The sequence below is a fragment of the Copadichromis virginalis genome, linkage group LG15 (genome assembly GCF_057382275.1).
Source record: "Copadichromis virginalis isolate Kocher_CV1m ecotype Utaka linkage group LG15, C_Virginalis_male_GT1.1, whole genome shotgun sequence".
In the NCBI taxonomy this organism is placed as follows: domain Eukaryota; kingdom Metazoa; phylum Chordata; class Actinopteri; order Cichliformes; family Cichlidae; genus Copadichromis; species Copadichromis virginalis.
In genome coordinates, this window is record NC_140632.1 from 31,474,316 (window position 1) to 31,618,494 (window position 144,179).

A 144,179-nucleotide genomic window follows, 5' to 3' on the forward strand; every position below is an offset into this window, starting at 1 on the left:
CCTGAAATGGTTTTCAAGTCAAAGGTGTGCCTTGTCAGGGTTCATTTGTGGAATTTCTTGCCTTCTTAATAGGGTTGGGACCATCAGTTATGTTGTGCAGAAGTCAGGTTGGTATATAATAATAACTGAGTATGAGTCTGAGTCTTCATTAATCCCATGCAAACGTACACCCATTTGGAACAACCCTGACATAGTTGTTCCAAATGGGTGTTGTATCGTCTGTTTCCAAAGATGACAAGACAATATTTTTTGCATTCTATTACATCGATAATGTTATTTACCACTTTAAAGACACAATAGAAAGTTAAATGATGTTTGTAAAAAACAGTTTTTGTCAAACAATTTGTTATTTGTTTGCTAATAAGTTTTTCAATAACTTTTTCTAAAATATACAATGTAGCTATTGAATCATGAACTGAATGATCACCTCATTTCAAAAGAGGGAAAATAAAGGCAGGTATCAGATTAATTCTTACATACTGTTCAAGTTTGACGTTTGAAAGCAGGAAAAACACACTAAATGGTTTTTACTTTTCGTTCACAGGTGCTACACAAGAAGGTTTATTAACATGTGGGAAGGCTGGGGACTTTCTTCATGTTTTTTTCACATCTCAGTTATTCTAAATTTGCCATGGAAGTGAGGAAGATGAAAAGCTTGAGGTGTATAGAATAAATTGGTGTATGAATATATATACAAAGTGTGACTTTTCGTGAGAAGCTCTTTAAGTTGTCAGCAATAGGCCTATCTTTTGGTGCTCGTGCTTTGCAACTGCAATCATAAATACCTACAATGTAAGAAAATAATCTAATGATAAACAGATGAAGATCTGTTTATTCTAAACTAGTTGGGATTATGGTAATTTAGAGTTAACTCAGATTAAAACACAGATCAAAAGGGGCTGACGGTCATAAGATTTGAATGGCAACTGAGTTGCTGTTTCAGTGAGTGTACGAAATATGTACAAATCCCACATACAAAAGTTTTCTTATCACCGTTTTGCAGGCACAGACTAGTTTGGAATAAACAAATTTTGTGCACCGTTTCATGATTGTAATGGTTATATGTGGTTATTAGGGGTGCAACGATACACAAAATTCACGGTTCGGTTCGGTTCGATACTTTGGTGTCACGAGTCGATATTTTTTCGATACAAAAAAAAATGTTCATGCCTTTTTAATTTGTCATTTATTAAAATTATAAATATATATTTTAATTCAAAAGTACAGTTTTTTAATTTAATATGGATTTTATATGTCCAAATCAGCTCTGGATCGCCTTCAGTCTGTACAGAATGCAGCGGCAAGACTTTTAACTGGTACAAACAAGAGGTCACACATTACTCCAGTTTTGGCTTCTCTTCATTGGTTGCCTGTAAATTTTATGGTTCATTTTAAAATTTTAGTTGTAACTTTTAGAGCTCTGCACGGTGAAGCTCCCCAGTATATCTCTGACCTGTTGAAACCTCATGCTTCATCCCGAGCACTTAGGTCTTCAAGTCAGAGGCTACTGGTGGTCCCACGTACTAGGTTTAAAACACGTGGGGATCGAGCTTTTCAGGCACTGGCACCTAGGCTGTGGAACTCTCTGCCGTTGTCTTTACGCTGTCTAGACTCTACTGACTCCTTTAAAAAGCAGCTGAAGACATTTTTATACAAACGGGCTTTTAATTAATTTTAACTTGTATGTCTGATCTTATTGTAAAGCACTTTGTGATTTTTATCTGTGAAATGTGCTATATAAATAAATTTTACTTTACAGAAGGAGGGCAGAAGGAGATCATCGCCGTGAACTTTCAAAACTCAACGTCTCGATAATCGGAACTTCGGCTGACTGGAACTGGCACCGTCCCCATCGAAGTGCTGGCCATGGACGAAAAGATGACGTTGTATTACTCGGGCGGTGACAAAAGAAAAGCCGGAATCGGCTTCATGGTACACCATCGGTTCTCTGCGAGCGTCGTCGCCTTCCAACCTATATCTGACCGTATCGCCATCCTAACTGTCAACGGTACAATCAAGCTACACATCATTGTGGTCTATGCACGACCAAAATGAACACCGACGCGTCTAAAGATGATTTCTATGATCGCCTGCAAGACGTCCTGGACTCCCTACCTCAAACCGGCATGATCATGATCGCCGGCGACATGAACGCCCACACACTGGGAATTGACGATGGGAAAGTTCGGCCATGCAAAAATGAACGACAACGGGCTACGATTGTTGTCATTCGCCGCAGCCAATAAACTGCTCCTCAGGAACACGCTATTCCAACACTCGCTTAAGCACCGTCTGACATGGTGCAACCCAAGAGGAAACGACTCTGCGCTACTCGACTATGTGCCCATCAACACCCGGTTCCAATCATCCTTGCAAGATGTCCGGGCGATGCGCGGACCCGACTGCGGCTCTGATCACTATCTTGTCCGTGCCAGAGTGCGCCTGAAGCTCCAACAAGTGAAGAAGCCGACACCCAAACCACCCAGGCTGGGCTGGCGTCACCTCAACAACAATGACCGCCGTCAAGAATTCCAGATTGAATTATCGAACCGCTTCGCCCTCCTCCCCCTGAGCGACGATGCCAACAAAGAAGAGCAAACAATATCGGAAGCCATCTTGGACTGCGCCAAGCCGCTGTGCTCACCCGCCCGGCGTCGCACACAATCGTGGATCTCAGACGAGTGTCTCGACCTGGTCGTTTGGCTCTCTGTATGTAGAAAGCCTCTCATCAAAGAGCAGGTGGTTAAAGGAAGTTTTACTGTAATTCTTTCTGGGAGTATTACCATAATAATCTGTTCATCTGTTAGCTCTGTATGGGAACTGAAGTGGGTGGGAGGCAGGACATGGTGTGGCATTAGACCAGTTTCTCAAAACACTTCATTATAACAGATATCTAGTCTGTTGGTAGGGTTAGGTTGGTAGTTCTTAAGGTGGCTAATGTTGGTCTTTTTGGGCAGTGGGATGACTGCGGTCGGTTTAAGGATGGTGGGATGAAGAACTGGGACAGTGATGCTCACCTCATGGTCCTGTACCATGAGACTTCAGCTACTACATTCTAGTGTACAAGTTGCAGCTTCCTTGGGTCTGTGCAAAGAAGCAGTTCAGCCTTTCTGTGTGTACAGAATCACGCTTACCCATCATGGTGTTGCCAGCATTTATTCAAAAGTTCTCTGAAGATTTAGCAGTTGTTTATCTCATCACCAATGAGAACAACAGAAAGTATAGAAAATTGATCTATTTTTCTCATGGGTGTTCACCTGACCAATACACTGGACTGGACTATCAATACAAAAGCCATCTACAAAAAAGGATAGAGCAGGTTGTATCCTCTACAGTGGTGATGGTGTCTCTCCTAATGATGGGGATGTATGCAGGAATCTGGAAGGTGGCATGCTTATTTATAATTTTAATAAAAAAGTATTTCCACAGTTGTTCACTTAATAAGAAAAATGCTATTCTAAACACAGTCCCATATATCATTTAAAAAAAAAAAAACCTTACCACAATGATTAAAACCTCATTTAAAAACTATTTAACATCTTCATTTTGGGAGCTTAGATTATCTGACAGTAGCTCCCACAAAGTGGTCACTGACTTCATCTGCAAAAACATTAATATGAGAATATTGAGTTGAGTATTGGTTAAAAATAAATCAATATTGATTATTTTTCTCAGCGTTTAAGATTTGGATGAGTTGGACTGTTAATCTTGTGTGACATTGGATGAATCGCAGACAACCAGTTTTAGATAAAATCTCCAGTCAAAATCTACTTAAATTAAAATCTAAGGTAGGTAGCTGGTTACTCCATAAAATTAAGGTCTCCCTGTTTGCTGAAGGAGGCTATAAACACCTATACTGACAACTGGATAATAGCATAGAATTTATTTTTTGCAACACCACCATCCTTTTCTGGGGCAGTCTCTATGAAAGTCATTATAACCAGTAATTGCAAAGTCTTTTTCTTTATATAATAAAGTATGTAAAAGTATGAACATCAGTATCTGATGCTTTCGCTGAAATTTTCCCTAAATGCAGTTTATGAGAAAATCTGACATTTAGATGGGAAATATCAAGGACAGATAGAGTTTTAAAATCACAATGAATACTCAAAACATTTATAATCGGCACCACAGGGTAGGTTGTACATTTCCAGATTTAAAAAAAAAAAAAGAACTGTTGGAGCATTTTTTTTCATTGTTTTTTCTAGCAACACAGACTTGTTTTTGGGAATGAATGTACAGGGAAATAAGACAGTTGAATAAATAGGTAAGATGAGATCTCCACTGATATGTGTGATCAAGTTAGAAGAGTTTCTAGAAGATTTAAAATCCCAGTTCGTGCTGTTTGAAAGTAATAAAAAAAAATAGTCTTGTTCTCCAGGCTGTTTCTATATCTCACATGGAGAGGGAATAGCCAATAAAGACAATTAAAGAAGCAAATGTGCTGAAAGGCATGTAAATCGAGTGCACTCGAGTGCATGTTCGAGTGCACTTAATCTAGTCTGGTCCAGGATAGAATAGTCCAGATATTTTTTTAAATCTCACTCAACAACCTGACAAGAAAAGAGCAACCATTTTCAAAAGTGATACATTTTGTACTCGATTCATTTTCATAAATTGTATAATATATTTGATATTATGATATCAAAACATAAGACCTAATCTGAGTTCTGTAATACAAAGTAGAAAGCCCCTTCTAGCAGTGGTCAGTGCTGACACTTTAGCTGCAGTATTAATAAACCACAGCACTGCTTTCACTACTACCTCAAGTAGTCGCATATTTGAGGAGCCAACATATTTCCTCTTCCATAAACTGTATAGCAAGGAAGTACTGCTGCTTGTATGAGACATGATATGCAGCTCTGTGTGATTACTGAATGCTATGTGGATGGATGCAGAATGGATTCAAACTTGTCTGACTGTTGCCTTAAGTCGCAAAAAAAAAGAAAAAAATGTAAATCTAGAAAGATCATCAAGCCCTGACAAGAAACCGGCAAGGCAATCCGCACATTTTAAAACACTGTATCTGCTGTTTCACATTCTGCATCAAAGTTTTGGACTGTGTATCCGAGAGACTAATGGGATTATCATGAATATCATGTGGTGATGTGGCAGCTACACTGATGACTAGCCCAAGGGTGTGGAAAAACAATTATTTTGCAAAGCCACCAAGGGGAAAAAAGGAAGCATTTACAAAAGCAATGCCTATCGTCCCCCATTCATTTTCATAAACCAGTGTATAGAGTGATTCTTGGGAGCCACTGTGTTTTAATAGCTGCCGTGTGATGTCACTCATGTTTCAGCACTCCTGACGGCTCAAACATCATCCCTCGAGCCATAAAAGTGTTGAGCAGTGTTCTTGCTTGCAGTTACTGCAAAGCCGATGAGCTTTTAAGGGCCTATATTATGATTTCAGATGTCTTATCTTATATGTCAAAGGAATGGGATTTCAATTTAACGGCAAATATAACTTTACAGTATCCTCAGGCCATAAAGTGCATTTTTCACACTTCCTCGGTTATATGGTGGCTATTATTAAGGTAGGCTTCTGAAATGAGAAGTAGTTGCTCTCCTTGTTCTTTACAATTCCTTAATGTTGTAATATGTCTGGAAATAAAGTCTATTCTCAGTCTTTTGTGTGCCAGATGATTAACTTCATATGTGCAGTGTGGTGAAAATGATCTGCCCCCTTCCTGCTTTTTAAAATTTTTTCATATTTTTCATGCTTACGTCAAACAAAGTTTACCACCTTGCTGCCACCGTTGGCACCAAAACTACATTCAAGCATTTGTGATAACTGACAAAGAGTTTTTCACACAACGGTGGAGGAATTTTACCCTCTCTGACCCTGTGTGAAAAAGTAATTGACCCCCTTGTTTAATCATGAATTAATAGTGATTAACAACATTTTTTGGAAAGCTGAAATCAATTTCACTAGCCATAACCCGGCCTGATTACTGCCAGACCTCTTCATTAAAAAAATCACTTAAAAGAAAATGTCTGAAGTAGACTTAAAAGAACAAAAACAAAAACAAAAAACAAAACATCATTCCACAATCTAAAGAAACTCAAGAACAGATGAGAAAGTCATTGGCATCTATCAGTCTGGAATGGGTAACAAAGCCATTTGTAAGGCTTTGAGACTCCAGCAAATAATGGTGAGAGACATTATCCTGGAGAAAACCTGGAGCAGTAGTGAGACTTCCCAGGAGTGGCTTGACTACTTAGTCCATAAATGACTCATCCAGGAGATCACAAAAGAACCCAGAACAACATCTAAATAACTTACATCAATTAAGGTCGGAGTGGCTGTAGCTCAGGAGGTAGAGCATCTACTGATCATAAACTGATTGTAAGGTTGGTGCTTTGATCCCTGGCTCCCCCAGTCTGTATGCCATGTACTTGGGCAAGATATAAATTCCAAGCTGCTCTCTGATGAATCCATTTGGAGTATGAATGTGTATAAAGTTAGTTAGAAAGCGCTTAAAAAAGCATAGAAAACAGTGCTTGTGTGAATGGCTGTTCTTCTGTGGACTGATGAGTCAAAAGCTGAACATTTTGGAAGGTTTGGAGATGGATTGCAGATGGAGGTTACATCTGGTGTAAAACGCACACAGCATTTCATAAAAAGAGCATCATACCAACAGTCAAGTTGTGATGGTAGTGCAATGGGCTGGGACTGCTTTGCTGCTTCAGGACCTGGACATCTTTCCATTGCTGAGAATGCCCATCCATCAGTTTACACAATGAAGCTCAAACACACTTGGGTTTTGCAGTAAGACAATGATCGAACAAACAGACCAGCAAGTCCACCTCTGAAAGTCTAAAAAATAAAAAATAAGAATGACTAAATAAATAAAACCAAAAGAAGGTTTTGGTGTAGCCTAATCAATGTCCAGACTTGGATGAGATGCTTTGGCATGACTTTAAACAGGAATATTATCCTGGAAAACCGCCCAGTGTGTCTGAATTAAAACAATTCTGAAAAGAGTGGGCCAAAATTCCTCCACAATAATGTGAAAGAATCATTGTCAGTTATTGCAAACGCTCGATTGCAGTTCTGCCTGGCCAAGGGCAGGTAGGTAGGTTGGAAAGCTTTTTTTCTATTAATGAAATCAGTTTCAGATCATCAAACATATTTCAGAACTGTTTCAGAAATCAGGAAGGAGGGGATACATGGTACTGCAGAAAATGTGAAGATCAAGATTGTTTTGAGATTTAATTATCTGATACCATTGTATTAAGTATGGCTTTCCCATTTATTGTAAATTCAAGTGAATTGCTCTGTCTTGTTATTCTCAACCTGGTCGAGCTTTCTCAGCCTTCTCTGAGGATCTTTTGAATCATCCTCTGATCAATGTCTTTATCTCATCTTGTGCCTGCCATGCGCATTTTTATACTTATCCTCTTAGTCACAAATCACACAGAGACTTTTGTATTGCTTTTATCTTTTGATTGTATATTGTGTGCGCCCTTTCTTTGAAATACGACAATGATCTATATACTTGATCTGAGTCACACAGACAAGAGTTATTCATGCAATGTACACATGAGCAACCTCTCTGACCTACTGTGTATGCTACAGTTCTTGTGTTTGACTCTTTCAGAAAGGGTTGTTTAGTAGAGATCTAAGGTTGCACAACCACTGTTGCACATTAAACTACTTTTGAGAATATGTAAAAGATGCTACTATGGCTTATAGTAGAACGTAGAACCAAACAGCAGCTCCAAGTGGTGCCGGTTTTTCCAGATTTTGCTTATTCTTTTAACCACATGAACATTGACACCAGCGGTGATCACAACCACCAATGCTAGACACAGCATCATAATCACCAGCGCCAGACTATATGACCTCAGCTTGCTGTGGGCACCAGGAACTTGGATATTATAAGTGCAGTGCAAAGAAGATCTGAAAGCTAACTTTATTCATTATCTCTGCAACAAAAGTTAGTTAACTTGAGCGTTAACTTAATTGCCATAACTATTTAATCCTCACATTCTGTTGATAATTTTAATTATATCTTTGAATGTTTTTTTATGAACTAACAGTTTCATAAATGTTTCATAATTGTTACCAACCCATTTCAAGGTCTTTTTGTCATGGTCCTGCGGCCATGACTCAGTGACTTTGTGTTTGTGTTCCTTATTGTTATTATTCTCTTTATTATTCTTGGGCTGTTTTGGGATGGTTTGTGTTTTGGGATTTTAGATACTGGGTTTTGGGTTTGTGCTCCCTCTATTGGTCCCTGGTGTTAGTGTTCCCCTGTCTCGTCAGGTTAATCAGGTCCAGCTGTGTCTCCCACCTGTGTGTGATTTCCCAGTGTCTCTTTGTGTACTTATAGTGTGTGTTTTCCTCTGCTCCTCGTCGCGTTGTCTGTGTTCATCCTCTGTGTTACCCTGCGTACTCTGCATTTCTCCGTGAATCCCCTGCGTGCTCTCCCTGCTGTTCTCCCTTCATGTTCAGGTTTGCCACTCCCTTTGTGTAGTTTCTCCCAGTTTAGTTCATCCTTAGTTCTGTTTGCCATCTCCACTTTATGTTCAGTATTGTCAATAAATCACCTTCACATCTGAGTAAGTGCTGCATCTGAGTCCTCCTTTCCACTCTTCACACGGCCGCTGCCCCGGACCGTGACACTTTTTGAGTTGTCACAACTCCCCAAATGATGTCTAACAAGGGACAAACTGTACAGAAACCATGGAGGTGTGCATCATTCATTCTGCTCACTGATTAACCCAAAGTAACCCAGATGATGTAGGTGACCTCTTGCAGTTAGATGAGTAAGTGCATGTAAATTCTTGGATGGTGTATTTGAGGCCTGTATCATGTCAACATCTTCAATAGGCCTGTTAGTTCACCTGAGCATGTCATGTTAATGTCAGGTTTTGCTTTAGTTACAGTGGGGCAAAAAAGTATTTAGTCAGCCACCGATTGTGCAAGTTCCCCCACCTAAAATGATGACAGAGGTCAGTAATTTGCACCAGAGGTACACTTCAACTGTGAGAGACAGAATGTGAAAAAAAAATCCATGAATCCACATGGTAGGATTTGTAAAGAATTTATCCGTAAATCAGGGTGGAAAATAAGTATTTGGTCAATAACAAAAATACAACTCAATACTTTGTAACATAACCTTTGTTGTCAATAACAGAGGTCAAACGTTTACTATAGGTCTTTACCAGGTTTGCACACACAGTAGCTGGTATTTTGGCCCATTCCTCCATGCAGATCTTCTCGAGAGCAGTGATGTTTTGGGGCTGTCGCCGACCAACACGGACTTTCAACTCCCGCCACAGATTTTCTATGGGGTTGAGGTCTGGAGACTGGCTAGGCCACTCCAGGACTTTCAAATGCTTCTTACGGAGCCACTCCTTTGTTGCCCGGGCGGTGTGTTTTGGATCATTGTCATGTTGGAAGACCCAGCCTCGTTTCATCTTCAAAGTTCTCACTGATGGAAGGAGGTTTTGGCTCAAAATCTCACGATACATGGCCCCATTCATTCTGTCCTTAACACGGATCAGTCGTCCTGTCCCCTTGGCAGAAAAACAGCCCCATAGCATGATGTTTCCACCCCCATGCTTCACAGTAGGTATGGTGTTCTTGGGATGCAACTCAGTATTCTTCTTCCTCCAAACACGACGAGTTGAGTTTATACCAAAAAGTTCTACTTTGGTTTCATCTGACCACATGACATTCTCCCAATCCTCTGCTGTATCATCCATGTGCTCTCTGGCAAACTTCAGACGGGCCTGGACATGCACTGGCTTCAGCAGCGGTACATGTCTGGCACTGCGGGATTTGATTCCCTGCCGTTGTAGTGTGTTACTGATGGTGACCTTTGTTACTTTGGTCCCAGCTCTCTGCAGGTCATTCACCAGGTCCCCCCGTGTGGTTCTGGGATCTTTGCTCACCGTTCTCATGATCATTTTGACCCCACGGGATGAGATCTTGCGTGGAGCCCCAGATCGAGGGAGATTATCAGTGGTCTTGTATGTCTTCCATTTTCTGATGATTGCTCCCACAGTTGATTTTTTCACACCAAGCTGCTTGCCTATTGTAGATTCACTCTTCCCAGTCTGGTGCAGGTCTACAATACTTTTCCTGGTGTCCTTCGAAAGCTCTTTGGTCTTGGCCATGGCGGAGTTTGGAGTCTGACTGTTTGAGGCTGTGGACAGGTGTCTTTTATACAGATGATGAGTTCAAACAGGTGCCATTCATACAGGTAACGAGTGGGGGACAGAAAAGCTTCTTACAGAAGACGTTACAGGTCTGTGAGAGCCAGAGATTTTCCTTGTTTGAGGTGACCAAATACTTATTTTCCACCCTAATTTACGAATAAATTCTTTACAAATCCTACCATGTGAATTCATGGATTTTTTTTTCACATTCTGTCTCTCACAGTTGAAGTGTACCTCTGGTGCAAATTACTGACCTCTGTCATCATTTTAGGTGGGGGAACTTGCACAATCGGTGGCTGACTAAATACTTTTTTGCCCCACTGTAGGTGGCAAAAAAAAAGAAAAAACAAAAGACATTTTGTCCAACGATTGTACCCAAACCTTTTTCTTCACCCTGTAAGCTGCTGACTTTCTGGAAACTGTACCACTGAATTTAACGGATGATGGACCCTTAAGATGCCTAATGCTCTTATTGGCTGTTCCAGGCAGCTTAATAAGGTGTTTACCTGCAGTCATGTGAAAATGAATACTTTTGGAAAACTGCTGTGAGCCCTTCACTCTGATATACATTTTTATGTGTAATTCTTAACACAGAGGCTGAGAGTGCAACTTTAGGACAGTTAAGTTAATGAGCTTTTGTTGCCACAATGGCTACTGTACGTGTGCATCATTTTAAAGGCCAAAACATTCAATTTCACCAAAATTTTTTATTTTGTATTTTAATTTCCTACCACACAACACAAACAGCTGTTTCTATATATTATAGGTATAGAGATAGTTTTATGTTCTGGAAATGTGATTTCTCATTATTTGCTTTTGTGCTATAGGATGACTTCCTATATTACCCGTTAAATAGTGCCTATTAATATAATTTTATTGAGTTTGAACATGAGGGTTAAATTTTGAATTGTTGTGATATTTCAAACGACCAAAACTTTGGATCCTGGTTCTTAATTTGTATTTGTTTGTCTGATTTGTCTGAATCCTCCCTTAGTTATGCTGGAATAGGCGCAGGGTCCTGGGGGATTCCCATGATGCATTGAGTACTGTATTTCTTCTTCAGTCACCTTTCTCACTCACAATATGTTAATAGACCTCTCTGTATTGAATCATACTTGTTATTAATCTCTGGCTGTCTTCCACAGCATGTCTTTAATCCTGTCTTCCTTCTCTCACCCAAACCGGTCGCAGCAGGGAGTTTTTCCTTCCCACTGTTGCCAAAGTGCTTGCTCATGGGGAGTCAGGATTGTTGGGTTTTTCTCTGTATGTATAGGGTCTACCTTACAATATAAAGTGCCTTGAGGCAACTGTTGTTGTTATTTAGCCTTTTGTTGACTTTTGAGAACTTGAGTTGATACTTTAAAACAATCAGTTCATTCATTTCATTTATTACATTATGTTCTACAAAGCTATAAAATGGTCACAGCTCCTTCCAGCCTGGCCAAGGAATAGCCAGCCTTGGCAGACGCACAGCACACATAGCTCATGGTTTTTTTGTATTCCTGTTTATTAAAGAAATGACAGTAAAGAACCAGAGATCCATTACTATCTCTATCTTCTTACTTAAAAGCCGAGGCACAACACATTGGCAGGCGTAACGCACACAAACTAGTTGCACTTGCACAAAATCTTAAAACATATCCAAGTGTTGCCCAAAACCTACATTTTAGTTGTTGGAGACATTTTGCAATACTATGGATGAAGCCGATACATAAAATGATGAGTTTCCAATGTTATTCACAGCAGTTTGGAAATGGTCTAAAAGGTATCTATTCAATATAATTCACCACATAGATGAGAATAGGCATTATGTTCAGTTTGTGAGTCAGTCACAGCCCTGCTGTTTGCTGGAGAGGTTTCTTCTCACATAAGGTGGTTTTTTTCTGTCTGTGCCATGAATAGACGGGGTTACAAGGGACTCAGCATTTAAATGAAATTCTCACATTTCCATGCTGGATCAAACAAAGTGCTGCAATGTTCAAAGAGTGAATTTGGCATTTTAGATTAACAGTCTCAGTCTAACATTTTCCTTGTTCCCTGAGTGTCTGACGGAGTCTTCCTCCTTAGTATCGCATAACAGCCTTTAATAAACCCATTACAGGTTCCTCGTGAAATGCTTATTGGGATAGTGGAGGGATTTGTGCATGTAACATGGAAGGTTGTGTGGTTCACACTATTTCACACTGGATATGTTTGGTGACGGCAAGCTGTAATGGACTGAAAGGTGCAAATCCATATGGATTTACTTTATGGTAGTAATAAAACTTCTTGGCCTATTTCTGGGGGAGTGTGTGTGGCCCAGCTCCAGACCCCGGCAGATGAACAGACATTTCTGTCTAAGTAAGATTTCACATAATCACAAATGTGCAGTTTCAATCCTCACCTTCTACAAAACACATTAAAAATGTGGCTGCAGGTTTTTCAGGTACACTTTAATATTTATCAGAAAGTTTCTCTTTTACTGTCATGAAGTTCATTTGTGTAACAAGTCTTTCTGTTAGTTTATCTTTTTGTCAATATTTTATTGACTATATAAAAACATCCATTCACACATCCCCACTCATAAAGTGCTTATCACTTACCTCTTTTCAATCCCCCAAAATAATACATTATTATGCACATATTTTTAATGTTTCTCTTGGCTTTTTCTTGTTTATAGCTCAAAAAGACCATTCATGTTTCTGTTTCTCACCCACACTGTGTTCATTTCTTTGCTCCACTGCAAATGAAATAAACAAGCAAAGCTGCTAATTCCTATGACCCCTCTGCGTTGCAATATGTGACTAGGGACTTCTTGCCTCAGTATAAAAGTAATTTACCATTACAAAATTCACTTCTGAAACATTATGTCAAGACCTGCAACTCTGTCTGAAAACTGCAGCCTCTTAAGCTTTTATTGTGTCAGCCAAGGGCAAGCCATGTCCTATTTCATCACCTTTAATGTTTTACCCTTTCCTAACATTAATCAGCTTGAGCTCAGACCAACTCCTTATTGTGTCTTTAAGACTGTGTGAACACATCTGCTCCTCCTTTATCAGCATCACAGAAAAACAAACAAGTCTTGCTTCTGTGCTTCTGATGATCATACAGAAACCAAAGCCACCCAAGTTAACAAGTGGCGTGTTTCTACATGCTATTTCCATTCAGATGTTAACATGGCCAACAGTGCTGAAACTGAATCCTCTACATTTTAATCAAAATTATGCACTGATCAATTTTTATATTTGTTTTCAGGGATGAGTGTTTCTAAAGGTCACTGTGGTCAGTTCAAGTCATCATTTCATAATAAACTCTAGAGTAAATTTCGTTATCTGTCAGGGTTTCTAAAAAATAAAGTTCTCTAATTCATGCAACAAATGTTACATTTGTAGGCTCAGTAAGCTAATTGTAGGCTTGTAGACTCGGTGCTGATTTGCTGAAACAGTGCCTAGCAGGACTCTCAGGAGTCCCAGAGGCTTCAGACACCAGAAAAAGGGGGGGCACGTTACCTATGTTGGTAATAATTTTAATAAACATGGACACAAGAGAAAGAGGAAGACTCCTTATAATGAGTTGAAACATTAACTTGTTATTTATTTATGCATATGCAGTTTTTGTCATTCATGTTGTGTCACTTTGTATGTCCCTTATGATTTCCAGTAGTCACACTCCTCTACGCCCCTGCACTGTTCTGTTTTTGGTGTGCCGCCCTAATATTTTTTGTGGCCCCCATATGGCCACCCCTATGAAAAAAAGTGCTGGAGGCACCTCTGTCAATCTATTGTGGATACTACTTTTGAACCAAGCCTACCCAGACCATCACCACCACCAAACCAGTCAATCCAAACAATGTTACAAGAAGCCTAATGTTTTCCATGGCTTCTCCAGACCCTCCAGACGTCTGCTCACCTGCTCACAGCACAGGGCACCAGTGGTAGACCTGCCAATTCTGGTATTCTATGGCAAATACCAGTCAGGCTTCATGGTGCCAAGCAGTGAGCACAGAACACTCTAGACAATATTAGTTTCTCAGGTCATATCTTCTTTGCACAAAAGAGCAGATACAGCTCCTGCTGATGGATTAAGGGTCGTCTACCGCCCAGTCGAGCTCTCCTACAATAACTGCTTGTCTGCTGAAATCTCCTCCTTGCTCTTCAGATTGTGCCAGGAGACATAGCAAACCTATGGCTATGGCATTTACTGATGTGCCTTCCTGGAGGAGTTGGACTAGCTGTACAACCTCTGTAGGGTCCAGGTATCACCTCATGCTACCACTAACTGACACCGATCTTGATCAAGATACTGAACCCTGTGTTTCATACATCCATTCGCAAACCAAAAAAAGTACTTGTATGAAAGTGTTTGTGACTGGATAAATGAGGTTTGAACTTAGTTCAAGTTCAAACAAATAAATAGAATGTTTTGAGTAGAAAATTGCTCTATAAGTACTAGTCTCAGAGTACAAATGTTGCATTACCATTATGCCAATGCCATACCAATTATTACCATTATGACTATAATTATGCTTAGTATTAAATAAGCAATGGGTTTCCCATATATTAGCTTGGTAGCTTTTGAATCTCAGGAAAATGATCCAACGTGTAGGAGCAGTTAGTAAAAGTGCTTATGTTAAATAGTTGAATATGCTGAAAATCAAGGTTTTAATTTTAACAGAAGGCACACAACTAGACCACAAACTCATATCTTCATCTACAAATCAAAGAGGGAATGGAGAAAGTTCAATAAGTAAGCAATCTTGCTGCTTCTGTCTGCTTTCTTGGGCTTTATGCAAAGTTATTATTAATCTGTGCTCTGTTACCCCTCGGATGTCTGTCCCTTCCTTAAACTGTCTCCACTACAGGCTTCTTCCTGTTAAAAAGGAGATTTTTGTTCCCACTGTCGCCAAGTGCTTTTTCAAAGAGGTTCATCGGATTGTTGGGGTTTTCTCTGTATTACTGCAGGTTCTTTACCTTACATTTCCCTTTATTTACCAAGGCCTGTCAGTGGATTAATTTTACAGGCGCTTTTTAAATAACCAAAACTCCATTACAGTTTGTGCTCAAGACAAAATTCAAATGGTTTTGGAAGGAAGGTGAGCTTTATGGGGATATTTAGTGTTTCATGGTATCACGAGGTATTGCATGGTAGCACGAGAAGGTATTGCTGTCCGAACATGGACAGAAAGAATCAGCTCCATCTAGGTGCTACCATGTGTGCGTCAAATCACCATCCTCTTCAACCAAGAGAGAAAATTCAGTTGAATCCTGAAAGATGAGAATTTTTTGTTTTTCATTTTCAGCCAAAATGAAAAAAAAAAAAAAGTCCATTAAGTGTTTATGGTGAAAGCACCTTAAGGCAGCTCTTGTTGTTATTTGGTGCTACATAAATAAAACTGAGCTAAATTGAAATAATCTAGGCTAACAAAGAACAGACACTAGTTTTGCACTTAACTTATAGACCTATATTAATCAAATCAGTGGTGGTCCTTCACCAGAGAAACACACACACACTCACATATGAAGAGAGAGAGAGTATGCATTGTATGCGAACGGCTACCAAACAGCCATCACAATGAGAACAGGACAAATCAACAATTGACAATGACTAATTAATATTAAAATCTGTAACATAATGTATTGTTTAAGAGAAAAAACACTGCATGACAAAAATAGGTCACCAACTGCAAACTGTGTATATTTAACGCCTAAAATTGTGAGGTACTCTTCTTAACTTTGTATGGGAGCTGCCATGCTTCAAAGCCATGATCCTAATTCTCCCTCCTCTGGCCAATAATTACCCCAATCAGATGATGAGAAGAAGTGGACTGTCTAGGGCAAGATGTGGGTTGATCCCTATAAAATTTACATAATCCCCTTTGTTTCCCTAAAGGGCAAAAAGAAATGCATGTGGAGTCAAAAGTGCACATTGGGTGTTTTAATGACAGAGAGGAGCAGAAAACTTTCGAGCTAGCCAGTGGCATCTCATTAATATATACACACAGGCTGGAGTCAGTGTTAAAGGATGGCTACCTGCTCCTATATTCCACCTCAGTCAGTCTTGATGTACTGCAGCTGAAATGAGTGGTGATGAGGAAGGCGTAGAAAGAGACAAGTGGCGATTGATGTTATAATGATAGTGGGTTTCCTCCCAGGGCTCCTGCCTCGCTGCAGCAAAGCTGTAGGCCTGGCAGAAACCTGCTGAGTACTACACACATTTTCTCTGACTTAGAAGATGAAGAAGACTAAATTCCTCACATACCACTAACAGGCATGTAAAGTAATATGCAGGCGTAGTGCTTATACCAATATCATGGTAAAAACTCTTCAGTGAGTTTATTCTTTTGTGCGTGCCTTGTTTAACCAGGTATTCATATCTAGCTTAGAATATAGTGATTTTTCTATTATATATATAAAGGATATATAATTAATCCTGTTAATATCCACCAGTGACTCAATGACCTTTTTTGGGTTCTGGTTACATGTAAGAACATACTTACAGTCCTAACCATTAGCTACCCTTTGTCTAGATTGTACCAAAGAGTTTTAGCTTAAACCCCAGACTTGTTGGAATAAGGATTAAGTTTAAGCACATCCTTAAACAGACCTATGCCTTTATAGATGTTTTTACTCTGTTTTTACTGTTTATCTTACCATGCTTAAAAATGATAAAGTCTTACATTTTCTTTTTAAAATTTTTTTTTTTGGTAATATTTGTAGATGTGTATAGAGTCAAACAAACACAAGGCGTGAACTTTAGGTGTTTTTGATATTTGCAGAGATATTAATAAAGTTGCATGCCGTCAGCTATGGTAATTTTGTGCACAATGAAGTCATTTCAAAATGGCCTTTGTCTGCTAGATATTTCAGAGGAGAGACTAAAATTAACTTTTCATCCTGAGGAGAATTGGAGCAAAAAAAAAAAAAAAATCACTTGGACGTTAGACAACAGACTTGGACACAGAATTTAATTTTCCCATACCAACAACAGCTTCAGCTGCATGTTAAACTGGTCAGCCTATTGTGCAGGCAGCTGATTAAAGAGCAATTGTAGGGGGGAAAAAAGAGGATGTCTATTTCTCAGGGGTGGTGAGTGCCAGACAGGCAGCATGGCGCATGGCTAAAGGCTGTGTCTTGGTGGAGAACAGCCGTTCGACAGACTGCCCTGGGGAGACGCGGGCCAAACTGGATGCTGTCAGCATTGCAGCACAGGCAGCTGGAGAAACAGTGAAATAAAACACTTTTCTGTTGCCCATCCTTCAGAATCATGGGGGCCACCTTCTTCTCTTTCATACCACTGGAAACCCTAACTGGCTCCAACACCCTGTACCCTGACGCTGGACTTCATTTACTGTAGGCACTTCAGTAACTTGACACTGCTGCTACATTTGGATGTCGGTGATATAGAATATTCCTAACAGTCTAATGTGTTCAGTACCTGAGCAGGGTGATAGCAGCCCTATGGGGCCCTGTTAATCCTATTTCACATCATAAAAAGAGATTTATAGCTGAATGAGCAGCTGAAAAAGTCTTTTTGCTAAACTGTGTAGCCAGTATTCCAAAATGGCCATCTAAAACCTAAAAAAAAAATGTAAAAAGTGATTACTGAAAGAAACTATATTGAGGTTTCTTTTGTTATTACCATCTGAAACCAACTATGTAAGAACTCCTGAAGGAAGATATACCTTAAAACAATATATCACTTAATCTGCCTGTTCTCTGGATTTCTAGGACACCTAATGGCTTTTTGAGCATAGAAAAAAAAACCTGCAATTTGCACAAAGGATCTATAATTGTGTTTGTGCATGCAGACATAATGCAGTGGAGCAGGGTGTTTGACCAATACAGCAAATAGGTCACATTTAACATTAGAACTGCCAGAGCCCAGTGGGAAGGGGTGGGGGTTGTGCTAAGTTAGTTACCAAAAATCATGTCTAGATATAATAAGTAAATTAGCGAAAGTTGATCAAGTGCTGTTGAGAGTTCATGGTCATATTTGCATCTGTTAAACTCAAAGCAATTAAAAACAATAGTAAATAGTGCCATATATAAATGGTTGGTAGGCATGGATTAAGCATGGACATGGACTGCAAAGAAACTATATAATATATATATATATTTAAATTATGGGCAAGCAGTGCACGCCAACACTAATGCTCAGGTTTCTCTGTTTATTTTCAGACGTCTCAACTGTGGGACTGCGAGGAAGCTAAAGGGAAGCCTTTTTAATCACTCCTAAATAAACAAATGACATGACGATAGTGGAAGCACCAGTCTCGTCACACGTGCATGAATGATACGGAGTGAAAGCGTCCACATGTTTCTCGTGAATGCAGACGTCTGGATGTCTTCATTTGTCAAAGGCGATTTCAGCAAGCTCATAATTGTAATGAAAAAAGCACTGACACTGGCAGTGATCAGAGCAGCACACTGTGGTGTCTTTTTCACATTTCACTCGCTGAAAGTAATTTTCGCGTAAAGCCGTTGTATTTAAAGTGAATAAAGAGCTGTGATCTTGGGATAATTTGAAATTGGACCATAAAAACAGCTTCTTATGTCAGCAGGCTTGTTAATTAGCACTTTAATTAAATTCAGTTTCAATGATAATACCAAACTGAATTTAAAAGGGTTGTCTTTACATGTGGCTCCGTTTAATGTGGATATTTCAATTACTACAGTTGTGTTTTATGAATAGTGAGAACATTGAGTCATTTGAGGCTCCATTGGCCCTGTTTGTTTCTCATATTGCACTCTGGCTCTTGTTCTTCCTGTAATTATAGAAAACTCATTTTTGCCACTGTACTGTGGCAAAAAATGAGTACTTGGTTCATTCTGAAGCTCCAATATCACACATGCTGTAACCCACTAACTAAGATGCAACACCTCAAACTTCTGCTCTATCTATGCAACCAAAAAAATAGAGCAAGACAGAAATGTGCTTAACAAATAAAAGTCCAAACTTCTCTCTTTGAATCTCCTAATTGGATCACAAAGAAATGCAGATTTCTATTGTACTTCCTTGTTTCCTGATGAACCCATTTTCATAATTGTGACCCACGGCACCTCTGGGGGGTGGGGGGCTTGTGTGCAGTGATTTGCTTTTGATGATGCACTTTCTCTGGTGGTTTGCATTTCAAAAAGTTGACTACAGTCACAGACAGACTCCAGCTGGAATGTGATCATATCAACAAAAAGGTGTCAGGTGCAAATGGTTTTGAGCTGCTCCACAACAATACCAGCTGATTTTTCAACACTTGAGATTTCCTCCGAGAGAACTATTCCATATTACCGATCTATAAAAAGAAGCAAATTGCCTGCTTGCACAACCAAACTGCCATTTGACAGGGCCTCTGGGCTGCTTCTCATGGTCGCTATTAAAGCTCTGGGTGGTGTTTTCCTCTAGGGTCCTGACAGGCAGACTTCAGACTGCCCCCACCCAGCTTTCTCAATGCCAGGAGCAGACTGCTGCTGGATCTGGAAGGCTTGTTTGCTACTTACTGACAAAGCCTGAGAGGTGCACGGAAACAAGAGTGTACAGAAGTACCAACTTCTTTACACATCTCAGCAGTCTGTGTAAGATGTGTAATTCGAGCCTGGAGGGAGGAAACACTGGGAGAGGAGTTAAGTGCTGCCTGCTGATGAGGACGCTTGGCGAATGTTTAACAGATTTCTCTGGAATGGATACAGGTTGTGCTTTTATCCTTCATACACGTTTCCTCGCCTAATGTGATTTGGGGAATGAAAATAGCCTTAAACAATTTGGAACAATATGGGGCACTAAAACCTTCCACTGACCGCAGGTGTGAAAACATTGTTTATGGATGGTTAACAATACCATGAAGCAGGTTATTGGTACCGTAGCACTTCAGATGTACAGTGTGAGGGATTAGAGCCAAGATTTTGAAAATATGTGTGTCAAAAATCCAAATACCAGTGTACTGCACACACCCTGAGAGAAGTAATGGGCAATCACCCACTGAAAAAATAAGCTTTTTAATTTTTGTTTATATGCTTCAATAAAAAAAATAAAAAATCAACTGTTGAAAGCAGTCCAAGACTGCATGCCTCCAAAGGCTGCATCTAGAAGGATATTTGAATCTGAATTATATCATATGTAACTTAATTATTGTATATATCATCACTTTGAATTTTCCCATTTTTTGCTGTAAACACAGTAAATAATCACAATAATCCTTCAAAGCCTTCCAGCTCCAGTTATCCATTTGAATTACTCCTAAGATCTACTGAGTGATGCAGACGCTGAACTTCTACTTGTTGGCTTTTGTCTGACATTGCCTTTTATTCAGAACACTTTTCACAACTTTTACACATATATGTTTATTTATTTTCAGACAGACATGTTTACATTTGCCTTGAAATGACATCTATTTGACCGTAACCCAGGAGGCAGATCAGGTCATCTACTAATCGGAAAGTTAATAGATGACTCGGGATGCAAAGTATCCTTGGGCAACATACTGAACCCCAAGCTATTTTCCAGTTTCAGAGAAAACACACACAAAATGCTTGTGTGAATGGGTGAATGAGGTAAGCACTGAGTGCATAAGTGGAGTAGAAAATTGAACTTACTAGTTTTTAATCTCTGGCTCTCTTCCACAGCATGTCTTTTATCCTGTCTTCCTTCTCTCACACCACCCGGTCGCAGCAGATGGCCGCCCCTCCCTGAGCCTGGTTCTGCCCAAAGTTACTTCCTGTTAAAAGGGATTTTTTTCCTTCCCACTGTTGCCAAAGTGCTTGCTCATACACAGCAAAATCTCTAGTGTTAAATTAACACTGGAGAGTGTCTATATGGGTCCACACCTCTGAGTATTAAATACAACACTGTTGAGTGTTAAATTAACACTTTTCACAGTGTTATATGTTTAAAAGTAACCTAGTCAGTTTTGAAGATTAACAATGGCTAACACTGAGCAGTGCTGATTTTCTAACACTGGAATATTTCTAACATTTTGAGTTATTTTCCAGTGTTAGAAAATCAGCACTGCTCAGTGTTAGCCATTGTTAATCTTCAAAACTGACTAGGTTACTTTTAAACATATAACACTGTGAAAAGTGTTAATTTAACACTCAATAGTGTTGTATTTAACACTCAGAGGTGTGGACCCATATAGACACTCTCCAGTGTTAATTTAACACTGGAGATTTTGCTGTGTAGGGAGTCATATGATTGTTGGGTTTTTTCTCTGTATGTATTATTGTAGGGCCTACCTTACAATATAAAGCACCTTGAGGCGACTGTTGTTGTGATTTGGCGCTGTATAAATAAAACTGAATTGAATCGGATTAAATTAGAAAAGCACTATATCAGAACCAGTCCATTTACTCATTATGTAACTAACATCATATGATTTAAGACAGAAATGTCAGATGAAGAGCAGAGATGGTAAAACGTTGAGCCCAACAGAACATGAGCTGTATTAACTTTACTAATAATACATCGTGCACAGAGATAAAAACTTAGACATCCATTAGCCCAGCTGATCTCAATCAGCAGACTGCACTGTTGAATGATAGAAATTTAAGCCAGCACAGTAGATTTCACTGACACATTGTGTAATATTAATGTGTTTTCTGTTACCAGTTCACTGTCTTGTTATGCTACCCAGCAGAATCATATAATATATTATGCACATCTTTTCTATTTAACTGCATAAGTTACATTGTTTTGTGTTTTTCCGTGTGCAGACGTAATTGAATTGTCCTAATATATACGTACCTAAGACTCTTTCCAAAGGAGCACTGATACAGAGTGGCTCATCCTGTGCAACTTGATTAGGATAAGATAATTAGGATTATAGTGTTTCTCTAACCAGTCAAACACAGAGGAAACAAACAACAAAGAAGCATACTGTGGTTTAGCTCAATGTGAACTCTGCAACAGGTTGTTGTTGTTCAGTAGCCAAAAAAAGGTAAACCTGTTTGCTTCCCATGCCTTAAGTTGTATTCATTGCCATTAAAATATTTACAACTGTTAATACTATATCACAGAAAACACTGACTTCATTAGATTCGTCAGTCCACAGTCTGCAGCAGCAGTTTGTCTCAGTACATCATGTTGCAACAGCTGTGTGTTCTTGCAGCCACTCCCTCCAACAAGTCATTGTTGCCTGTTGTGGCAGAGCACCCACTGAACCTAAATTAGTTTAAAAGGCTCTGCTGACAAAGAGCTGGTGCATGCAGTCATGCAAAGTCTCACAGCACTAACTGCCTCAGAATAACCTTTTGATTCATCGCGGACGTTCACTTATTTTCTGTTAGACTATGATTTTGTCAGAAACAAGGCCAGACAACAACAGCTTCATTACTGTCACATAATACATCTGATGCATAGTGTCACTTCCACTTGAGGATAACGGGAACCTTTTAATTAACAAATGCCATGGCAACAGTGAACATTCTTAGGTTATGTACAATCAGGTGAAACAGACACCTTCCAGTTTAGGGAGATATATCTCATTAGTCAGGCTCTTGCAGTGTTGCATGCAGCTAGATAGCCAGACTGTTACAGCGAGACAAATGCATGCATCTGATTTCTAACTGTTACACTTCAAGCATGCCTTCAATTTTTAATGCAACTTAATATAACTTACATTCTTATCCCACAATCAGGTGGTGTACATGCCCCTTAACTGCAACTTCAAAAGATCAAGAAAAGTACAAAGACTTTTAACTTTATTTCTGAGAGTGTACTCGCATCATACTTTAATATCTCATGATAAAAGTTTGAAAGTGGAAAGAATGACAAGCAGCTGCAGGATAATGAGCTCCCATCATGTCAGTCATTTTAGAGCCCTAAACTTTTCTGGACATTACATAATGAAAGTACTTAATAAAACACAAATGTCTCATGCTCAGAACGGGCATCAGAAGATTTCCTGTCTTCCTCCCCTCACCCCCAACTAGTGAAGCAGATAGCCACGCCTCCCTGAGCCTGATTCTGCTCGAGGTTTCTTCCTGTTAAAAGGGACTTTTCCCTTCCCATAATCATTACAATATCAAGTGCCTTGAGGAAATTGTTGTTGTTATTTGGTGCTATATAAATAAAATAGAACTGAATGCAAATTAAAAGTATCATTTAAATTACATGATAATTAAGGATATTCACAAGACCTACCCCAATTATACAGTTGGATCTTAAGCATTGCGTTAAAATTTTGCTTTCGCTGTAAAACCAGCATAGGGTCTGTATCTATGTATAAAAACTGTAGGGAGAGAAAGAAGCATTGGCTTACATGCAGGAGGTAAGAAAAAGAATCCTGGGTTGGTGAATGGACATATTACACACTTCATGTTTTGTCACAGGTGGCCACAGCTGCCATGTTTATGAACCTATCAGTTTCTAGAAGAATGTGATGCCAGATATCAACATATGGCTTTGCAGTATCTACAAGCAAGGCACAAGGTTTTTTAGTTTCCATGTGAACTCCCAATGGAATTTATCAATCACTCTGTGAGTGCCATGATGTAATGTTAATTTCATTTTAAGAAAAACTTTTTAAAAAATTCTATGTGTATTTAGAAATTATAGGAAATCTTATCCCAGATACTGACTGCTTCCAGCGGACATGCCAAGATACTGACGGCGCACACTGTGCTATGCCGGGATGGCTCAGATGAAAGATGGCCACAGTGAAAGATTCAGTTAGACTCACAAGGTGAAAGAGATTAAAAGTTAGCTGTGGTAATGTGATCAGTGTTTGTCTCATAACGTACTGTGTCTACAGCTTGTTTCTATGAACAGGAGTGCAGCATGAATCGACACGCTGCATTCTATAGGACATGGGACATCATTGAGATTCCCATGCAAATGAATTCATCAGTATATATAAATATATTTTCTCTTATTATAAAAACACAAATGGATGGATTGTTGCCCAGTGTCACCTGGGATAGACTCCAGCCCACTCATGACCCTGGACTGAACATGAAAATGGATAATCATGAAGCAACTCCACTGATGCTGGTAAGTCAGCTACAGGGTCATCAGCTGTGAGCCACATGATGCAGATGCTTGCAGATGTTTGGCCCCCTTTTGCAGCAATAGGGATTTTTGCTCTACTACTTCCTGCAGCTTGCTGTATAGATCCTTTCCTGTCCCACTTTGCATTTATTCCTGAGCCACAGCCAGAAACTGCCTTGTCCAGACTCTTTAGCCATTCTTTCACTTTCGTACTCTGCATGGCTCCGCTAATGCCAAGAGCCTTAGTTGTTGCATGGATTTTCCAGTGACACCTCTGTAGCCACTTTCCATTGGATAGGAGAAGGCGTTTCACCCTGCTTCTGTATCCCAACAGCTTACCTGATTAAGTGACTCTGTGATTGGGATGTTGATGCACTCGTGTAATTTAGTTGTGCTCTATGTGACTCCAAAACCTCTGCCAGCTTGCACAGAACCAATCATGATGTCATCTGTATCATACCTGATTTGTGCTCTATTATAAGAGTAAACTGGGGTTATGGATGCAGTTAATGGTGGCAGTTCATTTCTGAGTCACTCAAAAGATCAAATTTACATGGACTTAAGATACATAAATAGATACATTGCTCTATTAAGGAATCTCAGACTTTCTTGTTAAATCTTCCATATGTTGGCCCATGGCATGGCCCTGCTAGTAAATATACCTCAGGTTTATGTATTTTTTCTAATGCCACTGGCTTACAACTGTAATTGTGAACATCTCGTCCTCCATACTAGTGACTTCTGAGACCTCAAGTTGTTTCCTCTCATTTGTTTTGACTTTTGGGGAGTTGGTGCTCAGCTGAGCACAACACTTCTCCTGATAATAGCGTATGTTGGTTGATTCTAGTTGTAGTTGGAGAATGTGTTTTCCAAACAGGGCATGGAGGGAGAACTTACTTCCAGACATATTTGTTGGCATCAGGGTAAGCAGGTAGGACCAGAGCTTAATTTAACTGTGAAGGTCTTCAGTCTATGTTCTCCAGGCCTTCATAAAATTATGTAATGACTGAGGAAGTCATGTGCTTGGATGAGCGCTCCAAAGACTCTTCACTGGCTTCCCTATCAGCAGTGGGATCTTTTTCTTTTCACTGAAGAAGGAGATGTTATCAGTCCTGATCCCTTTCCTAACTGACAGGCCTGACTGGTTTGATTTTCATCCTTGCCCATCTAAGGTTCAGGAACCTTGTTGTGAAATGAGCTGTTTGCAGGGCTGTGGTGATGCTGTCCATGTTATCCATCTTATGGCTGGTAGATGCCTGATTGGGATTGCATTCCTTGAACATCAGTCAAGATTATTTTGAAAACTGCTGTGAATGAATAGATGGGCACAAAAGATGTTGAAATATAGTATGAGGATTCAGCCGCTAATATATGTAACTCTGTGTGTGTGTGTGTGTGTGTGTGTGTGTCCGTGTGTGTGTGTGTGTGTGTGTGTATAAAAAAAAGGTAACATTAATCCAGATGAATTCAAACAATCTTCTATGAAATACATACATGCAGGACTCCATTGTGTATCAAGGACAAAATGGATTAGGTGCAATTTGCATAATAAACAAACAAAACAAACGTACAAAAAAAGCAAAAGTAAATAAACCTTGAAGTGAGTCCTTGTCTGCTTCCGTCCATTTTTATGTACACAGTTTATTAATCAATATTTGTGGGGCATAATTACAGTTGTTTTGCTTGTTGGGAGGTAATGGAGATTAAGTGACCTGCAACAAATGCTGTATGTATAAAGGGATAATGAGCGCCGCTTTATGCTTTAATTTTTAAGTGATATGCCAAGTCATCTGAGAAAGCGGGAAATTAACTTTAGACTTTTTAATTGTGTTTTATTCTTTGTTTATGGTTGTTTGTTACTTAAAGACCCCCGGTGGGCCCATCTTTAAGCTGAAAGTCTCTGAAGCACGGGAGCAGTAATGAAACAGGTCCTGTTGTGTGAGTGGCCTGTCTCTGTGGGACTTTCTTAAGGTGACCTTCCACAGATTAAAAACGCCATTTAATGTCTCTCCATCAAATGCTATATTTGGCTCAAACATTAAAGACTCCTTTACCTATAAGAACCCAGGAAGCAATGGAAACCCACTTCCACTCAGCCTGAAACGCAACTTTTTAATTATACTTTGATTTTCTTTTAATCTAGTCATTCTGTTTTCCTTCTCCACATCTGTACATAGCACATTTATCAAAGCCTGGAAAAGCCACCCTCCCTCTGTTCTTTTATTTATATTACAATTGTGGATGTTCTCAGTAATCTTATCCAATGTTTAAAATAATGGGGTCAAAGCATGAACAAGGAAACACATGAACTAAAAGTTCAGAAATGCTCAGACAGCGTTTTTCTACTTTTGGCTGTGTATGATGTCACAGAGAAAAGATATGGAAAAGATATATATAAATCTTATAAAGTTTGTATCTGTCTTGTGTGAAACTTGTATGAAAAGCATACAAGAGTGAAAACGGATATAAGATCCCTTGAAGAATCATATAAATGAAACTTGTATGTTTTGGATACTTACTAAAACAATATATGAAAGTAATGAGAAAGTGGCCACTTTCATGAGTAAATCATGTAAGCCTTATATGATTCACTATATGAAGCAAATCTGATGCAAGTCTTTTATAAGTTTTTTCTATTTCTTTTCCATATGGGTGGTCATCTTAGTCACACGTGGAAGATGGAATTAAAACTAAATGTTTGGGGCAGAGGGTTAACTGATGGAGCTGTGCCCAGACCTACTATAAGACAGTCATAGAGGGTCTATTTTGAACTGTGGATCATGCAAAGCTTGTCTGGATAAGTCCAATAATGAGAAATCTGGAGTTAAGAAGCAGACGTCCTCTTTGAGTTTAGCAGTACGAAACAGTAAATGGCCAAAAAATAAAATAGTGATTCAGCCAGAGGTGCATTTAACAAAACACAGTAATATACAACAGACACTATATACAGTGCTGTTGGTTTAACATGTAAATTTGGCCAAATCACACACACACAATGCTGAAGCCTTTTTGTGTTGCTTGTGATACATCCAGCATCCACATAGCCAGACAAAATCTTGTTTGAACACAAATGTGGTGCTTTTAGACTCTAATAAAATTCTAACTGAATGAAGCTGAGCTGAAACAAAACATTGCAATCACATATAAGTCACACACTAGGAAAAACCAGGAAAACCAACTTTAAAGAGACACACACTCTAACTGCATTATCTCATGGAAAAGGCATACAGTCATGCACTCGGATATATGGGCTAATCAATATACACAGCTGGAAATGAAAGCACACTGGGAAAGGCAATCTGTTGAAAATCAGTAACATAACAATTAAACTACATTATAAATACTCTTGACTTCGCCCACTTATCTTTTCTTCACTTGAATAACATCATGATGAAGGATTACTAGTACTTTAACACATTATGTGTCAGCACTTGTTCAGAGGCTGTGGTTGCTTCAGATATTTCTTTGTGGTGAGGTTGCTTCAGACCCAGGGGGAGTGATGAAATTCAGCATATTATTGTTTATAATTGAAATAAAGTAAGTAAGTAAATTTTGTTTTTATAGCACCGTTCCAGATAAAAATGACAAGTGCTTCACAGAAGCTAAAAAAAACAACAACACAAAATAACAGTTTTTAACTGAAGGTGAAGATTTATTACGAGTTTACAGATTAGATGTTTGACTGTCTCCTCTCCACAGTGTCTGAACTGATTTCCAGAGGACCTTTAATTAAAAACAAAATCAACCGTGACATCATCCGAAAAATTAATAAAAGTTTAAATCACCAAACGCCGCGGAAGTCTGTGTTTTTCACTAGAGCTGTATTGTGTGAGTGCGTGTAGAGTTCAGCTGAGACATCCACTATACTAAAAAATCCCTTGCCCTTTTCCTGACAACATTTCCACAGCCGTGGACCTCCAGTTTGCTCATCCCCCTTAAACTCCACCTCCATCTTCGTATTGGCTCTCCATGTCTGTTGCGTTCCCTTCTTCGCGCTGCTGTTGGATAATGCCTCTGTCCGTCCGTCTAACTGACACGAGTGGAGCTTTAGTCTCCTCCCAGCGGCAGCAGACGATATTTGAGTGGAGACCAGTGGATTGTTGTACATAGAGCAGATTCAGTGTCGTCAATGGGAAGCACGCGAGACGGTGGCAAAGCTAGTTACGGTCTAGATTGAAATCCACAGCTGCACCATGCTCTCCAGGTCTCTCCCGTGTCTGTGGATTACGTTTTGCCTTCATTTATGCTTTTATGTAGACAGCGGTGAAGCACAGAATGCGAAGGAAGGTAAGTTCCTAAAGTTTTCCTCTCTTCCACCCCACTGCAGTTGGAGACGACATTAACATAAATATGTCAAAAATCAGCACATCGCGTCCTGACATTGAAAGAAAAATATCTCTTTTTGCTTTTAGTTACTCGGAATTTTAATGTCAGGTGATAACTGAGCAGGCATAACAGAATTGTCTGCTACCAGGCTTTGGTGTAAGCGGTCTCTTGGTGTTTTTACGCACGGCAACTAAACGCTGTAGAATAGGCGCAGAGGCTCTAGTTTTTTTTTTTTTTTTTTGTTCCAGCATCAGTGGGTAATCGGTACAAATAACCTGCTTGTTATAGATTAACGGTCTGTCAGGCGTAAGTGGGTTTATATCTCAGCAGCAGTCTCGCCTCGCTGGAAGTGAGTAAGCCTTCTATCAGGACGCAGTTTCGGAGCGTTATTTCCTCCAAAGTGTCCTCGGCTTTTGACAGTCGTGTCTGTTCTTGTTTCCTGGAAGGAAAATCCAGTGGAACGATGCGGAGACATGATCTGCCTTAGACTTTCAAGTCGTCTAGAGTCAAGGCAATCGAAGACTAAAATGGAAGGGAATTCAGATACACGATAACAGCTAATAATTGGCGCCTTCATTTAGCCAGAATTGAGTTAAATGACATTTTACGATCGTGTTAGTAAAAGCATAAAGTCAGCCGCAGGAACTGGTGTTCATAGCGGAAAGTACAGTGTAATAACCGTAGATGCTGGAATGGTGTGAGGAATTGTAAATCACAGGTGAATGCGGGATTTCGTAGACCTCCATCAGACGTGATTTATTTTTTTAAATATGCAAAAAATAAACAAATAAGTAAATATTCATTTTATTGATTGACTTTTCCCCCGGCGGTGCACCGTGGCCGCTTCCCTTCCCCGTCGTGATGTAAATGTCTGCTAATATTAAATACAATTGAAACAACTTCCTCCATTTTTCGGGAAGCCGCCGCGGTGCCGCTCTGCGCTCTCGCACGCGTCCCCACTGCCCTCTTCGTCGCCGCCGTCCTTTAAAATTGCGGAGACGCCGCATGTCACACATTGTTTCGCTGTAGTTTTGTGGCCGTCTGGAGCTCAAAATAGCCTTCATCTTTTTGCACTTGTAAGTCCAGGGTAATAAGAGCTACTTTCTTCGTAAGGCAACAACTTTCATGCTAAAATTACTTTTAATTTTAAAAAGGAAAATATATAAATTAGATACAAATGCTTATTTTTTTTGTAGTGATTCCTATTACATATGTTTCGTTAGTGTTTTTCATAGTGAGCTAGAAAGTTCCAAGCATGAGGACCTGTCTGCTGCAGTGTATACCTTCCTTTCTGCGTTTCTATTTTTCTGCTGGCAGAAATTAGGTCGCGGGTTTGTGCTGTATAGACGTGTGGCCTATCAGTAATTCCAAGGCCCGATGCCCTGGTGAGATTTAACCACCTGCTTCTTGGTTTCCTGTCACTAGTGATTCTACTGGACTCCAAGGCACAGCAGACAGAACTGGAGTGGATCTCCTATCCTCCCAATGGGGTAAGTCTGCAGAACCGCATCGAGTGCATGCGGATGTGCTCCATATATCTGGATTTTTTCCCCTGCTATCTGTGATGTCTCACATATGTGATAGGAATAATAATATGTATGTGCTATAGTCCTCTGCTCAAGAGAGGTCTGTCCTGAGGAAAGATGGAGCATGCAAGAGGCTGTTTTCTGCAGCTAAACTCTGCCGGCTTTTGGCATTCAGAGCACAAAGGCCTCAAGCAAACCACTTCTAACTTGCTGATTAAAGTGTGTGTGTGGGGGGGGAGACTTTTTAAATAAATAATGTGAGCACCAGCAGATAAACTGAGCACCATCATTCTTTAAAGATGTGCTTGTGCGATAAACGGATAATCTACCTTCTCTGCAGTTTTTTGTATATAAAGCTGTCTGAAATGACTATATTTCATAAACCTTTGTCGTATTCGTTACAGTGTAATCACCTGCAGTTTAAGTTTCTTCATTAGACACCTATCTCTATTATTGCTTTCACATTCAAGTTTGTTTCTGTGTGGATGCATTCATGTACAAATCTGTGTTGTGTTCTTTCAGTGGGAAGAGATAAGCGGCTTGGATGAGAACTATACACCCATCCGAACATACCAGGTTTGCCAAGTCATGGAACCCAATCAGAATAACTGGCTTCGGACTAACTGGATAGAGAAGGGCAATGCCCAGAGAATTTTTGTGGAGCTGAAATTCACCTTGAGGGATTGTAACAGCCTACCTGGTGTGGTGGGCACTTGCAAGGAGACATTCAACTTGTATTACCAGGAAACAGATTCAGAGGTAGGACGAAGCTTACGGGAGAACCAGTACGTGAAAATAGACACAATTGCAGCAGATGAAAGCTTCACTCAGGGTGACCTAGGCGAGAGGAAGATGAAGCTGAACACCGAAGTGCGCATAATTGGCCCCCTGTCCAGGCGGGGCTTCTACCTGGCCTTCCAGGATGTAGGAGCGTGCATCGCCCTGGTCTCTGTAAAAGTTTATTACAAGAAGTGTTGGTCTATCATCGAGAACCTGGCCACGTTCCCAGACACCGTGACGGGATCAGAGTTCTCCTCACTGGTGGAGGTCGAGGGTATGTGCGTGAGCGATGCCGAGGAGGAAGCCGATAACTCTCCTAAGATGCACTGCAGTGCTGAGGGGGAATGGCTAGTGCCCATTGGGAAATGTATATGCAAAGCTGGATTTCATCAGAAGGGAGACGCATGTGAACGTGAGTCACTTTCACTCATTTATTGATTTATTTTTTATGTAATTTTTGGGAGAAATTCTCAGACTTTTTTTTATTTAACAACATTTTATAAATAATTCAGTTCATTTTATAAATGAAAAAAATAAGGAAAAAAGGTAATGAACTTAATAGTATTTGTGATTAGATTATGCAAAACAGGTGAATGACAATTTAGGCACCAGTGGACGTATAGTTGTGTGTGATAGTAGGATTACATGAGCTGGTTTGACAGGAATAAACTTGCATAAAGTCTAATAATTTGATTTTGTATTAAGCGATTATGAGGGTTTTAATTTATTGACATGACTCTGTTGACACTGGGATTAAATAATATCTTGAGTTTAGCTCCGCAGTTCCCAACACTTCCCTCTGTGTTACTGGCTGGAAGCCAAGACAATCACTAGCAGAATATACAGGTCTAGAGGAAGTCCATCCAGTCACTCAGTATTCTCTGTGACCCGGCCAAATGACCCAGACAGAGTGGGAAAACAAATTGCCGCTGTCCTGTGGCATTTCGGCCTCGGGATATTTATGAAGGGAGGCTGGTTTTTGGATTGTTGTGGTGCCGAGTGTTCCACTACAATTACCGATAATGTGCTTTCTGTCACTCTGAACTCCCAGAGGATTACTTCCAGTAGACACCTGACTTGAGCGATAGAAATCACTGCAGATTAAAAGAAGGGCGACTTAGGTACTTGGGTCACGGAACCTAAGCAGCGCCCCTTATTAGCCAAACTTTTTCTTTTTTGCAAAGCGAGCAACCTCAATCTAAGCAGCTTATAAGGAGCAGCATCCAGTAATAATTGAACGGAATGCGTCTAAGAACAAATTAGTGTCCCTGGCAGACAAGCTTTTATGCCATGCTGTCATCCATTAGGGACCCCTCTGAGGGAGGTGTGCTAATGAAATATATTAGACCATGTAATTTAGAGCAACACAGCCTGCCTCAAGTTGTGCTAATGTTAGGAGGCTATCGCTTATCCGACCCCACAAAACCCCTTCTTATTGTTCTTTTGTTCTTATACGCACACATAAGATCCGATTGTGCACTCAGGTTGAAAGAAAGCACACAATTTATTTCCATGGGGAGTGTGGTGCAGCAGAACAACCAACTGCTCTGGGTTGTCAGAGTCATTTTAACTACCTTTTATTACATCTTGGTACAGAGTCCTCACAACAAAAGATGGTTGCATGTCTCTATTAATTAATCTGTTAAAGTGTCAACTACAACAAATAACCTGCAGATGTGGGCAACAGCACAATGAGTCTATCCTTTAGTCGTTAAAAACCCGAGGGATGGAGGCACCTTAATGCGTGTGCCGATCAAGATTCCAGTCTTGACACTGCACCTTTATGAGCTTTATCTCTACTGAGGCATGAGATGCTTTTGTATTAAGGGGTAGTTAATCTAAATAAAATGAGAATCACAGTGCACCATCAGCACTTCTTCCAGTTGCTCCACTGACATCAAATTGTCCATTCAGTAGTTTCCACATAGAACAATCTAAAAGCTATTCAAAGTATTTCTATCAGCTGAACAGCAGAGCAATAAGTCCAAGTATCTGTGACCGTAGGAAGAATAAGTGAGATCCTTGAACCAGTTTGTCTTAGTGCCGTAAAAGTAGCCTACTTTATCTTGTGACTTTATCTTTTTCTGTTGATATGTTAACTCCTGGGCTTTTAATGTGAAGAGTTAAAATGAAGCATTGCCAACATATGTCTGTTTATACATTTGGTACATTGGAAAAATTTATTATACAGAGGGGCAAAGCACAGGGAAGTTTAGTATTTTCTGTGTTGTACTACTAATAGGTTCAGTTTTTGCTTTCCCAACTCCTGACAGAGCAAACATCTGAGTGCTCGTTCATTTTAGTGGTTTGGAAAGTTTTAATGATTTTTGCAAATCTAAATGATTCTGCTGTTTAGTGAAATACACTTTGCCTGTCAAGGTCAACCAGTCCTAATCCCGAACCCTGTGATCTCTGAAGATCTTTCTAGTTATTGTTTTTGGCTGAGATAAAGCCCTATTTGTGAAAAGGATACATGTTTGAAATAATGTTATCCTTCAATTAAAGTCTCATACATGTATTTTGGCTTTCCTTTTATTCTGCTATAATCTTTTCATTTGGGTATGTTAGATAGGGACAGATTGCATAAAAAGTGACTGACACTACACCTAACCGTTAATGGGTTGTTGACATTCTAGTTGTTCCTAACAGGTTAAAGCCACTTAAGGATCTAGCCAGGATTACAGTGGTCTTGTAAACACGTGAAAAAAATTTCCATTACATTCAATCTTTGCTGAGCATGTGTTGCCTTGAATAATGACAACCAAAAGGTGACTTTGGTTTGTAGTTATCTGACAAGCACTTATTGTAAAGAAAACTGACTCCTTAACACACTTCTTAACTGGCCTGTTTTAGAATGAGCAACTGTGCTATGATTATAAAGCGGGCACTGGGAGGGTGGGGGTGGGGTAAGCGAGTTGAGCTGTCACTCATGTAATTTGAGGAGCCTCTGTGTGGATGCAAAGGCCTTCTCCAAAAGTTGTTGTGATCCACTCATTCATCATCTCTGCCCCCACCCCCATCCCATCCCACCCCACCCTCACCCACACACATACACACACAAAATCCCCCCCCCCCCTCGGTCCGTTGTTAACTCTTTTGTGGCAATCTGCGCCGTGTTCGTTCAGTGATCTCAGCGTAATGGCTGTTGAAAAAGGCCAGTTGAAGTGTCCCCGCAGCCTGCGAAGGCTTCATTTTGCAAAGAAGTGCGTGTTGGGAAAAAAGCGCCCATTCATCTGCTGGTTCTGTTTAGCGCTGGCCACTGGTGGCAATGGAGCCACTGAGTCGTTTAAACAGAAAGAGGGCTCTTGTGGGAGGACACTGGTGTCTTTGTTTCACTCAATCCCGGGAATGTATGTTGTCCAATTTTGACACATCGCATCATTGTGGTACTAAGTAACCAGTGCCTGAGAAATGATTAACTGTTGACCCTGTCCCAGAAAAGGGAGAGACTGCTGTCTGGTGGAAAACAGATAAAACGGGCCATATCTCACTGCTATCGGTGCATGCTAACTAGAGAACTAATGAGAGGATACAGCATCCTGTAAATGCTGGCACCATCCATCTTGACTGTCAGGGAGTTAGACAGAAGTTAGTAGGAGACTGATTGATGATTAAACCCCCTGAGGGAAAGGGCTGGGATCTGACCGCGACAGCTTACGTGTATGGAAGCCACCAGGCAGCCAGGTCTAGCTCCAGGCTTGAAGAAAAGGCTGTATTTAGCATTTCAAATGAGGCCAAGAAATCAGGAGGTCCTCATACATCTTGATGCTCCCTTGATTGATAAGGTGTGAATTTAATACACCAAATGGCTGTCTTTTGCCACTGCTCTGGAGCTTAATTATGCAAATGATAGGTATGTGTCGAATATCACAAGAGACCCAAATGGACCCAAATCACTCAAGATTGAAATAAATTGGTGATGGATGGGATTGCATGCTGTCACTGCCAGTGCCTGTTTCCTGTGAATAGTAGCATTCTTTCTCAGCCTCGGGCTTTTTCCTACTTGTTGTTTTGGCCTGGCAGGTAGCAGTCTGAGATAAGATGTATTATTTTCTGCTCACAATGTTTCCACCAATCCTGTTGGCACTACCTTAAAAGTGATCACTTAGGGAAGGACCCCGAGACAAAAACAAAAGCATTCAGCGCTGTGCCCAATAATAACGTAATAATTAAAGTCATTTATCAAGTAAAAAGCTAGACATCGATAGAATAGCTGATTTCATACAATCGCAGATGGAGCCATTTCTGAACTTTTGATTGAAAAAGAAAATATTTTTTTTTAATGCAAGGTAATTTTGAAAAATGATCTAATAATTAAATTAGACCATGTCTGGAGGTGTTGTGCTTCTTACTTTAACCAAATTTTTTTTTTTTTTTTTTTGCATGAACACTCTACTCCTCATTTCTATTTTCTAGCATTTTGAGGCTCTTCAGTATTACCTCCAAACTCTGCTTCTCTGTGCTTTATATAGGTGGAGAAAATTATACAAATAGGAATTGCAGGTTCCGTAGAAAAGAAAACAGTGCTTTAGGTCAATAAAAAGGGCAATATTGTGCTACATTTCAGCTAAAGTTACACTGCTGAAAACAGATGTAGAATTTACTTCCTGACAATTCCTATCCAGATGTTCTGCTTTAATTCCTGCTCATTAGTAGAGACTAAACCACAGTTAAGGCATGAGTAAGGAAACTATGTTTGAAAATCGTGATTTGCCAAGCTGGAATAAATGGTACTTGTATAACGTTCATATCCAGAGCCTCATTTTTAAATATCCACTACAGCATGAGAAGTGAGAGCCTGGGTTAGTAAATATTAGTTTGAACATTAATATTCCGATTACTTAACTTATTCACACATCCTGAAAACTGAGTGCATGCATTAGACTCTTTGAGCAGCATTAAAAACAAGTTTCATGAAGATATTTAAGCTTTATACAGGGAGTACAGAATTATTAGGCAAGTTGTATTTTTGAGGAATAATTTTATTATTGAACAACAACCATGTTCTCAATGAACCCAAAAAACTCATTAATATCAAAGCTGAATGTTTTTGGAAGTAGTTTTTAGTTTGTTTTTAGTTTTAGCTATTTTAGGGGGATATCTGTGTGTGCAGGTGACTATTACTGTGCATAATTATTAGGCAACTTAACAAAAAACAAATATATACCCATTTCAATTATTTATTTTTACCAGTGAAACCAATATAACATCTCCACATTCACAAATATACATTTCTGACATTCAAAAACAAAACAAAAACAAATCAGCGACCAATATAGCCACCTTTCTTTGCAAGGACACTCAAAAGCCTGCCATCCATGGATTCTGTCAGTGTTTTGATCTGTTCACCATCAACATTGCGTGCAGCAGCAACCACAGCCTCCCAGACACTGTTCAGAGAGGTGTACTGTTTTCCCTCCTTGTAAATCTCACATTTGATGATGGACCACAGGTTCTCAATGGGGTTCAGATCAGGTGAACAAGGTGGCCATGTCATTCGTTTTTCTTCTTTTATACCCTTTCTTGCCAGGCACGCTGTGGAGTACTTGGACGCGTGTGATGGAGCATTGTCCTGCATGAAAATCATGTTTTTCTTGAAGGATGCAGACTTCTTCCTGTACCACTGCTTGAAGAAGGTGTCTTCCAGAAACTGGCAGTAGGACTGGGAGTTGAGCTTGACTCCATCCTCAACCCGAAAAGGCCCCACAAGCTCATCTTTGATGATACCAGCCCAAACCAGTACTCCACCTCCACCTTGCTGGCGTCTGAGTCGGACTGGAGCTCTCTGCCCTTTACCAATCCAGCCACGGGCCCATCCATCTGGCCCATCAAGACTCACTCTCATTTCATCAGTCCATAAAACCTTAGAAAAATCAGTCTTGAGATGTTTCTTGGCCCAGTCTTGACGTTTCAGCTTGTGTGTCTTGTTCAGTGGTGGTCGTCTTTCAGCCTTTCTTACCTTGGCCATGTCTCTGAGTATTGCACACCTTGTGCTTTTGGGCACTCCAATGATGTTGCAGCTCTGAAATATGGCCAAACTGGTGGCAAGTGGCATCTTGGCAGCTGCACGCTTGACTTTTCTCAGTTCATGGGCAGTTATTTTGCGCCTTGGTTTTTCCACACGCTTCTTGCGACCCTGTTGACTATTTTGAATGAAACGCTTGATTGTTCGATGATCACGCTTCAGAAGCTTTGCAATTTTGAGACTGCTGCATCCCTCTGCAAGATATCTCACTATTTTTGACTTTTCTGGGCCTATCAAGTCCTTCTTTTGACCCATTTTGCCAAAGGAAAGAACGTTGCCTAATAATTATGCACACCTGATATAGGGTGTTGATGTCATTAGACCACACCCCTTCTCATTACAGAGATGCACATCACCTAATATGCTTAATTGGTAGTAGGCTTTCGAGCCTATACAGCTTGGAGTAAGACAACATGCATGAAGAGGATGATGTGGACAAAATACTCATTTGCCTAATAATTCTGCACTCCCTGTAGATGCCCTGGGCAGTTTTTGTTTCGTTTCCATTATTCTCAGCTCAGGTTCATGCCATTTTCACGGCTTGTCTTAGCTAGACATGCCATACATTTTTAGCCTAATTTAGTCTCTGTAGACACAGGACCAGATGGAATGCCAGTTGTACTCTACCACAGAAATTCAGACATTTTTCATGAACTGCTCATCCTAGAACATGTAAAGGTTATCAACACTTGGCAGGCAAACAACTGTGGGAAAGTGATAGATTGACACAAGAACAAGGAATTAATTAATTAATTAATTAGATCACATTGTTTCATTTAAAATGGATGCAGCTGGATCCCTTTTGATACTTCTTTTTTGTATTTACCTCTAGCTTTGATGCAAACAAGATGGATTTCTAGTTTTACTGGCTCACCATTCTGAATGGAAGACATGTGTGATTATAAGTGCAAATTGGACCAACCGGCTATTTCATGTCAGCATTGGAAAAAAAAAAATCTGACCTGCCAGTTCAAATTTGAGACCCTGCGTTGCACTGCATGAATAGAATCCGAGTAAACATTCCTCATTCTCACACAAACAAAAGCATATGGTCAGTTAAAGACTTTGTAACCACCAGAAAGGGAACGCTTTGTGATTTTGCGACAGATAGCGTTATTTCCAAGGTGACACTGGGGTCCACATTTGGCCATGCGTGAGGTCAGGGAATATTAACTTCATTTACACATGGCTGCAGACCAGCACAGCACCACAATGGAGGCCTGCCTGTTGTGTTTAGTAACGTGAGCACCCAGGCTGACAGGATCCTGTCAAGAAGAAGATGGATGTTTGCACAGTTGACCTCTGCTCACCAGCAGAGTCACCTCTCTGGCTTCCCTCCCCCCTGCATGGCAAAAGAGCCCCCCTCGCAGTGCAGCGGCCTTCATCTTTTCTCGCTCTTCCATGCTGTTGTCCTGCTTATCTACCCAAACTGTGGCACAGATGTATTTTTTTTTGTAATTGCTTGGTGCTGACTGCTAGAGAGGGATGTGGTCAGACAGGAGAAGTCCATGTCAGAAGACATTGTCTTTGTTGTTCTCTGTTGTGTCCCCGTGGCATGAGGGGGAAAGTGATATGTGACGAGGCCTGGGGTCTTGCCATCTTAAGAGGCAGCAGGGAGGGTAGTGTTATCAGTGGGGCTGCTCCTCTGGGAGGCTTCAGACCACTGGCTCTTTGGTTCAGTCTCCCTTTAAGAGGAAAATCAATAACTTATTACATAACTTCTCACTTTTTCCCCCACTTACACCCAGAGGAAGAAGAACTTAAGATGTGCTGAGGATGGCTCTGTTTCAGGAAATTCAGCTGTTTCTTTTGGATCGTTGTCTGAAAATAAACCATTCTCTGTGAAACAGGAGTTGACATGTTTAGGAATGCAACTGCTAATTATGTTCATTATTAAATTATCTGATAATTACTCAGATTACCTGATTAATTGTGCGGTTTACAAAAAGAGTCAGAAAATAGTCGTGATTCATTTTCCAACTGTTGATACAAAAGTGAACCAGCCCTGTAGGAGCAGATCTGTACAAGCACTCATCTGAGGCCAAGCTACTCCCTTTGTTTCAAGGGAACGCTTTGGCCACAGACTAGTGTTTCATTCCTTTCTGTCATAGCTCTGGAATTGGAGAGGGGTGGGTGGGGGCAGGTTAGAACGGTAGATAATGCTCAGTTGCTGACTGGGGACATTTTCAGGGCTGATTTCGCTTGGGCTCCTGGGGGGCTTTCGATCGGTCAGACCTCTGGACCCCATGTATTCATCCTGAGAATGCAAAGTCTTGGTCTCATCTGCAGTGTCTTTTAGCAAGGCTCCTTTTTAGAGGTGGCCGCCTCCTTCGTAAAGGTAGCCTGCACGGCTGGGCTTAAGGACCCACTCTCTTGTTTCCATGTGAGTTAAATGAACTAAACAAAAGACGATTAGGCAGGGACATTTTCCATGTCACTGAGAATCCATTTCAAAAGCTCACTCCGCATGATAACTTAAAGAAGCAGAGGCCTCTTAGGAGGTCTGTGTGCAGACTCACGATGCAGGCCAGGCAGTTTGAGAGACCATTCACTGATGTAATGCGTTTAATCTTCAAATACTTTTTTTTCTACCAAGACCACGAAATAAATTAGCAGTTGCAATGAAGGAGAAAACAGGTGATTGAGTTTGTTGTTTGCCATTTGTATAGCTGTCGGTGAGGGCTCTGATGAAGTCAATTCCTCTGTGAGGTTCAGCTTAGAGTTAATCTGAAAATGTAATTCTATGTTTCCTTTTCAGCAAGACAAAACCAACTACATGCTTTCTATTTTGGGGATAAAAAATAGACGTGCCCTGTCCTATAATATGACAACAAATGAATGTTATTTCTCGTGCTCAGCTGCTCAAAGGGGGAATTTTACTGAGAGTGATCTAAAACAAATATTAATGAGTTTAAACTTTGTAAAAGCATTCCTTTAATTGCCACTGTAGGAGAATTGGCTTAGATGTCTCCTGCACTTTTTAACTTTGATTTTTGTGACTTAATCAGCATCTGGCTTTGATCTTTGATGTGAACAACCAAAGCAGGCACTTTCTTCAGGTTTTCTCTGCTTTTGGAGGGCAAAGCTGCATGCCCTCCAACACAGCGTACGGCAGAGCTAATCTTCTTTTTGTTTCTCGTGGAAAGCTACTTATCTCCCACTAAGCACAGGTACCTCCGATGAATGGGCTGGTTGTGCAGATGTGTTGAGAGCAGCAGCAGCCAGACATAATCATTCCAAGTATGTTGGGGTGGGAAGGGTTGGTGGGGGAGAACCATCATAACATGACATCATATTCTTTAACCATTTTGTATGTGTTTTTATGTGGCTCCTATTCATTCTTTTTTGGCTCCGATTGTTGAATGCCCTTGCTTCCCTGCTTCTTCCAAAGCCTTTGGGAGGTGTCACTGTTCAAAATGAGCTTGTTTGAAAAGGGTTTGACATTGAAACTCTATCTCTGCCCCATGAAGAGATTTTTTTTTTTTTTTTACAAAAGACTTTCTCATCCTTTTCTGTGTATTTCTGCCACTGTTTCCCCAGGCTGGGCAACTGCCTTGCCTCTCATAGGTGTGAGATTAACATGTCTGTGGGCAAAACCCAGCTGCTGAGCGTCTCTTTTTAACTTATAAATCACTGAGGTGTAGAGTGGTGCACTGGACTCAGAGGAAAGAAGAAAAAATTCAAGAAATGCTTGCTGCTCTGCTTGTTATTCCTGTGATCACACTCAAAACCAAAATCATGTTTGAACTGGGAAAAATACAATAAAATAAAATTGACAGTGTTTTATTAGAGGACTTTGGATACCTCATACCTAATAAATAACGTATGTCATCCTTGAAGGTGCACTCGATTTTTCCAAAATCTTTGCAGCTAAAAAAATCCACACATCACCTCTGCAATGAGATCAATTGAACTGTCCTTTAGCTTTTAAAGTAGACGAAATATACTTGGCTTGGATTTTTCCAGGTCTGCATGTCTGCGTAGCTCTCAGATTACTCTAAAGATATACTGCCTCTTACATTGCGGCGGAAAACACCACAGGCTTTAGTCCATAAAAGAGATGCAGCCATAGTTCAGCATGCATAAAGCGCCTGATGAAAAACAGAGCCTGATGAATTCCACGTCGAGGCCTACTATTTATTGAGGCAAGGAACATAAGTCACATCTAATCACAACAATGCACGTAGACCCTGAGCTATATCAATGCATAAGAAATAAGCTCAGAGAAGGACGTCATCGGCCCGCTCGGTTTTCCGAACATGTCATCATCCTAATTGCATGCCTCGAAAGTAAAACTTAAAAACGTGTAGTTGGATTTGGGTTTTTAAATAGCATTTTATGGTTCCCTGAATATGCAGCTGAAATAGCTGACAGACCATGTTTCTGACAGTATTAATGTTAGCAACAGTAGTGCAGCGTAACAGAAGCGATCGAGAGAGAGAGAGAAGAAGAATTTGTTTTACAGGTGGCTCTTGGCATTGCACCACCCAAAATATGGCGGTAGGACAAGGTTAGTCAGGGGATTCAATGCCGGAAAAATGTCTTTTACTTAAAAATTTTTATTACATTACTTGTAGAGTTGGTAGTTTTTCATCAGCAAATATATTGTGTTTAGGGAACATTTAACATGTAAGCATGGGTAGATTAAACTGCCATGGAGAAAAAAATGAGCAGTCAGTCCTATATTAAAGCCAGTTCCTCACACTATCTGGGAAAACTGTCTGGTGTTTCTGTCCTTAAATATTTTAGCACACCCATTTAGGAGTACAAATCTTATATCCACAACTCTTATGAAATAAGGGCCTTGAAAACAGATTTCAAGCCATATCCTTAAGAAAGAAGGTGTGAACAGACCACCTATTTAGGGTTAGGATTAGGTTTACAATTATCCCCCAAACTCTGTAATCAGCTGCAGAATATAAATCAAACTTCCAGCAATACACAGCCTTGTGTGCCAACTGACAGTGAATGTCAGAATCATGCAGACAATGGAAAAGACACTCGGAGGAAACAGAGTCATAAACCAGAGGCGAAAGGCGCCACATATGGTACCATACCGTGCCTGTGTTTAGAGTTGATATTTATAAAGACATTTCCCTATCGCTGTGGCTTCGGCCACAGAAAACAGTGGGTTTTTTTTTTTAAATAAGAAAATAAACAGTTTCCCTTATCACACTTGACCCGTTCCACCTGGCATTCATCAGTGGCTGTGCATGTTGGTCCTGTCGGCTGCTTTCCTCCCTCTGGGTCTTTTATCACTCTAATGGGGTGCTATCTCCAGGCTGCTCTCTCCGGGTCTCTGCAGCCCAGCTCGGCTCACTTCAGCATACATTCTTTCCACATCCATCCTGACACACGGGCGGATTTAACACATAATCAGGCCGGACGGGAGGGCAGTCGAAGAAGAAAGGGGGAAGGCCTGGCCCTGACAGGACTCATCATGCGAAGACTGTGGAGACAGAAAGGCCCGCACTAGTCATTCTCACTTTGGCTCTGGCAGTGTGCAAAAAACAGACAGAGTCTCCCACATTCCCACACTCCAGCTCACTTTTAGACCTGTCTGCAGGAATATTGAGACAGATGGGGGGGAAACTCAATATCCCAGCTGCCCTGTTTGGACCAAGTTGTCCCCTCTTTGCTCAGTAGGAACAAGGATTGTAACCTTAATTGGATTTGTGGGTTGTAAGCAAGTATGAAGATCAGTTTCCAATTCTTTTAAGACAGACTATCAGATTTTTCTAATACTGGCGGAAATATAAGATATTTTTGAAAGCAATCAAATATCACATATTATTGTATGGTATACATACCTTATATGTAAAGATCCCATCTATTCACATTGATCTGCTTTGTCACACGAATCTGTATAATTATCATTTTTCCTCTATCCATATCCACACTAGTTGTCATCAATACCTTTACAGTAAGTCCTAAATACTATATATACATGGATCAGAAACAAAATATGACATTTATAGCTCATTTATCTGGGCAAACACACAGAGCCACCTACCTCATTCCTTAGAAGGACATACAGCACTAAAGATCTGCCTCTGTCTAGGCCTGTCATGGTGTCTGGTCCAGTTTAAGGGCACACCCAAACCATCATATGCAACAGTGTTTGAACTCTTGCACCACACTCTGCCTCTCTGTCTTCTTGTATAAATCCTCATTTCAGATCTGTTTTGCTCGGAATATTTTTTGTGCATCAATAATTAAACAATCACATGGGTTTTTGTACTTCATCCTAAATGAAACTCCGAGTGCCTGCATAGTAACACAACATGTATATAATGCTGCACTTCCAAAGTTACCTCAAACAAAACTCTGTCAGATTTTGACCAGCTGTTGATACTTTGCTCTTTTTAATTATTGATCTCAGAGACTCATTTCAGTTGGCACTTTACCAGTCAGCCAATGCAAACACAGCACAAAAAACAAACCCAGGAAAAGCACTAAAGGGCCGAATTTCAATTTCAGTTTGTCATCAAAGTCAGAAGATTAAGTGGAGAGAAAAATAACCATTTTCTATTTTGGCCAAAGAGGGATATGTCAGGCTGCCGAATAAGGAGCCACTACCACCCCCACACCCCCGTCTGTCACCCAGAGTGTCATGACACTGCTGAAGCCTGAGAAAAATTGGATGTAATTCAGGAATGTTAAGAAGCTCAACTTAAAGGGAAAAGGAATAAACTGAGAAATTGGAAAAATACAGAAATCTGTTCCCCTGTCTTCTCTTGTATATGTGTGTCTGAATAAGATAAGGAGACTTTGGTTTACGCTCTGGGCCAGTGTCTGCCCTGATAGAGACGCTAAAGTCACAAGAGTGTTTGATTATCTACACCCCACCTCTCCGAGGACCTTTCCTTTGTCATGCCCCTCTTCCTTGCTCTGTGTAAAATTGCTGACTGCAGCTTGCCCCCCCCCCAAATCACATCACTGAATGAAACTTCTTGACCACTGGATAGGAAATTACAGATGCTGGCTCTGTATATACCCGAGGAACCGACTGGAATGTAAGACTTTTCTCTCTCTCGCTCTTTCTTTGTGCTAAACCTCAGCCCAGTTCTCTAAGGACTAGCTAATTTCTTAGAGTCGTAAATAGGCTTGCTGTTGTGTCTGCTGCTCAGCTTCTTTAACGGGCCCTGTGTCAAGCTGGCACTCAGCCTTTATCTGCGCAAGAAGAAAATCAGACTTACATAAATGGGCCCTTCCCCAAAGAGTCTCTCTAAAACACTTCATCCCTACAAATGTAATTACACGACGGACTGCGAGTCGCCTTGTCAAAGTCACTGCAAGTTGTAAAGTGAACAGAGTCCAGAGTTTGTGCAGTGTTTTTACATGTTTGGGTGTCAGTGTTTGCCACTAAGGTGTCAGTCACATTGTCAGTTAAGAAAGCTACTTGGTGAACAGACTCAGTATAATTGCTTCACAGCTATATCCTTCCAAAGAAAGTGTTGCTGGAGGGTCAGTGGAGAAAGAATGTCTCACTCACTATCTTCCCAAATAAGAATGTCTCTCTTTGGCATCTGGTGCCAGGAAAAAGGGAACTTGCCAGCAATGAGTCACCGTGCTGCTGCTGGGACAGGAAAGTTGGGATAGGATGGCTGTGTTTGTACTTGTCACTCATCTCGCTGCTAGTGATGGGAAGAGCTGCAGAACCACTTAGTTGGCCATGTCATACAGGCATTCGATTTTGAGGCCTCATTTGCTGCCTTGTTGCTTCTGTAAATGCTTATGGGTGCCAAACCTGTCATGAACCGAAGTTCCGAGCGCAGGCAGGACCCAGTAGCAGAACACACACACTAGGGTAGGAGCGAATAAAGAAAGTAATTTTTATTGCAACTAAAGGTGTCCCGTGAGGGTAGCCAGAAAAACAACGTATGAAACCAGAAGAAACCGAGGGACCGCACAGGGAACGCCGAGAGCGGGGCTGTGAGAGGCTGTAAAACAAAAAGAGAGACAGATTACTGGGGTGCGGAAAAAAGGCAGCATACGAGGGAAGGTGGAGTGTGCGTCTCACGGTGATAGCCGGGCCGAGTGAACCAGAGGGGGGTGGAGCTCCAAAAGGGGTCGAGACGGCGAAGCTGAATGTGAACCAAATCTCAGACGGACAGGTGGACAGGCAGGTGGCTCGAAAACAAAAACACACCGAGTTGTGATCTGGGTACACAGGGAAAAAAACAGTGTTAGGTCCGATGGAGAGTTTGTCATACGAGTTCTTTTCCGCAGGCGTACGTTACCGCTGAGAGGCGACTACGGACTGGCGTGGAGCAGCAGGTAGGGCAGGATTAAATAGTCCACCTGGTGATCGCCTGGGATGGGATGCAGGTGTGGGGTTAGCAGCCACGCTCGTGGGCGTGGACATCCCAGCAGCACCCCGGACACCGGGCCGCGGACCATGACAAAACCTGATCAGGCACACTGGTAAACACACGGGTTGTCACTGAAAAGAAACAAAAGCAGAGAAACCGAACCAAGTCCCGAGCACAAAATGCAAGTTGAGGTTATTACAAAAAAGAAAAAAATTGGGAATTATTTTTGTAGTTTGATCAGGATCTCCTCTGTCCACATTTGACATACTTAAACCCTTTTACTGTTACTTTTTCATGTGGAGGATAGCGCTACAGAATTACTTGTTGAAGACTGGTAAAAGCCCACATTAGGACCGTAGTGTCCACCTAAAATGTTAATGTCCTCTTCACATCCTGTAGTTGCTATTTTTAGAGTCTTGATTTGCTTCCTTGGTTAGGTAGTCCATTAGGTACGGGTAGAAATATACTCCCAACGAGTAAGGGAGAAGAGAAACTTTTTCTTGAGCATTAAGTCTCTATTTTCTAGTTTCTGTTAAGGTCAAGTTGGGCAATGCTGCATTGTACACAGTGCTACTAAAGGGAGGGGGTTATTGCAATGGACTTCAACATGAAGCAAAAAGAAATAAAAATTAAATCCAGAGAATTTAGAGATACATTGATGCATGATTTGGACATCTGTCGGTGTCTACATTACGACTTAAATTGTACCCGGGAAGTGCTTTTAACCCTATGCCATAGCCTTCCACATAACCTGACATGCACCTCTTGAAAAATGTAACCACTTGTCAGGTCGATGCTGCCCGCAATGACTTGAATGGCGTACAGTGTAGCTGCAGCATAGGGTTAAAAAGGTGTTTCCAGTTACGCCATAGATTTCCTCCAGAAGTCTAGATCTAGCTTAACAGGCAGTTTATGCTTGCTGTTGTCATCAGTGCAGTGTGGTGCAGTGTCCCTTGGTATTGTTTTGCCTTGTGATGCACCTCACAGTTTTTTGTAACCTGGCATACGCAGTGCAGATGGACTGGAGGCACAAGCGCTCAGGTCAGTCTCTATGGGAATTTCTATGATACAGTTGGAAAAGTGCCAGTGTGTTGACCATGGCATTTACTTAGAGGCCTTGATAAAACATTAATAAACCATTCAAAGAATATTAAGAAACAGACTTTTAAAACAAAACTTTCAGCTTTGATGGATTATAAACATGGGCTGACATTTTTATACGGTGGTTCAGGAAAATGTTTGGAGTGTATTGTGAGGCATTTTGCTGTGAGTTTTGGAAGAAACCCAAACAGGTTAAGTGGTTAGTAAGTTTATATAAAATCTCATAATGAGGTTAAATATAGTTAAATGTTTAGATGTAAGTATAGAGGGAACACATTATGATTTTTGCTCACATTTGAGCTCCTCTCACCTTTTTGTGCTTGTTTGCCTCTAACAGTTACAGCAGCTGAGTGAGACTGCTGCGCTCACAGACAGAGCTCTGCGCTTCACATGACTATATTTACAATAGCGCCTCTCTATGAAATCACACAGACTGAAGAGTCAGGGATTACTTTTACAATGGGCATTACGTATTACTCTGTCAGTATATAAATATATATGTCAGAAAATGTGTAAAAATACTGTTATAACCTCAGAACATGTTCAACTACCAACACCTTGAATTTGGGAACTAGAATCAGTAATAAATTCTAACTGATAAGAAACACTGTAACATTAACATGTGAGTCACGTTACAATAAACGAGTTATCCAGTGTTTAATTTTGAAAACTGTCCTCTTTGAAGGCCCGCATTGTTATTCTGTACTCTGGAGGGGAGGGAGGTGGCTGTGGGGGTCTCAGTCCAAGCTGGGTGTTTCCCCCTCTGCACACAGGCCACCCAGCAGTTGAGCTCTCAGAAACCAAAGGCAAACAGACACGCTGGCTTATCAGAATGTTAAAAATCCCAGCATGCTGAGCAAAGGCGCTGAGATCTAGCAGTTTTGAATCTGCTGTAGAAAGCATCATTATCAGCATTTATGGGGAGTGTTTACACTGAGGATCAGGTACTAGACACAGTTTATTCTGCTGTAAGTCAAGTGTTGTCATGAGAACAGTACATTAAAACAACATCAACAACAATGAAGAACTTACATATGAAGATTAAACACTTCCATTGATATGTTTTGCCTGGTCAGCATTAAAGGCCCACTGCTGCCAGCCTTTTCATGGTTCTGTTTTCAATTACTGGCCAAAAAAGGTAAAGAAAAAAAGATTAAAGATAAAATCATGTTGTTTTTCATCTTGGGAAAACAACAAAAAAAACCCTTTGTTTCACAAAACTGTGGCACCTTGATAAATAGAGAATGACAGGGCTTTCATGTAGCTGAAATGGGGATACCCTGAGCCTTGGCCTCTTTTTCATGCTGCATTGGAAGTGTTAAAACCAGAAAACTCTGATTTATCTGTCTTCCTTATTACAAATCTGTCTCAAGAGACGTTGGCCAAAGGAAATTAAAAGAAAGAAAGAAAGAAAGAAAAAGCTAGCGGAACAGAATCAAGATTTGGAATAGGGGCAGCAAGCATGAAAATCATCGCTCATTTCCCCCCGTGGCTCATGAAAAATGCATTTTTAGTATAATTTGATAGTTTGTATGCAGAGCTGTATAGATTTCTTTCAGATTGTTTGTGAAGTCATGTGGCCCAGGTTGCAGTTTGTTCACCATGCTTTTGCTGCGTTTTGCACATGCACAGCCAGCCAGTGTGGATTAGCGGAGTTCCAGGCTAAAATTGCATTTCCCTGAATAGAGATTTGACTCTTTGCTAGTCCTTAAACATTTACTGTGTGTTTCTCACTGGGTTGATATGAGTCACTATAACTGGTGGCATTACTTGGAACCAGAAAATCATTTTGTATGTGTGAATTAGTTAGGGTTAGGCGCATCATTCTTAATACCCCACAACACAAATAGCGATCAGTCATATCAGCAGCCTTCTTTGCTTACCTGCTCGGTCAGAGGTGAAGCACTGAAATGATCAATTTGCTCGAGCTTGATACAGTACATGTTCTTATCTGTCTACTGAAGAATATTTCCTCTTACAAATATGAGCTGTTGTAAACAAGTGAAACCCCTTCGCTGACCTGTGGATTCATCGGAATAAAAATGGTCTTGTTATTTCCCTCTCAGGTAGGAGTTCATCTCTGGGCAAAAGCTTCAACTTGAGATTTGCAGTGCCGTTTCACAGCTAAGCCTGCTTGATGAAGCCCGAGGGGGCAGGCTCGCTCAAATTCTGGCTGCATCGAGATGTGAACGCAGTGGTTTGTTCTGTCATGCCCCCTCCATGATGGGAATTCAGCTATGAAGCTAAGACTCTTTGAGGCTCTGTTTGCACAGGACTAATATCACCTCAAGACATTCAGTGATTTGTAATGACTGCTGAGATCATCAGTGAATATGATCCTGTGTGAACCTGGCTCAGCTGGGACATAGCAAATCAAATTCTGAGAATTTCAGAGAGCTGTCGACTTTATGGTTGGGGATGGTGACAGGTTATATCTCATACCTTGTCTTTAATGGATTATGCAGTATGTTACTCAGGAGTTGTTTGCATTGTCAGACATATAATTGATTATGTTAACTCTCAGAGGCCTAAGTCCCCCTAACCTTAATATGTATATAGTGCTGTATAAAAAGTAGTATCTATCTATCTATCTATCTATCTATCTATCTATCTATCTATCTATCTATCTATCTATCTATCTATCTATCTATCTGTCTGCCTGTCTGCCTGTCTGCCTGTCTATATTAGCACAATGCAGAATTATAGTTACTTGTCGCAGATGGTCATTTTAATGTCTTGTCTGGTGGTAATATAGCTCAGTACTGTCAAGTTTGAATAATTATTCTATATCTGATATTACAACTGATCACACAACCTTGGTGATGACGGGTAAAAATCAATCACCTAATCCCGGACATAACTCTAAACTGGTATCTGTGATTCATATGGAAGTTTTTGAACTGCAAATATAGTTGGAAATCAGTCCGCTGAGGAGATCAGAGAGCAAAGCCCAGTCTTTTACATTAATGTGTAGCTACCTTTGCTTTCCAGTCTTGGATATTAGATATCATATATCTAGTACTGCCTTGAAATACAATTTTATAGGCTTTGGAGCTTCAATAGTAATCTACAACGAATAATCAAACCTGCAAGTGAGGAAGGACAAAGAGGAGGGGAAGGGTGTTTCTATGTAAAATGATCATTCAGAGAAAAAAGTTAGAAGCAGCAGAAAACATTTCACTTTTTCTTCTCCCACTGTCCACTCTGTCACACTCTGAAGCTTTACTGTTTGCTCACACAGCAGAGATGTATAGAGAGAGAGTGAGAGAGCTCTTCCAATCCAATGACAAAGACTGAAAAGATTATGAAAAAGGGCTGATTTTTGTAGCCAAGTGAGCAAAGATGCAGTATACTTATACTGTTCACAAAACATACTTATTACAAACTAGTCTGTGCATTCAAAGCAAAGGTAGGAAACATTGCATGCGTGGGATTTGTGTGAGACATCTCAGGTGCAATTATCACTACCCCTCCCAAACCTAAAAATCTCTGGTTTAATCTCAATTAGTTCCGAAGGAAATGGATTATAAATTGTTTATTGTTACATTTTCTTACATCATCTGTTTGCATGTGCAAAGCACAGGCACAAACAGATAGGCACAGGCTGTACTTGCATTTATATAACACTTTTCTAATCTTACTGATGAGTCAGTCTCCATCCAGTCACCTGTTTTAGTTTGTTTGAAAGAGTTAAACATTATTAACTGTCAGCTGTTTAGATTACTCGTTATTTTTAAAGCCACATATTTGCTATCTATTTAAATGTGATGTGATAACAATACGGTCTGTTCTCTGTTTTTACTGCTGGTTGGACAAAATAAAACACCTGAAGCACTGCAGCTGTTGCCCTGGGCAGCAGAGCATTATTAAGACCTTTCTGAGCGTTTCCTGACATTCTGTACAGGAAATGCATTCATTAGTTTATGAAGAAAATAACCTGCAGATCGCCAGACTTCTACACTTCACACTGTGTTTTTGATTCAGTGTTTTTTTCGCTTCCTTCCGCACAGCATGTGGTCGGGGTTTCTACAAGTCTTCCTCGCAGGACCTTCAGTGCTCTCGCTGTCCGGTGCATAGCTTCAATGACCGCGAAGGCTCCTGGCGCTGTGACTGTGAGGACGGCTACTACCGAGCACTCTCTGACCCTCCGTCTGTGGCGTGCACAAGTAAGTCTGCCATGCTGCTGTATAAACGCAGCACAGATCACATGCATTTAAACAGCTACTAATGCAAGTGGAAAAACAACACACTCCAGAGCCTGATTTAGTCCTGTTCAGTCAGCCTGCAGTGGCCTCATGAAAGCCCCAGATGTGTTCCATAGCAGTTCCTCTGCAAATTATGTTTGCAAGCTTGCGTGTCTGTTTTGTGTCTTAGCTGGTTGCTAATGATGACAGGAGCAATTTGCCATTTCCCGTCTGAAAGATTGCAATTACGGTCGGCAGTGGCAGCCCATGCAGCAACCTGCATCTTCATTTGTCCTGGCCAGTGTAACAGCTCTGTGACAGCCATCGATGGCTTATTTACACAGGCTGGGGGATGCAGTTTGAATGGGTGGGGCTCATTTGCTTCCAGAGCTGTTCTCAAACATGTTTTTTTTTCAAAGTGCTACTACTGGATGTGTATTTATTTTCTTATTTTTTCTCCTTTGCTTTGAGCTACTGTGCATGGGAGAAGGCCATGTTAGCACTGTGCTTTATCTCTGGAGGTAAACTGGATCCCTAAACATAATCTGTGCACCTTATCTGTGTGCCTTCTTTCTGCTGATAATGTATCACTGCACAGGTTCACAGTCTTCTGGCTGTTAGATTTACACTTGTGCTGTTCTTCCTTTGCTGTTTCTATTAAGGAGACCTGATAAGTTAACATTTTAAAATGCTTTGTGCATGTGTTGGACAATTTGCATGCCCAGTCAACATCCTGAACAGCATTGCATTTTTGCTGCGCACCTAAAGTAGGCCAAGTCAGAATATCTAATATCTAAGTGTGTGTGTGTGTGTGTGTCTGTGTGTGTGTGTGTGTGTGAGAGAGAGAGAGAGAGAGAGAGAGAGAGAGAGAGAGAGAGAGAGAGAGATAGTTATTATGCAAATACAAAGAATTTTATACCATTGCATTGGCTTCTCTACGCATTAAATCAGAGAATCAAAACAGGGATTTAAGGGATTGGAGTTAAGATTTAATGTTGCAAATTCCATATGACAAAAGGATTCTTTGTTATTTATGGGCGTCTTTAAAAGCTCAGGCTCATTGAGCAGAGCCTCTGTCTCTGCCTGCCGCGAAAGCCTTTCCATCTATTTCAACATACAGTACTGTATTTACATTGCCAAGAGGGTGTGTCTGAGTATGCAGTCCATATAGTAATATAGTGGTAATTAAGTGCACTTTCAAAAGCTAGAATACTCAAAAAAATCATATGTTAGATATTACTGGCTACAGCTGCTGCATACCACTCTTACTCTTGCACACTAAATTGGTGTGACACAAGCTACAACATCAACAACAAATGATACTGAGTCATTGATAAAAGTATTTGACGCACTTAAATTATAAATGGCTGCTTTTAAAGTTGCTGGTTTTATTAGTATGTGGCTCATGTCATTTCCAAGGATGATTTACTGCAATTGCCTCAGACCCCAGAACTCCTAGAGACCCCCCATAAATCCCCGCTCTCAGTGTCTTGGATGTCAAACAATGAATAGCAAATTTGTTTTTGAGTACACACATCCAAATCCAACGACAGGGGTGGTGGGAACACGAGGTTAATAAGAGCCACAAGCAAATTTTTCCCTTATTCCCGTGTAAAAATGGGAATTGTCATTTCCTATTTGTTCAAAAAGGGAAATAACAATCACAGCTTGATTCTCAAAAAGAATTGGATACAAGAGGCTAACTGCTACAGAATATGAGGCAAAATGCACCTAAAATCTGCTGCTGACCTACCTACCTGCTGTCAATTAAAATGTAAGGTTAAGACTGCACAATATTAACCTAATAATGGCCAAATCTGAAGTATGGTGTTGGTGGAGCTTGAGAACTAAACTAAACTAGGCATGTCACTGTAAATGCACTGTAAAGACAAGGACTTAACTCCAGACCACAAACCACCAATCTTTCCATGTAGCACGGAGGCAACCATATAGATCTTGTTCTAAAAGACAGGTCCATTACTCTATTCTCCAACCATCCTAATCGGACGTTAATGTTTCACTCTAACATCCCCGACTGAACCGATCGAGAGCAGGACACACAGAACAGGGGAAAGTTCCTACTTTTTTTGAGTGTCCTCTGGCTGTTCCCATTTGGGCAATCACCTTGGCCAAGTACCGAAGTAATTACTGAAGTTGCCTATTGCACACTTTCCATTATTCATTTTCATTAACTTTGGGTCTACACTTAGTGACCCCATACCATTATATGTAAATATGTATTTTTGACTTCCTCCTCCTCATTTACGCAGCACAATTTTTTTACAGCTTTGTACGTGCATTTCCTCATTCATTGTTGGATTAAGTCACTGTGACCAATAGTCACTATGATTTTCTTTTTTTAAGCCTTATCCAGACCACGAGTGAATAGTAATTGAAAATGAATTTGCACTGCCTGAATAAATAGCTTGATTGACAGATTTTTTTTTTTTATAATAAGAGTTTGCTTATAATAAGCTATCGTATTGTAGGCCTTGGTAAAACAGTGAGATGGATCTCTGGCACACAGAGATTAAGGATGTGTCTATGAGGATTTGAGAGGAAATGAGATAAAGATGTAATATGGGGACATGAAAAGCCAAATCCATGTTGAATAAAGATGAGGGAACAAGTTCCAAAAACACAGCTTCAAAAACACTGTTTCCCATGTGGTATTTGCTAAGAGGGGGGTGGTATAAAGACATGCTTTTGTTTGTTGAATATTTGTCCACGCTATTCATATGCAAATATACATATACGTGTGTGTATATATATATATACATTATATATATATATATATACATACATATATGTGTGTGTGTATACATTATATATATATATATTTATATACATACATACATATATGTGTGCGTGTGTGTGTGTGTGTGTGTATGTGTGTGTGTGTGTGTGGAAGACCATCAGGAGCCTTTTTCTCCAGAGGCATAGCACACAGTGGAGTTGTTGACAGGTCAGAGTACTGGGCATCAATCATGCAACAGCTGTGAGCGGTGCTGGTGCAAGCAGGGACTGAAAGGAGCATTTGTGACTCGTTTCCTTCTCCCACCCTTACCCCCCACCCACTCCTCTTAAATGTGACACCTCAACAAGTTGATTCCATCTGAGGATCCATTCTAAATAGAGTTGCTAGGGGACAGAGAAAGAGCTGTTACCTGATATAAACCTGGCATAAAGGCATTTAGTGGCATGGGGCTTTGGTAAAATGCCCTTCATTGTCATGTGTGCAATTTTGTCATTACTCAAAGAACAAAAGGTGAGAGATAATGAACTACACTTTTCATTTAATGCCGTTAGAACAGAGAGGATGATTTAAAAAAAAATGTGTAGGATTGGAGTTGGATCTACTTCACTGAACCGATAACTCGGACCGAGACGCACGTCTAAATTCCGTGCCATTATTCACTTTTCTCATCCTGGCCCTGCACATGTAAATTCAATGTAAATCTCTGTATGTGTTTGGGTCCATGCTGTAATTAGAGGAGGCTATGTAAATACAGCCTGTTTCCATAAAATAATATTCTCAAACGCTACCACGTGTAAGGACATCTAAGAGAAAGGTTTGTCATCATTGTAGTCTCACAAAATGTTCAAGCTTTTTAGCAACTGAACAGTGAAATCCACGAGCCCTGCATTTGTACATCTGAGACACACCAAAACATAAATTGTTATAACGTAGACTTAGTCATTTGTCATTCATGTTGACATGCCATCATACACTCTCCAGATACTTGAGCCAAAAAGGAGCAAATCCAATATTGAAATCTTGGCAGTGGAAGTCGGAGGCCCCAAAAAACCCTCTTCTCTTTTCCTCTTTAGCATGTCTTCCCTCAAACAGGTTCTACTGCAGCCGCATCATTAGATGGAAGGTCAGAAGGTCATAGCGCACATTTGTAGAGTGACGAATACCTCATGGGTGATTTGAATACCACTCACCCCTGCCGTTCCTCTCTCCTCAGCTCCCCAATTAGAGCACAGCCAGGTAATAGGCTGTGCTATTAGCTGTTGAGGGTTAAGTTAGCCCAGAGCACCTCTCAAGGCTGATAAGCGGAAGATTCTTCTCTCCTAAGCCCAGATTTACTTGGGTCTTACAACTCTCTCCGAGTGGAGATGAAACATGACCTAAATTCATCTAATACTATCCTGTGCTTTCTATATGGTAGTTTAATAGCTGTTGTAGACGCATTTGCACAACCGAAGCCTTTTTCCTCTTACAGCTTTTTAGAGTGAGCGGCTTTTGTTTATCCTATAAAATGTCAACTTCTGCTTTAAAATCTGTGCCATGTTGACATGCAAATGTTGTAGGAGGAAATTTAAAGTGTGCTTGTACATATTTATGTAGAACCCCCCTCCCCACCCTCCCAAAACAGAAAAAAAACCAGCAACAGAACAAGACACATACACGCACTTACACAAACACTCTCACCGCTGCTTGGTCAGAGTTGGAGGGCAGCTAGCAAGTGATTGAGACATTTCAGGCTGTGGGGGCTGTGGCAGGCTAATCCGTGAAATGAAACTTGACTGGGAGGAGGGGTGAGAGGAGAGAACATGAAAAGATAAGACAGAGTGGGGGAGTGAGAGACAGAAAAAAAGAGGAAAAAGAAGAGGGAGAGTGACAAACCCCTGAGCTGTAAGGATGAGCAGACAGGCTGACAGTGGTGGGCTCTGTGCTGCAGGTGAAGCTGAGGCCAGAAGAGTTTGGTATTTCTGAGTGCAGACAGAGTACACTCAGAGAAACAAAGAGACGGCAGGGCAGATGAAGTAGAGCTGTTTCCAGGCCAGCCAAAGGAAGTTATCACTGGGTCTCCCCATAGAAGGCATGCTTGGTTCCGTAGCTCCGCACAGGCTGGCTGTTACAAAAGATTTACAGAATGTAGCCATTGAAAGGACAGTTTTAGTCACTGCTACTCGATTTGAAATATAGCAAGGTGTTTATAAGGGAACGACAAAGCTCTTAGTGTAGTGTGCATCTGAACAAGACGACAAAACAGAAAGGTCACACACATCCAGGGCGAGTCTGATCTAATTTCCTTTTGCTTGTTGTTGCTGAAAAAATCATCACTTTCACCTGAGACCTGAAAGAGAGTGGCACGAGCAAAATGAGATGTTATCATGGTAGAATAAAAGATCCCTGAGGACTGGTCTGGAGGAAGGTTGGGGAAGTGTGTTTGCATGCACATGTGAGGGGGTGTGCGTGCGTGAGTCACACCCCCTCCTTTTGTGCACAAGGAAGATTGAGAGTGTGGGTCGAGTGTCAGCGCCAAGGCTGAAGTCGAGTGGCACTATTGGCAGTCACTCCTCTCCACTTCACCTGCCACAGGTGGCTCTTTCATCTTCCCAGCCCATAGCCTGGTTCTTATCTCACCTGGTAATCATGAATATAGACGTCTCAGTCGAGCTGTTGATTCTAATGGGTAGAAAAAAGAAAAACAACCCAGTGCCGATTTAATAAGCTTGAATCTTGTGATGGTCCATAGGTTTTGCACTGAACGTATCCATTTTGTTAGGTAATGTCACAAATTGAATGAATCGAAGCGTCACCTAAGAAAACAGCACAGAATGAAGATGTTCACTAAAACATTCATAAACAAAGAATACAAGTTATATCATCTTTACTATGTCAGGGGGGATTTATTTATGTCAGCACCTGGGCCATAAAACCCAATAGTCTGGAATGTGAGAGGATGAAAGCAGCCGTTTGTTATTCATTGTTTTACAAGATGAGCTAATCTTTTCGCTTGTTATGTTAATATTTATGGGGAAATGGTCTGTGAGTGCTGCAGAGGTAGTCGTTATTCTAGTATATCAATTTGATTGGTATGCGACAGTTACAGGGTGGTAATAATCCAGGTTTAAATCTCGTTAATAAACGTTGTGGGTGAGTCAGGCTTCTTGAAAGCCACTACGTTTTATTGTGCTGCTGTCTATGTGATATAGTTTTTCAAAGGAAACCCTGGAAAGCCACTGTCTGCGGCTGGGATATTGGCTCCACGGCTTCTGATTTGCTGCTGAGTCTGAGGAGTAAACCATGCATCAATCATCAATCATGTCAGCAGCAGGTTTATGCTGTCACCAACAATCATTGTGTAATCAAAGCATTAACAGGGACAAATCACCAGCTATGAATGTGTGTTTTACAGCTAATACAGCTAATGCAGCTATACGACTTTAGGTTGATTCAAATTTAAAATAGGACAATTTGTTCATTGTGAACACATTGGCAACTTCAGAATGTTTGTAGCTTTTAACAATGGAAAGTGGTGAATACCTTGATTAATTATAATCAGATTTACTAGCAGTTATTTAAACAGAACTGGTTAAAGCGCAGTCACAAAATCGTTGGCACTTAAAATGCATATTCTCCTGAATATTCTGAGATAAAACACTGATAGTTTGAACTTCTGATATTGCCATTTTTATTTGATTGCTGGAGAACACAAAAGGAAGAGGAGACTTGAAACCCCCTCACAATCCCACAAAATAAACAACAAGCAAACAAACCCAAGAAAAACCCAGTGCTGTAATATATCCTGATCTATTTGGATTGATCAGGATTGGACTTGCCACTTCACAGAGTCAACAATGCTAATGAAATAATGAAATAAAAGTGAAGTAGGTGTGCGCTGCTGCCGGTGTAGTAAGGAAAAAAGGAAGACATAGAAATCTGTCAAACGATCGTCTGCTGCTTGGATTCTCACTGACCTGACCTTCACTTCCTTTCATTATACCTGAATGACTTTTTCTAGATCTGAGTCTTATTATAATTGAGTGTCAGTGTTTGGATCTGGGGCTGGAGCTGGCCGTCCTCTATTAGCTATTTTTTCAGAGAACAATTAAAGTACATATCCAGCGAGTAAAAATGCTTGACTGTCACTTTCCTTGGCACTCACTTGCTTTCTTGGCGTCCACCTCTGACAGGACCTCCCTCTGCACCACAGAACCTGGTCTACAACATCAACCAGACCACAGTTAGCCTGGAGTGGAGCCCACCGGCTGACACCGGCGGTCGCAACGACGTCACCTACAGGGTTATATGTCGCCGCTGCAGCTGGGAACCCGAGGAGTGTGTTCCGTGTGGGCTAAATGTGGGATACTCTCCCGCGCAGTCAGGATTAGTGGACACTTACGTGACCGCTGTGGATCTGCTCGCTCACGCCAACTACACTTTTGAGGTGGAGGCTGTCAACGGGGTGTCTGACCTCAGCCGCACGCAGAGGCTGTTTGCTGCAGTTAGCATTGCTACTGGCCAAGCAGGTAAAGAATTTTATTATTTATTTTTAATAATGCTGTCTTGCATTTAAACAACTTTGAACTGTGAGTTTTAATTGGTTAAAATTTTATGGAAATGCTGTGGAAAAAAATTTGTAGTGTTTCCTTTATTTAAAGATACACTCATCAAGCACCTAACGCTTAAATATTGTATCCTGTTTGTTTATAGTCTGTTGACACACACAATAACAAGTAGAAACTCTGAAAAATCTTTGTTTTACAAATGGTCTGATTATTTTCCCAAAATGTGGAAACAATTTCTTTTAAACTCAAGTTAAAAGTGTTTGTCTTCCACTAGCACGGAGCTCAGCCTTTGCTCCTACTAAGAGTGCATTTGACATTAGTACCGTGACGATTGACAGTATTAATTCTGAAAACCTCTCAAATGCTAACTACGTTAATGATTCCCCATTAACATTAATGGTCCCAGTCTGATATAATCCATAATATTTTTCAGTATGCATATTACCAAGATTAATTTAATGTGTATATCAGCACTACAGTGGCAAACGCTATTAGCTTAGCAAGGATGCTGTCTCCCAGCGGTACCTAAAGAGCTAGTCGTGTCTTTGCAGCTCATTCTCAAGGGAATCAGCCGTAATTAAAATGCTGTGTTTTGTAGTGACAAACTCTTAAGCCTTTTTTATTCATTATTTTTATGGATCCACTCAACAAGATTCCTCTTTCATGCTCGAGCATCCGTGAAACACAGTTGGCCCAAAAGACTGTAGTAATAAAAAAATAAGACTGCAAAGACAGTGTTGATGCTTTAGCTGCCAATATAACGTCTTTCTCTGGATAACTACACCTGCTGCTTTTAAATCACCATCATTTTAGTCGTTAGGAATGCTGCATATTTATCACTTCTCTCTTTGTAAATGCCTGCCTGCTGTTGTCTGCTATCAAAAGCAGAATATTTTCTCGTATACAAGCTCTAGTGACAGAGGTGATCAGCTGAACGCATGTGCCCAGGTTTGTCAAAGAGACCTAAGCTAGAATGTGCCAGGGTGTTGAATGGCCAAGGACACAAGGACACCAGGAGGAGGATAATCACATGCTCCTTTGGACTTGCCCGTAATTATACGTGGCATGTTGACAACACACAATTACTCAGTTAACCTGGTGGAATATTAGGCCATTAGCTATTGTGAAAAAGAGCAGTGTTCTTTGCCAAGATGTTGTCATGTTCATAATTTTGAGTAAGTAGCAGCATTTAACATGCCTTAACTCTATAAACACAGCATTTGGGCTATATGAATCGACTTTTGTTGGTTAATTCCTTGATGTTTCAATATTAAATGCTTTTTTTGCCTTTGTTTTATGGCTTGGGTTTGGAAAAGTCTCTGAAATTTTATTTCAGCCATGACGCAATACTAAAAGTCTTCTTTGAAACCCAGACTAATCAAATTCATTCAGGGTTAGCAGTTCTTCATGGCAAGACGACCCTCTCCATCTGTTCAATGGTAGGACAGCAGGACAGAATAATACCTTTAATATGAAGGCTGGAATTACAGAAGACTGCACTGAAAAGAATAAATTAAGTGTGCAGAGGAAAAATCAGCACTGGTTTAATATGTTTTTTTTTTTCATTCACAGCATAACTGAGTGATGTATTTAATAAGAAGTCAGTATTTGTCCAACATTTATCTAACCCCAGATGACTTTTTTTTTCAACAAGTGTGCCAGAGTGATAGAATGACTGAGACTGAAGTTTGTTTGTGTCACGTGACTTCATTTTACCATTGAAACCCAACTATTTAACTCTTGTCTGGCCATTTTGTGAAGATTGGGGTAAGAAAATAGTATTTATTCTCTTAATCAGTATTAATTAAGGACATGAGTAAAGTTCATGTAGAAATTAGATCCTCTATGAGATTTATTGTCTCTGGGATGTTTAATGGAAGCTCTATTTTTGCTTGGTTTAATAGAAAGAGGGTCAAAACTTGCATTAGTTTAAGCCCATCCTGTCAGCACTTGCTTTAACTGGGAGGCCTTATATAGATGTGAACGTTCTCATTTACACTCTTCAGCAGATGTTAGCTCCTTTTTGCCAGACTCGCAGTTCCACTGCTCTCTGGACTATTGGGGAATGCTTAAGATTTCAGAACTTCTTAAAATAACTGGCAAGCAGACATGGCCACTTATTAGAGAATCACTGCGATATTAGAGTCATTAGAGTCTGAATCATCATTCAGAGTCGACTAAACTTTAGAGAAGGACCATATCAGTGAAAGAACCTTGAAAAGGAAACGGCCCTCTCTCCATCCCTCCCATTGCCTTCTGCTAAATGATAATCAGCAAGCACATAGACTCGTAGCTAGGGACTGGGGAAATGAACGAGTCTGTGAATACAGATGGTGATCCATCTGATGAGGAATTCACACCTCCCGTAATTATACCAAAGGAAGTGTCTGGAGCAAGGCTGGAGCTACATAAGATTCTGACTGCTTATTGTTCCCAGAAACCTAATTGCCTCTCAGATTTGTCTTAAATGAGTTTAAGTAGAGGCTGTAAGTTAGTAAGCTTGATTTCTTCAGCTCCGTCTTTGTAGTTTCAATAGAAATTCTTCAAGTTGAGGATTTTTGCTATCGTTGCTGCCTGCTTTATGCTGAAAGTTAAGAGTGTGATTCAATCAGCACTCCATTGTGAGCTGACTGTGCTGCACAGCCAACCTCAGAGGCCCGCAGAGGTCCTTCGTGCCTTAGCTTTCCTCGAGCACACTTATAAACAAGGCCTTTTGTTCTACCAGCCACTTGTAAGTTGGCCCTGTTCATAGAATTACCATTAATATTTATTCAAGCGAGGTGTTCGCATGTCTGAGCTAGAAAAATCCACAGTAGAGAGGGGCACAGAAATAGGATCGAAAATTGGTTATGGGAACGGCTGCAGGACCTGCGTTTGTGTGTACATGATGTGTACACCTGTTCAGCACAAGACCAGTGTAATGGGGTTTAGGTGCAATCAGTTACTTGTATAAACACTATGGAGTGGAAGGAAGAGCCCGTGGAAATTGATTTTAATGTCGAATGCTTGCCAGCAGCACAAAGCCTGTTACCCTCATACAGAAGCTGTTACAATAGTGCTCTAAACTATTCACAGGTTTATTCATAGCAGGGAACAGGGAATGCTACTTAATGCTGTAATCTTGACTGCCATGAGTTTACCTAGAAATCCTTTAATGCCATCTAATAAGAGACATTTCAAATATCTGGTGCAGATACAGACAAACATAATGATTAAGACATGTTATTTTGATGCTTGATAACATTTTATTTAGACATAAGTATTTGGTATTAATGCAGATTTAGAAGGGTTTTGTTTTTAGCATACCTCCTTAACAACAGAATGTCTTTACTTTGAAGTAAACTGCACAGAAAGCAAAGTAACAGTTTACCTTTTCTATATACGGGGCCCAATGCTTACAGAAACCAGGTCCCAGCAGTATTAATGCATTAGTTTAAATGAATCAACACCTTCAAGTCATTCTGTCAAAATCCCTGAATCACAGGTTGAGGATGAGGAGTGGCTGCAATCTTTTACTCTAGCTTATCAGTCAGCCAAAGACCTGGACAGTTTTTAAAGCCTGACTGTTAAGGCCTTTACAGAAAATTGAAAATATTTTTTTCGGACTCCCCTGCTCTTAATGCAGCCATTTACACCAACTTCGTAATTTTACTGGACAGTAGAATTAACAGATATAACCAATCAGATTACTGCATTTGGCAACAAGTGTGCTTGTAATTCAAAAAATGTGCGCCAGTATTGTATACAGAATGAGATGGAAGTAGTAAGATAATCCTATTTTACTTCAGACACAGCTATATGCTGCTCCAGGTCAGTCAGCTCGGATGCAGTCCCTTCAAGGTAAACCGCTAAAGTTGAATCACATCATTATACAGCAGTGTTTTGTTCTACAGCTCAGTACAAAGGTCAGCTTATTAGGGGGGCTAATAATATTTTCTTTCGGAAAAAATTCTGCTATTGTGTGTATGCCTTCTGAAAAATGTGTGTTTCAAAAAGCTATGTTAAAAAAAAAACACTTAATATTTCATATGGGGATTCATAATTTTGTCCTCATCTTTAGATGGGAAAAGCAAGCACAGGCTTGTAAATAATAGCACTTAATTTTTATTAGGGTTAACTTTAACTTTGTATTTACCTGAATAAACCAAAGTCCTGCTTTGTAGTACACACCTCTGGAAGCAACTGCTAAGAATTAGCATTTTATAAAAGATATTAAAATTCAGTTTAAATCAAATTGAACTGGATGCTTGAAATCTTATGTTGCATACAACTTTAACTGAAAGAGTTCAACAAAACGAGGCATCCCTTGGGGTCCCGATTACTCTTTCTGCCAACTGTCCAGATAAAGATAAAAGAAGACCACTCAGAATGTTTCACATTGATTATCAGACTTTATGTTTTCTCAATGAATAAAAACCGATACTTACGAATTGGTGTACTAAGCAATGCTACTAATTCCATGTCAAAAATGGCCTGTAATGAGGTGCAGGTGATGGGATTTCTGCTCTGTGCTCTAGTGACTGTAGTTCTGGCAGCATTGGGACGAAGCATGAAAACATCTGGGTGTTTTCTGCATTACGAACTAAATACAAACTCAATGTGAATTCTAGTGACTGTGCAGTGCACAATTTGCACTGTTATAGCTTTGCAGCTGGGCACAATGCATGGGATTTGCTCCAGTAAGTGGAAGAATTGATGGGTGGATGACACTTTTTGGGGCTGTGGCTCGGAGCCTGGCCTGGTTCGGCTGTGCATTAAGCATGGGTTGCCACAGTGATATAGCAGGGTGAAGGGACTGAAGGCTTTGTGACACTGAGGATTTTGACTTTCCGCTCGCCATGCTTGACTCATTGTTTTTAATTTGTTTTAACTGTGCTTATTTTTCTGTTTTGTAATCAATAATAATAATAATAATAATTATTATTATTATTATTATTGCTGTTGTTGTTGCTTGAATGCCTTAAAGGAACTTTGAGATTGACTTTAAATCCCTAGAATATTATGATCATCATTGCAAGACATCGGATGAGACTGACTCTTAACTTTTACAACAATCACACTTTTCTCATTACACGAGAAGCTGGGTTATCTTCTGTTTATTTTTAGCCATTCTTCGGTTCATTTGTTGTGCAACACTGTGTGAATGTAGGATGATGTTATAGTCCCCCTCATGTACAAACCTACTTAAACATTCAGAGAGAACAACAGGCTATTTCCTTTAGTACAGTCTCTCAGCACAAAAGGAAAAAGAAGAAGAATTGCAAAGAGGCACATAAGAATGTAAGCAGAGCATTTTACTTTGATCTGAAAAGGCTTTGTGCCTTTGCACTGCGTGAGAAGCAAATATTCCCATTTAGTTTGGCCGTTTTCTGATTCACTGTCCTCCAGCAGTTTAGAAAGGACGATAGCGTTGTTTTATACATGGTTTGATAATTGTTTACAGCTACGAGGGATGCTTCGTGTGCAAGGAATCGATACTCAATGGTAACCTATATGTCCATTTTATATGCATTCAATCATCACTAAAAGGATATTGTTCAGCGCATTTGTGAAAGTAACACTTGGGGAACAATAAGAGCATTGATTTATCCCTTTTTGTGTTCTAATCTGCCGTGGTGGCCTTAAACAGAAGGATTGATTGATTCTGAGGAGTCCCCACTGACCAGTGCCAGCCAGTGTAATTTTCTAGTTAAGCGGATCCCCCTTTGTAGCATTTGTCCCCGGTTTTACGTTACCTGGGAACCCATTCTTTTTAAACACGGCCCCTGCCCCCGCCCCCCAGCATCCAACATGCTTGCAGTAATTTGATGAGAGCCAGGCAAAGCACTAAGATTCAACAGCTGCAATAAAACTGCGGTGGTCTCAATGCAGCAGCTCAGAGCACTTAACCTGTAGCTTTTCTGTAAATGCCTCCTGATTTGTCTGTCACCCAATCCGTCAGCAATGAATAATTTTCATGGAAGGTGCACTTTAATTACTTTCCCATTTTAAATGGCATTATCGTGGCCTATCTAGGTAATTAATCTCACCGAGTATCCTGTTTCAGCCTTTTATTGCTGGCAGACGAGCTCCCTAAATCCCCCCCGAATCTGCTGTGCTTGAATGAGCCCTCCCTCACAGAAGCTGGCGTCGCCTCTTTCCCCTTCACTTGGTCCCTATCGGAAGCATTGGACAGTTCTTTCTTTCGGAGCAGGCGGCCTGTCAGAGCAACTGGCTGTTTCGCCACCTTGGAAAGGACACAAACAGACACATCCATGCAGGGCTGCAGGAAAGAACTGGCCACAGTCACAACGGATTTAGTGAGCCGATTCAATTTTATGTTGGTATTCAGGATCCGTCAACAAATTGCGTGAAAACTCCCAACAATGAATATACCCTTTTAACAAGTCTCCTAAATCTTCCTTCTGTGTGTGACAGAATTTCACTTTTGTCTAAAACGAATAAAACCAAATCATGGCAGCATCTTTCTACATTACCTCGAATGCACAAATTGCACTCGATATGGACTATGTCTCACACAGCTTTAAGTATCCACTTAATCACCAAATATAGATTCTTGCGCAGCCAAAAGTAGTTCCTGCAATGTTTTTCTTCTATTGGTGGTACCCAGGCATTTAAAGCAATGGTGGACTCAGGAAATGTAATGCATTGAGAGCAAGGCTAAAACAAGGAATCAGCTGAATATATAGAAATCTCTCTATAAAAGCTGGCTCATGGGTCTCAGATTATTGGAGGTGAGGCCTGGCATGCAGTGGTTGTCTTTTAATGCTTTTTTCTCAAAACTTTACCCCGAGTTAGAAAAAGTCTTCCCAGTTAAAGTGGATGTTTTGGTTTGACAGCATCATTAGAGGAAAGGTCACAGAGAGTCTGAAATAGAGAGGCTTTATTCCTTGGGGAACATTAGTGAATTTTAGAGAAACGCTGAATTTTGGGGAGTGACTAGAACTTAAATATAAGTTCTAGGTGTCCGCAGCCTTAGGTGTCCGCTTCTATTCCTGGCTAATGTCCTATCATTTTCTACATTCTCTGTTATAATAACATTTCAAAGAAAAACATACTGAAATTTCCTTTCTATACAGAAAGGAAATTTCAGTATGTTTTTCTTTGAAATGTTATTACTTTCTATCGATTTTGTTTCCATACATGCTCTGTCTGCTTTTCTGTCTACTTTTGAATGCAGCATTATTAATTTGGTACATTTGCAGGGAGAGCAATGACTTCATCCTGAAAATTCTGATGTTTTAGGTTTAGCTGGAGTGCTGATTCACATTCATTTTCATCCTATAGGGTCCTTTCCCCTGGAGCAGACACAGAAACACCTTAAATTATTCAGGGCTATGCAAGGCACCAGAAAGAGATTGAGGCAATGTTTTTGTGTTTATTTTTTGGCAGTCTATCTGCGTTTACCTTCCACGACTTTCAGTTAGACCCTCACCTTTCTGGAATCACTTCTTTTCTTCTCACAGATGGCGGCTGCTCTCATTTATCCGCTGAAACATTTGACAGGTCTTTCTTGGCCACTAAACAACTTTCTGTACACTCGCACTTATCAATATTTAGGGAGCATTACGTTTTTGCTTCTGTAGTCTATGATATCTTAAACTCTTGTGCAAACAAAGATTTATCTGGCTGCATAAAGCAGGAAGTTTGGACGTGGACGTGTTTGACTAGACTCGGCTGCACATTTATATTCTGGCGACGGGCTGGCCAAATGACAGGCCCCAAAGTTAAAGGTTGTGAATCCAAGTCGCAGAATATTCTCTTGAAGTGTCTTTAACGGTTAATCTGCTCTCTTGCTGTGGATAATTGAGGCAAAGTATTCAAAGTGTCAGCAAGGCTCAGATTGTTATGGTCGCTGTGTCAGTAGCTCTGTCTTTATGTCAAGCAAATCTAATCTTCTCATGGGAAAAGAAAGATTCTTTGGCTTTGTTTTTGCATGTGAGATGCGACGTTTTTGGTATTTTAATTGCAAACAATTAGTTGATAAAGGAAGTTGATAATATTACCTTATTTGTGGGAAAACTATCTGTTTATATATATTTATTCCAGGGAAGAGGCAGATTTGGCATATGACATGGAAGCTATGATTTCTTGTTGAATTCAGTGTTTGCCGGGCATTTTTATCAAATGAAAGTACATGGTACATGGGAGTGATAGCAGCCATACTGAGAGATTGTACAGACCGGTCGTACCATCACTGGAAGTAGCCTTAGAAAACTCTGAATTTATGGGGGACTATGTTACTGTTAAGGCTGTGAGGATGACAATATCCAGTTCACCTTTTTTGGGGATGCATAAGAAAACTGATTTTTAATATAATGCTTCATTAAAGTGTAAAGTAAGTAATTCATTTAAACAAGCTTAAAGAAGCCTTATCTAAATAAGGCTTCTTTAAGCTTATATAAGAGCAACAGAAATATGTTTCAGCCTGAATTTTCCAGATTAAGTCACCTCGGCCCTGTCTGTGCCACCTCCACCTCTGTGGTGACAGATCACGAGCAGAGTATTCTCTCTGTGAAATTACAGACCTGAGGGGCAGCTGATGAGAAATGTCACTGTCGACAAAAATGGAACTCTAATATATTCCATCACAGGTTTGTTGGACACTTATTAATGTCTCTCAGTGAGTGCTACTAATTAAGGCAGTCAGTCTGGTGCAGCAGATGAGGCGTGGGACAAATAACAGTGTGACCTGAGAACAAAAGAGCTGTGATGAGACTATACATATTTAGCAGAGCTATGAAGCACCCAGAGCACAGTGTTCAGGCTGACAAAAAAAGCCTTTTCCTGTGGTGGAGCAACACACCTGATATTCATAATCTGTCTTAAAACGTCGGTCTTTGTTAGATGTTTTCATTTTTTACGACCATTATTGTTTTTCCTCTCTTATTAAAGAGTTGTATTGCTACCACGTGTTACTGTTATTTCCTTTATTGTGATGAGATTTAGCTGCTTTAATGTGGTTTCAAATCTGAGATGCTGACACATCGGAATTAAAGAAAAGAGATGGGAAATTCATGGAAATTCACTTTCAGACAATGCTGGCTGCGGTTGCAGCGCTGGCCGGTTGCTGTGTGCATTATTTTTTATAGAAAGTTACAGATACTGCAAGTTCTAACATTACAGTTCTAACAATATTTTAAATTAATTCTGATAACATATTAAACATTTGAGCAAAGCCTAGTTCTGGAAGACGTGTTGATTCACTGCTTTCCTTCTCTTTGATTTTATAGTGAAGCATATCTTCAGTGTTTACCCCACGGCCGCATGCAGCAATCAATTTGTAGCTCACTCTAGGCTGAATCAACCTATGATTGAGGCTTTATAGACTAAACAGTTCATCAAGTAATCAGGAAAGAATTTGATTGGTTACTGGCAATGGTGCAGCCAACCAGTTTTAAAAATGTGAACTGGAGTTTCTATATTTAAAGCGTCTGTGTTTTCGAGTGCTGATCAGCCAGTGAAGGCAGCCTGCTTTGACTTGGAATGCAGCTGCCCTCTGTTTAGTGCCCGTGGGTTGCCGTAATGCCTCGGTAACTTCCCAACTTTCCCTCTTTGTCTTTCTTTATCTACTCACTTGCTTGCACTCTGTCTGTTCTCTCATATGTATTCTTGCTGAAGTGCACAAACCTATCACACACACCCAGTCAGCGTGCACCTGTGACTCCTCGAGCCTCTCTTTATATGGAACACATGCTCAGGAATGTCACAGCCCTGGCTGCAAATGGCTTCGGCACTTTGCGATAGAGCCATTTGAGTGTTTCATTTCCTGCCGAAGGAGTTAAAAGGACTTCCAAGGGTAATAAAAGCCAAGTGGGATTGCATGCCGTAGGTGCCCATAGCAGAGAATTCTCCTTACTGGACAAACACACAGCAGGAATCTTTCATCAACAGCTAAACTTTGATCATAAGAGGGGGGGGGGGGGGGGGTTGTGTGTGGGTTTTTGTTTTTTTTAGGTTTTTTTAGATTTTTTGAGTGTTTACAACCTTTTATCTCATTCTTTTGATTCTCTACTGTACATTATCCCCCTACTATAAAGGCTGGCAGAAGAAGATGGCACATTTAACACCTGAAGAGTGATATATTTATTACCAAGATGTGTTGCTGAACAAAGCATGCAGTTTGTCGTTTGTCTGGCTTACTTTGAACAGAGTTATTTATCACCTGTAGGCATCACAGCTGTGGCAGAGAAACAAGAACCTCTGTAAATGTCAGTGTTTTGGGTTCCATAACAATAATAGAGAATCCACTTGAGCATATTTTTACATTTATTTTCAAAGTATGGCGTTACAGTAATAATCCAGCTATAGAGCATTCGGAAACATTTTGGAATATGTTAAAAATAAATGTTATGTGAATAGCTGAAGAATAATATGTCACTGAAACAATGAAAGAGACAATAGGATAGGAATAAATAGTGGAGCACTCGTTTGGGTCTGTAAGTAGGAATGAATAAACATAACCTTTGTAGAATCAGTTGATATTATTTTGAGATGCATTTATATTTGTGTTGACTCCCTTCAACATGCTTGTTTTTCCTTCTTTCATAAAGTCTATGAAATAGTTTGCGGTTGCAGTGCTGGCAGAGGTCGGCATTGTGTAACACAGTCGTGCATTGTGGTTGCAGGGTGGGTGTGTGAGGACTTTTTTGGGGGGTCTGTGAGCATTGCTCACTGGTGCTTTGTGAGATAAAAAAGAATGGTGGGAGACTGACAGCTCGGCTTTTTTCCGTCTTTCATTGTCTCATCAGCATACTGTCTCCTGCAGTGAGGAAAACTAATTATGTCTTCAACCCCTGCTTCACCCCCCTCCCCTTTTATTCAGATCATCACACTTGGAAATCATAATGAGTTTGTGTCAGACCACTTTGCCTTTTAGAAAGGAAGAGGGGGAAAATTCCGAAAAGTCCATTTGCCTTCGCTCAAACAAGCTGCCGGCAATTACAGGCAACCTTTCAACCCTCCGAAGCTGTCGTCTCGAATTCTTTCAGGCCCCGACCAAAAAAGTTGTGGACCTGCACACCTGCTAGCTTCCTTGTCTGCGGTCGTACGCCTTTAAACCAGAGCTGTACCAAAACCTTTTTGTTATCAAAGCAGAGGAAGTGTGTGACAGCCATCTGGCAGGCTGCTTTTAATTATTTATATAAAACAACAGGAAAAAAGATTATGGCAGCTGAGGATTTGAAAGGATGCTTGGGCTTCACATCTGGGCTATGGGAAGTAAGCGAGGGCAAGAGGGATGTTGTGTCCAAGAGCTTCCCAGTGCCTTTGACTCAGATGATTTCCTACTTCCTTGGACAGCTGAGACAAAGACTTTGTGAGAAGTCTTTGGCTCTGCCTGAGACAGAAGTCATAGTGCTGGGAGAAAATAATTGCTCATTCAACCTTGTGATTTCAGAGATTGAAACAGATCAGTCACCTTCAGAGAAACAGCACACGGGCAGGTGTTTAGGCAGAATATTTGCTTATAATTAGAGCTGGGCGATATGAGATTTTTTCATATCACGATATGTTTTTTTCATTTCAGGCGATAACGATATCTATCACGATATAAGCCAAATAACTATATTTGTAAGATTTAAATGTGCCGTTGCTCACAAGTAAAATGTGAAATAATCAGCAGCTTGTTTTTATTTAAATATTTATTTCCCATAATAAGTTCAACAGGGTAGATGTACTTAAGGAACATGAGACTTTTTCAGATAAATAAAGGCAAATATTGCAAACTACACAAAAGGCAGCCGCTAAAGCGTTTAAGTTTCAAAATAGAACAAACGAAACAGACTAAATTGTCAATTCCACTTAGAAACAAAATATTAATTCTAAAAATAAATCTTAGTTTGTTTTACAGAAGAACAGACAAAACTGACTAACTTTTGTCAATATCAAATAAACTGAGAACTAAAAGGAAATTCTCAATCTCTCCTTGTTGTATAGCTGAGCTTTTCAAACAGTTTTAACAGTTACTTTAGTCTGACAAAAGCCGAATGACGAATTAGCGCTTCCAGTCAGAGACTGAGGCTACGTCCACACGTACACGGGTATTTTTGAAAACGGAGATTTTCCGTTTTCGTTTTAAAAAATAATCCGTCCACACATAAAGGCAGAAATGAAGGAAAACGCTGCTATGAACATGCCAAAGCAGCAGGTGGCGCTAGATTCCTAACCGTGCAGAAATGTTGGCCAATCAGAAGTCTAGAAGCCTCGGTGGGAAAAAGTAAACAAAGCTGGGGCATAGAAGCAGAACCGAGTCGTAAGTGTGGAGGGACAGTAACTGTGTGTATATGTAAGCATTTAAACACTGCAGAGAGTACAATTAACAGTAACAGTATTGTAGAAATTCATTTCACCGAAACAATAACGTGGCGCACAGTGTGACGCATGCACCAGTTTATTGTATTTCCAGACTTGCTTTCGGCACAATTTACAGTGCACGCTACTCTGTTTTTTGTCAGACTTGAAATAGCCGAAATACCTTCACACTACGGAACTTCTATGGCTCTTCCGTTCGACAATCTCTCCGGCATTGGAACCATCATCTGTTTTCTCTTTGGTCACGCTCGGTTGATTTTTCTAGTCGGCACACTCATTTCCTCCATTACCCGCTGGCTGCTTCCCAAACAAACACACGTGCGGCTTGGCACTTGTGCTGTACGTAACAAGTCACGCGACGTGATGCTGCGGCTGTGATTGGTTCGGCTCTGCGCTACTTAATTTGGATTGGCTGACCTTTTTTTTTTTTTTTTTTTTTTTTAAGAGGACAAGAGCGGCGAAGTCTATCGCGATAGTTTAATTTCTCTATCGAGTAAAAGTTATATCGCGATACATATCGTTATCGTTCTATCGCCCAGCTCTACTTATAATACATTTGGACATTTTCCCAGGGCTACATCTTTGCCATTTGTAATACTTATTGGCTCTTTTCTTTAACCTGCTTTTTTACTTTTACCTCATTTAATGTATTCCTATCTTCCCACCACACTTAATTTGGTGTGTAGTTTAATGATCTATTAAGGCTATAATGAGTGTAGAAATAGATTCTAGTTTCTGCTGTTCTTGGATTTCTTCCCATAAAATTGAACGACGAGTCTAGAAACCCCCCGCGCACCTTTTGTTGATCATAATTTGGTTTTTAGGGTTTATGTTTGAGATTACTGAAGCATTTTCTTGTGTAATTGTATGGTTGGTTATTTATTTTTAAGGATAAGAAAAATAGAGCACTAAATAAAAAGGGACGAGGGCAGCCAGGCCTGTTTTTAACCATGTTAAACCTTCAGAAGTATATTTATCTTTTAATGAAGATTTATTTAGGGGTGGAACGGTGTAAGCATTCGTCAGTGCAAGACATTCAGTGTGGCAGACTTTTTCTTGGTTCACTACACCCTCTGAAGCAAATAATTACTGTCAAGTGAGCCCAATACACTCTAATTAGGCCAATTTCTTAGCACTTGTAGAACACAGTAGAGCTGCAGTTATTAGTTAATGAACAGATTAGTCAATCGACAGAAAATAATTAGGCAATAAATTGAAAAATGGATTCATTGTCGTCAAGTCCTTTTCTCTAAATCTGCAAAATGCAATCATCTGCTATTTTCTTTTGATTTCATAGTAAACTGAATGTATTTGGCTTTTTTGTTGTACAGAAGAGCAAAATAAAGAAAATCACTGATAAATGTATATTAGAAAGCCATGTGTTTTAATCATGCAACACTCTGTTTTTTTTCTTGTCTTTTTTTGCCAATTAACTGAAGTTTTTGGTGAAACAACAACTGTCTGTGAAAAATGAAGAGTGTTGCCCATTCTGTTAGCACGCTCTCCACAAACCATAAATGTTGAATATCATCACGAAACGTATTCTGTAACATTTCCTTTTTATTGTTTTATCTTATTTAAGTTACATTCACACTCCAACATCCACTTGTTTAGGGGTTTTGAAGATGCATTGGGTTAAAATACACCCTTTCAACAATGCACACATGCCTCGACAGCCCGCCTGGCAGAAAGCTTTCTTTATGTTGCATTTACACTCTCAGGAAGTGAGAAGCCACGTTCTATTTCTTGTCATCGGGTAGTAAAGACAGAGAAGAGCTCTTCTTCTGTGACAACTGTGTGCTGAAGTGTATTCTCAGAAGAAAGATTACATCTAAATGAAAGTTCGAAGAGCCTGTATCCTCAGAGACTGAGCTAATTAAATTTGTAAATTCCTCCCAAATCATCTCCCTATCACGCTGGTAACTCGATGCTGCCAAAAAGCGTGTCACAATGTGTTAAGACCAGTATACTGGCAGAAGATATTTAGATGAGAGATGAAATTAACGGCCTGCAGAGACCCCTGTTTTTTCAGCAGGTTTGGCTTTTATAAAACGACTCCTTAAGAAGAGAGATACTCGCTTATTAATGTCATGGCATTATTTGATTTAGCCTGCTTTGCAAAATTAAATTACATCGAGCTTGTGAGATCCACTGATTTAATGCATTGAGTTGATGTATTTCAGCTGTATGGGGTTGTTAATCTGACATATTACAGATAACATCCTCTGCTTTCTAGCTGAAATGAAATCGCTGTTGATAACATGAGATGAATTCAGTCTGGAAGCTCTGAAAGTGTACAGCATCTGACAGCCACTGTAGACAAGTGCAAGCACCCCACGTACCGAGCGAGTACACGCATTGTGTGCTGCTGTAGGGGAAGACTTATTCCCAACACTGCTAACACAGTTTTTTTTGGCCACCTTAAGCTAGCTAAAGGTGGCTCGCTTTTAATTGTATGAACGCGATGGCATCTATTTTGGAATAACTCATTAACTCTCCAATTAACTGTGGACAGCGTGGGTGGAGGATCCCTAAGTAAACATGCCGGATGTCTGAGACAAAGAGGCAAAAGCCTTTGCAGTCTCGCATTGTCCCAGGAGTAATTGGGTTGGGGGTCTGGGAGAAGCTCGGCACCCTGAAAAGCAAACTCTTACCAGACCCTCCCACTAAGTCTTAAGCCTCATCTCCCTGGCCTCCCTATCACACAGAAATCACCAATTACAGTAATGGCAAATCCAGCAGCCGATACACAAAAGCTGACAATGATGTGACACCTTGCTGGCCTTAATCAACATGTCAGGCTTCATCTCTCAATTTGCAGGGCCTCTGCCACTTGCTTTCCTGTGTGACTTTAAGCTGCTTTGGCCCAATTTCACATGGACCTATTATCTTCTCTGGGCTTTGTTAAGAGAGAAACTGCCCTAAAGACAGTATGGCTTTGTGTATTCACAGCTATTAACTCTGATTGTGTAAGTGTCATGTTAAAAACTTCTCTTGACACTTTTGTTCCTAAGTTTGCTGCCAAGTATTATTATTAGTATTATTATTATTGGGCTTAATGTTAAATACTTTGGGGAAAGTATTTTAACCTCCTAAGGCCCGAACTCTTCCACAGCATGCATTTTTAATTTCTTTTTGATATTTGGGCTGATTGGGGCCTGATAAATGTAAAAACAAAGAATTAGGAGGGGTTTTTTTTAACCTAATTTTAGTTTCTATAATATCCTCGTAAGTGACTATCAGGCCCTTGTAGAGCAAAATTGAGTGTTTTCGTCTAAATAACCCAAAATGTGATGTCCACATATGTGGACGCCAGGTCCTAGGTTAAGGTATATTAAGGATTAGGGTATAGGGTGAGTGAGGTTTAGTGTAATGAAATTCATAACATTTTAGGGTGAAAATATAGTTTAAATAGAACTTTTATACATGCATACAATAAGCAACTAAACTGACATCAAAAAAGTATTGACAGTTTTTCCATAAAAAGGTTTTTGGTTTCTCTCTAAATCATACAGGCTTGGCAGCTGATGGGTTTTAAGTGATAATGGCCTTGAATGGACCAAAAACAGAGGATTGGGTCTAATTTAAACGACTTATCATTTATCAAGATGTGCAGTACGTGTCACATGTCAGACGTTGTCTCAGTTAAACTGTCCAAAATTGTTAAACGTATTATTTCAGTTGGTCAAAGAAAGAATGGAGGCTTATGAATTTGACCAGGAAATGATAGATTCATTTTGTACAGATTCCATTCTGAGCACCGATGGCCCATCTAAATTTACAACAAGATTCACTCAGCCCTCTCATAACTTTGTTAATGCAGGCTGAGGCAGATTGGCATCTCTGCAGTTCGCTAAAACACTAAACCTCCTTCCATCACATCGGCTGGCTGATGTACGACTTATAGTACAAGGCCACGGGATAAAACGGCATACTGTATGAGCTGTGGCGTGTTGTCTGCGTGTTTGCGCTCTACACTGCCGGTGGTCCTTCTCTAGCAGGGAATCTGCATCACAAACAGCAAGCATGCCGCACCCCCACTCCCACCACCCCCACCGCCCCCTGCTGCTGCTTTCTGAGTTTGAATCCACACGTCTCCACTAAGCTACGGCACGGCTCAGCTGCCCCATATAGGTATAAATGAGCTCACCATTTATTCTTGAGTTTAATAGTGAAGGATTAAGGCAATTCAGGCAGATTACAAAGCTGGGCCAGCTTCTTTAATTGTCTCTGTGTGACTAATAGGAGTTGTATTAGGCCAGGCATTTTGAGAGACAACACAGTGCGTTCATGGAATTGACTGCTGATTATTTCCATGTGGAGGCTGAGATATTTATGTGACCGGCGCACTTTTTTTTTTTTTTTACTGCGGGGACAGATTAAGAAATACCTTTCTTTTTCTTTTGTGCATAGATCTGCTCTGACAGCATCTCTTTACCCTGTACCTGTTTCTTTTCTCCCTTTCAACTAAAACAGAAATAAGATTACCAGCAAAAGAAAGAAAGCAGTTAGGGTGCAGACTGAGCTCTTTTTTTTCTTTGTGTCTGGCCAATCTTCAAACCTTAATCAGTGCGCCGACTTCAAGGAGGTACAGTGCTTTCCACGCAGACTTCTCCACCCAGTAGGGAGAGCAATTTGTCTGCTCTCAGTTTTTATGTGGCCATTCCCTGCTTCTATCGTCTTAAGCAGCTGAGCTTACCACAAAGCCACGGAACAGCCAAATTGAGAAAACATTATACAGCTAATAGAGCTGTTGGAAAAACTACCTCGCTGGATTGCTTAATGCCATGAGGTGCCACCTTGAGTGCACTGGGAGCATTATGTTGCTTAGCTCATCGTAGTGTTTTGAAGTCCTTTTCAATATCACTGTTATTTTCTTCCCAGCTTCACTGATGATCTCTGACATCCCATTAGATTGTCTGTTATTTGTATTACCCTCACTGAGAAATTGTGGTGGAAATTGTGAATTAAATTTCTGTAACCATCCAAAGAAGAAGAGAGTCATTATCAAGTCCAATATACAGTTGGCAGCAAACAGGGAGACTTTGCTTGAAGGAGAAAGTACAAACTATGAGATTGTTTCCCAAGATACATTTTCAAGGCTAATTATCTTGCAATAATGACATCATTAAAATGATGGGAAGCCAGGGCTCAGGCTGTTGAAGAATGGAGCTTTGCTCGCACAATACTTACTCATACTTCCATGCACAAGAGTTTTAGTCTGCTGAAACCATATCATTAAACAGATAATGACTGAAAAAAAAACTGATTTCTAAATTTTGACATTAGAAAATATTCACCACTTTTTGGTTTTTTGGACATGGCTCAGACTAGTAGTTAACTTCACTTCCCAGACTTTTTGACAGCTCACTGAGAGCTTGTGAGAACTTTTTTGTTGTCAGCTGCAGGTTTTGTGCACAGGTGGAAAGAAAGTCAAGACAACGTAAGAGTCACGACCGCAACTGAAAAGTGACTGAAAGATTCTTGTATTCTTTTGTGGCTGGGGAGACTGGCATCCACTGCCTATTCCATTGCGGAATAGTGAAACAGTTATTTGGTAAGGTGCATACTAGACCACTGTATTCTGTTTGAATAAGAAAATAAGCCATGGAACTACCGGAACACAAATTTTCCTAGAGACAAGCCACTTGAAGTGTCCTGAAAAGAAATAAATGGGGAAATGGAATTTGTTCTAATATGTCCCCCCTTAACCCCCATATTCACTGACCATAAACTGTATTAGAGTTGGACATGACTTCTAGATCCACATTTATGAAACTTGACATGAAACAAGAAATTTTTCTAAGTAAACGGTTTGCTTTTTTGTTTACAGTCTCATTGCCAGTTTGTAATGTAATGTTATATATATATATATATATATATATATATATTTGTGTATTTGTGTATATATATATAGATATGAGCTCATTAATGCGTTAGCGCTGTGCAGCCCCTTGCACAGGCGTTCCGCGTTAACTCGCTAACGGAGATTTGCCGTGTTAATAAGGTTATGGTATTAACGTCATTTTAACGAGATTAACGCTGACAGCACTAGTACATACTCAAGTACAGATAGCTGAAAATTCCACTTAGGTACAGTAACAAACTATTTGGACTTCCCACTTCTGTTCACCGTCGTTATCAGACATATCTGTGTCCTGTACAGGATTACTTTTATGGGTGTCTGAATTGATGGTGGACAATTCATATAAATAATCTTTGTGTGGTTCAGACTACATTAAGTAAACTTCACACTGAGGGATGCAAGGCAGTGATTTAGGGAGCACTTGATTTACTTTTGCTTTTCATTCCATTGGCGAAGCACACGTTTTCAGTATTGGTTGATCGTGTTCGTTTATTATGAGAAGCCAAAATCATGATTGCGATTAAAATTTGATCAGTTGTGCTGCTCTAATAAGCGTGAAGTCTCCTCGGTTTCCCCTCCCACCCCAAGGTCATGATGTTGATCTGTCACAGTTTGTGGGACTAGAGCAAGCGCGATATGCAGCTACTTAATGCGAGCTTGTTAGTGTTGTGAAACATTGCTCATATGTAGTAGCAATAATCCTATGGGATTAAAAAAGCTTTTTAAATTTTATCCTTGGTAAAGAACACAAATAAAACACATCTTTAAAACACACTTGACTGGTTATACATTCATTGGTTAGGGTCTTTCTCAGTTTTTATAAAGGTGCATGGTCTCATCAAAAGGACTACAGTATCACAAAATTTGCCTGTAAGGATTTTGATATAGTATGGCTTGCAATTTATCAAAATAGCTGGGGCCCCTTTGCATAAGCAGTCTCTCCTGCACATAAGGCTGATGTAGATGGGACAAAGGACAGTGTCCATGCCTTTGAAAGGCAAAGACAGAGAAGCTGGGGGCAGATCTGTGCCCAGTTCAGCTGGGCAACCTGAGAGCTGGCTTTGTTTCCACAAGCAGCCGATCACTCAGCGCAGTTTTGGTTGAAAGCTGTTCGAATGTTCAGGGTAGAGGGCAGTCTGGGAATATTCAGCTCTTCTTAGACTTTGCAACCTTTTAGTAGCATGAATGGCTTTAACATGACACTTGATGATAAATCACAGTTATAAATTTGATTAAAACAAACTTTTAAATTGCTTTAAAAGCATGAAAACACACCCACATATAGTGTCTGTCTCTGTTCTTAGAAGTCATCAATCATAATGAATTGGCCGTTTTCATAAGATAACATAAAATGTAAAAGAAAAGTTGCTCAGGAGGTCAGCCATTGAAAAGATCAGCTCGTTCTGTGCGCTGTTGCACATGAGCAATTGGTTCAGAAATGACTCTTTCTGGACAAATATACTTGGCATGCATTTTTGTTGAGCACAAAGTGACACGCCCAGCTGTAAGGATTCGTGCGCTGCCGTCTGGTTCCCTTAACATCCTGTCATTTGGTTTTTGTCTGAGCATAAAGAAGACATCAAGTGAGCTCATAGCAGACAGTTGAGTGATAGAACAGCTCATCCCGATGACAGACACAAAAAGCCAGTCCCTAAAACTGTAGTCAACTGCTAAGTAGGCCTTTGTGCAATCTTATTTTTTTCTTTCTCCCACATGCTGTCTGGCTGGAGGCCTGTGTAGAGTGTCTGGCCCGGGGGTTACTCATCATGAGTGTAGCTGCCAGCATCAGGCCGTCCCCTTGATTACAGGGCTGCTGCTGACTCGGTTGGGTGTTCCAGTCTTATCCCTTTATCACCAGGTGCATTTATGCAGGCTTTGCACCACTCGGTTTCCTTTAGATGCACTTGCTTGACTGAAACTGCGTGTGCAGGCAAATGAGTTCTGCATTTTCCACGTAAGGTTGTTGCCAGCATCCAGTGTCTGGTTGCTCACACAGAATTAGATGGCGCTACACAGACACGGCAGATGTAGACTGGATTACGTTAACATTAAATGCACCTACTGGCATATTAAATGTGGCATCTATGCAGAAATAACTTCAGACACAAGGTAGTTCTAAAATAGAGACGTCAGTGACACGGGCATCAGGAGTCACTGCATCGTTAGAAATGTCAGTTTCTACTAATTTGTTATCATTTAGGATCTACTTTTTTTTTTTTACCCTCAAGGCTTTTCAATAATTCTGCTCCACATTGACTGGCTAATTCAAATATATTCCATATCCTTGTGAGCACAGTGTGTGAAATGGAATACATACTTTGGAGGGTTGCATATATGGATCAATATGTATATGTGTACTCACTAGCTGGGCTCACATCCTCGTTTTAGGTTTGACAGATAAAGGCGAATGCCTTAAGCATGAATTGAGCTGCGGTTTGGGGAAGGCCTCGGAGGGGATTGGCGCCGGGTCCTGGGCCTGGCAGATCCCCATGTAGTAATGAAAAGGGAAGAAGTGTAAGAATTGCAAAAAGGGAGGGAGGGTGGAGCCCAAAAACGAGAAGGAACAGCTTGTAGACCTGGGAGTCATATATACATAAGAACCGGAAATTCAGATCATCTCCAACATATTGATCATATATGTATACATCAGTATCTATCAAATAATCTAAGCCCTATTTTCACCTTCACATGAAAAAAGAACTGAGAAATAAGCTGCAGAGCTCCGCAGCTTTTACATAGTTTGTGTTGTTTTAAGAACCTAAAGCTCTGTTTTTGTGTTTTTCCAATCTGTACTGAAATATTCAACCATTTACTATTATTATTACTACTACTATTATTATTTTCTCTCCTTGCAATACAAACCTTAGCTTATCAGCAAGACCTGACAACAGCAGTGCTTGTCGTACTTCACTTCGCACCATCATTGGCGACTTGGCAGTTACTGTACTTTGATACCCTTTAACACTGTCTTTAACAAAACATCTATGGGCAGTCCAGCTTGGCTTTGCATTACCGTTTCTCCTCGTATTGCTTCACCTCTCTCTCTCTGCTTTGTGGATTGGGTGAGCAATGGCAGTTTCATCTTTTTCAAAGCTGGAACCAGTGGTTAGATTTTTGGGAGGGGTGCGCATAGTCACATTTGGGACAGTGTGGGATGAGCAGCTGATCCCAGATGAGGACTTGATGCCTGTCGTGCTCCTGCCTTTTAAATTAAGAGCAAAAAGCCTGAAAATGTAAACTAAAAGCATCAATATTTCATGTTTACTGAACAACACTTAATAATTTAGAAAGATAAGTCTCAAAGCTAGATATGTCATAGTTACTTGGTTGACAACAAAAAACATTCAATTAAATGGAAATGTGCAGACACATTCCCTTTATATCCACACTGTAATATATGGTATCATTGAGATATTCAAAGAAAATATGAGACATTTGTATAAGCTTGATTGCAGAGCTTGAGCTGAGGCGTTGGTGGAGTTAAAGAATTTAGGATTTGCCTATTTTTTCTATTTGTCCTGGTTGTTTTTTGGGTTTTTTTCTCACAATGAAGGTGATCCCCTTTGAATGACATGCATTAGCACTCATGTAGATTTGTTCCACTTGCTGTGTGGCACATTGTTTTTCTGTACTCTTGCAAAATGAAATATCCAAACAGAAGTCCAGTGCTGAAATACCCAGTCATAAACTATGCATCTGTCACTTCATCTCGTGGAGTGCTGAACTTAAGGTTCTTGCACCAGGGGAGCACACATACACCCTCCATCGCTGTCCATAACAGGGGAGCAGGATCATTTTCACTTCTATTGCGCTGCATGCTAATTTAATTGTGTGGTGTCTTGAGGAACTGCAGACCTGGACTAGCTCCACTGGCAATCAGCAGTGTGTAGGGTGAGAGAGCGCCATATAAAAATTACAGAGGTGGCTGGAGGGGCCTTGGATGTGATTTCCCTCAGATGGTGCCTGTCCAAGACTGTGATTAAAGAGCACATGAGCACTGATTAATATGATCATTTTCCTAATGACAGATGTATTTCTATAATAGATGGATGTTTATGGTGCCAGCCCTGAGCGATCATATGTCCCCCCCATTTTGCAAAACAGCAGCTGTGGGTCTAATTTGAAATTTTAATATTTCTCATTCCGGATGCCAAACATTTGGTTTATTTGTAGATGATAAGGAAATGAAAGCAGCGTTAGGAGCAGCTGCCTCTGTGTGAAACCACTGATAAGTGTGACTATAGGGGTTGCAACCTCAAAATAATAGCACAGCCTCAGGATTCTGACCCGGTGAGTGCCATCAGTCCACAGCACCACTTTTTTTTGTAATTTATCTCACTTATCAATTCCTGTGGAGCTCAGATGTCCAATCAGGCTTTCAGATTGGAGCGCAGGGCCCTCAGGCTGTGCTTTGACATTTAAGCAAGGCAAAGAGGTGGAAGGCCGTTTGGCTGCTTAGCAGCTCCAGTAAGCATCCAGATTCACCACGCTGTCTTTTTCCCTCAGCAGCCTTTGTTTCATTAAGATAAATTATAAAAATACTGCGTATGCTAACGTGGATTTCTGTTTAGCCTGGTCATGTATTTGAAAAGACATGCCTTCCAGCCGCTTGTAGCAGAAAGGTCAGCGAGGCAGCGGAAAAGCAAAGCCAAGCTTGTACATTATAACGAGTACCAGTGCTTTCATTTCTCATCTGGCCTGTGCCTGTTTGTTTTACCGTATATTCTCACTGACAGTCCATGTACTGGGCTGGAGTTAGATAGCATCATTATAACACAGCTTACCAGCAAAAAGGGATTTGGACAAGCGTGGCATATTTTCATGACTTCATCAGGCTGTCTGGGCAATGAATTCTGCTGATCTCAGGAAATTCAACAATTAAGAATGAGAATATCAGGCTCTACATCACGCAGCCAGGCAGTTCCTGGGGATTTGTACTGATTAAGTGGTTTCAGATGGAAACAAAACTCTGAGCGTTTCCTTCTGTTTTTGACCGTGTCGTGTCTTTCCAGCATCCTCCGAGAAACAAGCCTGCGTATCTTGAGTGTTCGTTTGCATCCTAACACTCCTCGCCACCTCACGTTACGTCACATTACATCCAGCACACACATGCGAGCCTGTTGTGTAATGTCACGATAATTGCAATTGCCAAAATAAGTCAACAAACATTCGTATTTGGCAGCCGGGGACAGTTATTACAAACGACCGGTCCCTGTGATTCTCATGTGAGCGGCTAAGGATTTGAAATCAAGCAGCACAGTTTTATGCCTGTGGTAAATACATGGTTTTGGCACAATCAAGCTGCAGTACACATTTAGTTTATGTTCCATGTCAGTGTTCTCTGAGTCACACTGCCGTTTTCTTTCTTTCCAGCTAATCGTTATGGCTTTCTAAACATGACCTGATTTCTGTGAGGCAGAGGAGGAAATTACTGTTCACACCTGGCATTATTAAAACAAGTCTTGATTTGATTGCATGCGATCATATCTGCTTCACTGCCTATATTTTATATAGGAACTTATGGGGAAAAAGAAAGGAAATGCACACTTGTAGTTGCAGAGAGGATTGCTTTGGCTTTGCTAAATCTGGTCATATGTGTCCCTGAGAATTTGGCCTCAGCCTTTGAATCTGAATTAGTCCAGTGAGATTACAGCTATGAGGCATGAGAGGAGAGGTTTCTGACTCACTGGTTTGTTTTTCACTTTGAACTTTATTTTCTGCCACTGCCACTTGAAGTACCGTTTGAAGTTTTCTTGACCCTCATGTAAACACCAGAAACAAGCTGAGGCTACTTCCACTTTGACAATCAAAACCTGTCATCTTTACAGAGTTTAAAGCTCTGTTTATAGTTAGCTGTTTAATAGCTATATTAATTATATTATTATATTATACATGTCATATATATATATATATATATATATATATATATATATATATATATATATATGTACACATACATACATACATACAGGGAGTGCAGAATTGTTAGGCAAATGAGTATTTTGTCCACATCATCCTCTTCATGCATGTTGTCTTACTCCAAGCTGTATAGGCTCGAAAGCCTACTACCAATTAAGCATATTAGGTGATGTGCATCTCTGTAATGAGAAGGGGTGTGGTCTAATGACATCAACACCCTATATCAGGTGTGCATAATTATTAGGCAACATCCTTTCCTTTGGCAAAATGGGTCAAAAGAAGGACTTGACAGGCTCAGAAAAGTCAAAAACAGTGAGATATCTTGCAGAGGGATGCAGCAGTCTCAAAATTGCAAAGCTTCTGAAGCGTGATCATCGAACAATCAAGCGTTTCATTCAAAATAGTCAACAGGGTCGCAAGAAGCGTGTGGAAAAACCAAGGCGCAAAATAACTGCCCATGAACTGAGAAAAGTCAAGCGTGCAGCTGCCAAGATGCCACTTGCCACCAGTTTGGCCATATTTCAGAGCTGCAACATCACTGGAGTGCCCAAAAGCACAAGGTGTGCAATACTCAGAGACATGGCCAAGGTAAGAAAGGCTGAAAGACGACCACCACTGAACAAGACACACAAGCTGAAACGTCAAGACTGGGCCAAGAAACATCTCAAGACTGATTTTCTAAGGTTTTATGGACTGATGAAATGAGAGTGAGTCTTGATGGGCCAGATGGATGGGCCCGTGGCTGGATTGGTAAAGGGCAGAGAGCTCCAGTCCGACTCAGACGCCAGCAAGGTGGAGGTGGAGTACTGGTTTGGGCTGGTATCATCAAAGATGAGCTTGTGTGGGATGGAGTCAAGCTCAACTCCCAGTCCTACTGCCAGTTTCTGGAAGACACCTTCTTCAAGCAGTGGTACAGGAAGAAGTCTGCATCCTTCAAGAAAAACATGATTTTCATGCAGGACAATGCTCCATCACACACGTCCAAGTACTCCACAGCGTGGCTGGCAAGAAAGGGTATAAAAGAAGAAAAACTAATGACATGGCCTCCTTGTTCACCTGATCTGAACCCCATTGAGAACCTGTGGTCCATCATCAAATGTGAGATTTACAAGGAGGGAAAACAGTACACCTCTCTGAACAGTGTCTGGGAGGCTGTGGTTGCTGCTGCACACAATGTTGATGGTGAACAGATCAAAACACTGACAGAATCCATGGATGGCAGGCTTTTGAGTGTCCTTGCAAAGAAAGGTGGCTATATTGGTCGCTGATTTGTTTTTGTTTTGTTTTTGAATGTCAGAAATGTATATTTGTGAATGTGGAGATGTTATATTGGTTTCACTGGTGAAAATAAATAATTGAAATGGGTATATATTTGTTTTTGTTAAGTTGCCTAATAATTATGCACAGTAATAGTCACCTGCACACACAGATATCCCCCTAAAATAGCTAAAACTAAAAACAAACTAAGAACTACTTCCAAAAACATTCAGCTTTGATATTAATGAGTTTTTTGGGTTCATTGAGAACATGGTTGTTGTTCAATAATAAAATTATTCCTCAAAAATACAACTTGCCTAATAATTCTGCACTCCCTGTGTGTGTGTGTGTGTGTGTGTGTGTATATATATATATATATATATACACACACACACACACACACACACACACACACACACACACACACACGTGTGTGTGTGTGTGTGTGTATTGTGAACAGTGCAGATTCCATTATGTATTGACTTTTACCACCAAAATGTAGTCAAACCACTTGTCGTTTTTTAGCTGTAATTATCAGACCCATGCATCATATTAAATAACAGTCTCATTATTAGTAGCTAAGGTTTTTTTAGACTTAAATATTGATTGGGTTCTGGCTGTAATGCAAAATATTCTTTTAAAACAATGATCTTATCTAGTCTTATTTACAGTACGATTTAAGCCCAGTGTGTATGTGGGCTTGTAAAAGGATCACACCATGTGGCTAAGTTTGCCATTTCACCATTGCAAATGTACGCTCATGCAAATTCCATACACAACACACTGGAGTGAAAATGACACTATTTTTGCCTTGCATGAGCAAAAATAAATATGGCTCTTGCAAACCGGATTCTAGCTGACTTGAAGAAATCATCAAGTGCTGTGAGCTGCTGATGATAGGCTGCCAGCCTTGCTCCCTAATTTGGACACTGACACAGGGAAGCTGAGTGCTTCTTCAATAAGCGGGGTCCCTGCTGGTTTAACAATTATGTAACAAAGCTGACCAATGATTTCTGCATCTGTTACACTACTGAATGGCATTTTGATATTATATGAGAGTGAGCAGCATGAAACTCCACTGTGGGTAAAAATGAACTCCCTGTCAGGAGGCACTGGAGGGGTAATCATGCACAGTGTGCCTTGTGTGTGCATGTCAGTGTAGCATGAATGCAATTTCCCCCACTGACCTTCCACTGCAATTCCGATTCTTGGCTTCACAGCAGCACATAGGGCTATACTTAAGCTGTTAGGGGTGTGTGATGCACTCAGTGACTCACACACTTAAAAAAAAAGAAAGAAAGAAAAATGCCTGAGTGCAGAGAGAATTCAAGGAGGGATTCTATTAAGTGAATAACTTCTCATTTAAAACAAAAGTGCTCACTTGATGGTCAAACACACCCAACATCATTTCACATCAGCTCTGTCTGTTACTTTTAAGAAAAAACATAGCTGTGAATATGATAGTGGCTCCTTGAACTGGGAAATAATTGTGCAGGTCAATATCACGATGGTTACTTGGACTATCAGCAGGGAATTCATCTGATGTTCCCATTGCTAATAATCCCTCTCTGTCAGAGCTGTCAGAGCCTAGGTCTCTTTCACATCAGGCCAAACTAACTGCTTTCAAACGGAGCATCCTTTGACCTCCCAGCATGGTCACTAAAAGGTGTCCCTACTTCAGCCAGCATTGTTATGCAGGGAACACTCCGTCCTCTTTAAAAGTGCTTTCAAACGCATTCGATTGAAGGGTACATTTTTACACCTTACCATCTGCAGTGAATAGGAATGATTGGACCATCAACATGTTCCCGAAATATTATGGTTAGCCAGTGATGAGTAACCATGCTGCAACTTTAATTATGTCAGACCAAAATCCAGATGATCGATGATAGGGAGCCGAAATTAGGATAATGAGATGGAATAAAAGATTCCAGTTACCATTTAACCTTTAAACATCAATAAGGTGCTCAGCAGTGTGATTTGATTTAGATGCTGATGATTTCATTTGTTTTTTGTGGGCTTTTTTGGCATACCATTCATTCAACTTGAGTTTCTGAAGTTATTGTTGGCACTACCTCTAAACCACATTATTCTCCCCTAAATCTGTAGAGTATTCTAACTCCACCACTATGTGGTTTATCTGTGGTCTTGTGTATGCTAAGCAGTTGCAAAAAACAGAAACAGGAAAATCATCTGATAAGTTAGTCTATGGAGAAGTGACTTGGCAGCAGCTGGTGAAACTGACTCCTATGGTGGACCAGAGGTGGTGCTGTCCACGCCACACCAGGGACTGCGTCTGCAGTGAGTTTTGTTGTAAGATGGAGGCGCTGTAGAAAGTACTACAGCAGGGCAAGTCTGTAGGCAGTTGCAACATTACAACATTGGGCAGCTGACGATGTCATCAGCTGGGGTCGCATGAAATTAGGCAAAATTCAAATTGTGAACTTTTCTCAGGGAGAGGCAGACATTGTCCACCAGGAGAGGACACAGCCAGGAGCAAGTGGCAGAAGGCTGATGGAAAAACAGATCGGCAGAAATTGGGGCCCTCTTTCAGTGACCCGCGTACTATTCTCAATCGATGCAACCATTTTTTGTGCAGCCAGATGCCAGATTTAACCAAGAAGACAACTTGACCAGAAGGTTTAGCTCTGACCTTCAAGGAGAATTCCACTATATTTTTAAAAAAGGCTCCTATCTCATTCTAACTAGTATGTTGACATCTGGTAAAAACTAACTTACCCACAGATATTCATAAACAGCTAACTGTTTATAGGGATCAGATTGATCTTAGTTTGTTTAGTTACAAACAGACAAAATAACACATGAAGACCTATGAGTTGTACTGAGTGATATGTTGAAGACTGTTAGTTAAGTACAGAGGGGAAAAAGTCAGACAAGTCAACCAATCAAATACTTAAGATTTGTCTAAAAAGTCCAAATTAAGAATAGACTGAGAATAGACTGATGGAGAGTCCATATAAATTGGCTTTGGTTGTAAGTTTGTAAAAATAAGAATGTCATACTAACATCAGAATAACATTCCTTCAGCTGAGCTTAGCACTGACAGGCTGTTTCTGATGAGCTTACTCTTTGGACTTTAAGTCCAACTTAACTTTTTCAAGTTGCTGCATTAAAAAAATCAGTGGAGATCAATGTTGTCCCTACTGCTGATAAAAAAGAATTCGACTCAGGGAAGGGACATATAAATGAAAAGAGAATGCATCCCCTCCAGCCAATCACACCTCAGATTATATATCACTATTCTCTGACACAGCCTACAAACAATATTCAATAAATGTGTGATTTGAGCTCAGCATTGTGATGACTTTGGCCACAGTAAAGCAATAGCTAGAGCCAACATTTATCTTAATATGCAGTAATCCGATTTCAGATTAATTATTTGTATCAATAACAAGTAATCGACATATTTCTGATAATTTGCAAACATCAGCTCTTAAAAGCTGGTTTCTCTTTATCTGCTAATGTGTAACGGCACTCGCTTTTATCTCTGTTACGGGAGTCACAACATAAAGTAGAGTTAATCTTGATTATGTCATACCTCGTTAGTGTCGAACCAAACTGTGTCTGGTTATTTGTTCCCAGGCTGCTGACGATGAAGTGTTAAAAAGCCTTTGGTGTAATAACAAGGCTGCCCTGTAAATATTTGTTTCTGCAGTGATGAAAAGGGAGACTGAATAGACCCACATATTGTGTTAAAGGCATCAGTTACTGCCAATGTGTGAAACACTTGACATGCTGGAGAATAGAGTCAGCTGAACTGTACTTTAAAGTATATGTCACATTGATTCCTAAGATTTCAAGGATGAAAAAATAACTTTACCCATGTGTAAATGCTTTTATTTAGCATTAGTTGGTGCACAAAGTAAAAAAAAAAAAAGTCCATCCATCCGCTTATCCTTTTCAGGGTCGCGGGGGGCGCTGGAGCCTATCCCAGCTGTCATAGGGCGAAAGGCGGGGTACACCCTGGACAGGTCGCCAGTCTGTCGCAGGGCTAACACACAGAGACAGACAACCATTCACACTCACATTCACACCTAGTGACAATTTGGATTTTCCAATTAACCTATCCCCACAAGCTGGACGGTGGGAGGAAACCGGAGTACCCGGAGGGAACCCACGCAAACACGGGGAGAACATGCAAACTCCACACAGAAAGACCCCGGCCTGATGGCGGAATTGAACTCAGGACCTTCTTGCTGTGAGGCAACAGTGCTAACCACCGTGCCACCGTGCTGCCCTGTCTTCTGTGGAATCAGGAAAATACTTTTTCCCTTCAGACAACATTAGAATATCCAGTTAAAAAAAAAGAAAAACCTGCTGTAAACTTTTAAACACTGCTAAACACCAACAATCTCTTGCATTTCAACACAGATGGTGCCGTAGGCGTTAAGATACACAAGCACATCTTGAAAATGGCAGTAATTAATATATGAGTTTTTAGGATTGCTATGGTCCATGAGGCAAGCATAGAGGCAGATAAAGACGCTTATGTAATGAACTACCTCCACTCTGCTCTTTGCATCAGATTCAAAGTTAGATAGTGGAATGAAAGAAGAGGATATTAGAAATGCAATGTCTAATGTATTCATAAGATGATTCAAATTCAGAGCATGGTGGTGACTGGCTTCTGGTTCAGTTACCTTCTCAGAAGGTGTTCAGGGTCACTAACACATTTTCTAATATTGCAAAATAAATGCACAAATGCTTTTCAAAATGGTCTCTTTAAGACTGGCATGACAATTATACAATTTTCCACTGTGCTAAGCAGCACAGGTAGGCTAAAAGTGTGAGAGTGGCTGGCTGGTTTGAGTCTCCATGACATCAAGTCAGTCATTAATGGCTGTCACACAGTGCCGCCTGACTGATTCGCGGGGGAGGCAGACAGAGCCCGAGGAACATGTTTTTTTCCTTTAGAATTAACGTTCAACTGTGGTCTGGATTCATATCCCTGAGAAATGCAGAATGACTTCTTTTATCATTCAGAAAATCACCCTGGTGGAATGATTACCTTTAGCCCATGGAACATCACATTTGCTAATACTGTTCACTGATCTCATGATCTCTCAGGAAACATAAGGCCCCAGCTCTCTGTCACCCATGAAAGGGTAAAGGAGGAGGTGGGCTTGACCTGAGCAATTGCTAATACATCCACAGGCCAACAGGGCTAAATGGGGCAGATCTAGTGCCTGAGCTCACATCACATACTGGAGGGAGAAGAAGCTGTGAGGGAAAGTAGCTCATCATGCTTTATGTTAACTTTGTAGATCAGGCAGTATTACTGCCTTTGCGTGAGAATAACAGCTCTCATACAAGTACACAGTTGAAGAAGAGAAGAATGCTTTGTCTCTCAGCAAGAACTGTATATTTTAAAAACTTAAGCACATGTTTGATATTTTGGTTACATATTACATATTTTGTACCCTCGGACAAGAGCCTGGTTTGCATAACCAAAACCATTATAAAGCTGCATAAGGAAAAGTGCATTTTAGAGAATATCCCTTTAGAAGAGGGAAAGTAAATAACATCTGATATTAAGAGAGGCCCAGTCTATCCTTGGAACAAATCTAAGTTTTGCACACGGTTGAACTATCCCAGGGGTCGACAACCTTCAACATCAAAAGAGCCATTTTAGCTCCTCCTACCAAACGATGGACGAAAAAGATCCACACAAATGGGTGTTGATGATGGATGTAACTAGGACAGGAATTAATGCGCAGAGTGTATGTATTAATAAGGTCATTTGTGGTTAACCCTAACCCGAGTCACATGTGACTCTTTATAGGTGATATCCTTTGCAGGCAACCAATTAGATCCAGCTTGTCACCATTTTCCTGACCTTTCCTGACCTTTTGACATTTCATAAGTCCAACCAACTTGTAGAATACGAGTGAAGAAACTCTGCAATAGCACATCTGTTTGGCCCTTTCAAGTGAAGTTGTGTAATAAACACTGGGAATTAAGGGATTCCAATTTATTTTTAGTTTACCGCAAAAGGATATCTCAGGATATTCAAAGCACAGAGTTTAAACATTTAAGACACCCGGTCTCTGTGGTGTAACTAGTGTATCATGGGAGTTATTAGGTCTGACGTCTTTGGACAGAGGTTTAGGGAATAACAACCTTTTAACATTCTTTTCAAAAGAATAACATTCTTTTGCCTCTCCAATTTTTATCACTGTAGAGTGATGGATGTATTATCATCCAACAAAAAGTTTTCTCTATATTTGGAAGCCATACAGCAGCATGCCACCTGCAATACAGTCATGGATCATTGCTCATTTTCCAGTTTATTTCTCCAAATTGCATTTTTTCTTTGTTATTGATTGCATTTAAACATAAAAGTAAAACAAAAGTCACAGATAGTGTTACATTTCAAAATATCATAGAAAGAAATAAGCGCTATTAGAGGCACTTGAAATATGTCAAAAATAAAGACTTAAAACACTTGGGGATGAATCAAACAGGCAAGAAACATAGTTTTAGACCTATACACCTGAACCAGAATTGGAATGGGGGGAGAGAAAGCAGCCAAGGCAGCAGTAAAAGCTTGTTGTGACTTGTAAGAGAGAGCTCAGTCATCCCTTTGACTGGCTAACTGTGCTGAGAAAAGACACATTGTTTCTCTGTTTTGGGTGGATTATGAGGGAACATGTCACAACAGCAGGTTTTTGACAAGGTCTCGGGTGTTTGCTGTCTTGTGCATTACTGTTAGGAGCGCTGATGAGGCCTAATGAGGTTTTAATCCACCAAGAGTCATTAGTGGCAGGTCATCTTAAAACAATCTAAGGTCAGACTGTATTAAAGGTAGAGAGGTTCAACTCCCATGGGGTCACTGAGCATGACAGAGACACTTAGCAGCTTCTGTTTGTTCACAGGAAGAGACTGTCTCTACTGGGTTGACGCATTTTTTACATATTACAAACAGCCAAAAGGCAAGGCAGTTGTTGTTTTTCGTTACATTTGTACATAAATAAAAAATTAAGTCAATAAGTACATTTCAGTTTGTATCTTTGTTCTTCATTCATACACTTTTCCTTCATTTCAAAGCTTGTTGCTGATCTAAAGACTAGGCAAAGAAATCCAACCACAGCTTTTGACAGGTGGCTTTTACCTTACAGTTCAAATCTTCCCCAGGGCAGCTTTCTCAAACTTGAAAAGATGTGTTAATTAATATGTTTTGCCCCTAGAGGAGTGTGAGTCATCAAGATTTTACCGTATGTTTACAGAAAGGATTTTGGGGCTGTTTAGAGTGCAGATTTGCAGAAAGCATATTTTTTGAAAGCATCATCTCCTCCGGGTGAAGCTTGCTAATCCAAAAAGCTTGCCCTCTTTTTTCCTCACTGGGGTCTTTATGAAAAGTGCTGTAAAATTACGGTGATTATAATCAAAATGATGATAATGATGTACTGTAAAGGTAATGGAAGCTGTAGGAGAAGCTGCAAACACAGCTGCTGAGCTAGAAGACGTTCGGCGTTACAGAAAACTTTGTTCAAAAGCTGATTCTACTGCAGTTTAATACCAGACAAGGAAAAGGTGAAGTGGTCAGCGTGTGTTGATACATCTTGCACAGCATATTTTACCCATCAACAGATCTAATGAAATGACGGTTCCAAAACCTGACCCAAACCCTTTCGGTTTTTTATGCTACATTTCAGCTGACTGGTTTGAGCTATGGTTTTATGAATTTTAAACCTGAAGGACAATAGCTGTAGATGAGGCCACAGCATTACTATATAGAAAGAGCAGGAGTACAGCAAATACACGGCCCAAAAGTTAGCTTAAAATCTGTCTACATATGTGTGTATCATTTATCCTTTGTTACTGGCATGAACAACTGAAAAAATCTCTGTGCACTGTTTAGCAAAACTAAATGTAGCAGCAGTAAGTGACAGCCAGACACTTAAAATAAGTCATGCAAAGAGCCCGAGATAATTGGTGTGCATATGACTGGTGTCAGGAGGTTACAGGTACACCCCTCTCCCTCTGAGAGGCTTTCTGAACAGCTCTGTCATGAGGGATAGTAAGTGTCTGCTTGTTCCACTAGAAATGTTGGGAGTAATTGAACTAAACTGTCATTCACAAGCTACAAATCGTGGTTTTCTCCTGGCTGGAATAATGCCACCTTCTGCTGTTGGTGGTGTAATTGAAATTTTGATCATGAGGTGTAAACATTTAGAAGCGTCCATGTGAATATTCATCATGTACAGAGGGCCTGCGAGTGTTGGTGGAGGAGCTGGTGCGGCTCATTTGCGGCTGGCCTTATGCCTGTGCATGCTGAGAGGGTTTGCCCTGCACTTATTGACATGTTCTTCTCTAAACAGCTCCGTCCCAGGTCAGCGAGGTCATCAAAGAGAGAGTGCAGCAGCACAGCGTCCACCTCTCCTGGCAGGAGCCCCAGCAACCCAACGGTGTCATCACAGAATATGAGATCAAATATTATGAAAAAGTAAGTTTGCGCTACATTTGTTTGTCTGTGTCTCTTCCCGAAGCACCATTTCTTTTTTTGCCCACTCCAACTCATTTTGCATTCTGTTTGCACGTGGCTGTGAGTGGAATGCACAAGATTCTGCAAGTACCTTCTTTGTCTCATAATTGCAATAATGAATGAGATGCTCATAAGATTTTAATCAGGCTATAGTCCTTCACAGCCACCCCCACACACATGTTAGCACACGCGCAATCCATGGCTGCTGCTCTGCTAGAATTAGTAATCTGTTACTGTTATCTCCTTTCCCGTTCTGCATAGATTATGCTACTGTTTCACTGTGTTTCAAGTCTGAGCGCATCAGCTTTTTGCTGCGAGGTTTAACGAAGCGAATTTAACCCAGCAAATCAAAGGCAGAGTAGCAGAGCGCTGATGTCAGTCCTGCTGGCCGCAGTCTCTTGTGTACACTGACGAATCAGTCTTCTGTGTCACGTACTATGGCTGTGGTCTGCCCAGCTGTAAAAGTGGAAAGTTGGAAGAAATGACCGCACCCGTAACAGAGCCTGGCATTCCATTTGGGCTTTTGCTGAGCAAAACATTTACAGATCAACAGCAAAGCACACAGCGCGTGCAGCCTGTGAATCCAAATGTATTCCTTGATGGAAAAGATATTTTCAGATGCCTTTATGTTCTCCTCGAGGCATGCTGCCTAATGGTAGATAATGATTTCAGTTAGAACTTTTTGTCTTCTAGAATCTACAATCAGAAAAATGTGATGTTCACCATTTTCGTGACATAAATTCTGAAAGTCGTAACAAAGGCCAGGCTAAAACTACAGTGATATAACTCAGTCACTGATTATTCTTATTAATAAGCTTCATTTGCCTTAACTTTGTCATTTTAAAAAGTTGTGACTCACGTAAATTTGAATGTAAATGTCATCAGCAGTAATGTGAAAGCATTTCAAAATGCTAATAAAGACAACTTATACTATATAAAATGGGTAAAATTACCTTTTTTTTTCCTGTGCAGGATCAGAAGGACCGGATTTACTCTACTGTGAGGTCAAAGTCCACATCAGCTACGGTGAACAACCTAAAGCCCAGCACAGCCTATGTGTTCCAGATTAGGGCTTTCACAGAAGCAGGATATGGCACCTTTGGGCCTAGACTCGAGATAACCACCAAGGAAGAGGCCACAGGTAGGGCTTAGTGTTTCTGTCACCATGCATTGTTGTAATAATCATTGCAAGTAGAAATAAAGCCTGTCCTCTATAACTTCCTTAGATTTCACCATATTCCTGAAGTATTAATGCTGACCATATTTCACTTTTTGCGATACTCAAGTGTAGCAATTTAGAGTACCTGACTTTAAAACTTAGAATAAAACTTTCTGGCAGTTGATAACTTTTTTTTCTAGTTGGTAAGACTGCCCATTGCTTAATCAAGTCATCACAAGGACTAACACTCCAAGGCAGTGAATCTTTATAGAGTCTATGACCTAATTTATGTAAGCGGCCTAGTCATGGTCTTGTCCTGGTATTTTATGTACTGAAACAAATATAATGCTTGGACTTTTTTCCTGCCTGGGTCCCCAATCTTTGTTTATGATTGTTTATGTCGTAGTTAGTTAGTTAGTACATTAATTGGGGGGGTGCACATCACGTTAAGTTGTGGTGGAGTTTGCGATTATGATAAAGCTATGGTGAAGTTTTCACCCTGAAGGATAAATCCTCACTATAAGACTACACCAATATTTTGGAGACAAGTAAACATGACTTTTTTCCTTTTGGAAACAATTTAAATCATAGGTGTCAAACTCTGGCCCGCGGGCCAAATTTGGCCCACAGACTAATTACATTTGGCCCATGAAGCCATACCAAATTACTATTAGAGCTGGCCTACTGGTATTATACAGCTAATATATATATTGTTTAGTATTAAGCTTTGCTTGTTCCATATTCAGTTTTTCAGCAAAACGTGTTTGAGTCCATAAGAAAAGATTCATTCTTATATCTGGAGGAATAAATATATTTCAATAAATATTAATGTTAGCCTGCGACTTTGTTCCAGTTTTGAATTTTGGCCCACTGTGTATTTGAGTTTGACACCCCTGATTTAAATAGTTGGTGATGTTTGTATCACTGGCTATTTTTCCCTGATTACCAAGAGTTGGAAGAGCAATTATACAATAAAAAACACAAAAACTACATATTCTGATAGCATAGATTTAGCTTTAGGGCCCTCACCAATGAGGACTCTCATCTTCTCTGTGTTACTTTAGCAACATTTATAGGGTGATATAAGAATGTGATAAATGGCAATTAGGTTTGCACAATTTATTACTTTATTTTAGATCAAAATGAACCACATAGGGTGCCACAGTAGCTCACCTGGTTGATTAGGTGACCTACATACCAACAATTACTGCAGAGGCCTGGGTTTAAGCATGTGTCAGTCACCCACATTCTTTCTCTGTCAGCCCTCCTTTCCTGTATAACAAAGGTAAAAAAAAATCAAATATTAAAAATAATTAATTAATAAATTTACACTTAATTGTGGTTAAGCATCGATCCATGTGGGCGGAAGCAGTATGTGGTTTAGTTAGGCGCAGCAGTATGACTCCAGTTTAACTGATGCTGGGCCACAGCAGTGCACTAACTGTAAACAAAAGATAGATTTTCAGTCTGAAGTGAAGGCGCTACGGAAGTGTGTGAAACCTGCATTCTCTCTAACGGCCAGCAGGGGGCAACTCCTGTCTTTTTGTTTTGGTAATGTTATACAGATTGTATGGAATTCTATAGTAAAAATGACCCCCAGCACCCTTTAATCTCTAGTTTCATGGTGAGTTTATGATTTTCTCTGATTAAGTCTGAGATCCCTATTAGAGTCAAAAAAGATGTTTTGGGTGTGTCGAACAAACCTATTTCAAAACACCTAATGACGAAAATATTCAGCGTGAGCTTTATAAGATGGGACTCTGTGGCTGTAACACAGTTTTCCCCACTCAAATATTTAGGCACAACTTGTTAATATTTCCTTCTACTGTAGTAATAGCCCAGGGAAATTAGTTGCTTTCAAGCAATGCAAACACAAATTGCTTTGACTTTATGCTGACAACACATCGTGGGAAAAATCGCTAAGCACAAGGACAAACTGCTGTAGTGTCGAGAGGATAAACACATTACATTAGCTCAGCCCTGAGTTTTAAAGTGTGTTATTGAAAGTCTGGCGTTATACAATTTTGTGAAAGACATACACGAGGTAAGGTCGCAATCCCTTCTGTTGACATAGAAACATTGCCGGGTTACTGTTAATGCCCTTTTTTTTTTTTTGTGATATTTATAAATTTGCTATAATATTAAAGAACAAATGATATGCTTTTTAAACAGCAGCAGCAATAGTTTGGAAGTTATTAGCGGTTATGAATTTGAATAAATCTTTAATGAAGGAGTTGTTACGGAATAACACAATAAATGGATATTGGATCTTTAACGTGTTTTCCGAAATTAAGCAGGCACACTGCTCTTTCTGTAACTGCCAAAGGGATTTTCTTGGCAACCCAAAATGTTGGAGTATGTAAATATTTATTTTATTTTTTTTAGCATTAATAAAGCTTGAATTGTTTCTTCTTTTTTTTTTCCTTTTTGTTTTCTTTTTTTTTAAAAGTACCCAAAAACAAAGTTTCAGTTTTTTCCGCATTTAATCCTCTGTTTGCATTAATTTCTCTTTAGTTTTGAGATCTACCATCCAGCCTGTTCACCCAAAATTACACCCTTGCCCATTTTACATCCAACATTTCTGCATAAAAGGACACGTTAATTACTCATAACCACATGCCGAGTGTGTCCTGTATCAAGGTTAGAAGTTTGCAGTCTAGGCATGGTTGTGATAATGTCCTTGACCGAGACAGTGAACCACAGCTTCCAGAGGAAAACCTGCAAGTGTGTAATATGACAGTAAAATTCTTCTCCAAATAGATGATTGCTAATATTGATTTTTGATTGGACAAAAGGCACATGACAGATTTTTTTATAGCTTCCACTTTTTTCCTGATACTGCATTTCTCAGTATTTACACAGTGCGGACCCACTTGATCTGAAATGCACAAGTATCCTCTTTTTACGATTGCACTCACCAGTTTGTCAGTGCAAACTGTCTGAGCACAGTGAGAGCTGTGCATGGGAAACAATTCAACCTGAATGTGTCTTTGTTTGAGATGAAGGGCATCGCTGTCGCCGTCTGGGACTATTAAGCCCACTTTCTGAAACAGTAGAGCCGTGTGTATAAGGACAGCTCAAAAATAGAAACGTCCCTCTTCCACTCTCTCAGAGGTTAGGAAAAGGGTGGGGGGTGGGGCACGTTATCAATCTCCATGCTACTCAATGGGCTCAATTACCAAATGTCCTGCAGATTGTAGTCTGATGTGCTGAAGTTCACTCAAAGTGTTTCCGTTTTTCTTTGGTGTGTGTGTCCATTTCATCAGCTGCAATCGTCTCTAGTGAGCAGAACCCCGTCATCATCATTGCAGTGGTGGCCGTGGCGGGGACCATCATACTGGTGTTCATGGTGTTTGGCTTCATCATCGGGAGAAGGTACGCTCTCGCGGGCCCCATTGACTCTCCGCTCCTGTGAGTCTGCGCTTGTCAATTAGCTTTTCTGTCACTCACAAGACCTCCACGCCAGTGGAGTCGTCACTCACTCACGCACGCACACACAGTGCACACGCATACACACACATCCACCCGTCATCTTGTGGCATGCTGTGCTAATGGGCTATGAGGCATCATTTTTCTTTTTTTTCCACTCTAAACAAAATTTAAGCTATTTTTTGCAGTACCATTATGAAACAAGCACTCAACAATGAGAAAGCTTTGGCTCTGCATTCCTGTGTGTGAGTGTATGAAAAATCCTGAGGGCAAAATGAAGTATGGTGCTGATGTTTTTTTCCACCATCACAAAGCACCCAGTCCACTGTCATTATCACCATTCCCTCACACATTTTATCTGTTTTCATCTATACAAGTGGAATTTCATCCATGATTCATGATGGATTCATCAGAATCGGAGCATTCTAATCCAAGGTGGGCTTTTTGTGTCAAAAAAAAAGTGGCTCAGCGCTCACAGGTAGAATCAGCATGATTTTACATGACATTAATAAAGTGAGCTCTGACTGTGGTAACATCACCCTTTCTGTGTGCATCACATTAGTGATGCAAATGAATTAAACCGTTAAATGATATTCATGAGAGCATCCCCCATTGCTTGCAAAACTAAAGGTTTCTTTTTAAAATATTTTTTTAATTATTATAACTTTGTTGGTCATACTATTAAGTACTAATGAAGTTAGTTAGTTCATACATCTTCAGTCGAGTCATATGTCATTATTTTAACTATATACAATATATGAAAACATACCGATGAGTAAGTCACATTGTTAGAAATATGTGTTTTACAAGATACAGAGCATAATTATTTTTTCCTTTTGCTTGTATAAGAAAAAGCATAAAAAATAAAATAAATACATAAATAATCGCTGCTTCAGGTCACTGTATAAAACACCATCTTCAGAGTTGTGTCTTTGCCACATGCTACCTAAAATATCATTATAGAGTTGTTGCAATTAATGAATTATTTAAATTTTGAACTATTTGAGGAGCAGATAGTAACATAGGTCCCTACCTCCAAGTCTCTGAAACTTGATTTAAAAGGTACCAATGTTTATGTGTTGGAGCTGTAACTGTTGTTTTGGAAATTGTGTTGATTTTTTTAGTAGTTGCCTGAAATGCAGCCTGACCGCTAGGCCTAAGAGGTTTGCTGTTAAATGCTAATTCAGTTCAATTCAATTCAATTTTATTTATACAGCGCCAAATCACAACAACAGTCGCCTCAAGCGATCATATGACCCCCAATGAGCAAGCCCTTTGGCGGCAGTGGGAAGGAAAAACTCCCTTTTAACAGGAAGAAACCTCCGGCAGAACCAGGCTCAGAGAGGGGCAGCTATCTGCCGTGCCCAGTTAGGGAGAGAGAAGGAAGGCAGGATAAAAGACATGATGTGGATGTGGAATGTTAAGTAGTGAAGTCTCCACAGGATTCTGCTGAACATGGCATGTGCACAACATAAATTGGTACTTTTACTTTGGGATGTTCTGTGTAAGCTCCTTCAATATCTCTTGTCTCAAAAAAGCAACAAACAATACAAGCTTTATGAGACTGCTAAGGCTCAGAATGTCCCATCAACATATGTCCTACTATGTATGTGTGACAAATAATTTCCACTTAAACCTACTCACAACATACATAACGTGAATAAGACCATCTAACACCATTTCTGAGTAGCATACTCCATTTCTGGATAAAGCATGTCAAAAAGATCAGAAGTCTTCCTTGAATTTGGAGACGGACGAACCAAAATACTTCACTTTAGACAGAAAAAAATTCTCGAATCTTAAAACATGTAGTAGAAACAAAGGAGACATGCTTTGCTACATACGTGAGCATTTTCATCCACAGTAAGTGCATGTCCATCATTTGTGGCTTATTTAATCTTCCTATGTCATTCACCTTTTTTCACAAAGACCAGCCTTGTCCAGCAAATCACTTGCTTAAGGGAACCTTCAACACGTTAATATTGCAAGACGTGTTGAAAAGTACTTTACAGTGCATGTATTATTGGATATCTTACATGATTAGATGCTTGAGCTACTTTTCCTAGTTGAGGCTGTTGGGTTCACAGCTCCTGCTGCTCAGCTGGGTTTCTTGAGGGATTTGTCTTGCATTAAAATTCTTGTAAATTAGGGCATTTATTTCCTCTGCACAATCAGTTGATTCTGCTGCTCTCTTCGTCTTCCGCTTGTACAGGCACTGCGGGTACAGCAAAGCTGATCAGGAGGGAGATGAGGAGCTCTACTTCCAGTGTGAGTGCCTGCATTCCTTATCCGCAAACACACTTAAAGCACCTGTATGTAGATGGTATACACACACGCATGTACAAATATTGCATCGATGTCTAGGCCTTAAAATCTTTTAGCACTTCGAGGCATGTCTGTTTCATCCCAACTCATCTATCAAGCAAAATCTGTTGCTGATTTGCCAGACTCAGCCTGTTGAGATAAAGAAGTCAGGGGCCAAAAACACATGAATCTGACAGCTGCCAGGCAGGGATAAAAGGACTGACAAGCATACAAAAGGGAGTCCTTTAAAAATGTAACCATAAGGCAGGTGGTTTTAGTGGTTGACAGGGTTTTTGGTGTGCACACAGTTGTAGCTGCTGCTTTTATCATTTAGGTATTTTTTTTAAAACTGATACACCACCCCTAATAATAACCCTGGAGCTCCAGCTGCAGACAGCTTTCCCAAGTGGAACCATAATGATCTGCGCTGTAGGCAAACTGCTGATTTGGAAACAAAGGGTCAGGGGTGTCACTAAGTGCATTGCTAGAGCAGAAGCAGTTCTAGGTTGGCTACTGCTAAGTATCTGATAGATCCACCTGAACAGATCACAGCTCAACCCAACCTGCCAGGGGAAAAAGCACTGGGAGAAAATACAAACAATGCTAGATTTGGGCTTAATGGACAAGATCTGTGCAATATCAAATGACGGGAGACTTCCAGGGTGACAGAGAAGCTAGATAGCACATAAATCCAACATGTAGACCCAATTTGTCTGCCATGAAGAGGCGAGGAAGTCATGATAAGACATCTCCTATCAGATCCCAGACGTCTTGGATGGACGAAGCAATTATCCGAGCAAGTCGAGGGAAATCTCAGCTGCTGGTGTCCCCTTGCCGGAGCACAATGCTTTAGCTGTATTTACACTGGTGCATTGAATAGACTGCTTTTCAGAGAATAATTGTCTCTCCGATTGAATGTGCTCGTTGTGCTGTTGTGTTGTTTTTGACCAGAGTCTTATAGCTGTAGTGTCTCATTAAATTTTTTAAGTTGACAGGTTATGTTGTTATCAGCATAAATTTCAAATACACACTGTAACAACCCCCAAAAGTGGTCTGTTAACCTAATAGTGCATAATATTGTAATTTACTGTTAATTTGGAGAGCTGTTTGAAATAGTAACCCCCTCCCTGCCCCCGTCCTCTCCCTAACCTTGTTTTGTTTGATTTATTTCCAACAAACTGTTTTTGGTCTTACGTAATGGATATTCATGAACCGTTCCCTTATCACTGATGTTGGGAATTGCACAGAGTTAATTTTAAGACGTTCCCAAATGCCTAGGGTGCCAGAGTCTAACAAAAGTAGCAAACCTGTCTCAAAATCTCATTTAGCTTCATTCATTTCTTATGATGGAAAATGTTTCATTTGCATCAGTTCTTTACCATCTCATCTTTCCTTGATGTTCTTTTCTATTGTCTTTTTCAAAGCATGTCATTGTGCATTGTCAAATCAAAAAAAAATTGATCGACTGATTTTCCAGCCTAGAGACAAGTTGTCAGGGTAGCAGCAAAAATTCATTAAGACTGTTATAGGGAGAGACTATGTAAGCAAAAGGTGATGAGCATTTTAAAAATATATATATTTCAACAATTTTCATACTGTTAGAAGATCTCTACAGGTGGGCAGACTCATTCCAGAATATTAATACGTCTTTGTATGTCTATTTTTGGTTTGGGTGACCTTTATATGGTATAGTTGCATTTGAAATGGGAACTTTATATGAAATTAGGCAGCTCATAGCAAGCTAGTTTGAAACAACACATTATATGTAGTTTGATTTGACCTACTTGAAGACCCAGATATTTATTTCAAGTGGTCCAGTTTCAGTAACTTACCTAAGTATATTCTTTAAGTCCTGGTGGTAAGGGTTTAGATTTGGGATATCATCCAAGTTCCTTAATCACCTGACGTACCTCTAAACCGAAGTACTTCTCTAAAAAATTGTTTAATAAATTTACCACAAAAACAAATTTATTTACATTTGTTTACAAAACATCCTTTACATTTCTAACATATGGTTTGGTAAGTTTACTGTTACTCTAATTATCAATGATGGCCCTAATCCCAAATCCTTAACTTGTGTTAGAATATGCAGTTTTTGGCCTTTAAGGGTGTTTAGGGATTAGGGCTATAATAGAGATATGTAGTGCTAAATCTAGACCTCAGTCTTAAATCCATTTGGTCGTGGGTAAAGTCAATAAGATGTCGTTCAAAAATTTACAAAATTGAGATCCATCATAATTAAAGATTAAACGTTTTAACATGGATATCAGCATTAGGACTGTGATAGGTCTAAACAGAAGTGTCAGCAGCTAATAAGACCGACTTTAACAGACTTCAGTTAGTCCAGAGTAAGGCAGCCAGATTAGTGTTAGGATGTTCATGCTATACCAGTATTGGATCAAATGCATAATAAACTTTTTTTGCTTCCAGTACAAGCTAAATTACACTACGGCTTACTTTTATTTATAAAGAAAGCAACACTGTTAAACACACCACATTTTTTCTCTGCTCAGCTGCAGTATCCAGATGAAATATATGATTTTTAACAAAAGCGCAATATAGTAATTCGTCAAGCCAAAAGTAACGTTTTGAAAAACTGTGATATTTAGAGCATCTTTTACGTGGAATAAACTGGCTTATGCAATTAGAGAACAAGCTACTATTCCTAATGTAAAAAAATAAAATTATTGTAAATATTGTAAGAGGCCAGTGTTGTGACCTGTTTTTTATTCTTGTGTATTGTGCCTAATATCAATAACATTGTAACATATATTTTTACAATTACAAAACCTCACTGTGGCTGTAAGAGCCAAATGATGTGGATATTTTTTTAAGCTACTTTTTTACTGTGTAATGCTGTATTAGATCATACTTCATCGCTTGGGCCCCAGAAAGACCACTATTGTGGAAGCTAATGGGGTTCCTTATAAATAAAATAAATACATAAATAAACACCTTTGCTTATCAGTCTGAAAATTATACAGTCCAAAATAAAGACACTTAAATTTCTTTGATAAATTCCTGAACCCTGAAAACCAATGTCATTTAGCAACTGCAGAACTTCAAAAATGGGTCAAAAAATTCAAATACATGCAAAACCCCCCAAAACAAAACGTGCTCACTGTTGGCTATAAAGCTTATTGTTATGAGCAAACTGATGGGAGATTTAAGAGTGGGATAGCCCCGCACCCACTCAATCACACATAAAAATACCCCGCTATCCATAGAATGATATCATGGATAGAAAAGCACCGAGTTGAATACAGCCGGTCTCTGCAAAGAGGTGAAATGTAACCAACAACCTCATAAAAAGCACAACGCACAGGTTACTCAAATCTTAGCTTCCCTTTTTTGACACCAGCCGCTGACTGCTCAGCAATTCCCTCTAACTCACTGGCCTTACCAATCGTTTGCCTGGTGCGCAGTGTGCATATTTAATCATTAACAGTAATCCTCTTACCTTTCTACAGTTAAATTTCCAGGCACCAAAACCTACATTGACCCCGAAACCTACGAGGACCCGAACAGGGCTGTCCATCAATTTGCCAAGGAGCTGGATGCCTCTTGCATTAAAATCGAGCGGGTTATTGGAGCAGGTGAGCCCATCCCATGTCTCTCAGCTCTTTGTGTTTAGTCAGTCGGTGCTCTCGTATATCACACTGACAACCAAATATTTACACCTTGAATGGGGACACAGCTTTATGCATCGTGTATTGATGGAGCAATTGCAAAGAGGGGAAAAAAGTTCATTGCAATTAATGTGTGGGCTACATTTGGTAGAGGCAATCACAGCGCTACCCACAGCTGAAAAATTGCTGCCACATGGGTTTTACAGAGGCGGTCAATGACAGTATCTATGCATCTCTAGCATGTCTTATTATAGGTGTGGGCTGCATTCCCCTGAGTATAACAAGGTGTCACACTCCAATTTGTATTCCTGCTCTGCACAGCTGCTTTGTCTCAAAATACACTAATAAATTTGTCATCTTGAAGTGCTGCTTCTTCGTTTTTTTGTACCCACTCTCCACCTCACTCATGAAGTTTCACCTCACGCAGGAGAGTTTGGAGAGGTGTGCAGTGGCCGACTGAAGCTGCCTGGAAAACGGGATGTGTCAGTTGCCATCAAGACACTCAAAGTGGGATACACTGAGAAGCAGAGGCGTGACTTCCTGTGTGAAGCCAGCATTATGGGACAATTTGACCATCCTAATGTCGTTCATCTGGAGGGAGTCGTGACGAGAGGTAAACACAATGTTTAAAACTCTAAATGAAGGAGTTCAAACATTCTGTAAGACCTGCATTATCAGAATAGATTTAGCTGGCAAAGTTCGACTGACGTACCACATGAAATTAGTCGCATTTCCTCATTTAGATGCAGTAATAAAAGGAGCAGATGGTGAGCTTTAATTAAATGCAATGAAATGTATGGTTAAAAATAACTGCTTTTTATTAGGGAGTACTTTGTGAGCAAATAAAATGTAGGTGTTAATTAATAATCCCCTTTCTTTTTTATTTCTCCAGGAAAACCAGTCATGATTGTCATCGAGTACATGGAGAACGGCTCATTAGATGCTTTCCTCAGGGTAAGTATAACCTTCGATGTGCAGGAGGCTCTGAGCGGCATCTTTTGTAACTTTTCCCTGCAGTTTGCTGGAAAGTGTCTCAGAGAGTGGGGAGTCTGCAGCAGAATTTGTGCAGTGCATAAATATCATAAATCTTGTGCTGAAGCTGCTGCAGTGCTGTGACCTACATTTCCATCATGGTCAGTGAAAATGGCTGACCTGTCTGTGTTTTACTGTGCCATGCAGAAACACGATGGCCAGTTCACAGTCATCCAGCTGGTGGGAATGTTGCGGGGTATAGCAGCGGGAATGAGATACCTTTCCGATATGGGATATGTCCATCGTGATCTGGCTGCACGGAATATCCTGGTCAACTGCAATCTCGTGTGTAAAGTGTCTGACTTCGGCCTGTCGAGGGTGATAGACGACGATCCCGAGGCTGTCTACACAACAACCGTGAGTCAATTAAAGCACTTGCTCTCCCCACCAAGAGCCCTGTCTGAATTCTCTAATCAAGTCACTGCTTGTGAATGTTAGAGTGAGCACCAGCCTACTCTACACCATTTTTAGTATGTGAAACTGTGTATTTTACCACAACTTCCTAACAGGACGGTCTTTTGGAATGCTTTAAAGGTGTAAGTCATTAAAATCGAATATTTAATAATGCTTTAGAGTTCAATTATAATTGTTATATAAACGAAAATCATTAAAATGTCTGGAATTTTAAATGCTGTTATTAGTGGCCATCTGGCGAATTCACAACAGGGAACAACCTGAATTCTTCAATAATCAAGAGACCCTTAAAGTGAATCAGATTAATTTGTAAAATTGTAAAATGGCAACACTAAAAATGGATTTTACTCATTAGCATTATGGTGAAGGGAAGGACTGGAAATGTCCTCAAGAAAAAGATAAAAATGTGTAATGTAATATTTAGGGTGGTTCGAATATATGATGGACATTCAATTGCAACTCCACAAAATACCAAGCCAGTACTTCAAGTGTGTAGTCTTTCAGCTGATATCGGTTTTGTGAGCAGCAAAACAGTAAAAATGGTAAAACATTAAGTTTGCATTACATTTTTTTACATTGTAAAAAGAAGAATGGATGCACTTTCGTCAAGGTTCTCAGAAGCAAAAGAGCAAGACCAGCCAACTATTTACACTAAGCTTTATGACATTGATAAAGGATTTAGTAGCTATTAAATCTTATAGCTAATAACTAAAAGTCGGTAAAAGTCTGCTAAAGCTGTTTTGTGTCTTATGTGTATTTTTGCATATAACTGAAAAATGCATAAAAATCGTTTGATACTGTTTTACTGAACAGGGTGGAAAAATCCCTGTCCGGTGGACTGCACCAGAAGCTATTCAGTACCGTAAATTCACCTCTGCAAGTGACGTGTGGAGTTACGGTGTTGTCATGTGGGAGGTTATGTCGTATGGAGAACGGCCTTACTGGGACATGTCCAACCAAGATGTAAGTTACTTCTGGATGTACGTTCATAACATGACTGACAGGAAAACACATTCACTGGTTTCAACACTTGTAATAACAATAATAATGATAGTCACAATTAGATCTTATTAATGTAAGTGACCCAAATTATAAACCAGTGTTAAGGGTCTCAGTGCACTGAAGTCTGTGCATTACTTCCAATCAGATTCTTGAATGAAAACTACTATTTCACAAAATATTATCTGAAGCCAGACACGAGTTGTCAGAGTATGACAATTTCCCCAGAAGTTCACCCTTAATTATGACTAATAAAGTCCTCCCATTAAAACATTGAAAAAAATCACAGACAGAAATTCTGGTTCGCAATTCTTTTTTGAGGTTTCTTACAAGATCCTCATGAGAGCAGCTCTGCGATGACAGTAACCTTGGGCTTAATTAGTTCAAGAAGTCTTGCTATAATCATGCTGCTTGAATCCATTTGAAGGAGAAACAAGCCTGAAGTGGGACATGCATTGAAATGAAGCCCTGAGAGCATGGATTTGGTAGTGTTATTAATATAAATAACAGGAGTGGAAAACACTTGTCATGCAGAATGCTTTTGATTCAAACGTCTTTAAAAGTTTATAATGACTTATGGTAATGGGAACCAATGTGACTAGCAGTGTTGAACCAATTACACTGCAAACAAGTCAGCAATGAGAGCAAAGACATTTGCTTTGCTTAAATTTTAAAGAACTCCTGCAAAAACATAAATGCCTATTAGGGGTGCAACGATATTCGTATCGATATTGAACCGTTCGATACAGTGCTTTCGGTTCGGTACGCATATGTATCGAACAATACAACATTTGTAATTTATTTTATCAACTTTCCTTCTGACGATGCTGTCTGTGTTGAGCGCTCAGTGAATCTGCGTTCGACTACTCCGCCTAGGCTGCACTGTCGAGCGCAGATCCACTGAGCGCTCAACACAGACAGCATAGTCAGAAGGAAGAGCGCAGGGCAAGCTAGCAAGACAGAAGTTAAGCTCTCCTTGCAACATTCAGATCTGGCGTTTGGAATTATTTTGGTTTTCATGTGACGTATGACCCTGAAGGTAAGCGAGTCATGGACTAAAGTAAAACAGTATGTTGGATGTGCCATGCAATGCTCAATTACATGGGTGGGAACTAGTGTGTTAGCGCAGTTAGCTAACGACGTCCCGGGGCTAGCGATTTTTTCAGTCGGGCTACCAAAATCTATCTCTTCCCTGCCCGTCGGGCTATTATAGGAAGGAAAAATATATGTCAATGCTTTTGCATTCTTTCGGAAATGTAGCTGGGTAATTATGTCATTGGCATTGGTGAGCCACTGTCAATATGTGACATATTGAAATCAGTTTGAATTTGCGCTTGTTTTTTTGCTTTCACTTTGCAATCGTGCTAACTGTGTATAGAGAGCGACAGCACTGATCTGTGAGTGATGATAATTTGTGCACCAATTCCTCTGACATCGTCTTATTAATCGTTAGCTTACTATGCAAACATGACAAGTGAAATCTCCCGCAGCAAGCTTAAACATGTGAGAGGTTGATCGTGCAGAGAATTGCTGAGCTTATGTGAGTGTGTGTGTAAAAGCAGCACGATATATATTTTAGTTCTGCTGAGCCAAATAAGACAGGTCAGGGTGAAGAAGTGACAGCCAAAGAAAAGCTTACCACAAAACGGAGAAGTTATGACAAATCAGACTATAAGGCAAAAAGAAAGTGCAGCTTTATGGTTTCATGGACAAAAGAATTTCTGTGGCTGCAATATGACGAGCTAAATAACCAGGGCTGCACATAAGTGGTCCGCAGGTGCGCATTCGCTGTCAAAATAAAAAACACACACAAGGGTTAGGGTTAAATTTAAAAACTGTACTTTTGAGTTAAAATATATATTTATAATTTTAATAAATGACAAATTAAAAAGGCATGAACATTTTTTTTGTATCGAAAAAATATCGAACCGTGACACCAAAGTATCGAACCGAACCGAACTGTGAATTTTGTGTATTGTTGCACCCCTAATGCCTATGCATCTCAGCAGTATTGCAACTACTGTGAGAACTGTTGTATTCTCTTTGCAGCAATACTCGGGTAGTTTGTGCCTTGTAGGTGTCAACAAGTAATTTCAAGTAAGAGAGCTGAGCTGAAATGTAATATCTTCTGTACTTGAGAAGTGTGTGGCTAAAATAGAACCAACCAACTAAGTGGTTTGCTGGTGACCTGGTGGAAGTTATACAATCAGTTATCTGTCTAGCTTTCCTAAGTCCCCTGGTTATATTATACTGCAAACTCTGTAAGTTAGTTTTTGTAGTAAGATGATGACTTATTAGTGAGTGAATAGAAAAATATTGGCATAATAATAAATTCACAACACACACTGATTCTTATATAGCACTTTTCTACTCGACTTAAGCACTCAATGTGCTTTATATAACATGTCTCATTCAAGTAAGCATGGTCTTTCTACATCTATCACCTGCTCACACTCCAGTCATGAGCAACTCAGGGTTTAGTACCTTGTCACCCCAGACATTGAGTGTCTGTGACTCTGGCAGTCAATACTACACAAGTTTTAAAACTTGTGAATACACTTACACAAGATCAATTAAGGATCAATTTATCTATTGACGCCATGATTTTTAGATAAAAAGTTAATGCAATGGAATATAACAACCACTAAGCCGGCCTTTTCTCATCAAGCAGTGCATGCCTATGTCTATGAAGGTTCTCAGTCATCCAGGTCATCGTAGTCTAAGGAGCTTGGAAAGAAAAGCGTCTGGACTTCTTTAAGTTTCTTGAAGACGGGAGGGGGGGGGGGGGGTCCGTGACCTTCTTGGCGGACACTCCCATAGGGCTTAAAATCTGGGACTCTCCACCATTTGCTCTTAGAACTGAAGACTGTTCTCAGATGAAACATCAAACGTCTTCAAGAAACCTAAAGAAGTCCGGACGCTTTTCTTTCCAAGCTTCGTAGATCAGTGTATGCCTAGAACACGGTGACAAAAGGAACTAAGGAACAGCAACATCAAATGCGTAAAACAGCTGCTGCTGGACAGTCAAGTGTGCTTTCATAACCTGAAGTAGTGCCTGTTTATCAATCACTTCGTATTCTAATAATGTGGTTTTGACTGTTCTTCTGAACTTTGTAATGTAGTTAATGTTTGTTTGTAATTGTTATGTTATGTTATGTTATGTAATTATTTTTGACCCTTATTTGTTTAAGTTTTTTAATCCAAGCAGAAATACTTTCCCATCTAAGTTTCCTTTGAATGTTTCAAATGTTATGGAGCAACCAGGAAAAACTGATGAAAATTAACCTATAAGGTTAAATCAAAGCACATTTATATGATGCACTAGTGTCCTCATTAATTACTAAATGATCACTGTACCTTTTTTTAAATCAAATAAATGTGAACATAAACACATTTGTAAGCATCCCAAAGTAAAAGAGGAAGTAGAGTAAAAAGATTTCCCTGTGCTGAAGCCACAAGAACTGCAGTCTAAAACAAAGGCTAATGTAATTCAACTCAGTGTCTCAGAGCTAAAGATCGCAAAGCTCTGTAGGGTACTCCTAACACGTGTTTTTAAAGTGCAGAGGAATACCACTTACTTGACTCATGAACCACAGACTTGTAATCATGATTCATTCTTTTACCCATCTTGCAGCCTCACCATCAAGTAAATTCAAAGTCATCTTCCTGACTCTGGACATTACCCACATTTTTCTACCTTTATGAACAAATGTGGGGTTTTTTTCAATCCCGCTCTTCACTTTACAAATGTCACAAATTGCTATAATGACTGACTCACCCGCAGCTCTCTGAGTGCTGTTGCCTTCTTTCCTGCCAACTCCCACTGAGATAATCCAACAGTGCCAGACCATTTGAAGCTGTTCCTTATTCTCAGACACTTGACACATTTTGATTGATAGTGAAAGGCGAGTGAGTTCTGGCTTTAAGATTCCTATATGGCTTCCTGTTTTAGCACCCACAGCATCGTAGCTAAATATGATTAATATTCTCCTGCGTTCCAAAGCAGAGGCCTGCTGATTGAACAATCAGATGTTAGAAATGCTAAACAAGATGGTTGGGCGTGAAAGTGGGATATGTGGTGTTTTGACCGTCTGCTGCTTGACAGACATCAATGTCAGAAATTTTTTCACTTTGTCAAGATGTCAGCAAACATCCTCCAGGGATACAGGAAGAACATTATTTGCATTTTTCCCAACGGTTTCAGTGTTTTGACACTGGTTCCCTCCATGACTCATTCTTGTCTAAGCAGTCCTGACAAGAATAGCTGATGAATATATGCAGAGATATAAACATCTCAACACATTAAAGGAAGGAGAGCTTGTTGCATAATGTTCCTGTTGCACCTACAATTTTTAAAAACCTTGAATTTTTATTAACTCTGCATAAAACGATATGTGTAAATTAGGTCAAAAAACGTTGCAGAAGTTCTTTTCTGTTTATTGGTATATACTGTACAAGAGGTCTTTGTTTAGACATATGAGGAATAGTACTCATGAGTTGAATAAAATTATCCAGCACTCCCCACCCACCCTAATCTAAACCCAATCTGTGTGTGTGCTTGAATTATACATTAAATAGTTGTTTAGTATGGGTGCCATTGTGTCCATAGATTTCAGTTCAAACTGGTGAAAAATGTGACCAAGATAAGGCCAACTTTATTCAGTGGGTAATTAGTGAGTTTAGTATTACACTTCCATAAAGTCGAGGGGGAGACAGACTGAAATAAAGATAATCTTCATTGATGCTTTAAAGGCCAAGATATCCCAGGTCCTACAAAAAGTTACATGCAAATATCTCTTAGTAATACACATACTAATTATGTAGCAAATTTGGTAAAGGTCAAGTCTATCTACAAGATGCCCATTGCTTTAAAAATCTTTGCTTTAAGTTTACGGTATCTTAGCTCTCAAGCTGGGTGACAATCTTCTGCACATAAATTGAAAACACTTGGCCACAGATAGAATTTGAGATCATTAACCATTCCAGAAAGAGGTTATATAGCAGAATGATGCTGCTTATAGCTACTCTAAATAGTTCTGCATTAAATCCTCATGATCCCATTGACTGTAACAAAGCTGGCACATGATAGACAATTTTTTCTCAGGTCTAAGTGTTTTAGGTAACCATGACATAATTAAGGTACAATACTGCTATATACCAAGAGCTTAGTGAGCTTGGCTTGTGGTAATATTATACTATAGACTAATGCTAAAGGGTTGTGGGTTAGGGTTTAGAGTTAACGTGAAACTAAAACTGGACTCTGAAGGGTTTCAAATGATAGTCAACGCTGTTAGTGAGAGTACAGGGCAGGAGGTTGGGATTAGGTTGATGCTAAAAGCTGGTGTTAAATGGCAAAAAGCTAGGCTGAGACTGAAGGGTTTGAGGTATGGGTTAGAGGTTTTTTGTTTTTTGTTTGGATTTAGGATGATACCAAAGGCTGATGCTACTTTCTTCGTCTGTTTTAAATTTTACAGGTCATTAAGGCAATAGAGGAAGGATACCGTCTTCCAGCCCCCATGGACTGTCCGCCGGGTTTACATCAGCTAATGCTGGACTGCTGGCAGAAAGACCGAGCCGAACGCCCCAAATTTGATCAAATAGTTGGCATCCTTGATAAGATGATACGTAACCCTAACACACTGAAAACCCCAGTGGGAACGTGTACAAGGTATGGAAATAAGACCCCTAATGATTTATTATAAAATGTAGGCTTCATAAGCTATAGAACTTCAACTTATCACACTGGTAGATGATCTAGAGTGTCCAGTGGATGATTTAGCCTCTCAAGTTCAAAGATGAAAGATAAATCCAAGGGGATCGATAGCCCAAAGCAGCTTTCATGCCTTTATGGTCAATAGCAGGGCTTTTAAATCAATCTCTATAATGAGTTTCTAGTACTTTGGAGTGCAGTGGGAACTCCGGAGCTCACTCTGACGTTTGTCAAATGAATTCTTCTCGCAGTCAGAACATGCTTTCCACTGTGAGATGAGGCTCAGAGGTTATAACTGGTTAAAAAGCATTTTCTGTACAGAGACTGTACGGGGTATGTTCCTGGGAATGTATTCAAATCGAAAGGATATTGACAAAAACATTTTTCAGAAGCAGAGCATGGAATGCAACATCTATTTGTGATATTCTTATCGACCAAAGCCTCCAATCAGCAAGTTTTTCCCCTGCTTATAATTTACCGCACTGCTGGATGCCTTTGGTCACCGCTCTGTCTCATCTCTTGTTTGATTGTGTTTTCAGCCTAACGTTTCCTTTTTGCATAAGACTTAACCATTTTTCTGTGCTCATCCCACAGACCAATTAGTCCCCTGTTAGATCAGAGCACACCAGACTTCACTTCTTTCCGCTCAGTGGGAGAGTGGCTGGAAGCCATCAAGATGGAGCGATACAGAGACAACTTCACAGCAGCTGGCTACAGTTCCTTGGAATCTGTGGCCAGGATGTCAATCGAGTGAGTAGATAGGAAACCCGAAGGGGTTTAAGCATTAGTAGAGAACATTAAAACCAACTATGCTTAAACTGTGCTCTCCTCTACACTTTATTACTTGTCCTTGAGTAAAAGCTTCAGCTGTATTCAGAAGTAGAATTGTTGCTAGAATGTGTTTTGAGTTTCTGTAACCCACCATAAAGTGGCTAATACTAGCTTTTATTTCACCAAGAAAAAACAGTTCTTTTTCTGAACCACATTGTCTTGGGAATAAGCCTATTTTTTTGTTTCCATATTGTTTACCTGTGATCTTGATAAACTCATTACCAAGTATATTTCGATAAAAAGAGCTCCAAACTTCCCAAAGGGGGAAAAAAAAGACTACTTTAGATTATGGGTTTTGCTATCTCACCTTGTGAAAATTCATTATTAAGATTCATAAACAAGCCTGCTGTGTTTAGCTGTATACTCACAATAATGGAAAAGCTGAGGCTGTGATGGTGCACTGACTCATAATGTTGTCCTCTTTTCCAGGGATGTGATGAGCTTGGGGATCACTCTGGTGGGCCATCAGAAAAAGATCATGAGCAGCATACAGACTATGAGAGCCCAGATGCTGCACCTCCACGGCACAGGTGTCCAGGTGTGACGATCTCTGACAGGCTGCCTTCGGAGAGGGCGAGAACAAAACTTGACTTGGGACATAAATGGAATAATTGTCAAAGCAAACAGACGTATGATGTCTGACTCTTCTGGCTGTGCCTGGAGTGAAATCATTCCTTTGTTTCTCAGTGAATGATTGTGGTCCGCCTCTTTAAAGGGCACTAAAGAGAGGAAAAGGGCAAAAAACGGCAACAAAAAAGAAACTACCTGGATGAGACAAATGTATTTTTCCCTTCTTTTTGTAGAAGCGCGTACAAACTAAACCACATATCAAACAGCGCATTGGAAAGGAGTTTGCCGCTTATATTTCTCTTTATGTGCACACGTTGTCTAAGGATTTCCTTTATACGAACTACAACACCTTGAAGCGGTTTTAGTTGTTTGTTTTTTTTCGTTTTTCTTTGTGTCTGCCACGATGACACGTTTTGGCACATATAAAAGTTCTTTTTCCTCTCCTCTTTGGATGTGACAACAGGGTAACTCTTTTATCCAAACAGAGACAGAACTTTTTAGGTGCAGATTTCAAAGTACTTTTTGTACTGGACTGTTTGCAATGACTTTTGTTTTCCTTCATGTGCTGTTGAAGTGAAAATATTATCCTCACACGCTTGTTTTGCAGCCTGTTGGAGTGGGTTCTTGACCTGGTTTCAAATTTTCAGCATTTTTTAGCAAACAATTTTCTGATGAGTGCAGCACAGATGGAGATGCAGGAAGCAAACTGTTCTTTAAATCACCAGAATTTTTTTCTATCAGAGTAGCAATATCCTTCATCTATCCTTCCCTTAGTGTTCACTATGGGATACACTTGGTTGTTGAGTAGAATGTGTCAGCACGTTTGAAAGATTGTATTGGAGTTGCAGCTGTGCTTTGCCATCATTTTGCCTAAAATGTTTTACATAGTGGTTGTTTTGAAGAATTGTTTAGCTGCGAGTGCGTTCAAGAATTGACGAGACGTAATACTGCCTTAAAATGTGTTTAAGTATTGCCACTATTTTAGGCACTTCAATGGCATTGCTTTCTGTGGCTCATTTCAGTGTTGTACTACTTCCTTTTTTTGTGTGTTTGTTTTTAGCATGATGTCTTTTTATCTTGAACTTGTGTGCACAGACTCTGTTTTATGCCACAAGTGACACAGTCAGTGAGAAAGAGTTGGACTAAAAAGAGCAATAATTACCAGGTAGAAATTGTCCTCGACTGGGACTTTTTAAGGTGCTAGATGACATAGAAAGCATGGGTGTGCTATTCTGAGACAAAACCTTTGGAAAGATTCAGTCACTGCTGCAAAAGGAAACAAATGTACCTCTTTGACCTGAAATGGTTTGGAAAAAATACCATGCCAACTCATCAAATGAAATAATCATGTTGTATTTTGCCGCTATGATATGTTAAACATGTGATGAGACTCTAACGTGGCATGAAAATGTTGAATTGAGTGACTGCAGAGATAAAACACTTAAATGGTGCCAATTAGCCATGCTGACATCATTTTCTAACAAAAAAAAAAAAAAAATCAACAAGCCCCTTCAGGGTCTAGGTATGAAAATGCCAGACCAAACCATGGAGCTCCTCTCAGACACGGACTGTGTTGTTAAATCCCTCCGTCCCGGCTCTGCAGGCAGCCATGCAGCCTCCTTGTTTATTCATGCGTCTTTGCAGCTCATCACTCACAGGAGCAGATGTGACAGAACATGCATTAAAGTGTTTCTTAAGATTCCTCTTCTTTTCTTCCATATGGCTTTCTATGGAGAACAGAGAACAGGGGGCTGTGCAGAGGATGTGCTAAAAGCCAATCAACCTATTTGGTGCCATCTGTCTCCACTTCAAAAACAAACAAACAAACAAAAAAGACTCCCAAAAAAAGGAAAAGTTTCAATGTTGAATTTGTTTTACTGCACTGTCCTTTGATACGAAAATGTAGGTATTCAGCTGTCACATAAAGGGAAGTGGTGTTCTTCTCTCACTGCTGCTGCGACCTTAAACATAACTCTGTGTTTTCAAAGCTTTACTTATTTTCTCACCATAGAAAAAAGTACAACCAAATCAGGAATCAACCTGGAGCTCGCTAACAGCCAGTAAAACCAACTGAAGCTTTCTTCATTTTTTCCTCTGTCATCTTTGAAATGTCCACATTGGGCCACAAGCACTAAAAAAGGGTTCTTTTTTTACCTTTTGTCCACCCTAAGCCTGTGACTGAAATTGGTTCAAAAATCTAGAAAAGACAACAAAAAAGGCCTCCACAGACATTATTGAATCCTGAGCCTCACCAAAAAAGGCTAAGATATAGTCTTGACAATGGACAACACACAGGGTTTAGAACTTCAGCTTCTGTAATCAATTAAGTCATTTCAAAGTCACATTTTTTCTGTACTTTCTCAACCGTTTGCTGTATTGCCACCTGTTAGTTTGACATATTTAAACCATGCTTGTGTGGATGAAAAATTCCTTCTCAGTTTGAAAAACATGCAGTTTTGTCCTAAAATGAACAACATCATCTGGCTTAGTGTGGATGCACTGTTTAAATCCATTTTCACAGTGGGATTCATCTTGGGATGAGACGCCCAAAATTAGCCCTGACCAGCCCATTATGTCATACACAACCTCCCTTTATCCATACAGCAGACCTCAGCAATTGGGCCTTTGAATTGAATACTGGCATAAAGTCATTCAGTCAGCACAAAACTCCCCAGTTCACAGGCAGCGCTCTGTCTCTCACCATCAACTCCCTACACCCTGCTCTGATTTTCAAAGCAGACCCCTGGAGAAGGCCCCTCACACCTACTGTAGGATGCCTCTGTCCCTCTTTTCTTTCTGTTCTGGGAAGACAGCAGTTTGAGCCAAACTGAGATTAAGGCCAGGATGCAATCAATACAATGTTTCAACTTGAATCATGCTGAACTTCAGGTTGCTCAACTCTGGAAAAAACAGGAGAAAAAAAGTTTAGTTGTGACTCTGTTTCATGGAGAAAAAAAAAGTTTAAATGAAAAAAGGCAAAAAATAAAATAAAATAAAAGGAACCTGCAGGGTATAGAGTGCTGGCTGAAATTTAGGAGTAGCAGATAGAATACAAACATATTTTTTAAATCTTGTGGTTCAGCAGTTGGAAATTTGTTTCTCCACTTTGGCAAGGTGGTGGATGCTTCCAAAGAGTGCAGCACTGTCAACTGTTTGAGAAAGAGCTGGGGTTTGAGGACATCTTTGTATATGGTCTAATTGTAAAACTTGTACATTTTATTTATATTGATTTTCTTTGGGGGTTTTTTTTTTTTTTTTACTTTTTACACATATTACTCAGTAGAGAGCTCTGGATACATTGAAAATGCACTATATTTTTCTATTTCACAGATGAACTATTGTCACCCACAAGATTTCAGTTGTACATATTTTGTTCATTTAGGACCAAAGACAGCTAATAGGATTCCCATCTTTCCTTTGACTGTTTTGATTTTGCCTTCTAGTTTATTGTACAGTAATATAAATGTTGATTCATTATTTATTTTTCTGTGATCAGAGTACTGAGAATATTCACTGGTCAAAAGTATTTTCCCCAAAAGCAGAACTGTAAGATCATTTAATTAGACAGTTTCTTGTTACATAGACAATTCTTTTTGCTTTGTAACCTTTGTAATAGACTGTACATATATTTTTGGAAATATAATACAATCTATATAATTTTCAAGTCTCCTTTGCAGTGTTTTTTTTTTTTCTTTATACGCCGTTTATCCTATCCTGTGTTGTGTTTTTTTTGCCATTTTTAGTTGTGGACACAGGTATTCAACATCATTGCCCATATGGAAAAGATATATATAAATCTTATAAATTTTGTATCTGTCTTTTGTGAAGCTTGTATGAAAAGCATATAAGAGTGAAAACAGATATAAGATCCCTTGAAAAATTATATAATAAAACTTGTATGTTTTGGATACTTACTAAAACAATGTATGAAAGTAATGAGAAAGTGGCCACTTTCATGAGTAATCACATAAGTTTTTACTATTTCTTTTCCATATGGGTGTTCTCTGTTGAGTCTTTGATTGGAAACACCAGGGCCCTATTTCAGGAAGCCGGTTTAGAAAACTCAAAGTGAAAAACGATACTCAGGGTTGAGTAACCCCGAACTGTCCAACTCGGAATATTCGGTTTCAGAAAGGCTGATAACAATTAGTTCAATCAACGCGGAGTTGCTTTAACCCCAAGTTAAGCGCACGCACGAGGATACATAAAGCCCTGATTAGTGGAGCACAGATTAAGCGAGTCACCATGGAGACGGAGGGAAAGAAGGCGCGGTCAATGTATTTTACAGCGCTTGAGGCCGAAATTCTGATGGCAGCATATGCCGATAACATGCAAATTTTGCAGAAAAAAAAGTAACACAGCCTCAGCTGCAAAAGAAAGGGAGCATGCATGGCAAAACATAGCCGACAGAGTCAATGCGTGAGTGTTAATTTAAACATTGATCTAGGGATTTCCACCCATTTAACACGTTATTTTATTATATTTTATTTTTTATTTCATACATTTTATTTTGTGATGTGAGCGCAGGTGCAACCCAACAGGCCCCAAACGTTCCTGGCAGCAAGTAAAAATTAAATATAAAAATATAGTCCAAACAGGTAAGGTGTAATTGTATTATGAGCCATAGTGCTTGGTCTGTTTGTAAATCAATTGCAGTTAGAGGCTACATTAATTTTCTTTCTGTAAGCACTTATTGAAATTATCTGAGCACATACAAGTACATATTTGCTTACTCTGTATGCTCAAATGTGACCCGTTATGGCCACTAGAAAAAAAGCGGAGGCCCGAAAAACAGGTGGGGGTCCTCCACCACCACCACTCACAGAGCCTGGCCACTTGGCTTCCACATTTGTGATAATGTTGGCAGCATCACATATGATCTTCACAGTGCAGAGAACACAAATTAGCATCCATTACTAATAATGAAATAATTTGTTAGTTTGAAATGCTACAGGGAACTATGTACCTGTACATTAATGCTGTGGAAAGACTTCCTGTTCACATAGTCTCCTTCATTTACTGAAGGAGCAATGATTGGAATGTGAGTGCCATCTATACAGCCAATCACGCCTGGGAACCGTGAGAATAAATGTAAAATTTAAGTAGTAGTTCAAATATCACCACATCATGAATTAAGTTTCGTTCATCCTGCTACCTGCAATTTTGTGGCATCCCTCTTTGATAAATCTTGTGGGTCTATGACCGGGGAACACCACAGACGAGTACAGGAGACGTTTCAGTGCAACTGTAACATTCCTGACTGCCCGACAGACGGTAGCCTTGGAAACGTGCTCAGCGTCACCAATATTATACAGAAAGCTCCCGTTTGCAAAAAAGCGAAGTGCGATACAAATAATATGTACAGAACTGAGAGGATGTCCGCGATGTGTCACATGAGCAATATTAGGCCTGAGGATGTTCTTCAAATAAATTATAGATTGTGCTGAAAAACGGTAACGTTCACACAGGAAATCATCAGGAAATGATAAAATGTCCAAACGCGCTCTAATCACTCTCTCCCGGCGGAGAGCTCTGCGGAGAATTTGGGCTTCAACATCTACTGGCTCTTCAAGGAAGGGACACGCCATGTCTGACACTTCCTACTGTCAGGTTTCTGACAAAGAGGCGGAGAACGTCAGGGTTAGTTGAAGTAAACCTGCTAGGGGGCAGGTTAGCTTCACGGAGTGTGTCGCCATAGTAACTCACTCAGAATTAATCTAAACTCGCTTTGTGAAACCGAAAACCCAGAGTTTGTTAACTCAGGGTTTACTTACTCAGAGTTTGCACTAAACCGGCTTCCTGAAAAAGTTTGTGGTAGTTGCATATAAACCATGGTTACAGATGATCATCCAAAATTCCATCCTTCCAGAGTCTTTCTGCTCCCATGCCACCAACAACCAAATAAAAAAAATAAAATAAAAAATAAAAATCTATAAAACACGGTTTAATTATAAAAACTCACAAAGAAAGCATAATATAACACTCTCAACTGCACATACAAGCAAATCAGTTAAATTTGGAACAATAGGTCGGTCTGTCTCAGTAACAAGTTTAATAACTGTATTTAGTATTTATTTATTGTCATTGTCAAGAACAATGAAATTGCGTTTGGGGCTTCCATACAACCCCAAAAAAAGAAGAAAATAATAAATACCCCTTAAAACCCAAGTGTACATATTTAACCCAGTGTGACTCCAATGCAATAAGACAATCCTTAGCAATAATGTTCGTAGAAATACAGACAAAGACCTGAGAAACATGACAAAATACAACAATGCAACCCATTCAATATTATTGTACTGTGAGATATGATATCAGATATGATAGTTATCTATTTAAGAAAGAGGGGGGGGGGGGGGGGGGCAGGAGGGGGAAGAGAATAAAGATATGATGCACCAATGCAGACCAGTTCATTGCTATTAAGAAGTTGGATATGGTTATTGTCCGTGAGAGGGGGGCAGAGAGTTCAGGAGCCTGACAGCCTGTGGATACAGGCTGTTGGCCAGTCTGGATGTTCTGGCCTGTATAGACCTGTACCTTCTCCCTGAGGGCAGCAGATGGAAAAGGTGGCGCGCAGGGTGATGTTGGTCCCGCAGGATACTGTGCACCCTCCTCAGACAGCGAGTGGGGAAGATATTACTGATCTCTGGCAGACTTATTCCAATAATTCTGCCAGCTTCTTTCACCACCCGCTGGAGTGCTTGCTGATCGGCCTTGGTGCAGCTGGGGAACCACACTAGAAATCCATACGTCAGAACGCTGCTGATGGCACAGTTGTAGAAGTTCAACATCAGAGATCTGGGAATGTGTGCGCTCCGCAGTCTCCTCAGGTAGTAGAGGCGCTGTTGGGCCTTCCGTACAACTGAGGTGATATGGTTGCCCCAGGACAGGTCCTCGGTCACAGTTACCCCCAAGAATTTAAAACTGCTCACCCTCTCCACCGCCTCACTGCCAATGAAGAGAGGCAGATGGTTGTTATGACCCCTCTTCCGGAAATCTACAATGATCTCCTTGGTCTTTTTGGTGTTTAAGACCAAGTTATTGTCGTGGCACCATGACTCTAGTTGTTGCACCTCTGTCCTATAGTTTGTCTCATCATTGTTGGAAATAAGTCCGAGCACTGTAGTGTCATCTGCAAACTTAACAACTGATCAGCATTATGGTTTAGTTTGCCTCGCCTGGTTAGAGGAGGATGAATATATTACTTTAAATGAATCAACACCCTCTATCAGAATACTCGAAGCACATGCCAAGGAGTTCCTGCAATCTTACTCTCTAGCTTGTCAATTAAAGAAAGACCTAGTGTCATGGATCGTTGTGCGGCAGGCAGGAGTTGGACCCAAAATGCAGGACTCACAGACTCAGGGGGTGAACTCAAAATCACGGCTTAATTTGCTGGCAGGGAAAAAACATACAAACTAAACTAAACTAGGGAAACAACAAACTAAAACTCACAGGGAGATCCACACAGCATGAGGGATGACACGACACTGACTCAGAGAAACACAGAGTTTAAATACACTGGGAAGTAACGAGGGGAATGAGACACAGAAGGAGAGCACAGCTGGGGGAAATCAGAACTGACGAGACAGGGGAGCTAAGCTGCACACACTAACATAAGACAAAGACTTTCACAATAAGACAGGAAACAAGAATTACTAAACAAGATGCAGACATGAAACTGAGAGACAGACTAGACACTGAACAGAACTGCAATACACATGAGAACCCAAAACCTAAGAACTAATCCCTCACCAAGAATAACAGACGATTCTGATGGTTCAGATGGAAAATCAACATCTGTTCAATGTCTCCTTGCTATCTGGGTCCGCACCACATCTCTGTGCGTTCATCATTTGTTTGAAGCCAGCTCACCTCCTGCAACTACTTTTCCGAGAATACGTGCTTCTTTTGTGGTTCGGACTCCTTCTGACATTTCTTTGGAGGTGGAGGAACATCACAGTAATTGCTTAAAGGAGCTTGCTTCTTCAACATCTTTAAGAGTTCTAAATAAATGTCTGTCCTCCTCCTGAAAATCTTATGTATGCAAACACGCGTTGCAACTTCATATCTTGTGCCCGTTTTTTATTTTGACAGCGAATGCGCACCTGCGGACCACTTATGTGCAGCCCTGGTTATTTCGCTTGTCATATTGCAGCCACAGAAATTCTTTTGTCCATGAAACCATAAAGCTGCACTTTCTTTTTGCCTTATAGTCTGATTTGTCATAACTTTTCCGTTTTGTGGTAAGTTTTTCTTTGGCTGTCACTTCTTCACCCTGACCTGTCTTATTTGGCTCAGCAGAACTAAAATATTGTGGCGAGCTCAGACAAGGAGGAGACGGAGGTATCGTTTGGTCTTGCTTCCCGTGAGCTAGCCAGGGAGCACAGCCGTTTATTGACATCTGCAGAAGAACACTGCCGCTAGCTAACTGCTCAGCGCGGCAACAGCACAGCAACAACAACAACACCACACAGGGCGCCCTCTGACCCCGGAAGGACACACCGTCGCAGCGAGAGGGCGTCACCCGTCACTATGACAACATAAACAAAACATAACTGTACAAACAGAACCCCGAACAGCCCTGATCCGCTACAATATATATCCTGCTGCTTTTACACACGCACTCACATAATGCTCAGCGATTCTCTGCACGATCAACCTCTCACATGTTTAAGCTTGCTGCGGGAGATTTCACTTGTCATGTTTGCATAGTAAGCTAACGATTGATAAGACAACGTCAGAGGAATTGGTGCGCAAATTATCATCACTCACCAATCAGTGCTGTCGCTCTCTATACACAGTTCGCGCGATTGCAAAGTGAAAGCAAAAAAACAAGCGCAAATTCAAACGCGATTTCAATATGTCACATATTGGCAGTGGCTCACCGATGCCAATGACATAATTACCCAGCTACATTTCCGAAAGAATGCAAAAGCATTGACATATATTTTTCCTTCCTACAATAGCCCGACGGGCAGGGTAGCCCGTCTGAAAAAAATCGCTAGCCCCAGGACGTCGGGCTAGCGATTTTGCGAGCCCTGTATCTGATTGAGGAATCACTCATCTTTGGAAAAGAGAGTTTATTACAGAGAAATGCCTCTTTCCAAAATAAAAGCTATACTATCCGCTTCTTCTGGGCTATATTCTCAGCAGCATAAGGAGAATCATGTGCTAACAGCTGTCTAAATGACTCGGCTAAAGTTAGTAGCATGCTTGTTGTTTTTGTCTTTGCACTAGGATGATGTAAATGTGCAGTCATATTCGTTGTGTTCCCACTAGTGCTTTCAGGTTAATCTCGTTGAAATGACCTTAACGCCACAACATGGCAAATCTCCGTTAACGAGCTACCGCCGATCGCCCTGTGCATGGGGCTAGACAGCCAACACGTTAACGAGCTAACTGCGCTAACACACTAGTTCCCACCTATGTAATTGAGCATTGCATGGCACATCCAACATACTGTTTTACTTTAGTCCATGACTCGCTTACCTTCAGGGTCATACGTCACATGAAAACCAAAATAATTCCAAACGCCAGATCTGAATGAGAGTGGGGGAGGTCCATGTTGCAAGGAGAGCTTAACTTCTGTCTTGCTAGCTTGCCCTGCGCTCTTCCTTCTGACTATGCTGTCTGTGTTGAGCGCTCAGTGGATCTGCGCTCCACAGTGCAGCCTAGGCGGAGTAGTCGAACGCAGATTCACTGAGCGCTCAACACAGACAGCATCGTCAGAAGGAAAGTTGATAAAATAAATTACAAATGTTGTATTGTTCGATACATATGCGTACCGAACCGAAAGCACTGTATCGAACGGTTCAATATCGATACAAATATCGTTGCACCCCTACTAGATAGCTATCAACATGCAGAGTACCTGGTGTCTCCAAGTAAATGATGAATGGACTGGTTCTTACAAAGCGCTTTTCTACTTTGAGCACTCAGAGTGCTTTATAAAACTTGCCTAAGTCATCCATTCACACTCTGTGCCCTTTTTCTGTACTTTCTCTAGGTAAGTGCTTTCTATCTACATTCACTCTCTAATAGATACATTGGAGAGCAACTTGGGGTTAGTGTCTTGTAGGGTTGCCAACCGTCCCTTAAAATACGGAATCGTCCCGTATTTAGAAAAAAAGTACACGTCCCGTATTGAGCTAATAAGGGACGCACTTTGTCCCGTAATACAGTGAGAATCAAAAGTAGTCTATAAATGTTAATGGAATTAACGCTTTGTTTGAAAACATAATTCCCAGCCTCTCTCCTGCTTTGTGACCAATGAGCTGACAGCACACTTATGACAATTCGAGTATGACAATTCAGATTACCGCTCATCTCATTGGTCGAGGAAAGGTCGCTTGCGGAGAAAATACCGGAAGACAACAGGTGACCACAACAAGAAGCATGGCCAACAGGGAAACAAACGCCGACACTGCGGTGCAAGTCTCGGACGACAGTACACCTAAAGCTGGGCAGACACTGTGCGATTTTTTCAGTCGCGTTATTCAGCTCCTGCTCAAACTGCACAATTGACTCGCAGGGGTTAGAAGTTCATAGGTCACGATGCAGGTCTCACACTATACCGCCCGATGCTCTGATGCGACCTGAGAGCTCACCCTGTGCGTCCATAAAATGAAGGTTATAACAGAAAATCTGTCGCTCTCTCTCTCTGTCTTTCACTCACACAGACACACCACCACCACCATCAACTTTGCTAAATTGCTAATGAAAAACATTGATCGGGCAGCTGTGATTGAGCAGCAGTGTAAATCCAACTATTTTCACGGTTGTTGTGGTCGTGATCATTTTGTGATGCCACATCGAAAAGGCTCGGATGAGCTTTCCAAAGTTCTACAAGTTGTGCCTCCATCGCTTGTGTCCAGATCACACGCTGCACTGCCGTGCTGCGCCGTCTTTTTCACCGACGTTTACGTGTTTGCGCGTGAGCAGTGTGAGCGGCTGTGGTGAGATCCTCACGAGCGATTGATGATCGGGAGCTGGTCGTGCGTTAATCACTTCTCGTTACCCCACGTATACTACACGACGCACGATGAAGGCCAAAATCAGTCCGATCACCAAAACGGTCGCACGACTCAAAAATCGTCTCAAAATGGGCCAAAAATCGCACAGTGTAAGCCCAGCATTAGAGCAGCAATGTTTGTTCCCCTTAGAGAAAGGGAAGAATGGGAAAAGGAAAACACCTGGCTGGAAAAAGTTAATATGGGCATGTGCAGTGAATATCAGCGCTATGTGGCCAGAAGTGTGATAATATAATTTATTTTGTGTAATAAACAACTGCAAGGATAGATGATTACAACAAATAGATGACTAATACATAAAAGTAATACATAGGTGAATAATGATGATGAGTTAAGATGCGTAATCATGGGAACAAGCGGGTTTACAAACAGGAGCAGCTGATTAGCATTAGAAAAGCTGAAATAATACCTCAGCTGAAGCCAATTGTACTAAATGCACTAAATGTGCACTGTTACAAGAATGTTTTTCTTTCTATTATTTTCTATTATTTTAAGTTAAGCAGGACAGAGTTCTTTTAAAGAAAGATTTACTTATATTCTCAAAAGTTAAGCATGACAGGCTTCTGTTTAAGAAAGAGACCTGTTTTATGTGTTAATGTTGTCATTTTGAGCTAAAAATAAATGGCTAAATGATCACTTGTTTCACATGTGTTCATATCACAAAGAATAGAATATGCATCTGCTTAAATCAACTTCAAGTCAAATGGTTAAAAAAAATAATTTCACACACAAAAAAAGAGCTAGAAAATCCACCACACTGGGAAGGGTGAAGACAACTGGGTTGCCCGGCCCTGGCCACGAGGTGTCCCTTATTTATTTTTCAGGGAGTTGGCAACCCTAGTGTCTTGCCCAAGGATATTTGGTATGCAGACCAAACCACCAACCTTCTGATTAGTAGATGACTAGTCTTTCTCCTGAGCTACAGCCACTCCAAGACTGGGAGTCATAATATTACTTGATTAATTTATTAGTCTAATAATAGTCCCCTATTTAAAAAGCAGAGGTAAATTCAGAAATTTATATTCTGTGTCCCTCCTGCCTGAAAGTCTGTGCTGACCAACTGCCCCCCATCACAGGATTAAATGATTACAGGCCTGTCACTCTGACATCTGTGTTCTCCTTGCTGCTCCCCTCCCTCTACACTAATGACTGCACCTCAGGAGAATCATCTATGAAATCCCTGAAGTTCACGGATGACACCACAGTCTGATACAGAACAATGACGAGTTTGCATACAGACAGGAGGTTGACCAACTTGTCCACTGGTGCAGTAAGAATCACCTGGAGCATAACCCGCTTAAGATTGTGGAGATGCCCTCCCACTATCCCCCTCCCACTATCCTCAACAATACAGTACCTACTCTAGATCACTTTAGATTCCTGGGATCCACCTTTTCACAGGATTTCAAGTGGTGCTCACATGTAGATTCTGTCTAGAAGAAAGTCCAGCAGAGGTTGTGCCTCCTGTGACTTGGATCTAAGGCAAACTTACACCCGCAGCCAGCCATGGTAGCCTCGATCCACGATGAGGACCCAGCCTCTGAAGCCCAGGCTCAAAGCCAAGCCTAAAGTACAAGCCTGCTCCCTGCTAGCTCCTGCCAAACCCTCGATTGTTGTCCAAGGGGAGAGGAGATGGGGAAGAAAATTATCCTGGACTTCTTGGTAAGTAGCCAGACATCACAAAAGAGCTCAAGATGTCCAGAAACACCAATCAGAGCAACTCAAAAGAGACTTTGAACACTTATTCTGCTCACTAAATAGACCTGTGGGTCACATTTCCGTGTCTGGTCCCATCCCTCCCCTTCTGCCCACAGTGTCTCCTTCATCATCAATTTCATTCTATTGGGAACACAGTCAACTAATCAGATCCAAATGAACTTGGAACAAAACTTCTTTCCACAAACATTTCCTATGCCATTTTCCATTCTGCTACTCTCATTGCAGCAGGTGAAATCAGTTCAGCTACTACTGACATCACCTGGGTCCTTGACCTAATTGATCCCCACTATCATTATAAAGTCATGAAGATAAAAATATAAAGATAAAATATAAAGTTTTCAACGTGTACACTACCATTATTGTCATCATGTGATGAAATTATTGATCACATTGCTCCTGTTAAAACTATTAATGTACGCCGTCCACCAAAAGCACTCTGGAGAAACAGCAATATGGTAAAGGTGGCAAAAAGACACTACAAAAATAAACTACAAATTCATTTTGAAATGTATAAACATGTACATTTACTGGTCCAAAAATGCAATCATCCAGACATCTCCCAACTGATCAACAATAACCAGTCTAATTCAACTTTTTTTGTTTTTATCCATTCACAAAGTATTTAATCTCTCCAAAACCATAAAATTTGAATTTCAGTCTGAGCAACTAAGTGTAATGAATGAGCATCTTTCAAAAAGAGCAAAGTTTCTAATATTGGATGTAATATCTTAGCTTAAGTAGTCTACTAGAAATCGATCTAGCACATAACCTCACATAATGATCAAATTACAATGTCCATATTCTCACCTGTAATTTCAAAATATCTGGAAGACGTTATTTATCAGTTAAAGTCTTGTAACCCTGATCCCCACCAAACTATTTAAACTGTATCTCTTTGTTTTAGAAATCACTAATAAATCACTGATATATATATACACCAGTCAGGGTTCAAAACCAACCATAGCACAGAAACAGCTCTTACTAAAGTCATCCAACAGTGAGCCACAGAGAGTTTGAGTTTCAGTGCTTGACCTCACTGCTGATTTTAACACTGTTGACCATGACATTCTAATACAAAGGCTTTGTGACACAGTTGGTTCAACAGGTTAGATTCTTGACCGGCTGTCATTGTATCTAAGGGGTAGAAGTTTGAATGTTTCAATTAGCAGTTTTAGATCTGCACAAATAAAAATGTAATCGGGGTTCCTCAAGGGTCAATCCTTGGTCTATTACTGTACAGGGAGTGCAGAATTATTAGGCAAGTTGTATTTTTGAGGAATAATTTTATTATTGAACAACAACCATGTTCTGTCACGGTTCTGGGTCCGTTGGACCCAGTATTTTGAGTTTATTGTGTTTTGATTTAAGTTTGCATCAGGGATTGTGTTCTTGTTCTCTTGTCGTGTTATGGTAATGTTTATGTCTATTATTAGAGTTCCATGTTTCTGTTTATCTGGGTTTAAGATGTGGGTTTAGTTTCATATGTCATTTCAAGTCTGTCTCTGTCTAGTCTGTGTCTTAGTAAAGTGTGTTTTGTTTCCTGTTTTATTGTGAAGGTCTGCGTCTCATGTGAGTGTGTTCAGTTTTACCTTTGTCTCGTCTTGTTGATTATTCCCAGCTGTGTCCACCACCTGTGTGTAATTCCCCTGTGGTTCTCTGTGTATTTAAGTCATGTCTTCCGTCATTGTTGTTGCTGGTCCGTCTGTGTTTCCACCCTGCGTCATCTGTGTGTTTCCCTGCCGTCACCATCTTGTACCGTCGTCCACCTTGCTTCATGTTTGAGTTCCGGTTTGTATTCAGTAGTTTAGTTGTCTCCAGTCTAGTTTAGTTCGTGCTCCATTTGCTGTTTGTCTATATTTATTTCGTGTCCAATAAACCACCTTCACTCCTCCACTACTGCCTGCAATTGGATCCTCATTTATTATTTTTATACGGCTCATCTCACTCGCCGTGACATGTTCTCAATGAACCCAAAAAACTCATTAATATCAAAGCTGAATGTTTTTGGAAGTACTTTTTAGTTTGTTTTTAGTTTTAGCTATTTTAGGGGGATATCTGTGTGTGCAGGTGACTATTACTGTGCATAATTATTAGGCAACTTAACAAAAAACAAATATATACCCATTTCAATTATTTATTTTTACCAGTGAAACCAATATAACATCTCCACATTCACAAATATACGTTTCTGACAGTCAAAAACAAAACAAAAACAAATCAGTGACCAATATAGCCACCTTTCTTTGCAAGGACACTCAAAAGCCTGCCATCCATGGATTCTGTCAGTGTTTTGATCTGTTCACCATCAACATTGCGTGCAGCAGCAACCACAGCCTCCCAGACACTGTTCAGAGAGGTGTACTGTTTTCCCTCCTTGTAAATCTCACATTTGATGATGGACCACAGGTTCTCAATGGGGTTCAGATCAGGTGAACAAGGTGGCCATGTCATTAGTTTTTCTTCTTTTATACCCTTTCTTGCCAGCCACGCTGTGGAGTACTTGGACGCGTGTGATGGAGCATTGTCCTGCATGAAAATCATGTTTTTCTTGAAGGATGCAGACTTCTTCCTGTACCACTGCTTGAAGAAGGTGTCTTCCAGAAACTGGCAGTAGGACTGGGAGTTGAGCTTGACTCCATCCTCAACCCAAAAAGGCCCCACAAGCTCATCTTTGATGATACCAGCCCAAACCAGTACTCCACCTCCACCTTGCTGGCGTCTGAGTCGGACTGGAGCTCTCTGCCCTTTACCAATCCAGCCACGGGCCCATCCATCTGGCCCATCAAGACTCACTCTCATTTCATCAGTCCATAAAACCTTAGAAAATCAGTCTTGAGATATTTCTTGGCCCAGTCTTGACGTTTCAGCTTGTGTGTCTTGTTCAGTGGTGGTCGTCTTTCAGCCTTTCTTACCTTGGCCATGTCTCTGAGTATTGCACACCTTGTGCTTTTGGGCACTCCAGTGATGTTGCAGCTCTGAAATATGGCCAAACTGGTGGCAAGTGCCATCTTGGCAGCTGCACGCTTGACTTTTCTCAGTTCATGGGCAGTTATTTTGCGCCTTGGTTTTTCCACACGCTTCTTGCGACCCTGTTGACTATTTTGAATGAAACGCTTGATTGTTCGATGATCACGCTTCAGAAGCTTTGCAATTTTGAGACTGCTGCATCCCTCTGCAAGATATCTCACTATTTTTGACTTTTCTGAGCCTGTCAAGTCCTTATTTTGACCCATTTTGCCAAAGGAAAGGACGTTGCCTAATAATTATGCACACCTGATATAGGGTGTTGATGTCATTAGACCCCACCCCTTCTCATTACAGAGATGCACATCACCTAATATGCTTAATTGGTAGTAGGCTTTCAAGCCTATACAGCTTGGAGTAAGACAACATGAATGAAGAGGATGATGTGGACAAAATACTCATTTGCCTAATAATTCTGCACTCCCTGTATAACATCAACATGCTCCCACATACTGTCATAAAGAATCATAATATAACTTAGCATACTTGTGCAGATGGTACACAGGCGTACTTATCTCTTTCCTCGGATTATATCATAAACTGTATTGATAACATTAACTGCTGGATCTCTCAAAACATTTTAGAAATGAACAGAGGCAAGACAGAAATACTTGTTATTGGTCCAAAAAGTCAGAAACAGCAAATCTGTTCATACTTATCAACCACTTTGATTTGTGTGTGTAAGATAGGTTGAGAAACAGTGTAGACACTCGTTTGTATATGCATACATGATAAGACAGGCAAAATTCTCCAAACATTGCTGAAAACATTCCTTTTTTGTATCATAATCTTCCATAAATTCTAGTTCTTTAAAGGAGATTGAATGGCTTTCTTCTGATCACATCTTCAGCAGTTCTAGTATTTATTTTGTTAAGTCCAGTAGTGGCTCACCATGCTGTCTCCAAGCCTGCTCGCCTGTGTCTGTGAGGTACAAGTCTGGATTTCATATGATTTTAGCATGCCTCTTGGTGTTTTTTGTGTGTGGCTATTTTTCAGTTCCCATGAATGTTATTCAGCTTCAGTGTTTAGGTCATTTTTAGAAATGTGGAGAGAAGAAAATCTAAAGACGAATACTTTAGTGGATAAAAGACGTATTCATCATCTGTGATCAAATGGGAGTCACTTTGGTCAGTAGTCCCACTCTTCTCATTTTTTTCCACTGTCTAAAACTTTCAGGGACAGTTTAATGGCTGACAAGCTACAGCTTGGGTGAAGCCAATTTGGATCTGTCTTGTAAGTTATCAATGACATAAAATAATGTACAATGAGAAACAGATTCAAATAACCAAAAAAAATGAGAATTGAAGAATAGCACTAACCAAAGAAACCATATGCTCATGGTGACTGTGACATTGGTGTAGGGTGGTGAGCTATTGTGTCACCAACACTCCCAATGCCACTGCTGTGCTAAACCTGGTGCTTTATGGGGGGAGGGATGAGGTCCACTCAGATCATAGTCACCCCTATAATGCATGATATATTGAATCTTTATATTTCAGACTACAAAATGTCTTTATCTACATTTCTCAATACACTGACATACTGCCATAAAGAAATGGAGGAAACTGGCAGACAGCCAGAGAAAGATAAGACCGTAAGAAATGTTTTGTATTTGGCAATTCTGCAATATTCCTGAGCTCAGCTTCATCATTATTACAGTATCTGACATTTTGCATCTAATATAGAAGTCAAACGTGGATATGGTGATGAATGGTCTTAAACTGTATAAATTGATTAGAGGATGAAAGTGCAGGCCTGCCTTATGGTTTACCTGCTGGACTCCACAAGGATAATACATCACAAACCATTTGCAAAACATAAGCTTTGCTTTTCACAGTTTAGGTATAGCCTTTAGGGAAATATTATGTGGTATTTACAGATGCAACAACATAGACTTCTCATGCCTAATTTTCTGCTCTTTTCTTGAAGAAAAATTGAGGTAATTTCTGGGAAAGGTGCCCTGTTTCCTAAAAAAGTGAGTACTTCATCAAAGTTTATTCATGACCTTAGCACTAGGAAAAGATCACTCCATTCTCATTATGTTCATTTGTATTATGTAGAAAGTGATTTTGCTGATCAGACCACAGCATCCAGGGCCGGCTGCGAGCTCTCCCGCTCCTCAGCCAGGGGTTTCCGCACCCGCTGGCCCGGCCGCTCCTCAGCCAGGGGTTTCTGCTTCCACTGGCCCGGCCGCTCCTCAGCCAGGGGTTTCCGCACCTACTGGCCCTGCCTCTCTCCAGCCAGAGGCTTCCGCGCCTACTGGCCCTACAGCTGTGGCTCCGTCACCCCCGGCTCCCCTGCCGTCGCCTGGTCGAGCATCAGACTCAGCCTCTGCCTCGCCTGGTCCAGCATCAGACTCAGCCTCAGCTTCGCCTGGTCCAGCCGCAGCCTCAGCCTCAGTTCGCCTGGTCCAGCCTCAGCCTCTGCTTCGCCTGGTCCAGCCTCAGCCTCTGCTTCGCCTGGTCCAGCCTCAGCTTCTGCTTCGCCTGGTCTGGCCTCAGACTCAGCTTCGGCTTCTGCTTCGCCTGGTTCGGCCTCAGACTCAGCTTCGGCTTCTGCTTCGCCTGGTTCGGCCTCAGACTCAGCTTCGGCTTCTGCTTCGCCTGGTCCGGCCTCAGACTCAGCTTCGGCTTCTGCTTCGCCTGGTCCGGCCTCAGACTCAGCTTCGGCTTCTGCTTCGCCTCGTCCTACAGCTGCTCCTCAGTCTCCGCAGGTTCCCGCGCCGCCTCCTGCAGCTGCTCCTCAGCCGCCTTCTCCTCGTCGCCGGCGTGGTTGACCACCGGACCGGCTGAGCGGCCGCCGCCATCTTCCTCGTGGCTGCCCACCGGATCGGCTCAGCGTCCGCCGCCGTCTTCCTCACGGCTGCCCACCGGATCGACTTCAGCGTCACTGCCGGCCACTTGGCCGCCCACCTGAACTGTTTGGGCTCAGCCACTGGCCGCCTGGCCGCCCACCTGAACTGTCTCTGTTTGAACTCAGTCCCTCCGTCCTGGGCCCCCTCCGCCCGCCCTGGTCTGGTCTGGTTTTCCTTTCTTTCGGCCATCAGGTGCCGGCCTTTGTCAGGGTTCCTGGGTCGTTGACCCAGTGATTTCAGTTTGTTCATGTTCAGTTTAGTTCGCCACATTAATGTTTCACTTCCTGTTTTTTCCCCGTGTCAGCTTGTCTCTCGTGTCATTAGTCAGATTATGTTCAGCCCTGTACTCACCTGTTTCCAATCATTGTCATCATTCAACCTGTGTATTTAAGTTCCTCGGTTTCACCAGTTCTTGGTCGTGTCATTGATGTTAATGTCGTCTCTCCGTCTGTATGTTCAGTTAGTCAGCCATTCATCCAGTCTTTCAGCCAGCCAGCCACTTCATCGTTCCTGCTTTGTTCATTCACCCGCTCCAATAAATCCTCTTCATTTCTGCACTGTGAGTCCTGCGTTTGGGTCATCTCTTCCACGCCTCCACACACAACCTCTGGCACTGCTATTACAAATAAGAACAACATACAGCAAGTTTCTTGTTTAAGGACCAGGTATACTTTTAAAATGTCTTCATTAATTTATCTTAAACTATTTCAGTTGCAGGGAAACTTTTTTTCTCTTTTTGAATTTGGTAAAGAATTGATTGGTGAATACATGTAAGTCATGATAATGATCATGTAAATAAAGTCTATGTGTATCCATCTACAGTAACACAATTGTTTCCCATGAGTAAATTTCACAAGTTGTTGACAAGTTGATGACATTTGTTTCTCTCAAGTCAAATGTTAATGTGTTTCTACTGCAACTCTGAGCTTCTTACCTTAAAGAAAACTAAGTTTGTACCCAACTTTTCTACTGAAAAAAAAATGAAAAAGAAAAACACCCAAAGAAATCCTGATCCTGATTAAGTGTTGCATTTGGAGTCAGATTAATCAAATGTCTGCATTGAGAGTGTCTCAAGACACTTTTGGCTGATTGAGAGTGGCCTAGCCCTGTGGATTCATGGAGTTCTTTTTTTATAATCAGGCCTATGGCACCTTCCTGCATTAAGTAGGGAGGCAGTAAAATATGGCTCCCCCAGCTGTGGGCCGCAATCCCCTAGGTAGATGATCAGTTTCACAGGCTGGCAAATGCCTTTGTGGGAAAGGTTGATGGATTTGGCAGATACAATGGTTTCTTCAAAGACACAGTGGAGCAGAATGAGTGATGGTGCTACTGCCATTTGCTCACTGTTTGCTGAGAGCAGCAGTGAGCTTGATTTCCTGCTCAAAACCTCATCTCAACCCTTAGTCATAAGAGGCCACCACTACAACAATTACAAAAGAGCTACTCTGTTTCCAGATTCATAAAGGCTCATTCTTAAAAAACAAAACAAAAAGAAAACAAAGGAAACTTTAATTTCTTCTGTGGAAACCAAAGTTTCTTTTTGTTGGAGGCCACTCAAGCAACACTAAAAGGAGTCACATGAAATAAAGCAAAAGTGTTTTAGCAGAGGAATAGCACCACAAAATAACAATATTGAGGGCCTCTAAAGGCAAAGACATTAGTGCAAATTAGCAGTGAGACCAATTGAACATTAAGTCTAGATGTATTGTCAGCATATACACCAGTCCTTGTCGACTGCTTTCATCTTTGTTCTTTTCCAACAGCTTGCATGGCAGCAGTCTGTATTAATGATCTGATTTAATGACTAATTGACTTTTGTAGTACCATGGAGCAATATTTGGAAAAGTTCCACAGATTACGGGATGGCAGTAAGACACTGACAGTTAGAAAAACTAAATAGTTATTGTGTTGATATATTCAGTATAATTAAGAGTGCTCGGTGTGTGGTTTGATTTTAACTTAAAGTGGGGATGAATGGGTTTTGGAAAAAACCTCTTCACATCCTAACACACTGGCACCGGCACTGTCATGAGAAATAGGCCAGGCTGAATGGAATACACAGAAATGCAAGAAAAAAGTAATAAGTGAACACCTGAGACCTGGTCAAATAATCCCTGAGAAGGTATTGTTAAAATATTCCAACACTCCTGTAGGTGAATAATTATCTAATATCTTTTTTTTTTTTTATGCCTGGAAAAATGACTCATTCTACATTGTCCATTTTAGCTGTTCAGAGCCTTAAAACCCTAAAGGCTCCATTCTTAGTGGCAATTTACAAATGAACTAAGTATGTTTCAACCATACCCACTAGGGTGGCTGTAGCTCAGGTGGCAGAGCAGGTCAGCCACTAACCAGAAGGTCAGTGGTTCGATCCCAGGCTGCCTCCTGGCTGCATGCCAAATATCCTTGGGCAAGATACTAACCCCGTGTTTGCCTACTGGTGGTGGCCAGAGGGCCCGGTGGCGCCAGTGTCCGGCAGCCTTGCCTCTGTCAGTGCGCCCCAGGGCAGCTGTGGCTACAATGTAGCTTGCCGTCACCAGTGTGTGAATGTGTGTGTGAATGGGTGAATGACTGAATGTAGTGTAAAGCGCTTTGGGGTTCTTAGGGACTGAGTAAAGCGCTATAGAAATGCAGGCCATATCTGAAAAACTGGAGTTGGACCATTAGTTTTAAGCCATTACTGGTTCTTTGACCGATAAATGAAAAGTACTTTATCAACCATTACATGAATTAGTATGCAAGTATTCTTACTTAGTCCAATGACTACGGTTATCATTCCCAGGTAAACATAATATGACAACACTGGCACTATCATGTAGACTGGTCTGCCCAACCAGTCTACATGTGTTTTGTGGACTCGGAGAAGGCATTCGACCGTGTCCCTCGGGGTGTCCTGTGGGAGGTGTTGTGGGAGTATGGGGTGTCTGGCCCATTGCTACGGGCCATTCGATCCCTATACAACCGTTGCAAGAGCTTGGTTCGCATTGCCGGCAATAAGTCGGACTCGTTCCCGGTGGGTGATGGGCTCCGCCGGGGCTGTCCTTTGTCTCCGGTTCTGTTCATAATTTTTATGGACAGGATTTCTAGGCGCAGCCAAGTGGCGGAGGGCTTTCGCTTTGGTGGCCTCAGAATCTCATCTCTGATTTTTGCGGATGATGTGGTTCTGTTGGCTTCATCGGGTGAGGGCCTCCAGCTCGCACTGGAACGGTTTGCAGCCGAGTGTGAAGCAGCGGAAATGAGGATCAGCACCTCCAAATCTGAGGCCATGGTTTTCAGCCGGAAAAGGGTGGAGTACCCACTCCGGGTCGGGGATGAGTTCCTGCCCCAAGTGGAGGAGTTCAAGTATCTCGGGGTCTTGTTCGCGAGTGATGGGAGAAGGGAGTCGGAGATCGACAGACGGATTGGGGCTGCAGCTGCAGTAATGCAGACGCTGCACCGGTCCGTCGTGGTGAAGAGGGAGCTGAGTGTAAAAGCGAAGCTCTCAATTTACCGGTCGATCTACATCTCTACCCTCACCTATGGCCATGAGCTGTGGGTAGTGACCGAAAGAACGAGATCGCGGATACAAGCGGCAGAAATGAGCTTCCTCCGAAGGGTGGCTGGCCTCTCCCTTAGAGATAGGGTGAGAAGTTCGGCCATCCGGGAGGGGCTCAGAGTAGAGCAGCTGCTGCTCCACATCGAAAGGAGCCAGCTGAGGTGGTTCGGGCATCTGACAAGGATGCCCCCTGGGCGCCTCCTGGGTGAGGTGTTCCAGGCATGTCCCACCAGGAGGAGGCCCCGGGGCAGACCCAGGACACGCTGGAGAGATTTTATCTCTCGGCTGGCCTGGGAAGGCCTTGGTATTCCCCCGGATAAGCTGGAGGAGGTGGCTGGGGAGAGGGAGGTCTGGGCCTCTTTGCTTAGGCTGCTGCCCCCGCGACCCGGCCTCGGATAAAGCGGATGAAGATGGATGGATGAATGGATGGCACTATCATTAAGTACAGCTTTATAAATCAGTAGACTCCCAGGGCTCTGTGTAAACTATGCAAATGTGATTATAAGTTCAAACCATCTTGAGACAGTAGGAGAGGCCCAGTTAACAGGACATTTTAGGGCATATTACAGTGCAAAGTGAACAGATTGCAAATGTGGACAGAGGCCACTGACATCTTTTTCCCTCGTGTCTTTTGATTTGGCTATGACCAGCGTTACAACTGATAGTCAGAGACAAGACCTGTACCCTACAGATTCTGTACAAGTGGTCCATCTCAATCAGAAAAAGACTTCATGATGGTGGTCTGAATGTCATGGTCCGGGTGAGTACGGGGTTTTTCCACTCCGCTGGGCTCCACCTTCAGGCAGAGACTCCAATCAGCTTCCACACCTGGTTCCAATCAAGTCACCAGCATATAAGAAAAGCATTCACAACAGACCTCTGCCAGATCTTCTGCTAACTCACGTTAGTGCTAGGCCGCCAAGCCCTTGTGAGAGCCCTTAACTACTGCTTTTCTCCTCACCGTGTTTTCTTTGTCATAGGACCCACCTGGCAGTCGCACTTCCCAAGCTAAACTACTCACATCCAGAACCTGGACGCTGGTTCTGTCATCTGGTTGCTTCCTTTCCATCATTGGACTACACCTGCCTGCCTCCCTGCCAAGTCCCTCACTCCAAGTATATTCTGGACCCTCTCTGGACACTCCTCACCCGGAACCCCTTGGACACCCCCTCCTCGCATGACTCTTTAACCTGCAACACGTAAGCCCTAACTACCATAGTCTAATCCTTCAGCTGTGATTCACTAGACTGCCACTGACTACTCTTCTCCTCTCATTATAGTGACTGCGTACCTCCATCCAAGCCGCTGCACCTTTTTCCATTCCCAGGATCCACCCGTGAAATCTATCACCTAGTCATAGCACTCAGAGTTTCATGTTCATAGTTTGACCTCATAGTTCTCAGTTCATAGCTTCCACGGTTCATAGCATTCTCCGTTCATAGCATTCATAGTTTCCTGCTTTGTAAGTTAACTAGGCACTGTAAATAAAGCTGTGTCTGCATTTGAGTCCACACCCACAGCCTGGCCCTCTCGGTTGTAACACTGAAGGCCTAATGTCTAGTGCTAATTGCACAAAAATGAGGACAAATGGAGAGTCCTCTTCACACACTAAGGTTAATTATGGAGTTAACAGGGTTCTGTGCTAGGACCAATTCTGTTTACATTATACTTCCAGTACCGTCAGAAGGCATAGCATCAATTTTCACAGATATACAGATGACACACAACTTTATCTATCCATGACGCCAGATAACACACACCAATTACTTAAACTGCAGGGTGGAAGACCTGGGTGACCTCTAATTTTCTGTTTCTAAATTCAGATAAAACTGAGGTTATAGTACTCAGCCCAGAAAATCTTAGTAATATGGTATCTAACCAGATTATCCTAAATGGGCATTCTTAAAGTCAGCAAAGAGGCACAGAAAAGAAGATCAGACACCAGCGAGGGAGGATAAGAAGGACAGACGCAACAACATTGTCATCCCCTATGTAGCCGGTGTATCAGAAAAACTCAGGAGGGTTTTCTCCAAGCATGACATCCCGGTGCATTTCAGACCCAGCAACACGCTCAGACAAAAACTGGTTCACCCGAAAGACAAAACTCCAAAACACAGACTTAACAATGTGGTGTATGCTGTACAGTGCAAATTCAAATTCAAATTCAAATTTTATTTGTCACGTACACAGTCATACACAGTACGATATGTAGTGAAATGCTTGGACAACTGCTCGTGACCTAAAGAAAACAAAAAAAGGAAAGGCTATGAATAAGATAGGAAATAAATATGAAAAATTAAAAAGGGTAAATTTAACTAGGAAGGAATAAAATATAAATTAAGGTTAAAAATGAAATAACTGTACAACACAAATTAGAATGAAGGGTAAATTTAACTGGGAAGAATAAGATAAAATATATAAATTAAAGTTGAAAATAAAATAACTGTACAACAAAATACACAATACACAATATAGAACTATATAAGAATGTATGAAGAAATCTAAATATAAATAAATATATACACAATAACAGCAGCTGTACAAGTATTAACTGGAAATGAAGAATATAGTGACCAGTGTTGTGCAAAAACAATGTCCAGAAAGTCCAGTGTGTGTGTAAGAACCATATGTGTGGGTCAGTACTGTGTGGTGGTGTGATTGAGAGACCGTATCGCCTGCGGGAAGAAGCTCCTCCTCAGTCTCTCTGTGTTGGTCTTCAGGGAGCGGAATCGCTTTCCTGACCTCAACAGATAGAACAGTCTGTTGTTGGGATGGCTGAGGTCCTTCACGATCTTCCTGGCCTTACTCCAGCACCGCCTGCTGTAGATTGAGTGCAGGTCAGGGAGCTCGGAGCGGATGGTGCGCTCAGCTGACCGCACAACCCTCTGTAGAGCTCGTCTGTCCTGCATGGTGCTGTTCCCGAACCAGGTTAAGATGTTTCCCGCCAGGATGCTCTCTATGGTGCACGAGTAAAAGTTCCTGAGCACCTTGGAGGGCAGTTGGAAGTCTCTCAAGCGTCTGAGGTGGTAGAGACGCTGTCGGGCCTTTTTCACCACGGTGTTGATGTGACAGGACCATGACAGGTCCTGCGTGATGTGAACTCCGAGGTATTTGAAGCTGTCCACTCTCTCCACTGCAGGTTCTAGGTTCTTTATTATTTGTCACATGCATAGTTATACAAGTATAACACACAGTGAAATGTAGCCTGACACGCTCCTCGACATGTGCAAAAATTGGGGGGGGGGGGTGTAGAGGAAGAACATATATATATATATATATATATATATATAGTATATACACTGGGTGAATGTGCAGTAGTAGCAGCAAGCAGGTGAATTCTGTACATTAATATGAATAGACATCTGACTATTTTACAGGATAGACAATATAAACATATTTAAAATTAAAGGAATTGAAATGTACATTGTGCCTTGGTTTAGTGTCTGGAAGAGTCCTGTCTCAGTCAATTATAGATGATGTGAGAGGGCGGGTGTGTGTGTTTAGGGCACGGATGGCTTGGGGATAGAAGCTCCTCTTGAGTCTCTCTGTCCTTGCCCGGAAGATGCGGAACCTTCTACCAGATTGCAGAAGTTGGAACAGTTTGTTGCCAGGATGGGACGGGTCCTTCAGTATCTGCGCTGCTCTAGTCCGGCATCTCCTGGTGTAGGTGTCCTGAAGCGGGGGGAGAGCAATCCTGCAGCAGCGTTCTGCTGTACGGATCACTCTCTGGAGAGCTTTTTGGTCCTTCACACAGCTGTTCCCGAACCACGATGTCATGTTCTGTGTGAGGATGCTCTCCACAGCGCCTGTATAGAAAATCCTGAGGATCTTTGGAGAGACCCTGAACTTCCTCAGTTGTCGTAGGTGATACAGGTGCTGCCTAGCCTTTTTGGTCTGGACCAGCGAGGAATGCACATTGGAGAGACCAAACAGCCACTTCACAAGCGCATGGCACAACATAGAAGAGCCACCTCCACAGGACAAGACTCAGCTGTCCATCTGCATCTTAAGGATAAAGGACACTCTTTCGAGGATGCCAATGTTCACATTTTGGACAGAGAGGACAGATGGTTTGAAAGAGGAGTGAAAGAAGCCATCTATGTCCACTGTGAGCGACCATCTTTGAACAGAGGCGGTGGTTTACGACACCAACTGTCTGCCATCTATAATCCAGTTTTGAGTTCCCTCCCCAGACGCCTTAACGCCCACTCACATCCTGGGCCATCTGACCTCAGGAATTCGCATGATAAAGTGGGGCCAGGTTTCACAATGAACTCACCCGAAACTCTGGCTGATTGGGACCCACACCCAGTTTCACATCTTAGCTCAGGCGATTAGAGGATCATCAGGGGGTCCTTTTGTCCCTCTGTGGGGGCAAGGCAAGGCAAGGCAAGGCAAGTTTATTTGTATAGCACAATTCAACAACAAGGTGATTCAAAGTGCTTTACAGAGACATTAGAAACAAGAACAAATAAAAAGCATGATTTAAAATTGATTAAAACAAGCAAATAAACTAACTAACTAATTAACAAACAAACAAACAAACAACAGTATATAAAATCAAAACAGATAAAATCAGAACAGTAGATAAAATCAGTAGTTAAATGTAAGTTTTGAAATTTAAGCTTAAAGTGTGGATTTGGTGCTTTATTCAAATGCAGCTGAGAACAGGTGAGTCTTCAACCTGGATTTAAATAAACTGAGTGTTTCAGCTGATCTGAGGCTTTCTGGGAGTTTGTTCCAGATATAAGGAGCATAAAAGCTGAATGCAGCTTCTCCGTGTCTGGTTCTGACTCTGGGAACTGATAAAAGACCGGATCCAGATGACCTGAGGGATCTGGATGGTTCATACTGGGTCAGGAGGTCATTGATGTATTTTGGTCCTAAACCATTCAGAGCTTTATAGGCCAGCATCAGAACTTTAAAGTCTATCCTCTGACGGACAGGCAGCCAGTGTAAAGACCTCAGAGCTGGACTGATGTGGTCCACTTTTTTGGTCTTAGTGAGGACTCGAGCAGCAGAGTTCTGAATGAGCTGTAGTTGTCTGACTGATTTTTTAGGTAGACCTGTAAAGATGCTGTTACAGTAGTCAAGCCTGCTAAAGATGAATTCATAGACTAGTTTTTCCAGGTCCTGTTGAGACATCAGATCTTTTATCCTTGATATATTCTTGAGGTGATAGTAAGCTGACTTTGTTATTGTCTTAATGTGTTTTTCTAAGTTTAGGTCTGCATCCATCACTACACCCAAATTTCTCGCCTGGTTTGTGGTTTTTAGATGTATAGATTGAAGTTCTCTGGTGACCTGTAATCGTTTTTCTTTGGCGCCAAAGACTATTACCTCAGTTTTGTTTTTGTTTAGCTGGAGAAAATTGTGGCACAACCAGTCATTGATTTCCTCAATGCATTTACCAAGAGCCTGTACAGGGCCTCGGTCTCCTGGTGACATTGTGATATATATTTGTGTGTCATCTGCATAGCTGTGATAGTTTATTTTGTTGTTGTTTATAATCTGTGCCAGTGGGAGCATGTAGATGTTAAACAGAAGGGGTCCCAAGATGGAACCTTGGGGAACTCCACATGTGATACTTGTCTGCTCAGATGTGAAGTTACCTATTGATACAAAGTATTTCCTGTTTTCTACGTATGTTTTGAACCAGTTTAGTACAGTTCCTGAAAGACCTGTCCAGTTCTCCAGTCGTTTGAGTAATATGTTGTGGTCAACTGTATCAAATGCTGCACTGAGATCCAGTAAAACTAGGACTGACATTTTTCCACTGTCTGTATTCAGACATATGTCATTAAACACTTTGGTCAGAGCGGTTTCAGTGCTGTGGTTCTGTCTAAAACCTGACTGGAAGGCATCGTAGCAATTATTCTGTTTTAAGAAGTAACTGAGCTGTTGAGAAACTGCTTTTTCAATGATCTTACTTAAAAACGGGAGATTTGAGATCGGCCTGTAGTTGTTCATTTGTGTCTTGTCAAGATTGTCCTTTTTCAGTATAGGTTTGATTACAGCAGTTTTTAGTGATTCTGGAAACACACCTGATAATAAAGAAAAGTTGACGATCTGTAACAGGTCTGACTCTAAAGTCTTTGAGACCTTTTTGAAAAAACTTGTTGGCAGGACATCTAAACAGCAGGAGGAGGAGTTCAGTTGACCTAAGATGTCCTCCAGGTCTTTGCTGTTAATAGGTTGAAACTGTTTCATGGTGTTTAAACAGTTTTTTGGTGGACACAGTACATATCCTGGATCTGCTGTTGATGTACCAATTGCTTGTCTAATTTTTTGGATTTTTTCAGTGAAGAATTTGGCAAAGTCATTGCAGGCCATGGTCGAATGAAGTTCAGCTGCCACTGACACAGGGGGGTTTGTTAGCCTGTCAACTGTAGAAAATAAGACCCGAGCATTATGGCTGTTTTTAGTGATGATGTCAGAGAAGTAGGACCTCCTTGCATTCCTCAGTTGTAAATTATAATTGTGAAGTTTCTCTTTATAAATGTCATAATGAACCTGGAGGTTTGTTTTTCTCCATCTGCGCTCAGCTTTCCTACACTCTCTTTTTTCATTTTTCACCAGTGTGGAGTTTCTCCATGGAGACTTTTTCCTTCCAGAGATAACCTTCACCTTAATGGGAGCAATAGTGTCCATTACATTTAACATGTTAGCATTGAAGCTATTGACGAGCTCATTGACTGACCCTCTGGACAGGTCAGGTGTTAATGGGAAGACCTGGTTAAAGATCTCACTACTGTGTTCAGTTATACACCGTTTTGTGATCACTGTTGTTGATATATTTGTGTGGGCTGAGATTTTACTTTCAAAGAAAACACAGTAATGATCAGACAGGCCCACATCAGACACAGTAACCTTTGAAATGCTCAGGCCTTTGGAGATCAGTAGGTCAAGAGTGTGTCCTCTATTATGTGTGGCCTCTGTTACATGCTGAGTCAGCCCAAAGTTGCCCAGAGTGTTACTCAGGTCTTTAGTCCCTTTGTCCTGAGGGTTGTCCACATGAATGTTAAAATCCCCAGCAATAATTACACAGTCAAAATCAACACAGATCACAGACAGCAGTTCACTGAGGTCATTAAAAAAGTCTGTGCAGTATTTGGGAGGCCTGTAAACATTAAGAAACACAACTTTGGATGGGGCCTTCAGCTGTAAAGCCACATATTCAAAAGACTGAAAACTTCCAGGAGGAGGGGGGGATACTCCCACTAGGTTTATATCTGGGACTCTCCACCATTTGACCTTAGAACTGAAGAAGCTTCTCGGATGAGAGGTGAAACGTCTTCAAGTAACTTAAAGAAGTCCAGACGCTTTTCTTTGCAAGCTCCTTTGACTAACCAGATTCTTACTCTGGATGGCAGTACCTTGGCCTCCAGTAACACTGTGAGGAACCTTGGAGTCATTTTTGACCAGGATATGTCCTTCAATGCACATATTAAACAAATATGTAGGATTGCTTTTTTTTCCATTTGCGCAATATCTCTAAAATTAGAAATATGCTGTCTCAGAGTGATGCTGAAAAACTTCATGCTTTTATTACTTCAAGGCTGGACCACTATCAGGATGTCCTAAAAACTACCAGAAAAGACTTCAGTTAATCCAAAATACTGCTGCAAGAGTACTGACAGGGACTAGAAAGAGAGAGCAGATTTCTCCTGTATTGGCTTCCCTTCATTGGCTCCCTGTTAAATCCAGAATTCAAAATCTTGTTCCTCACATACAAGTCTTAAATAACCAGGCCGCATATTATCTTAATAGCCTTATAGTACCATATCACCCCATTAAAGCACTTCGCTCTTACACTCCAGGCTTCCTTGTTGTTCCTAGAGTATTTAAAAGTAGAATGGGAGGCAGAGCCTTCAGTTTTCAGGCCCCTCTTCTGTGAAAACCAGTTTCCAGTTTGGATTCAGGAGACAGACACTATCTATACTTGTAAGATAAGGCTTAAAACTTGGCCACCCCTCTCGAGCCTGGTTCTGTAGAAGGGTTTCTTCTGGGTAAAAGGGAGTTTTTCCTTCCCACTGTCACTAAAGTGCTTGCTCATAGGGGGGTCATATGATTGTTGGGTTTTCTCTGCTGTATTATTGTATGGTCTACCTTACAATATAAGTGCCTTGAGGCACTATATCAATCAATCAATCAATCAATGTGTACCGGGCCTTAAGCATTCCGATAGTCAATCAATCGTTTTCTTCGTCCCACTCCTTTTTCAGGCAATTTTTGTTTTTTGTTTTGTGTATTTTATGTTCAATATAGGTATTTGTTGTGCCTGAAAATGAATAAATAAATGAAATGAATGAAATGAATCAATCTTCATCATATAATCATGCCTCCCCTATCTGGGTGGGATGCCGAGGACCTCACTGAAATAAGGGATCTCAAAAGCTAAAAAAGCAGAGAGATCAAAGAAACACTGCAAATAAACATTTTCTTGTCTGGCAACACTGTGTGCATCAAGTCCTTTCTGTTACATTAACCAAAACAAATCCAAAAATACAATTGTAACCTGGACACAGATTACAGCAAAAATATTCCACATTGTATTCCTCTCAGAAAGCCTAATACCCTGGCAACAACTGGGCCCTATTTCAGGAAGCCGGTTTAGAAAACTCAGAGTTAAAAATGATACGCAGGGTTGAGTAACCCCAAACTGTCCAACTCGGAATATTCGGTTTCAGAAAGGCTGATAACAATTAGTTCAATCAACGCGGAGTTGCTTTAACCCCAAGTTAAGCGCGCGGACGAGGATACATAAAGCCCTGATAAGCGGAGCACAGATTAAGCGAGTCACCATGGAGACGGAGGGAAAGAAGACGCGGTCAATGTATTTCACAGCGCTTGAGGCCGAAATTCTGATGGCAGCATATGCCGATAACATGCAAATTTCTCAGAAAAAAAGTAACACAGCCTCAGCTGCAAAACAAAGGGAGCATGCATGGCAAAACATAGCCGACAGAGTCAATGCGTGAGTGTTAATATAAACATTGATCTAGGGATTTCCACCCATTTAACACGTTATTTTATCATATGTTATTTTATTTGTTATTTTATACATTTTATTTTGTGATGTGATGTGAGCGCAGGTGCAACCCAACAGGCCCCAAACGTTCCTGGCAGCAAGTAAAAATTAAATATAAAAATATAGTCCAAACAGGTAAGGTGTAATTGTATTATGAGCCATAGTGCTTGGCCTGTTTGTCCTATGTAAATCAATTGCAGTTAGAGGCTACATTAATTTTCTTTCTGTAAGCACTTATTGAAATTATCTGAGCACATTACAAGTACATATTTGCTTACTCTGTATGCTCAAATGTGGCCCGTTATAGCCAACAGAAAAAAAGCGGAGGCCCGAAAAACAGGTGGGGGTCCTCCACCACCACCACTCACAGAGGCTGAGCAGTTGGCCCTCAGCCAAAACAGTGGGCGCCCTGTGGCCGAAGGCATCTCTGCGGGGACATCCTCTGAGTCAATAACCCCGCAAGACACAAGTGCCTACATAGGGGGTAAATTCAAAATAATACATGATGTGCATACATCCTTTCTTCACAGTCACCTTTGCAGTGCTACTCATTCATTTGATAAACTCTTTACCATAATGGATTATTTTGTAGTGAAGTTACTTTCCTACTGATTTTGCCTTCCCTCAGTCTTGGTTGTCTTTGAGAGCATAATGACAATGAAGTGTAAGGTGATTGGTATGTTTGTTAATTGCCATTTGGTCCCTTGTAAGTTATAAGTGACCTGTATAAACCTCATATTCTATCAGTTGGTGGTGGTGGTGTACTGCATCTGGTGCAGCCTCCTGTTGAGCCAGACCAACATGCAGTTGTGAGTAATACTCCACAGATTATATGAGTTTACAGTAGAACAGCAATGTTGTTTATTTCTTTACTACAGGAAAATAATGAAGAAACATTGACAGCTGTTACAGAGGAGGAAGCAACAGAGACACTTTATGAGGTTTACATCTTTTAATACTTTGTGTACAGGAAACACAGGCGACCAATAAAGCCAGTTGAACAAAAAATCTGTTTATTCTTCTTTCAACATGTTGAGGTGATGGGTCAAAGGAAATGATTGTGACATATGGTGTCTCTGACTGCGCTTCCATCTTGTATGTCCGTGGGAGGGTCAGGATGTTCATGGTTTGGATCACTGCTGATGTTTGGTTCAGAAGGACAGTGTTCTCCTCTAATTGTGGCAATGTTGTGAAGAATCACACATGCCACAATAATGTCACATGCCCTTTCTGGGGTGACCCTGAGTCTTTGCAGGCACTGGAACCGGGCCTTAAGCATTCCGATAGTCATTTCAATTCTGGCTCTTGTCCTGCAATTAGCCAGATTATATCGCTGCTGTGGGCCCGGTTCA

General features: G+C 40.7%; 1 protein-coding gene and 1 long non-coding RNA gene across 3 annotated transcripts; one reads left to right on the top strand and one right to left on the bottom strand.

Moving 5' to 3' along the window:
- The first annotated feature begins 28,233 nt into the window (after positions 1-28,233).
- epha7 (eph receptor A7) lies at positions 28,234-115,155 on the top strand. 2 transcript variants are annotated; one of them, XM_085432918.1, is made up of 17 exons: positions 28,234-28,419; positions 29,884-29,948; positions 30,507-31,176; positions 50,216-50,371; positions 57,320-57,655; positions 91,391-91,515; positions 92,527-92,695; positions 95,980-96,124; positions 98,355-98,410; positions 101,917-102,042; positions 102,503-102,688; positions 102,968-103,029; positions 103,255-103,464; positions 104,335-104,484; positions 109,995-110,188; positions 110,825-110,980; positions 111,491-115,155. In XM_085432918.1, the coding sequence occupies exons 1-17, from the start codon at positions 28,326-28,328 to the stop codon at positions 111,603-111,605; spliced, it is 3,015 nt and encodes a 1,004-aa protein (XP_085289044.1). In that variant the 5' UTR covers positions 28,234-28,325; the 3' UTR covers positions 111,606-115,155. The 2 variants fall into 2 exon arrangements, with proteins under 2 accessions (XP_085289044.1, XP_085289045.1); XM_085432919.1 differs by having other exon boundaries at positions 95,980-96,088.
- LOC146692740 (uncharacterized) lies at positions 41,329-43,067 on the bottom strand. Its single transcript, XR_014915277.1, has 2 exons — positions 42,803-43,067; positions 41,329-42,238 (listed from the first exon to the last, which is right to left on the bottom strand). It is a non-coding gene; the product is annotated as an uncharacterized LOC146692740 (long non-coding RNA).
- Positions 115,156-144,179: the final 29,024 nt, after the last annotated feature.

Excerpts from the sequence above, each read along its gene's own strand:
- epha7 (XM_085432918.1), top strand. The coding sequence starts at position 28,326 with ATGCTCTCCAGGTCTCTCCCGTGTCTGTGGATTACGTTTTGCCTTCAT. Across the intron at positions 50,372-57,319 it reads TCCGTCTGTGGCGTGCACAA|GACCTCCCTCTGCACCACAG; the intron begins GTAAGTCTGCCA and ends CACCTCTGACAG. Across the intron at positions 57,656-91,390 it reads CATTGCTACTGGCCAAGCAG|CTCCGTCCCAGGTCAGCGAG; the intron begins GTAAAGAATTTT and ends TTCTCTAAACAG.